The sequence below is a fragment of the Dendrobates tinctorius genome, unplaced genomic scaffold (assembly GCF_039654945.1).
Source record: "Dendrobates tinctorius isolate UK_male_01 unplaced genomic scaffold, ASM3965494v1 ptg000007l, whole genome shotgun sequence".
Classification (NCBI taxonomy): Eukaryota; Metazoa; Chordata; class Amphibia; order Anura; family Dendrobatidae; genus Dendrobates; species Dendrobates tinctorius.
The window spans coordinates 44,285,842-44,430,020 of NW_027361675.1; the positions used below are offsets into that span (position 1 = coordinate 44,285,842).

The following is a 144,179-nucleotide window of genomic DNA, read 5'->3' on the forward strand; positions in this document are numbered from 1 at the left end:
ACTTATTTATGTGTTTGCCAATTTGCTTTTTGTCCCATATTTGGCCTCGTTTTGCTCTAAGAATATTTCAGAGTGCTGATATAGTGGGAGGTCTAGTGACTTCAGGGTTATTTTTGCTATCAGAAGTGTTGGACATTATTTTTGTAGGGTTTTTTGCAGATTGCAGACAGTGTCTTTCCTTTCCTCTCCTTTCTAGTTAGTTTGGGCCCCATCGTTTGCTCAGCCTATTTTCCTGTGTGTTTTCATCTTGTTTCACCATCAATACATGTGTGGGGGCTGTCTATTCCTTTGGGGTCTGCTCTGGGGCAGTTAGTTTTCCCTTTTCTTGCTTTAGGCTTATTTAGTCCTCCGGCCGTGATGAGGCGTCTAGGTTCATCGTAGGTACGCTCCACGGCTGCTTCTAGTTTTGTGGTAGGATCAGTGATCTGCAATCTGCATAGTTACCAACCTCTCTGTTTTTTTCTGGGCTTAGCATGTTTAGGTTTTTCCTCCTCGGTGACCCATTCATAAACAGTCTCCTATAGCAGCAGACTGACCATATTTCAGCAAAATGTTTCACTTGCTCTCAAAGAAATAGATAAATTCAACCGTTCATCAAAACTGACTGTGCATGAGGCAATTCCTTTATACTTGGAAATTGTTAGAGAGGTTGCCCATGTGGTTACAGCTTTGCCTCCAACCCAAGTTATTGTAGAGAGGATGTTCTCTGGCCTTAAAATTATTAGGTCAGATTTTAGGTCATCTATGAAGGAGGATCTGATGGAGGCAATTCTATTTCTTAGAACAAATTCATAGACTGCACAAATGTTTAGTATGTTTTTGTTAAACTATGTAAGTGGCAAAAAAGAGTTTATTACATAGTGATAGATATATATATATATATATATATACACACATATATACATACACATATATACATACACACACACACACACTGTGTATATATGTAATCGATATTACATAGTGTATTACATATTTACAATTTATTAGTTTTTTGTGTTCTAAAGTTGTATTCTAATATATATTATGTTCTATCTAAATGTCTTGATTATTGTATCATAAAAATGATTAAATGTCTGATGTTCACATTGTACTACAATACATTTTTCACTTAAATATAAGCAATATATGTTGGAGTCGGAGTCGTGGAAGGGAAATTGAGGAGTCGGAGTCGCAGGTTTGGCTTACCGACTCCACAGCCCTGGTGCCACCTGCGTGTTTGAACGCATAGTGGAGATGGGATTTTATAAAATCCTCTCCACTATGCTGTAATATTTGGATGCTGCAGATTAGATGCTGCAGCTGTACGCAGCGTCAAATCCGCAATTACTGACCATGGAAACATACCCTGAGAATGTACCACCTACAATGGCGATTAGTGGTCCCTAACCAGTATTTTTACTCATGTAATTATTTAGTGTTCTAGTCCCAGTTTCTGTAACAAGACTGTGGTGTAATATAGCATCAAATGCCACATGACCAACATCCACTTTTCAGATCAATTAAACCCAGGCATGGTGGTTAGACAACTTTTCTTTCATGAAACTATGCTGTCAGTTATATTATTCTTCGCTATATATTTTGTAGGTATAGACCATAGATCACCACTAATGTCAAATTTTCCATGCATGGATATCACCTTTAACTTCTTGAATATCGATGTACCGCCATCCTCCAATTAAAATTACCAATAGATATCTGTAATTGTGGAACTTGATTACTACAGTAAGTTTTATTTCAAGGTCTATTAAATAAGTACTTTGTTTAAGGGACAGCCCCTTTAAAAGTGTTCCCATGCTGAGAATTTTATACGCATGCCCCTATGTGTATCCACCACCTTGTTTGCCAAGTCTGACTTCATGGTTGACACATACCACAGATCATGGCCAGGGAAGGAAGAACAAGTTACTTATGGTATGCAAGTATACAGCTGACAGCTGGGGCTGGCAACTGCTTTCTGAAAGGTAACATTTCCCTGCCTGTATTATCACAGGAGCAACGATCTCCTGCTGTATAGTCTGTATATGCACTTGTGACTTGTGCTTCCTCCCATCCTTGTGATATGAAGCAATTTTAGCTGCCTCAGTTCATGGTCTGTGCATAGGAACCCTCTATTTTGATTCAGGATACAGTTGGCCATTAAAAAGGTATCAGCCACTGGGGACTCAAGTCTAAATATTTTTGTCAGAACCCTCTAGTCATTTGTTGCAGCATTTCATTCTCTACTTGTTGAGCTTTGTTAGGCTTATCAACTAGTAGCAATTAGTATTTTACTATTATTGCTAGCTCCATGGAAATGTACGCATATCCTATTGAGCAACAGTGAAAATAAAGTGGAATTTATACTTTCAGGCAATGAATAATGTGACTCTTGGTCACTTCATTTTCACATATAAAGTCGACTTCAGAGACTACAGGAAGAAAATTTTTATTCCACCAACCATTTCGCAAGCCTTGTCACATACAAACATTATCAGTACAATACAATATATATATTGAAAAATTAAAGTGTGCTGTATTCAGTTAATAATATAACTTAAATGAATATCAACCACTTCACACTGCGTGGAAGAATGCATTGGGAAAAAAAAAAAAAAGGCAATGTCTAAGATCCTTGTGGTTCCAATTCAGAAGGTTGTATGTCAGGTTCTTCATCATTATAAATATTCTCAGCCTGGAAAACAAAAAAGCTCAAGAACTTAAAAGCAAAATTAATACACAGTGGCAACAACAATGCAAAGTCACACTTCATAGATCAAATTTGAGAATATTTAGTAACATAAGCTGTGTGTGCACCAATCCAAATAAACTTACCATCTGCCAAATCTGCATAATGTTGTCTTCAGACACCGAACAGATGACCCACGGCTCATTTGGGTTCCAGCTGAAATCTGATATCTTTGCCGTGTGTCCTCCATGGATAAACTATTAAAACAAGGAATTTACTTTAAGATACATTGGAACAATATTTTCTTTACAACAAACACTTTAAAAAAAAACCTAAAGACTGTCTTGACAGCAGCTAGCTAGCATAGGGGGAACACGTCCAGGGAAATGCAGTGTAAAGCTCTTGTATTCTAGTAGAAGCAGATCAGGTACTCTGCAATCAACCAAGGACCCTGACGAGAACAGCCAACACTACACAGGTTCACACACTGAACAGATAATCACATTCACCAGATGACCACTACCATGACAGAGCAGCTAGGTCTCATCAGACCCAGATGCTGAAGGATCATTAGGATGAGTGAAAGGAAAACTGCAAAGTTAAAAAGGGGGGGGGGGAAGGGAAAAAAAGCACAAAAGATAACCCTTGTTAGCAAATATGAAAAATAAAATAAATGTTGATTAACCCCTTCCTGACATCCGACGTACTATCCCGTCCATGGGACCCTATGCCCATGGACGGGATAGTACGTCTACCGCGATCAGCGGCGCCCACGTGGTGAGCGCCGCTGATCGTGGCCGGGTGTCAGCTGATTATCACAGCTGACACCCGACACGTTAACCCCTTGCACACCACGATCAAACACGATCGTGGTGTACCGGGAGTTAAAGGGAAGCATCGGCAGGGAGGGGGCTCCCTCCGTGCTTCCCTGAGCCCCCCACGGCAGCGCAATGTGCAGCGCTGCTGCGGGGGGTTCCTTTCCTACAGGCCCCCGAATCCAAGATGGCGACGGGGGGCCTTCGGGGGCCTGCAGGAAGCTGGCTTCCTCAGTGCCTGCAAAGCGCAGGCATGAGGAAGTCTTCGGCACTGCCTGTGACAGATCGCTGATCTGTCACAGTGATCTGTGATGTGACAGATCAGCGATCTGTCACAGGACAGTGATGTCCCACCTGGGACTATAATAAAGTAAAAAAAAAAAAATAAATAAAAAAAGTGTAAAAATAATTTTAAAAAAAAAATCGCCAAAATAGTTAAAAAAAATAAATAAATTATATATATATATATATATATATATATATATATATATATATATATATATATATATATATATATATATATATATATATATTCCAATAAATTCATTTTTTGAAAATAAAAAAAATAATAAAAGTACACATATTAGGTATCTCCACGTCCGTAACGATCCGCCCTATAAAACTGTCCCATTAGTTAACCCCTTTAGCGAACCCCTTAAAAAATAAAAAACGAAGCAAAAAATGATTTATCATACCGCCAAGCAAAGTGTAATAACGCGTGATCAAAAAGACGCATATAAATATCCATGGTACCGCTGAAAACGTCATCTTGTCCCGCAAAACGAGCCGCCACACAGCATCATCAGTAAAAAAATAAAAAAGTTATAGCTCGCAGAATAAAGCGATGCAAAAAATTATTTTTTATATAAAATAGTTTTCATTGCATAAAACCGACAAAACATAAAAAAACGACCTAAATGAGGTATCACTGTAACCGTACTGACCCGAAGAATAAAACCACTTTATCAATTTTACAGCACGCGGAACGGTGTAAACGCACTCCCCCAAAAGAAATTCATGAAACGCTGGTTTTTGTTCATTCTGCGTCCCAAAAATCGGAATAAAAAGCGATCAAAAAATGTCACGTGCCCGAAAAAGGTACCGATAAAAACGTCAACTCGTCCCGCAAAAAATAAGACCTCACATGACTCCGTGGGTCAAAATACGGAAAAATTATAGCTCTCAATATGTGGTGATGCAAAAACTATTTTTACAATAAAAAGCGTCTTTTAGCGTGCGACAGCTGCCAAACATAAAAACCGCCATAAATAGTAAATCAAATCCCCCGTTATCACCCCCTTAGTTAGGGAAAAATAATAAAATAAAAAAAAAAAATGTATTTCCATTTTTCCATTAGGGTTAGGGCTTGGGTTAGGGCTAGGGCTGAGATTAGGGTTAGGGGTGTGTTGGGGTTCGGGTTAGAGTTAGAATTGGGGGTTTCCACCGTTTGGGCACATCAGGGGCTCTCCAAATGCAACATTGCGTCTGATCTCAATTCCAGCCAATTCTGCGTTGAAAAAGTCAAATGGTGCTCCTTCCCTTCCAAGCTCTGCCATGCGCCCAAACAGTGTTTTACCCCCTCATGTAGGGTATCAGCCTACTCAGGACAAATTGCAAAACAATTTTTGGGGTCCAATTTCTCCTGTTACCCTCTTAGGAAAATTAAAAATTGGGGGCAAAAATATCATTTTTGTGGAAAAAAAAGATTTTTTTATTTTCACGTCCGAGCGTTATAAACTTCTGTGAAGCACTTGTGGGTTCAAAGTGCTCACCACACATCTAGATAAGTTCCGTGGGGGGTCTAGTGTCCAAAATGGGGTCACTTGTGGGGAGTTTCAATAGTTTAGGTACATTAGGGGCTCTCCAAAGGCAACATGACACCCGCAGACCATTCCATCAATGTCTGCATTCCAAAACGTCACTACTTCCCTTCCGAGCCCCGACGTGTGCCCATACAGTAGTTTTCTCCCACATATGGGGTGTCAGCGTACTCAGGACAAATTGGACAACAACTTTTGGGGTCCAATTTCTCCTGTTACCCTTGGGGAAAAAAAAAAAAAAAATGGTGACTAAAAGATCATGTTTGTGGAAAAAATACGAATTTTTTATTTTCACGCCCGGGCGTTATAAACTTCTGTGAAGCACTGGGGGGGTTCAAAGTGCTCACCACACATCTAGATAAGTTCCTTAGGGGGTCTAGTTTCCAAAATGGTGTCATTTGTGGGGGGTTTCCACTGTTTTGGTACATCAGGGGTTTTCCAATCACGACATGATGTCCGATCTCAATGCCAGCCAAAAACGTCAAATGGCGCCGCTTCCCTTCCGAGCTCTGCCATGCACCCAAATAGTGGTTTACCCCCACATGTGGGGTATCAGCATACTCATGACAAATTGCACAACAACTTTTAGGGTCCTGTTACCCTTGGGAAAATAAAAATTGGGGTGAAAAGATCATTTTTGTGGAAAAAATATCATTTTTTAATTGTACCGCTGTACGTTATAAACTCCGGTAAAGCCCTTGTGGGTTCAAAGTTCTCACCACATATCTAGATAAGTTCCTTGGGGGGTCTAGTTTCCAAAATGGGGTCACTTGTAGGGGGTTTCCACTGTTTAGGTACATCAGGGACTCTCCAAACGTGACATGGCGTCCGATCTGAATTCCAGTCAATTTTGCATTGAGAAAGTCAAACGGCGCTCCTTCCATTCTGAGCTCTACAATGCGCCGAAACAGTCGTTCCCCCCCACAAATCAGGTATCAGTGTACTCAGGACAAATTGCACAATAACTTTTGCAGTCCAATTTCTCCTGTTACCCTTGGTAAAATAAAAAAAAAATTGAACCTGAAGTATTTTTTTTGTGAAAAAAAGTTAGATGTTCATTTCTTTTTAAATATTCAAAAAAATTCCTGTGACGCACCAAAAGGGTTAATAAACTTCTTGAATGTGGTTTTGAGCACCTTAAGTGGTGCAGTTTTTAGAATGGTGTCACTTTTGGGTATTTTCTATCATATAGACCCCTCAAAGTGGCTTCAAATGTGATGTGGTCCTAAAAATAAAATGGTGTTGTAAAAATGAGAAGTCGCTGGTCAACTTTTAACCCTTATAACTTCCTAACAAAAAAAAAAATTTTGGTTCCAAAATTGTGCTGATGTAAACATGTGGGAAATGTTAGTTAAGTTTTTTGTGTGCCGTATCTGTGATTTAAGGGCCTAAAAATTCAAAGTTGGAAAATTGTGAAATTTTCAAAATTTTTGCCAAATTTCCGTTTTTCTCACAAATAAACGCAAGTTATTTGAATGAAATTTTACCACTAACATGAAGTACAATATGTCACGAGAAAACAGTGTCAGAATCACCGGGATCCATGGAAGTGTTCCAGAGTTATGACCTCATAAAGGTACAGTGGTCAGAATTGTAAAAATTGGCCCGGTCATGAACGTGCAAACCACCCTTGGGGGTGAAGGGGTTAAACCTTTAAGTGTGTAACATTGATAACAGTATATTACCATAGGTAGTTTATTTTAATGCAGGTTTTTTTTAGTTAACCCCTTTACAACTGAGTAATTGCTTTGCGCTTTTGTTTTTTCTTCCCCTTATTCCAAGAGCCATATTTTTTTTTTTTTTCTGTCGACAGCCATGTGAGGGCTTGTTTTTTGCAGGACAAGTTGTACTTTGAATTATACCATTCATTTCGTCATGTCTTTTCAACTCTGCAAGCTTATATCTGGTAACCACCTCTTTCAATCTCTGCTCTGAATCAACTCCTCCATTCAATGTCAGCAAGCAGTTAATCCTGAATGCTATACATGTCTTTTCAACTCTGCAAGCGTATATCTGGTATATATTTATTTCAACTTACTCTGCTTGTCCCCTTTTGCTCTGAGGTCAAGAAACTTTTCGTGGTTTATGATATGCATGTAGGCCTGGACATTGGTTTGTCTGATAATTACCTTTATTGTGCCCTGCTGTCTTAGTTTAGTTTGATTAACGAGAAGAGCGAGAAAAAAAATCTAAGCCTTAGAATCCTATATATTCAGACCTAGCTTGGGGGGAGCATTTATGCACACTTTATGGAAGTACAGTTTATCAAAGTGCTGGCAGTTATAACATGGCAGTTAGACAGGGCAGGAGACAGGTAAGACATTTATATACATCTACTCCCTGTACATTTGGAGTACAACAAATATATACCATATGCATTTGTGTAATTTATATCCTGGCCGCTGCATTCACACACATCCACCGCCCTGGCATTAACTCTCTACACTCCATCCATATCAGCCCCTCACTCCTTTCCTCTCCTTTGTATAGCACTCACTCTTTTCACATTGTTAAATTGCACAGATCCATTCAGTCCCACCATTCAACATAAGAGAAGCTCCCACAAATCACTCATCTGCTCACTCTTTCTATCCTCCTCCTAGTCGCAGGAGACATTGCTCCCAACCCTGGTCCCCCATGTTATAGAAAGTCAAACCTTCCAACTGCTACACTCAGAAACCCCTCTAATTTTATTAATATTCCCTGCATGCCTTCTTTATATCTCTTAATTGTGCCCTTTGGAATCCTCGCTCAGTGTGTAATAAACTCTCCATCCATGACTTCTTCCTTTCTAATTCTCTTAAACTCCTGGCTCTTACTGAAACCTGGATCCAGCAGTCAGACACTACCGCTGCTGCTGCTCTTTCATATGGTGGACTACACTTCTCTCATACAACAAGATCAGACAAAAGAGCAGGTGGAGGCGTTGGTCTGCTTCTATCACCAAAATGTACCTTTCAGGTTATCCCTCAAGTATCCTCACTAGTCTTCCCTTCTTTTGAAGTCCATGCCATCAGACTGTACACCCCTTCTGCATGCGATTGGCGGTAGTGTATTGTCTTCCCGGCCCCTCCCATCAGTTCCTGGATCATTTTGCCACTTGGCTTCCTCATTTTCTCTCCTGTGACATCCCTACCCTCATCATGGGCGATTTCAACATCCCCATCGCTACTCATCTTATCTCTAACCTCCTCATTTGGCCTTTCGCAGCTTACTAATTCTCCAACGCAAGAAGACGGAAACTCCATCGACTTGGTCTTCTCTCCCACTCTCTGATCACAACCTACTTTCATTCTCTATCAAGAACTGCCAGGCCGCTCAGGTAACCCCCAGTGTCCATACTTATAGAAACATACATGCCATTAACACCCAGAAACTTACAAAGAACTTTCAGTCTTCATTGGCCCCCATCTCCTCCCTCTCATGTCCTGATTCTGCACTGAAGCATTACAATGAAACACTTCAAACTGCCCTGGATGATTTTGCACCTCCTATACACAGAACAAGACACAGACAGCGACAACCGTGTAAACACGTTTCCTGCAGCGGTGCTCCAGGTGTGCTGAACGCCTATGGAGAAAATCCACTCCACACGAAGATTTCATCCATTATAAGTTCATGCTTAGAACATACAACACTGCCCTTCACCTCTCCAAACAAACCTATTTCAACACCCTCATCACCTCACTGTCCAATAACCCGAAACATCTGACACTTTTCATTCCCTGCTCAACCCAAGAGTACAGGCCCCAACCACAGAGCTTCGAGCTGACGATCTGGCCAATTACTTCAAAGAAAAAATTGATCATATCCGACAGGAAATTATCTCCCAATCATCTCATACCATGCACTGTCCTCCCTCCCCCACTGCATCTAGCTCACTCTGAGTTTGAACCAGTCACAGAAGTAAGCAGGCTCCTTGCATCTTCTCGCCCAACCACTTGCACCAGTGACCCATTTCCGTCACATCTGCTCCAGTCCCTTTCCCCCGCTGTCACCCCTCACCTAACAAATATTTAACCTCTCTTCTGGTATCTTTCCCTCCTTATTTAAGCATGCCATCATACATCCACTACTTAAAAAACCATCCCTCAACCAAAACTGTGCCGCTAACTATAGACCTGTCTCTAATCTTCTATTCATCTCTAAACTCCTGGAACGCCTGGTCCACTCCTGTCTGATCCGCCATCTCTCTGATAACTCTTCTCGACCCTCTCCAATCCGGTTTCCGCTCTCTATACTCTACTGAAACTGCCCTCACTAAAGTGTATAATGATCTACTAACAGCTAAATCTAACGGTCACTACTCCATGCTAATTCTCTTGGATCTCTCTGCAGCGTTCGACAGTGGATCATCAGCTCCTCCTCACTATGCTCCGCTCCATCGGCATCAAGGACACCGTTCTCTCCTGGTTTTCCTCCTATCTCTCTGACCGCTCCTTTACTGTATCTTTTGCTGGCTCCTCCTCTCATCTTCCCCTTACTGTTGGGGTTCCTCAAGGATCGGTTCTAGGCCCCCTCTTCTTGTACACTGCCCCTATTGGTCAAACAATCAGTAGATTTGGTTTCCAGTGTCATCTCTATGCTGATGACACCCAATTATACGCTTGGTCTCCTGACATCACGCCAGACTTTCTAGAAAACACAGGCGATTGTCTAAACGCTGTGTCTAACATCATGTTCTCACTATATCTGAAACTGAACCTGTCAAAGACTGAACTCCTTGTGTTTCCTCCCTCTACTAATGCACCTATACCCGACCCTGCCATTTCCGTGTGTGGTTCCACTATTACTCCCCAGCAACATGCCCGCTGTCTTCGGGTCATACTTGACTCCGAGCTTTCATTCACCCCCCACATCCAATCACTGGCTCGCTCTTGTTATCTGCATCTCAAAAACACTTCTAGAATTCGACCTTCTCTTACCTTTGACTCTGCAAAAATTCTGTTTCTCTTATTCATTCTCGTCTGGACTATTGTAACTCTCTTCTAATCGGTCTACCAAACTTTCCCCCCTCCAATCTGTCTTGAATGCTGCAGCCAGGATCATATTCCTCGCCAATCGTTACACCGATGTCTCTACCTTGTGCCAGTCCTTACACTGGCTACCCATCCACTCCAGAATCCAGTACAATCTTATTGCCCTCACCCACAAAGCACTCCATGGCTCAGCACCACCCTACATCTCCTCCCTTGTTTCAGTCTACCACCCTACCTGTGCCCTCCGTTCTACTGATGACCTGAGGTTAGCATCCTCGATAATCAGAACCTCCCACTCCCGTCTCCAAGACTATACACGTGCTGCGCCAATTCTTTGGAATGCACTTCCCAGGTCAATACGAGTAGTCCCCAATCCCTACAATTTTAAGCGTGCCCTGAAAACTCATTTATTCAGACTGGCTTACCGCCTCACATTAACCTAACTATCCCTGTGTGGCACAGTCAAAAGTTTTACCATAACCAGGTTCCCCGTATCATGTTCCCACATGCTTTAGGCATCTATTAGCCCTCTGTGTCCATATGGTTACACACTTAACATTATGGCTGGTCCAAACAATCAAGGCAATTGTTACCACCCACCTTTCGTGTCTCCCCTTTTTCCCTCAGATTGTAAGCTTGCGAGCAGGGCCCTCATACCTCTTGGTATCTGTTATGATCTTTGTGATTATTGTTATGCTGTAATGTCTATCGTCTGTACAAGTCCCCTCTAAATGTAAAGTGCTGCGGAACATGTTGGCGCTATAGAAATAAAATTATTGTGTTGTCTTGAAAAGCTGGGAAAAAAAATTCCAAGTGCGGTAAAATAGCAACAAAAAAAAACAAAAAAAAAAACACACGACAAAACCAGGCAACACAATTGTCTGCGTTTATTTGCTCATTTGGCAGTAAGTGACCAAGCAATGTGATTCTCCGGATACAAAACACGCATAGTTATTTTATTTAAGTGGTTAAAAAAAAAAATAAATAAATAAGAAATTTGTGTTTACAAAGAACAAAAAAAAAACCCCACAAAAACTATAATCTTAAGCTGGAGTCACACACAGCGACTTACCAGCGATCCCGACAACGATATCAACGTGACAGGATCGCTGATAAGTCGCTATGTGATCGCTGATGAGCTGTCAAACAGACAGCTTCACCAGCAATTAGCACAGCGACGCCGCGCGCATGGCATCGCTGTGTTCGTTAGCGCTGATGCCATATTCATGTCAAAAATAGAATTAAAATAAAAAATAGTTATTCTCACCTTCCAAAGTCCCACGCAGCATTCCCGCCTCAGTAATCCTTTGCGAGAATTACCGTGATGACGTCCGTTCTCGCGGGATCGCGAAGTCTCGGTCATTCTTGCAAAGGATTACTGGGACCGGGAGCGTGGAGAGGCGGGAAGACTGCACGGGACGCCGGAAGGTGAGAATAACTGTTTTTATTTTACAGCTGATCGCTGGTCTCCCGCCTGTCACAAGCAGCGATGCGTGCTGGCCAGCGGGAGATCAGCGACGAAAAAAATGTCCAGAGGTTTCTTGCAGCGATCAGCAATACCGGCAGGGGGGCCGGTCACTGATCGCTGTCTCACACAGCGATCTCGCTGGTGAGATCACTGTTGTGTCACAAACGTTGTGACTCAGCAGCGATCTCGCTAGCAAGATTGCTATGTGTGACGGGGCCCTTAGGTTCTTTTTTCTTGAGAGCCTCAACATTTTCAGGATATGGACCTAGGGCTTGTTTAATGGGGCAGGTCTGATATTTTGATTATCACACAGTTGGGTGTTGCATCAGCTGAAAAACTGCTTTTTTTCCCCCCTTCTTATGGAGGTTACAGATTGGATTTTATAATTTTTGATATCAAGACTTATGAACAGAGATACCATGTATTTGTTTTCTTAATTTTTAATGAGGGAAAAGGGGGGGGGGGTGTTTTGAATTTCTCATTTTTCTTAAAAAAAAACAACAACTTTTGACTGCAATTGTCAGTCTCCTTCATGATCGAAGATTTGTTCGTTTTTGCTCACCTTCTTCCCAGAGCCATAGCTTTTTAATTTTTCGGTCAATATGGTCATGTGAGGGCTTTTTTTTTTTGCAGGACGAGCTGTACTTTTGAACACCACCATTGGTTTTAACACATACATACATTAGTACTTGTGTACTGGATAACAGGAAAAAAGTTCAAAGTGCTGTGAAATTGCAAAAAAAAAAAAAAAAAAAAAAAAAAAAAAGCCATTTTCCAATACCCGTAGCTTTTGTATTTTTCGTGATCTTGGGTTGGGTGAGGGCTTATTTATTGTTTGCTGAGCTGATACTTTTAATTATACCATTTTTGTGCAGATACAATCTTTTAATCGGCCATTATTGCAGTTTAATACAACGCTGTGATGACCCAAAAAACGTAATTCTGGCGTTTTGACTCTCGCTAGGGCATTTAGCAATCAGGTTAATCCTTTATCGATAGATCGGGCGATTCTGAACATAGCGATACCAAATGTATTTGATTTTTTTATTGTTTTATTTTGAATGGGGAAAATGTGGGGTGGATATATATATATATACACATATATATATATATATATATATATATATATATATATATACACACACACATACATACATACACACAGCTCAAAAAAATAAAGGGAACTCAGGCAGAATAAATCCAAGTAGATCAAACTTCTGTGAAATCAAACTGTCTACTAAGCAAGCAACACTGATTGACAATCAATTTCACAGGCTATTGTGCAAACGGAATAGACAACAGATGGAAATTATTGGCAATCAACAGATGGAAATTATTGGCAATTATCAAGACACTCAAAGGAGTGTTTCTGAAGGTGGGGACCACAGGCCACATCTCAGTACCAATGCTTTCTGGCTGATGTTTGGTCACTTTTGAATATTGGTTGTGCTTTCACACTCGTGCTAGCATGAGACGGACTGCAACCTGCACAAGTGGCTCAGGTAGTGCAGCTCATCTAAGATGGCACATCAATGCGAGCTGTTGTGAATTCGCTTTCTGGCCTACCTCTGGTTACTGCTGAAGGTAGTGGAGCTGGCCAAATTGACAGGGGTTGCGAGTTCTCTTTCTGGGCTCCCTCTGGTGGTTACTGGAGGTAATGGAGCTGATCTGATTAACAGAGGCTTGTCACCTGATAATGAGGAAGACGATTGGAGATCTGGGGTTTCAGACCGGGATTTAAGACAGCCAACTCCCTCTATCCCTGCTGGTGATTTTCTTCCTGCCTCCTAAGGTCTTAGTTTCCAGCTCAGTCCCTGCATGTTCAGCTAAGTGTTCATTTGCTATTCGGTTTACATTTGATCTGGTTTTGTCTATTTCAGTTTTGTGTGGGTCAGCCAGCTCCGGCTGGGGCTGTGCTGAATCACCATCCATAAGTTACTGATTGTGCCAGTTAGTTTTTGTCCCTCATTAGATTGGCCTCTTTTTGCTCTGCTTTCAGAATACACCAAGGTGCTGATATAGTGGGCGAAGTCATGCGACTTCAGTATTTTTTTTGCATCAGACGTGTTGGACTTTTTTGCATGGTTTTTTGCGTGATTGCAGACAGTGTCTTTCCTGTCCTGGCTAGTCAGTGTGGGCCCCATCGTTTGCTCAGTCTATTTTCCTACCTGCGTTTGTGTTTTCATCTTGTCTCACCGACAATATATGTTTGGGGGCCATCTATTCCTTTGGGGTCTGCTCTGGGGCAGTTTAGATTTCCCCTTTCTTGCTTTAGGCTTAGTTAGCTCTCCGGCTGTGCCGAGGCAGCTAGGATCATCGTAGGCACGCTCCACAGCTACTGCTAGTTGTGTGGCTAGGATCAGGGGTCTGCAATCCGCTTTGCTACCAACCTCTGGTTTTCTGTGGCTTAGCTTGGGCTTGCTCTCCTCCTCGGTGACCAAATCATAACAGCGAGCTGTGGCAAGGTGGTTTGCTGTGTCTGTCAGCGTAGTGTCCAGAGGCTGGAAGCGCTACCAGGAGACAGTCCAGTACACCAGGACACGTGGAGGGGGCCGTAGGAGGGCAACAACCCAGCAGCAGGACCGCTACCTCTGCCTTTGTGCAAGTAGTAATAGGAGGAGCACTGCCAGAGCCCTGCAAAATTACCTCCAGCAGGCCACAAGTGTGTATGTGTCTGCACAAACAGTTAGAAACAGAGTCTATGAGGATGGTCCGAGTGCCCGACATCCACAGATGGGAGTTGTGCTCAAAGCCCAACACCGTGCAGGACGCTTGGCATTTGCCACAGAACACCAGGATTGGCAAATTTGCCACTGGCGCCCTGTTCTCTTCACAGATGAAAGCAGGTTCTCACTGAGCACATGTGACAGACTTGACAGTCTGGAGATGTCGTGGAGAGCGATCTGCTGTCTGCAACATCCTTCAGCATGACCGGAATGGCAGTGGGTCAGTAATGGCATTTCTTTGGAGGGCCGCACAGCCCTTCCATGTGCTCGCCAGAGGTAGTCTGACTGCCATTTGTCTACCGTGATGAGATCCTCAGACCTCTTGTGAGACCATATGCTGGTGCAGTTGGCACTGGGTTCTGCCTAATGATGGAAAACGCCAGACTTCATGTGGCTGGAGTGTGTCAGCAGTTCCTGCAAGATGAAGGCATTGAAAGCTATGGACTGGCCCGTCCGTTCCTCAGACCCGAATCCGATTGAGCACAGCTGGGACATCATGTCTCGCTCCATCCACCGTCACGTTGCACCAGACTGTCCAGGTGTTGGCAGATGCTTTAGTCCAGGTCTGGGAGGAGATCCCTCAGGAGACCATCTGCCGCCTCATTGTTTTAAGGACAATACATTCCACTTTAATTTTGTGTGCGACTTTTTTCTACTTTTGGCATGCTTCAATAGTCTCCATGGGAGACCTGCATGTAGCAGAATTGCTGACTTGCTATGAGCGCCAACCACAAGGTGGCGCTCATAGCAATCCAGCAGTGACAACCACAGAGGTCTCCATGAGACCTCTGGTTGTCATCATGCAAACCTATCGGTGACCTGCGATCACGTGATGGGGGTCACCGATGGGCAGATTTCCGGCCAGATGGCCGGAAGCGCACGTTAAATGCTGCTGTCAGTTTGACAGTGGCATTTAATGGGTTAATAGCCAGGGGTGGATCGCAATTCCACCCGTGGCTGTTACGGACACATGTCAGCTGTTCAGAACAGCTGATATGTGCCAGGAAAGATGTGGGCCCACCACCGGAGCCCACATCAAAGGGAGGGAGTCCGACATCGGCGTAAATGTACGCCCGATGTCGGAAAGGAGTTGTGTCACGATACACTTGATAAAAGCTCCTAATCAGGTATAAATGTTAACAGAAAAAGATTAAAAATGTACAACTATTAAAGAATACCTTATGTTCTCCGATTTGATTGTAAACGGCCGAGATTGTGGGAGGGATCCAAAGATCCATGTTTGCAATAATAATCTTTATTTTTATATAGCGCCAACATATTCCGCAGCGCTTTACAGTTTGCACACATCACTGTCCCCGATGGGGCTCACAATCTAAATGCAATATATACACACACGATGATTCTAATACACCTTGATATATGTAAACTTTTTTAAACTATTGAAAGATTCGACAGGATAAAAGTTACAAATAATAAAGTATAAGGTCAGAATTTGAACATTTACCTTTATCCATAGAACATGGTCGTACCATCACACTCAATAGCGTAAACAAAGAAAAAAGCCAAATATAGATAACACTGGCGGTTCTATGCTTCAAATTTATATACAGAAGCTCGTATTGGGTTAATATCGAGAGCTGCAGGTGATAAAAGGACAGGTTCTGTGCATGCCCGTCAAGACTGAAAATACAATGATAGTAATAATATCAGCGCGCTATCAGTTCTGAGAGTGGTACAAAGATACTTCCTCTCAAACGTGAAGATAAAGGTCAGGATGCTTGATAAAAAAATGGTTTCACTGGTGCTGTGTGTTGAGCTGAATAGAAAAAAATAATTTTTTTATATATAATTGCGAGAACAACTGGGTGCAAAAGGGTAGACTATATGAATTAATACGCCTCACACTAAAAGCCAGAAAATCATAGGCTATACAATTAGAGCAACAAGCACTAACATACATTTGGAGCAAACAAACAGGTAGGCGTATTAATTCACAGTCTACCCTTTTTCACCCAGTTGTTCTCGCAATTATATATAAAAAAACAAAACTTTTTTTTTCTATTCAGCTCAACACAGCCCCCACTGAAACAGTTTTTTTTATCAAGCATCCTGACCTTTATCTTCACATTTGAGAGTAAGTATCTTTGTACCACTCTCAGAACTGATAGCGCGGTGATATAGCGTATTAGGACAGGCTCCATTATGAATCATTGCACTTGCGATAAAATTAGCTAGTTTCTTATCAAAATTTAGAACACGTACCAATTAGGGTCATATCAGAAGTACACGCTTTTAGTCTATGCATATATCACAGTGCTGAGGTCACAGCACTTCAGTCCTGCTGGGAACACAGTCTCAGTGACCGGAGGTAATCTCGATGACGTCACTGACGCTGCGCTCGCAGCAGCTCCTACGCCAGTGGTTCTCATCAGCCTGGACGGTCGCATTTTGGCACCGTACAGGTTAAAAACTATTAATCCCCCAGACATGGATTACGGCGTGGGACACAACGACCGACAGGTGAGATGTTTTTTTATTGTAGAACAAGGGCTTCGGTGAAATAGGCGTTGGACGAGTACAACTTATTTTTAAATAAAATGGAAAACTGTTTTGTCTTATTTCTAATAAAGGATTTTATTCTGGCTGTGTCTTTATTTACCATGTAACTATACGATTAGTATTGGAGAGGTGTCTTATAGACACCTCTCCATTACTAAGCCATGGTCTTGATGTCACCTGACAATAGAAAGGTGACATCAACCCACAAATATGAACCCAACTTGCCACCGCTCCAGGGCAAGTGGGAAGAGTCTGGCAAACCACCATAATTGGCACATCTAACAGATGTGCCTTTTCTGGGTGGCTGCGGGCTGCTATTTTTTAGGCTGGGAGGGGCCAATAACCATGTCCCCTTACCAGCCTGAGAATACCAGCCCTCAGTCAGCTGTGAGCTTTAGCAAGGCTGGTTGTCAAAAATGGGGAGGGAGCCTCAGGCAGTTTTTTTTAGTAATTACTTAAATAATTAAAAAAACACGTCATGGGGACCCCTCTATTCTTGATAACAGCCTTGCTGAAGCTGACAGCTGGAGGGTTGTAGCTGAACTTAGTTTTTCCAGGCTGGTTAGCAAAAATACAGGGGGAACCCACACAGGTTTTTTTTTTTTTTTTAATTTACAGCGCAGGAGCAGCTGATGAAGGCCGGCTTAACACTACCGTAGAATACAGGCGAGTGCTATGTGAGAAAACATCGTAGAACTCAGCCCAGGGCAGTTCACATCGTTTATTTTCTCAGCCGTATTTGGCGTACATGTAAAATCGCAGCATGCTGCAATTGTCACCGAGACTCGCCAGTGCAAGATTATTGATGTGAGAAGAAAAAAAAAAAAAATAATAGCACAGCACCACAGACCATGCGAGTGCGGTCTGATTTTTATGCACCGATGTCCTTTGAAAAGCCAGCATTTCATGTACCATGTACAGTAAAATCACATTGACCGGTTAGAATGGAATAGATATATACCAGAGAGGTGAATATTCATTTCTCTTAAGTAGCGGCACACGTGAACGCCCGGCAGTTGCAGGAAGGCTTCGGCTGACACTGTGCGCACTACTGAAGAGCAATGAATACTCACTGCTCTCTGCACACACAGTCCTGGCATGCAGAGCAGTGAGTATTTGGGCAGCTGCTTTTCGGCTTGCAAGCAGCAAATGAATTCCCTGCCATGCGCTCCTTACAAGCATATAGCAGCTGCTGGCATCGGAACAAGACGCTGCGAGGAAGCGCCGGGAAGTGTGTTTTTTTTTTTTTTTTAAATGTATTCTGATGGGGCCATGCATACTAGGATGAGATGAGGGCAATCATTGCTGCCAGGATAGGGATGAGAGAGCAATCATTCCTGCCAGGATAGGGATGAGAGAGCAATCATTCCTGCCAGGATAGGGGATATAAAGTACAGAATTGACCAGGGCTGTGGAGTCGGTAAGCCACAGTTGCGACTCCGACTCCTGGATTTTATCAGGCTCCGACTCTGGCTCCGACTCCTTCATAAATGGCCAATTCATAACAAATTTACTGTTGTAAAATATTAAACATCGTGCTTATTCAGTTTCTCACCATCATATAAGTAATCAGACCACTTAGAGCAAAAACTACATTTATTAGAATACAATTAGAATATAGCAAATAACTTTTATAAACTTTTATAAACTAAGTAAATGTGCAACACTTTTATGCAGTTAATAAGAAGAAATCTATAAATTTGTCCTCAGAAAAAGTATTGCCTCTGTCAGATCCTCCTTCATGGATGCCCTCAAATCTGATCTAATTATTTTGAGAGCAGAGAACAACCTCTCTACACTAACTTGTGTTGGTGGCAAAGCAGTAACCACTCGGGCAACATCTCTGACAATGTCAGGATACAGAGGAATCGCTTGTTGCACTGTTATTTTTGATGAACGGTCAAATTTCTCAACTTCTTTTAGTGCACATGAAAAATTCTGCTGAAATGTACTGGCTGTGTTCCTTGATGGGGATGACTCCTCTTCTATGCGGGAACGCTTTGCACGGTCCTTGTGATCCAAATATTTTTCGAAATTAAATTCTTCATCAGTTGATGAGGGTGAAGATGTGGCAGGACGACCAAATTCTTCTTGTTCCTCCTGACTGTTCTGCAACCCTTTCATCCTTACTGCTATTTCAAACAGAGCTTCTTTTCCTTTACTTAGCTGTTGATCATCTAGAAGAATCCGATGCATTGGGTCTACATAAACAGCTGCCAAAAGAATGTTATTTTGTAATAGTAGCTCCTCTCTCCGTTTCATTGATGTAGCAATGCCACTTGCAATTAACCCTCCTCTTTGGGACAGGCGAAACATCAGGTTCTTCCACTCCTTTAAGAAAATACCTGGAGTCCTCTGCTTGTAATTTTTTAGTCACTGTAAATGGGTGCTCTAGCAATTTTTCCAGCTCAGTCACCTGATTCCACTGACTTTCATTTAGCGTCAGTTGAGGGTTAGCCATGTCTACAAGAAAGGTTTTCAGTTCAACCAAGCGCTGAATCATTAAGTACTGCCCCATCGTGTGGCTTGATCAATAATTGCCCCTTTTCCAGCACGTCTTCAAAATTGAGTCAACTTTAGAGGTTCTGGCAACAGTAGCCAATTTTCTCACCTTGCCAATCAGTGCAGCAGCATGTCCTTCTTGCAAACTGTCTCTTATAGCCAGCTGTAGCGTATGCACAACACAGCGCATGTGATGAATGAAAGAACATATTGACACAGTTTCAACAAGATCATCTAAACTATCATGTTGCTGTTCATCTGAAGCAACTTCAGTTTGCTCCTCAGTTACAATACTGTGTTCCTCTATTTCAAACATTTCTGTGTCTGTGGACCCAGAATGTTCTTCTAGCTGCTGGTCACCATCATTACTCATTCATTAGCTTAATAGTACTTATCATATTTGAAGCATTGTCAGTTACGACAGAAAGAACTTGCTCTTTTTTAAGTTCATAGTCTTGCAGAATCTTTTCCACAAAGACCTGGAGAAACTCACTGGTGTGATGAGCTTTGGTGTCTTTTACTGCCAATGTCTTGGTAACTATTTCATTTTTGTCACAAACAAATCGGACATTGATGGCAAAATAGTTCACTTTGTGACGTGTGCAGGCATCCATTTTAAGAAACAGAAAGCGTCCCTTGAGAGTTTTTTTAAGTTCTTCCTTTTGTTTAAAAGCTTCTACGATTACCAATTTTCTAATACTCTCTCTCTCTCCAGAGAAACACCAAGCTTGCGGGCCATTTCCCCATTCAGACACATAAAAGCTGGTCGTGAAAATAATGAAATAGGCACACTATCCTTTACAACAAGCTCTATGATCTGTTTTTTAAATGTATCTACTGTCATTGTCACAGTAACTTTGTCACTGACAAAATATCTTGCAACTGATGGCTGCAAAGTTCTCTGCTCCTTTGTTTGGCTGGAAGAGCTGGGCACTGGTTCATTGGTTTGGATGCAGTCTCTCTCATCCACTGCTTTCAGTACTTCTGGATGAAAGTGCTGCAAATGTCTCTTTAGATTAGAAGCTCTGGTAGGAGCATTTTTATCTTTGCCTGAATATGCACTCATCTTGGCTTCACAGCATTTGTTTTCGTCTGGATCATTTGTCATACACTGACAGACATAATGTTTTCTATCTTGAGTGATGGTGAAATGTTCAAATACAGCTGATTTAATGTGATGCTTCTTTGACATTCTCAGGTTTTTAATTCTGCATTCACAATCCAAATGACAATTGTTTTTCCTAAAAACAATTGTACAAAATTATTGCCAGGTCGTACAACTGATATAGTGGTCAGTAATACTGTTATTATTCCTCATGTACTCACAGTTAACTGATGCAAAGTTTGTTGAAAGGATAATACTTCTTACAGTGTTCCTCTTCTGAGTAGCAGGCAGCTGTGAGATGCTTGGAAGACGCACACCTAGTATGATCTAGTCTAGAGGAGGAGCTTTACTACTAAGAATTTGCAACACATTTTCACTTTCAGTTTCATACATTGTAAGTAGGGGGGTTGGGGCAGCATGAGGTTAACCAAGTATAAGATTAGATAAGGGCAGTGGAGAACAGTGACACACAAGAAGTAAGAAATGTCTCTATCTCCAGCAGAACTGCTTATCACTGTTGTTCATAGTTTGATAGAACATATATATTTGAGTAACATTTATAAAATTTATATGAAAGTTCAATTATGAAATATTAATATATTTTTTTTTTAAAGCTGGAGTCGGGAGTCGGTACATTTCTACCGACTCCAACCAAAACTAACTCCGACTCCACGACTCAGACTCCACAGCCCTGGTGGTAAGAACCACACTCAACTGGTTTATCTGGCTTGCAAATCACCACTACGGTGGTATCCCCACATGTATTCAGGCTGTCTAGCAGCTGCAAATCTTGCAGCTGCGGCGACAAACTAAATCTCTGAACACGCCCAAAATACTCAGAATTCGGATAATATTTAGAGGGTCACAGAGTAATTTCCCTACTCAGTTTTGCTGTAGAATATAAGCATCAGGTGCAATTCTCAAAAAGAACAGTAGGTGGTAGCAGCGCACTGCAATTGCATAGGTTGAGGTCTCTTATTAGCATCATAAATTGCTCCAAGCAGCGCAGGGAAAGTAACGCAGGTCTCCATACCCTCCTCTGCCTGCAAAAGTCCCTATACTTGTGCCGCCACCAAGCCAGTCAAGACAGCCACCCTCGGCCGATTCCGGATCCTTTGACCGCACCCTGCGTCTCTCCTCGGGTCCAGAGTCCTCCAACGCACGTCAGGGAGATCTCCAAAACGGCCAATACACTCTAGCTCCACACTCACCGCCAGTTACCATACAGCTCTAGCGGCCCGCTCTCTAGCACTCAGTCCCATGAGCGCACTTCCCAGCCTCCTCTTTGACCTCAACTCACTTGGTAAGCAGTAGGCGGGTGGTGTCCCACCGGCCTTGAGGGTAACCAGCACACTGTTTCAAGGTCCGCATGTGGGCCGCACTCCCTCTGAGCCCCGGGGCAAGTGAGGGCTCCATCTTGTCCTGCCGATGCTAGGGTGTCTCACCCAGCTGTATCGAGGCTCAAAACTGCAATATTCTAGGCAGGAACCAGATATTTGCTAAAATACCAGAGAGCTCAGCTCTGCACTCCGCTTTTTTTGATGTCTTGGCTACGCCTCCCATGTGTGTACACTTTGATATCACTTCACATGCAGTAACATTTCAAGTTCTCCCCCCCCCCATCTAATCTACTTAAAGGTAGTACGAGGAGTGAAAAATATTTAAGTCCACTTTATAGATTTGTAAATAGTTAAAAATTCAATAATTGAAGCAAAAGACCTATGTGACCACAGCTGCCACATCACTACCTTTAGCGGCACCTTACACACTGTAGGGGTCAAAATGTTCCCTACCTTATTCCAGATTCACAGTAATACACTATTCTTAAAAAAAAAAAAAAAAAAAAAGTGGGGACAATTAACTTCCGAAAATAAAAAACACTTCCCTACTTAGTCATCATATGCTTGATTGGGAATCAATCTCGTATGTTATAAAATCACTAGCTATGAGCCCGTTCTACGCCCAGGTGGCGGGCATTTTTATTGGTATATGGTCTCCCATTCTGGCATGTGCTGCCCCCCTCCTATCCTGGTGTGCATGGCACCCCTCATCCCTATCCTGGTATGCATGGTACCCTCACCCCCCAATCCTGGTAAGCATGGCACCCTATTCCTCATCCTGGTATGCATGTCCCCCTCACCCCCAATCCTCGTATGCATTGTCCCCTCACTCCCCAATCCTACTACGCATGGTCCCCTCACCCCCCTTTTGCGGTATACATGGTCCTCTCACCCCCCCATCCTGTATGCTTGGTCCACTCACTCCCCTATCCTGGTATGCATGGTCCTCTCACCCCCCTTATCCTGATATGTATGGTCCCCCTCACCCCTATTAAACTACACACATACAAAAAAAAAAAAATACTCACCCTCCTTCCCTGTGCTCCAGCGCTGCCTGTCACGTTCTGCTGGAGGCCGGGGGAGGAGTCTGGCGCTGGAGTACGCGCATGCCCATAGCGCTGTCCGGTGCCATATTGCTGAAGACACTGCAAATGTGTCTTCAGTAAAATGGCGTCGGTTCGCGCTAAGCGCATGCACGATTCCGTCCGCACTCCTGCCCCGGTCTCTGGCCAAAAAAAGCGCCGCGGCAACGCTCCTCCCTGTCAGGCAAGTATGCAAGTATGGCGCCGGACTTAGCAGTATGCAGTGTGTATGCGTACCGCCATCTTCGACGCCATACACACTCCTCACTGCGCTGCCTCATTCTGTCTGGAACCAGACTGCGCAGGCGCGTCGCGCTTGCGCAGTCTATAAAGGCTTCAGACACAGTGACGCTTAGCCGGTTATATTATAGATTCTATAGTCAAGGAGCCAGTGTATGCCATACCAGTATGTCAAATATTGGTAAGGGGATGAAGTTGCATATGGATCATAAACAAGAGACAGTTGTAAAAGAAAAGATAGACAAAGTCCTCCTCCTGTCTTTTCTGGCATTCAGCTACAAAATCCTGAACCTGTGAATGCAGACCAAGGAGTGTCGGGTTATTTAGGACCAAAACAACTGTTCCTTGACTGTTACCTCCCCATTTTCTTTCACAGCACTATACGTTCTCAAGAAAAAAGCATACCAATAGTTCAGGGGGTCCATCTTCAGCATCTTCTGCTGACTGCTCCTCACCGATTTTACTGCATGAAAAAAAAAAAAAAAAAATTATACAGATTTCAGTTGTGAATCTAAGAAACCTTGACTGCAAAACAAAATTAAAAAAAACTGTCCATGCATTGACCAAATAAATTTTTTTTTGTTTCTTTAAGTACCGTAAAAAGTTAGAGTAAGTTTGCTTTGAGGCAACTGAAAAAATAGAAGCGCCAAAAAGGCTTACTATTACAAACTTAGTGGGTGTATTGTGGACAACTCCCTTATATTTATACGTACCTCAAATCCCAAACATTAAGTCTGCGATCAGTTCCACTTGAAGCTAGGATCGTTTCATTATGTGGTGACCAGTGAACCTAGTAAGGAGATAGTAATTAGAGCCACACAAGCAGGCTGCAAGTGACCAAGTAGTCACAGATTATATCAAGATAGCACAACAGCCACATATTTTCAGCACACACACCTGAAATATCTCATCTTTATGGGATTCAAATGAATGAAGTTTAAGCTTCAGGTTCCGGAGATCCCACAGCGCCACAGTCTACAAGAGATAACCAGTGAGCACAATACAAGCTTTATTCACATATGAAATCTCATATGGACAGCTGACACCTACATTTCTTAATCAATCCAAAGTGTCACCACTCACTTTTTTTTAGTAACCCCTTGTGATCAGGTAGAGGGGCTTTAGCCATTTCTAAGCTAACTTTACTGAGATGAGCAGTTACTAAAGAACTCTACTTTAGGTTTTGGGTAAAAGAATGGGGAACAAACTGCAGCTTTACTGGAATATATAAAAAAAAGTAATGGGGGAGGAATTAGATTTAGATCGGTACCATGTACATATTCTATGGAAAAAGGATGAATAGGTCTTCTAGAGACAAGAAGACACCTTCTACACAACTTCTCATAACACATTGCAATATTGTTGACAATTCGAAAACAAACCTTATCAGCAGAGCCGGTAGCCAGGATAAATTCACTATATGGATTGAACGACAAGCAGTTGACTTCAGCGGTGTGTGCATCCACAGAATGACTTGGCTTAGAAGTTGTATTTGACCGAGTGTCCCATCTGCCAGATAAAATATGTTTGTTTCAGGCAATTGGTCAATAGATAAGCATATTACATGTCCAACTATGTCTACACTTCTCAACCTCCTGCCATTTCATATGACAGCAAGCATGCGATGTCACTTGGTGAAATTTGCCTGGGATTATGCACTTGAGCAAGACAGCAAAACAGTCAGAATTGGCCAGAACTATGCATATCCCATCACTTGGTCTCGGTAACAACAAATCTTCACAGCGCACACTGAGGATTCAGAAGTCTGCAGTCAAAGAATGACTGCAGACTTCTGTGATAAGCCCAGACAACCCCTTTAAAAGGACAATTTGATTTTAAATTTAGATTTTTTTTGTGGGTGAAGATTATGAGGATGTGGCCATCCTCAGTCCTTCAAGTTTACTATAATCTATACCAGACAGTGGAGTAAATTACAAACAAAATCTTTGCAGCTTAAAGGAAACATGAAACCAAACGACCGATTAATCTGCCCCCATGCTCCTGTAGGCAACTGAATAATAAACAGTGGTGATTGAAGCCAAGCTGACGATTCACACACAAGGCAAAAATGGTCACCCCAAGTCAGACCGGTACAGCAACCTGGCCGAGTCACCAAATCATCCTTGAAAACATGCCCATCGGTGGTGCCAAAATAAAGCAAAAAAGAGGGCAGACATTTGACATGTACAGGATTTCAAATCAAATGGGGACAGGAATGGTGCACTCTGGACTGGTGTGTGGGAGAGATCTTGAGCAGGAAGCTTGGTGAGGCCAATGCATATGCACCCCCTGTTCATGACAGGTGTCCTGATCCAGGACCCTAAAGGTATGTGTGCACGCTAAGTACTTGCAACAGATTTCTACAGCAAAACCATGTCTCTTAGGCCTCTTTCACACTTCCGTTTTTTTGTTCAGTTGCAATCCGTGAAAAAATGCAAAAGACGGATCCGTTTCCGTCGTATGCCACCGGACCGTTGTTTTGACGATCTGCTGAAGTCGGAAATTTTAAGGAACCGCAGCCTGGAAGAAAGAATTTTTTCTGCCACCAGATGGGATTTGGGGTTAAATTTCTGGCCAGGAAATTCTTTCGGGCATGCTCAGTTTGAAAAGGCGGATCCGTGCAGAGAAAAAACGTTTCATTGTCAGTCCACTCAAGTAAGCGGACACCAAAATTTTGGCGGATCCGTCAAAAAACGGATCCAACGGATGACCAGCTGTCAAAATCCGCCGCTAATGCAAGTCAATGGGGAAAAAAAACGGATCCGCCAAAAAAAAAAAAAAAAAATGGCGGATCAGTTTTTTCCCCCCTCAAAACGGCAGATTTTGACTGATGGAAACAAACGTAAGTGTGAAACAGGCCTTAGCAGGAACAAGTTTTGCAGATGAAAAATGCCAGAAGAATTGACATGCTGCAGGTTTGAATCTGCTTTAAGTCAGCAATGAAAAAATAAGCATGTGCATGAGACTTTAGAAGTCTCATTCACTTCACTGGTATAGTAAAACATTGCATTTTCTTCCTGTTGCAAAAAAGCAACATGTAGACAAGCCCTTAAAGTAGTGGCAGCTATACATGCATCTGAGCCTGGAGGTGGTGGCCCTTGCAGGCAGGAGTGTACACATCTCCCGTGGGGCCCTTCAGTCAAGAGATCCTAGTGATCGCTGACACCAGGCCCCTTCCACTCGTACTCATTCAGGAACACAGAGCCAGGGAGAAGGAACGTCATGCAGGAAGAGACGCTGGTCAATGGCAGCGCTCACCGGCTGCTGCCTCTGACTTCCTGCATGTCACGCTGTTATGAATGGGTCACCAATGAGAGCAGGCCCGAGCTGAGCCACAGAACACCAGAGAGGTTGGTAACTAAGCGGATTGCAGACCCCTAATCCTATCCACACAACTAGCAGTAGCCATGGAGCATACCTACGATGATCCTAGACGCCTCGGCACAGCAGGAGAGCCAACTACGCCTAAAGCAAGAAAGGGGAAATCTAAGCTACCCCAGAGCAGACCCCAAAGGAATAGATAGCCCCCAAACATATATTGTTGAGTTAGACAAGATGAAAACACAAACGCAGGTAGAAAAATAGACTGAGCAAATGATGGGGCCCACACTAACTAGACAGGACAGGAAAGGATAGACACTGTCAGCAATCATGCAAAAAAGCCCTGCCAAAACGTCCAACACAACTGATGCAAAAAAAAAAACAAAAAAAAACCCTGAAGTCACACGACTGCCTCCCACTATATCAGCACTCTGGTAGATTCTGAAAGCAAAGCAAATAGAGAGCAATCTAACAGGGGGCAAAACCAACTGACACAAGCAGTAACATATGGGCGGTGATTCAGCACAGCACCAGCCGGAGCTGGCTGACCCGCACAAAGCAGGCATAGACAGAACCTGAACAAATGCAAATAGAAAGCAAATGAATCACTTAGCTGGACAATGCAGTGACAGAGCTGGATACGTCAGACCTCAGGAGGCAAGGCAGCAAAAAAAAAAACAAAAAAAAAACAAAAACAAACAAACAATCACCAGCAGGGATAGAGGGCATCGGCTGTCTTAAATCCCATTCTGAGGCCCCAGATCTCCAGTGGTCATCCTCATTATCAGGTGGCAAGGCTCTGTCAATCAAATCAGCTCCACTACCTCCAGTAACCACCAGAGGGAACCCAGAAAGAGAACCTGCAACCCCTCTGTCAAACCGACCAACTCCACTACCTTCAGCAATAACCCGAGGGAGGCCAGAAAGCGAATTCACAACAGCACGCGCCCCAATGGTGAGTGTTCACCTGTAGAGCTAGGAGGCCCAGGCCACACAGCACACTTGGGAAATAAGTGTAGAAAGAGCAGGACTTGCTTCTGGAAAGGGAACAGTGCAGGGAACAGAAGACCCATTGCATCACTTTTAGGGATTGGGGGGGGGGGTGTGGAAGGCTCACTTCAATGTACCCCCCACCTCCCACAGTGGTTTCTGCAGCCCTTTCCAGCTGATCTATAACACCATGTGGCAGACCTCTTCCATGGCTTAACATTTGATATGGAATGATTGGGTTGGGGGGGTGAAACATGGATTTTTGTCAAGCTCACCGTAAAATCCTTTTCTCCGAGACGCTCATTGGGGGACACAGGTACTGTGGGTGTATATGCTACTGCCGCCTGGAGGCTGACACGAAGCGAAAAAAAGAGGTTAGCTCCTCATCCGCCATATACACCCTCGCCCCGATTGCAGGCGGAAACCAGTATAGTGCAAAAGCAGTAGGAAAACAACAAAATCAGCCTTAATGCAGGTAACAGGTCTAGAAAAAAAACACACCCTTAGATCAACGAAAATGCATATTTAAACAAACAAGAGCCAACTGGCTATCAGGGTGGGTGCCGTGTCCCCCAATGAGCGTCTGAGAAAAGGATTTTACGGTGAGTTTATCACAAAAATCCATGTTTCTCCTTCGCCTCACTGGGGGACACAGGTACTGTGGGATGTCCTAAAGCAGTCACTGGGTGGGAAGTGGACTCACCGATCCAAGCTACATGCACCTCCTGTGTAAAGGTGTGCCACTGCTGCTTGGAGAATTCTACTTAGGCTCGCATCCGCTGAAGCCTGAGTATGGATAGTGTAATGTTTGGCAAACATGTGCAGGCTGGACCAAGTTGCTGCCTTGCAAACCTGTTCCGCCTAAGCCTGGTGCTGAGGCACCCACTGCTCGAGTAGTGTGTGCTCTGATCCCTGCTGGAACCGGCGTGCCTGTGATGCGGTAGGACTCCTGAATCGTCAAACGAATCCATGTGGTTATGGTTGATTTTGAGGCAGCGAGTCCCTTCCTGTGCCCCTTGGGGAGCACGAACGTGTCTGTCTGCCAAAAGGGTGCCGTCCGTGACACGTACCCCCTGAGGACTCTTACCAGGTCCAATGTGTGAAGAGCCTGTACCGGTGCTAGACAAAATGAAGGCAAGACAATATCCTCATTAATGTGAAACGACCTTTGATAGAAAGGGTGGAGCAGGTCTGAGAACCACCTTATCCCTGTGGAAAGTGAGAAACAGGGCTCGGCAGGATAGGGCCGCAAGCTCCGAGACTCGCATGATAGAAGTTATAGCTACAAGGAATACCACATTACAGGAAAGGTACGACAGACATCCTGTAGCGGTTCAAATGGAGCTTCCTGCAGAATGCTTAGGACCAGGTTAAGGTCCCAGGCGTCCAGGGGCACCTTATAGGGAGGTACCAAGTGGGAGAATCCCTGGATGAAAGTCTTCACCTGCAAACTGGCAGCAATAATGTGTTGAAAAAGGACAGAGCAGATATCTGTGAACTTGGGGCCAACCCTGAGTCCAGGCCAGACTGGAGAAAGGCCAAGATGTTGGGAATAGAGAATCTTAGTGGAGAATAACTGCGGCCTCGACACCAAGAAAAGAAAACCTTCCAGGTGTGATGGTAAATTCGTGCCAAGGTAGGCTTCTGGGCGCTAACCATTGTAGCGACCACCTTGCACCCAAACCCCGCCTAGGTCAGAATCCAAGATTCAACGGCCATGCCGTCAAACACAGGGCCCTAAGCTCGGGTGGAAGATCGGGCCCTGAGATAGTAGATCTGGGCGCTCTGGCAGTCACCAAGGAACGTTGGCGAGCAGCTGTATTAGCTCTGCGTACCATGCTCGACGGGGCCAGCAGAAATCGCTGGAGCCCCTACTGTTTTGATCTTCTTGACCCTCGGAAGTAGTGGCAGTGGAGGGAATAAGTATGGGAGGCAAAACTGGTTCCATGGCAGAACCAACGCATCCATGGCGATCGCCTGCAGGTACCAGGACTGAGCGACAAACGTGGGCACCTTGGCGTTCAACCTGGAGGCCATCCGGTCCTCATCCGGTGTTCCCCACCGTTGGCAAATCTGCTGGAAGACCTCAGGGTGTAGTGGCCATTGCCCGGACGCAGGACCCTGTCGGCTGAGGAAGTCTGCCGCCCAGTTCTCCACGCCCAGGATGTGGACCGCCGAGTGGTTCCTCTCGGCCCAGTGAAGAACGTGCCCTACCTCGCGCATGGTTGCTCTGCTGCGGGTGCCCCCTTGATTGATGTAAGCCACTACTGTGGCGTTGCCCGACTGAATCCGGACGGGGTGGCCTGCTAGAAGGTGATGAAAGTGTTGCAGAGCCCGCCGGATCGCTCTTATCTCCAACAAGTTGATTTGGAGGCGTGTCTCCTGCGGCGACCACCGTCCCTGGGTTGGGTGGTGGCGAAAAACCGCTCCCCAGCCGAGGAGGCTGGCGTCGGTTGTGACCACCAACCAGTGGTGTGGGGGAAAAGGTTTCCCCTGAAGCAGGGAGGAACCGACTGTCCACCCTGAGAGGGCAACCGGCACCGGTGATTGAGCGTGAACAGATTCTTGTCCCAGGATGACAAGAGGGCATGCTGCAGGGGACGAAGATGGAACAGGGCGAACAGGATCGCTTCCATTGCTGCCACCATTTTTCCTAGACTCCTCATCCCAAAACAGATGGTGTGAGTGACTGGTTGGTGAAGTGTCCAGACTCCCTGTCGGAGAGCTAGGGGCTTGTCTCGAGGGAGAATTACCAACCCTCGGAAGGTGTCGAAGATCATCCCTAAAAAGGAAATTCTCTGAGCTGGAACAAGGGATGATTTCTTCATGTTGACCAACCACCCTAAGTGGGAAAGAGTATCTAGCGTGATGTTGACACTTTCCTTGCATGCCCAAATCGAAGGGCCCTTGTCCAAGAGGTCGTCTAGATAAGGCAAGGAGACTATGCCCCGGGAGTGCAGGATGGCCACGAAGACTGCCATGACCTTTGTGAACACTCTGGGGGTGGTGGCTAGCCCTGCAAACTGGAAATGTAGACCGTTGATGGCGAAACGTAGAACTCTTTGATGCGGAGGGAAAATGGGGATGTGTAGGTAGGCGTCCTGGATGTTGATAGAGGCCAAGTATTCTCCCTGCCCCATGGCCGATATAACTGAACGGAGAGGCTACATCCAGAAATGTCTGATCCTGATAAATTTGTGCAGAAGCTCCAGGTCCAAAACAGGCCCGACAGTCCCGTCCTTTTTGGGGACCACGAATAGGCTGGATTAGAAGCCCTGAGCCTTCTCGTGCTCTGGCACGGGAATAATGACTCCGTTGTGCTGGAGCAATTCGATGGCTCCTAGTAAAGCCCTTGCCCGGGTATGCACCTTGGGAAGACGGGAAAGAAAGCATTTGTGGGGGCACCTGACAAATTCTCTCTTGTACCTTGAGGACACCAGCTCTCACCCATTTGTCGTGTGTGATGGTGAGCCAGACGTGGTGAAACCAGAGTAGGCGGCCGCCTACCTTGCTGATGTCGCCTGAAAAATGCCTCGAGTCATTTGGCTGAGCATCTTTGGGACCTGGTCCTCTCGACCTGGACTGGTGAGTATGCATTCTCCCCAACGGGTTGGCTCTATATGAGACCTGTCGATCCCTATCCTGATTGGGGCGACCTGAAGCAGTGGAATTGGTCGCTGTAGTCCACCCGGGGTTGCGAAAGGCCCGAAAGTATTAAGTTATGTACCGGTAACTGTATTTTTCGGAAGCCCATGACAGCACCACGAGAGAGGGGATCCGCCCTTCAGGAACAGGAAACCTACAGATACAAAAGGGCGGCACCTCTCACGCATCAGTTGGATTACAGAGCTTGAGAGGCAACCATGGTTAGTACACCGCATATACACACACAATATATACAACCTATCTATCCTATTTACAATTCTTTAAACCATCTCCCACATAAGGTGAACTCATGAAAACAATCTTCTAAAGGAGTGCACCCCTATACGTGAACAAGGGAGGGAACTAAGGGTGCTGTCAAGGGCTTCCGAAAAAAACCGTTACCGGTACGTAACTTAATACTTTATTTGGAATCCCATGACAGCACCACGAGAGAATTACAGAGATGTAAACTAATCTAGGGAGGGACTACAGCCTGCAGCACCCTTAGCCCGAAGGTGAGATCTGAGGAGGCATCCATGTCTAACCGATAGTGGTTAAAAAAGGTGGAAGGAGATGACCAGGTGGCCGCCTTACATATCTGGTCAATTGATACTCCCAGTCTCTGCCCAGGATGATGCTATGGCACGAGTGGAATGCGCCCTCAGGTTCTGTGGAGCCAGACCGCCACCTGCTGTATAGGCAAGAGAGATAGCCTCCCTAATCCACCTCGATATCGTGCGCTTTGACACTCTACACCCTTTCCTGGGACCTTAGAAGGATAAAAATAATGCGTTCTCCTTCCTCCAAGGATCCGTGGCTGCTAAATATTTAAGTAGGCATCTCTTAACATCTAGAGCTTGAAGTTTTTGTTCTTTAGGATTGGTTGGATTAGGGAGGAAGGAAGGCCGAACTATCTCTTGTGTTCTATGAAAATGAGATGCTACCTTGGGAAGGTATGCCGGGTCTGGCCTTAGGATTACTCTATCCTGTAAGAATTCTGTGTAAGGGGGCAATCTGGAAAGTGCCTGCATGTCGCTAATACTACGTGCAGATGTTATGGCTACAAAAAAAGCTGTCTTAAGTGATATCATCTTTAGTGAAGCAGAAACCAGAGGTTCAAATGGTTTTTCTGTCATGGCTGTCAGGACTAAATTCAAGTCCCAAGGTATACACCCATCCTTAAGTATGGGCCTCGATCTGGTAACTGCCTTAATGAATCTCGCCACCCAATGGCTGCCGGCAATGTCGCATGCAAATAGGGCCCCTAAAGCTGAAACCTGTACTTTTAATGTACTAGTGGAAAGGCCCAACTCGAGACCCCTCTGGAGGAATTCCAGAATCTGTTTTATGGGTATTCCATCCCTGATATTAAACTCAAAAGGTGAACAGGAATCGCCTCCAGGTTCTAGCATCGATATCTGTGGTGGTTTGTTTCCTACTTTTTAGCAGTGTATCGATTACATTTTTTGAGAAACCTCTGTCCTTCAATAGTGCCCTCTCAAACACCATGCCGTCAAACGGAGTCCCGCAACTTGTGGGTGGTTGACTGGCCCCTGGTAGAGGAGATATGGAAGGTTCGGCAGTACCCAGGGATCGCTTACTGACATGGTCCTCAACCATGCAAACCAGGTCCTTCTGGGCCAGAAGGGGGCAATCAATATGACCCTTGCCCCGTCTTCCCTGATCTTCCTCACTACCAGAGGTAGAAGGTTCAAAGGCGGAAAAGCATAAGCCAGCGAGTAGTCCCATTTTATTAGGAGGGCGTCCACGGCCAGTGGATTTTTCCTGGGATTTAGGGAGCAGAAAGGTTTTTCCTTCCTGTTTTCTTTGGTGGCAAAGAGGTCCACCTCCGGTTGACCCCATTTGCAGACAATCTGGTTGTAGATGTCTGAGTTTAAAGCCCATTCTCCCTGATTTAGGGCCCTGCGGCTTAGAAAGTCTGCCTTCATGTTGTCTTTTCCCCTGATGTGGAGTGCAGTTAAAGATAGAAAATTTTTCTCGGCTATTTGAAGGAGACGTTTTGTTATCCGCATCAGGGTGTCGGAGCGGGTTCCACCTTGGTGGTTGACATAGGCTACCGCTACCTGGTTGTCCGAGAGTATCCTCACATGATGGCCCTGTAGATACATAATGAGTTTTTTTTAACGGCCAACTCAATCGCCAGCAGCTCCCTCTGGTTAGATGAGGTCTCAGCATCGGAGTCCCACTGTCCCTGTACCACTATGTCCCCCATATGGGCCCCCCAACCCCAAGGACTAGCGTCTGTGGTTATTACGCAGGTTATCTGCATCACCCCCCCCCCCCCGGCTAAATTTTCATCGAGCCACCACCTAAGAGATGTAATAGTTGAGGGGCTTAGCACTACTTGACCCTGCAAGGAGCCCTCTAAGGTCCTGCTATTCACCAGGACGGCTTTCTGAATGGCCCTAGTGTGGAATTGTGCCCACTTGACAGCTGGGATACATGAGGTTAGGGAGATTACAGGGACATGGCCTGCCTGAGGGTCATGGAGGGTTTATCGTTTGCCCGAAGAACCTGCTGCTGTATCTGCTGTAATTTATCTACGGGTAACAGACACTGCTGAGTTTCTGAATTTAACAGCAAGCCTAGAAACTTCTGGACCCTTATGGGCTGAAAACGGGATTTCTCATAATTTATTATCCATCCGAGGTTCTCTAATCTGGACTTAGCTTTTTCTATCCGAGATAGACAATGACCCACTGAATTTCCCACAATCAAAAAAATCATCTAAGTATGGGACAATTAAGATGTCAACTTCCCGTAAATGAGCCATAACTTCGGCCACTATTTTTGTAAACACCCGGAGCGCTGCTGAGAGACCAAAGGGAAGGGCTCTATATTGATAATGACGGATTATACAGTCTATTGATACCGCCACTCAGGAACTGCTGGAAATCTGCGTGGATAGGCACTTGATAGTACGCGTCTTTCAAGTCCACGACTGCCATAAAACACCCTTCAAACAGCATTTTTATTGTTGAATTGATGGACTCCATTTTAAAGGTGCGATTAACCAAAAATTCATTAAGGAAACGCAAATTAATAATCGTTCTAAAGGTTTTATCCGGTTTTTGGATTAGGAATAAGGGAGAGTAGAAACCTCTTCCTCTCAGATTCTGGAACCTCAGAACGTTTTTCAGGCACAGGTTCAAGACCTCTGCTTCTAAAGCCGCTTGTTCGAGGGGTGAAGATCTTAAGGGTGTTGGTTTAAAGGTATCCCGTGGGACTTGAGTAAACTCCAACCTGAGCCCGGTGGATATCACATTCCGCACCCAGTCACTATTGGTGACCTGTAACCATGCTGGGAGGAAGGATGACAGCCTACCCCCCACGGGAATTGCTAGTCATTGGTTCTGTCTTTTTCGTTTTCTTGACGAGCGCCTGAACATGAAGCCCGTACCTCTTCTATCTTCCCATCTGGGACGGTCTCTATTAGGTGAAGGGTTGCGCCTTCTCCTTTGACCGAATCTCCTATTAAATGGACGTCGGTAAGATGCGGACCAAAGATTTGGGAATTTTTTTTCTTATCATCCCCGGCCTTCTCCAGCAGTTCGTCCAGGACTGCTCAAATAAATATTCCCCTCACACAGGATAGTACAGAGTTTCGCCCTGGACTGAATATCTCCCGGCCAGCACTTTAGCCACAGGGCTCTCCGAGCCGCATTAGAGAGTCCTGCTGCCCTGGCGGCCATTCTGACTGCATCAGCAGAGGCATCCGCTAGGAAGGCTGCACCATCCTGGATTATTGGTAGGGCCCCAAGGATTGCCTGTCTAGATGTTCCTTGTTTTAACTGCGACTAACTGGTCCAACCAGACCATCATGGACCTGGCCATGCATGTTGATGCTACTGCTGGTCTTAAGGAACCAGCTGCTATCTCCCAGGTATTTTTAAGGAAGGTAAACAGGCCTTCCTGTCTAGAGGATCTTTAAAGGGACCCCATTGTCCTCAAAGGGTAGTGAGGATCTCTTTGATGCCTTCGCAATAGCTGCATCTAATTTGGGGGCCTTGTCCCAATTTATTGTTGAATCGTCAAAGGGATATCTCCGCTTGAGGGCTGGTGGTAGCGACCCTCTTTTATCTGGCTTTTTCCACTCTCTGCGGATCAGATCCTGAATCTTTTCGTTTAGTGGGAAGACTCTACGCTTCCTCTGCTCCAGCCCCCCGAACATGACATCCTGCATGGATAATTGAGGCTTCGGCTCCTCCACCTCCATTGTCCCTCTGACTGCTTTTACTAACTTGTCTACCCGGTCAAGCAGCAGGCAAAACCGACCAGAGTCCTCGTCTGAGGACGAGGGAGATGAAACATGGGAGTCCTTACTTCTCCTCCACTCTGTCGAGGAATCCGACTCCACCGGGTCCTCACCCCTTAAACTTTCTGGTTGGGACAGGGATTTTAAGGGTTTCCTTCATCTCTGCCCTGACTATATCCCTTAAACACGCCGCTACTGCGGGCGACTCCTTCGCCACTATCTGCTGGATACAGGGGGGGGGAAACAATCTTTTGGGGCATGAGTCTGGTAACGGGCAAGCACAGAGTGCGCATTCCCTGTGTTTGGTTTTACTCGTAGCTTTCTTCCCCTAGAATAAAACACAGAAGGAGGCCCCGTCACTGAGTGAACATTCATGAAGATCACTTACCAGTGCCACAATCAAGCACCGGAGAATGAGGGGGATTTTTCTCAGTCGATGCTCCTATCCGCCTAGAGGAGCCTTTATGACTGGATTGGTCACTTCGTCCCGGACGCTCCTTACTGTCACGGGACTCCTTCTGTTTGACCTGCCTAAGGTCAACCAGGGGCGGCAGTGAAGATTGTCGCTGTTGCCGCCATTGCTGCTGCTCCTGATCGCTCTCCATTACTGCACGCAATAATGTGGCCAAGGCAAGGCACCCATCTAGGGTCCTGCCTATATACCCCTCCTCCTCCGGACAGCAGATTTTCCTCCTGCCGCGCCCTCCCCCCCCCCCATAGGGCCTCCCTTCCCAGCTGGAGACGCTCTGGGTAGGAGAACCGGCGCTTACCGGCGTCCTCCCGATGGGCGCCGCCATCTTGGGTCCCCGCGCCTGCACAGAGGCTCTGCTAACCCGGAAGCGTCCCCAGGCCCCGCCCCCTGACGTCACCGCGACTCCGACGTGACCGGAAGTCACGCGGGACGCCCGGGCGCTCCACTATGGAGCGCTCTCCGGCCTCAGCGCCCTGCAGCCACGCCGCCCCCCCCCCGACCACCGCGATCGCGCCGCAGTTGGGAGCCCCTGGGGGGCATACTTACCGGCGGCTACCACATATGGAGACAGACCTCCTCCGGACGCCGCTCCCTGCTGTATACGCCACCGCCGTGCCACCCATCCTGGGCCACCGTGGCGTCCTCCAGGAGCGCCGCACCAGGCCGAGGTAGGAGACCCCCTCGCTACCTGTACCGGCCGGCCGGCCTGGGATCCGGTATTTCATCTGTAGGATTCCGTCCCCTCAGAAACAGGAAACCAACTGATGCGTGGGAGAGGTGCCGCCCTTTTGTATCTTTAGGTTTCCTGTTCCTGAAGGGCGGATCCCCTCTCTCGTGGTGCTGTCATGGGAGTCCGAATAAAACGTGCCTTAAACTGGTGACGAAACTGCGGTTTGACCTTTTGTTGAGGGAGAAAACCGCTCTTCCCTCCTGTGGAGTCGGAGATGAGCTGGTCTAACTTCTCTCCGAATAGGCGGCCACACTGATAAGGTAGAGAAGTCAAGGACTTCTTGGAGGTTGAATCGGCCCGCCATGTCCTTAACCATGGAGCCCTCCTGATGGAAATTGCGTTTGTGGCCGCAAGTGCCGCACAATTTCCCGCATCCAAAGATGCATTGATTAAGTAGTCCCCAGTCATAACGATCTGACTCGCGGTCTCTGATACCTCTGCAGGTAGGTCCCTATCCTGCAAGGCTCTTTTCAATGATTCTGACCAAGAAATCATGGCCTTGGCTACCCACGTTGCCGCGAACGAGGGAGAGAGTGCTGATCCTGATGCTTCAAAAACGGAGCGAGCCAAGCTCTATATGAGACGATCAGTGGGATCCTTAATAGCAGACCCACTAGGTACAGACAACAGGGTTTTAGAGGCCAAGCGTGACACAGGTGGATCCACCGTTGGGGATTTCGTCCATTTTTTACAGAGATCCGGGGCAAACGGATACCTCGCGTTGAGCACCTTCTGGCCCGAGAAGCATCTGTCTGGCCGTTCCCTGTGTCGTTGCACTATGTCCTCGAACTCTGGGTGAGTGCAAAATACTCTATGCGGTCGCTTAACTCACTTAAATGCCACCTTATGGCTTGAAGCCAAGGTGTAATCATCCTCAATCCCCAGAGTCTGGTTAACTGCTTCGATGCGGCTATATCCACTTTCCACGACACCCCGGGGTATCTAGGTCCAGAGGTTCATCCGAGTCGTAATCTGAGCTTTGCTCACTGTTGACTACTGGAGGAGAGCGAGAAGCAGAACTCACGGATGCCGAGGCACCGGATGGACCGGGAGATGCCGGTGGGTTAGTTTCCCCTGCGTCTGCCTGGAGTGAGAGCGGCCCCTGCAGGACGGAGGCTCCTGTGAGGTGGAGGACCCCTCCAAGACAGGTGAGCCACCCCTGCCCCTATCTGGGGTGCAAAGGGACTCGATTGCTCTTGTAAGTGACGCCATAGACTGCGACAGTGATAGGGCCCATTCCGGGGGACTTGGTACACTGGGCTCGGTCGCAGGGGAGGGCTCCTGGGTGTGTTTGGAATTGCAGGCTTCGCATAATCGCTTGCTCTGCGGAAAAGCGGCCCGACGAGATGCATGCAGCGTATAGGAACGTGCGAGTCTTCGCTTTTCCGGCCATGCTGTATCTGCCAGGCATCAGTACTTGCAGTCCGTTGGGAGGGGGAAAGCACTGCTCGTTTACACGTAGCATGGCCTCTTGGGTTGGCGGTGCAGCACTTACCCCAGTCCTGTGCCCCCCCCACGTGTCCTGGAAGTGCTGGGCGTTGCTCAAGCTTAAAGAAGTATGCGCCTCAGCTGCGGCTGGGCCGTCGGGAGGAGTCCTGGGGCGCTACTTCCAGTTGAGGCCTAGCGCTGGTCCGAAGCCGTAGGCTCAATTTCTTCGGGCCGCCAGAAGTGACGCGAAGGTGGGACTTCCGCTCACGGCCTAGCACCGGCCGAAGCCGCCGGCTGGATTTTCACCATCTGCCCACGATGGGGAGGTGGACCTATCGACCGCCAGGCAGAGGATACATGGCCAGACGCCAGGACACGCCGCCGTGCGCGATGGGGGGGTGGGGGAACTACATTCGCACGACAAGGCTAAGGGCTCCAGCCCTGTGGACACTGCTGCAGGAGCCCTCCCAGGCCATCCCCCTCCGTGACGATGCTTCAGCTTCCAGCTCAGGTAGGAGGGGGGGGCAAATCTAGGATGGTGCAGGCACCCTAGCTCCATTCTTCCCTCCAGGGATGAGGAGAGGGATCGTCTGCCGAATTGCAGCACCGCAGTCTAGCATTGGTGGAGCAGTGGGGGCCGCATGGACTATGCTTGTGCCTCTGTACAGCCTAGGGTTTCAATACAAAGGGTGGTCGGGTGGTCAGGGCTAAGTCCGGCATCATGTCCCATGGTGCGAGAGTGGATACGTGGAGGCGACACTCACACGTGCTGACCAGTTGTTGGCTTGGGGAGATTGGATCCTTTCAATAGGGTCCGTCGCCCCTGTCTCATCTTCATAGAAAAAAAAAAAAAAAAAAAAGTCTGGAGAAAAACCAGACATGTGCCTCCAACGGACACTAAGCATGAACTGGTTTCCGCCCGCAATCGGGGCGAGGGTGTATATGGCGGAGGAGGAGCTAACCTTTTTTCACTTCGTGTCAGCCTCCAGGTGGCAGTAGCATACACCCACAGTACCTGTGTCCCCCAATCAGGCAAAGGAGAAAATGTATGTGTGTCAAAATGTGAGTGAGCATATACAGGTGCTACTCAAAATTAGAATATCAAAAAATTAATTTTAGTTCACTACAAAAAGTGAAACTTAGTCGTTACAAACAGTAATCTATTTCAAGTGTTTGTTTATGTTGATTATGGCTTACTGCCAATGAAAACCCAAAAGTCATCTCAGGAAATTAGAATACTTTACAATCATTTTTCAAGCTGGTGTTATAAAATCCAAGATGTTGGCCTACTGAAATGTATGTTCAGTAAATGCACTCAATACTTGGTCAGGGCTCCTTTTGCATCAATTACTGCATCAATGCGGCATGGCATGGCGGCGATCAGCCTGTGGCACTGCTGAGGTGTCACAGAAGCCCAGGTTGCTTTGATAGCAGCCTTCAGGTCATCTGCATTGTTGGGTCTGGTGTCTCATCCTTCTCTTGACAATACCCCGTAGACTCTGTGGTTAAGGTCAGGTGAGTTTGTGTGCCAATCAAGCACTGTTGTTTTTAAACCAGGTATTGGTACTTTTGGCAGTGTGGACAGGTGCCAAATCCTGCTGGAAAATTAAACTTCCATCTCCAAACAGCTTGTCGGCAGAGGGAAGCATGAAGTGCTCTAAAATGATCTGGTAGACGGCTGCGCTGACTTTGGTCATGACCAGTGGACCTACACCAGCAGATGACATGGCTCCCGAAACCATCACCGATAGTGGAAATTTCAAGCAGCTTGGATTGTGTGCCTCTCCACTCTTCCTCCATACTCTGGGACCTTAATTTCCAAATGAAATGCAAAATTTACTTTCACCTGAAAACACCTTGGACCACCGAGCAACAGTCCAGTTCTTTTACTCCTTGGACCAGGTAAGACGTTTCTGGCGTTGTTTGTTGGTCATGAGTGGCTTGACACAAGGAATGTGACACTTGTATCTCATGTCCTGGATACGTCAGTATGTAGTGGCTCTTGAAGCAGTGACTCCAGCAGCAATCCACTCCTAGAGAACCTCCCCCAAAATGTTTCAATGCCTTTTCTTAACAATTCTTTCAAAGCTGCAGTAATCCTTGTTGCTTGTGCACCTTTTCTCTGGGAATTGGACTTCTGAGCTTCCCAGAGAGTCTGAGAACAGGGGTCTGCAGTCTCATCTGAATGGAGCAGAGTTGTGCATGCTTGGCCTCGGCTCTATTCGTTAGCTACAGAGCTGTTGAGCACAGTGCTCAACAGCTCTATTACCATCAGTTCCATAGACAGTAAATAGAACCGAAGTCAAGCACCTTCCAATCCATTCATAGCCAAGCTGCAGAGTTTGGTTCTCAGGATTGCTGGGGGTCCCAGTGGTTAGTCCCCCAACAATCTAAGTTAGCCATCATAGGGATCAGGGATAACTTGACTTTTTGGGGGAATAACCCTTTAAGACCAAATGGCCTCTGTTCAGCGTATTCACCGTGATGCATACGTTAAACAGGTGCCTCCTATGGATGCTATACAGTGGTTTCGACATCCACTGTAAAAAAAAATTTAAATACATCTTTCACAGGATAAAGTTGAATGGAATAGTGCAGTTTACTACCAAATCCGCTGCGGATCTGCAGCAGAATCCACACCGTGTGCACAGAGCCTAAAAATTCACTTCTCTCCTCTGATATGATCTTGCATATCAGAGAAGAGAGAAATGGGGTCCCCCAAGCACCCCCTGATCTGTCCCTCAGCCCTTTCCCTCATTCCTGGGTAAAGAAAAAAAAAAAAAAAAAAAAAAAAATCATGACTGCTAAGCTTTGAGCTCAGGCATGAGAGTATCACAGATCTTTTTTTTTTTTTGGGCGGGGGGGACTAAGCCACGAAACATGCAGGGCAGGGCCTCGAGCACCCACGCTTACCACTAATGACACCACATTCAACATAATAATCTAATGTTAACAAATTCTGTGTCGTTCTTGTGGGTTCAAAATGCTCAGCATACCCTTGGATAAAATCCTTGAGGGGTGTGGTTTTCAAAATGGGTCAGTTGTGGGGGATTTCTACTGTTTAGGCACATCAGGGACTCTCCAAACATGACTTGGCATCTGCTCTCGATTCCAGTCAATTTTGCGTTTAAAAACGTTCCTTCCAAGCCCTGTCGTGAACCTACACAGTGGATTTCTACCACATATGGGGTATCGTCACACTCAGGAGAAATTGCACAACAAGTTGTGGTCCACTTGCTAGTTACCCTTGAGAAAATGGAAAAAAAAAAAGTTTGGGTCTAAAGTACATTCTTTGTGAAAAAAAGTTAAAATGTTAATTTTTTCCTTCCACATTGCTTAAGTTCGTGATGCAACTGAAATGTTAATAAAAGTATTGAATGTAGTTTTGAACACATTGAGGGGTGCAGATTTTATAATGGTGTCACTTTTGGGTATTTTCTGTCATATAGACGTTTCAGTCACTTAATGTGATGTTGTCCCTAAGTTTACAAAAAATTTTTGGTTGAAAAAGATTCTCCCGAGTACTGCAATATTCCATTTGTGGTCGAAAACTACTTTTGAAGCACAGTACAAAGCTCAGAAGGGAAAAAGCGCAATGTTGGAGTTGATATTTTACTCGACTGGTTTGAGGGTGCCATGTCACATTGGCCCTGAGGTGCCAGAACAGAACCCTCCATAAGCGACCCCATTTTACAAACTACACCTCTCAATGAATTCATCTAGGGGTGCAGTGATCATATAGACATCACAGGTGGGTCAAAATATTAAACTATTGGGCAGTAAAGAAAAAAAATAAATAAATTACCACAAAAATGTTTTAGCCCCAGATTTTTACATTTTCACACTGGGAGATGGGAAAAAAAAATTTGTCCCACAATTTCTGATAAATGTAGAAATCCCCAAATGTGGCTGTACAGTACTGCTTAGCCACCCATAAAGACTCGGGAGGGACGCAATGCTATTAGCCTACTGGAGCGCAGATTTCCTAGCATCGTTTGCTGATTAAGTTTGCTCCTAAGTGCTAGAAGAGGAGAATTCCCCCCCTTCAAGTGACCCCGTTTTGGATTTTACACCTCAGTGGGAATTTATCTACAGGTATGTGCATACGCTGCGGATTGGTCTGCAGATTTTGCAAAATCCGCAGGTCAAAAGACCTGCGGTTTATCTGCGGATAAGCCTGCGGTTTTGCCCTGCAATTTATCATCTCTACAATGGAGGAGATGGCAAACCGCTGCGGAATCCGCAGAAAAGAATGACATGTCAATTCTTTCTGCGGATAGGGAACCACAGCAAAAACCGCGCTGAAAATTCCACACCGTCTGCACTACAGTTTCCATAGGATATAATGGTACTGTACACAGATAAGTGTAAGGTTATGGACATGGGAAGGAGAAACAGATGCTATAATTACTTACTAAATGGGAAACTGCTGGGGAAATCAGACATGGAAAAAGACTTAGGCATCTTAGTCAATAAGAAGCTAAATTGGAGTGCCCAGTGTCAGGCAGCTGCCACCAAAGCGAATAGGGTCATGGGATGCATTAGAAGAGGTCTGGGTACACGAGATGAAAACATAATTCTCCCTCTGTACAAATCACTCATCAGACCACACTTGGAGTATTGTGTGCCATTTTGGACGCCGGTGCTCAAGAAAGACATTACTGAACTTGAAAGGGTTCAAAGGCGGGCTACTAAAATGATAAATGAAGTTGGTTCACTACAATACCCAGAAAGGTTATCAAAATTAGGTCTATTTACTCTAGAAAAGAGAAGACTTAGGGGAGACCTAATATATATGTACAAGTATATCAGAGGGCAATACAGAGATCTCTCCAATGAACTGTTTGTACCAAGGACTGTGACAAGAACAAGGGGGCATTCTCTTCGTTTGGAGGAAAGACAATTTCTGCACCAGCATAGAAGAGGGTTCTTCACGGTAAGAGCAGTGAGGCTCTGGAATTCTCTTCCTGAGGAAGTGGTGATGGCTAACTCACTGAATGAATTTAAGAAAGGAATGGATGCTTGTATTGTAACAGTATAGAAGGTTACGAATAACAATATTATAGGTAGATGGTTGACCCAGCTTCGGGGGAAGGAATTTTTTCCCTATGGAGAAAATCGGCTTCTACTCTGTGGGTTTTTTGCCTTCCCCAGGATCAACAATGCAGAACTGCACTAAAAATAGGCTGAACTAGATGGACATAAGGTCTTCCTTCAGCCTTCAAAACTATGTTACTATGTTCCAACGCAGCTAATTCTGCTGCAGATCCGCAGCAGAATCCGCAGCGTGCGCACATACCCTACAGGTAGTGCCAATTTCTTTATCGCCTTATTGGGGGACACAGATTACCATGGGTGTATGCTGCTGCTGCTAGGAGGCTGACACTATGCAAAACAAGAAAATTACCTTCTCCCCGGCAGTATACACCCACCGACAGGCACCAAGCACCTCAGTTTGTGCTTAGTGTCTGTAGGAGGCGGACCGGGATCTCCCCAGATCCGCAGTTTTAATCCAATTTTCCTTTCAGGTTTAGTTTGAACTTTTTAATTTTCTCCCTCTTTTGTCTTTTAGGTTTTTTCCATTGGGAAACAGGGTATAGTTATCACCCTGATTTCCTATATCATGCGGCTGAGCGAGCAGTGTGGTGTCACCCACATCACAACTCTCAGTACCGCAGGCAGGACTTTTCCCTATCACCTTCCGGTGATGAGGGTTGTGGACAGGTGGCTGGTCCTTGCCGAATCCCCCTCCTCACCCCTTTCTCGGGACAGGGCTGAGAGGAAGACGGCGAACGTAGGTGTTCCAAGCCGTCTTCTGCAGGATGCGGGTACAGAGGACTCCTTCCCCTCCCAGCGGCCTGCCGTTTCCCCGTGGGCCCCTGTGGTGAGATCCTCTTCAGGGACGTCAGGCAAGTGCCTGTACGTTCCCTCCGGCCCCGCATAAGCTTCAGTGACATGGGAGAAGAAGGGACCTTGTTGGTTTCAGGTCCACAGATTTGAATCTCCCGCCCTTTCTGCCTGCCGCGCGCTCACACGGCCGCTTGCGTTCCTCCACTTTCCCTGATCTAGTCAGGGAGTCTCGGGGGATCTCCTCACTCACCGCAGCGTCGCAAGCGGCAGGACTGGGTCAGATTGCCATCCTTAGCGCGGTATGTCGGGCATGGGGCTGCGGCGCCGTCAGGGTGGGAGGCACTTTCACTTTCCCCTCAGTGCGGGGAAGTCCTCTGCTCTCCCTCCTCCCTTCCTGAACGCGCTCCTTTCAGCGCGCCTTTTCTAGCCCATCACAGGGCTTCTCTCTTTTGGATGCCAGCCCCCCCTCTTCTGCCATGCCCTCTCCGTCGCTATTAACCAGTCACGGCGCAGCCGCTAAGCTCCGCCTCCATCTTCCAGCACAAGGATTTCCTGATGCCTGAATCACTCCTTCCTGCGCTGTTTGGGGGACACTTCGACGTTTCTTCTGCTGCTCGCACAGAATCTCGGTAGGCTCTGCTCTGAGGCAAGGCTTAGCTCTCCTCGGCAGTTATTCCCAAATTTCTGCGGCCACTCAGTGCAGTTTACTTATGCCCAACCCTTCAGGGGATCTCTGCTTCAGGCCCACCGCTACCTTTTACGCCTGTGCGCGCTGTAAAAAGAAGTGGGCATCGGGTCGGTCGTCCCCATTCTGCCCCTCCTGCAGTCCTTCAGATATGTCAGCATCTCAGGAACGCACAGTCCCGGGCGGAGGGCGCTCTTCCCTCCTCTCTCCACCCGGAGTGGGCCGTTACAATGTCACAGTCTGTTTCTGACTTGACAAAAGTATCACAGTCGCTGGTCCAGGTCTTAGAACGATTGCCTCAGCTATCCTCAGCCACCTCTGCCCCGACCGCCTCTCGGGGTGAGTCGTCCACACCTGACCGCGACCTTCAGAGAGACAGACAGGGAAGGACTTCTAGGAAGCGGGCTCTGTCCACTTCGTCCTCGAGCTCGCAGGGCCCTTCTGCTCCCAGGCCTCCTTCTCCTTCCTCGGATGACAACCTTCAGTCAGGCGATGATTCTCAATCGGAAGCTAGTTCAGAGGGGAACAGCATTTCTAAAACGCGGGACATGATCGATAGCTGCAAGAAGACTATCTTCCAAACACTAAAAATTAAACAGGATGAGGCTCCACCTCAGGAATGCGCGGTTCTCCTTAAACGAGCCAGACCTCAGTCTCGAACCTTTCCCAATCACAACGATTTCGATACTACCTTATCCAAACACTGGGAGCGCCCTGAGCAACGTTTCTCAGGCCGCAAGTACTTGGACGTTCTGTACCCCTTTGACGCAGAACTGCTCTCAAAGTGGTCCAAGGCTCCCGAGGTGGATCCTCCAGTTTCCCGGATAGCCTCAAAAACGGTGCTCTCTCTACCACATGGGGCATCGCTCAAAGATCCTACTGACAGGCAGATTGAATCTCTGGCTAAGTCTATCTTTGAGGCATCTGGCGCCTCTCTGCCCTATTTTCGCATCCGCCTGGGTGGCGAAAGTCATTTCCGCTTGGGCAAAAATTCTTCGCAGAGGCATCTTAGCGTCAGCTCCTCAAGATGAGTTGGCGGATCTTGCAGATCAGATTATCCATGCGGATAAATACCTTTTGGCCGCCTCCTTGGACGCGGCCGGCTGCGTAGCAAGGGCTAACAGCAACATAGTAGCTGTACGCCGAGTCCTCTGGCTAAAGTCATGGAATGCGGACACTTCAAAAAAGTCGCTTACCAAACTGCCATTCCATGGCTCTAGACTCTTTGGAGCAAAGCTGGACCAGATAATTTCCGATGCCACTGGAGGTAAAAGTACTTCGCTTCCCCAATCTCGACCAAAACGTTTTTTGAACAGAAAGGGTTTTCGACCATTCAGGCCCTTTCGCCCCTTCTCTGCCACGGAGAGAGACACTCAACAGGATCGGCCGCCCGCCACCAGGGAGCGGGATCAGAGGAAACCTTCCTACAAACCCGCTCCTCGCTGGAGATCTAGAGGACAATATTCCAGATCTGCAGGCGCCAATTCCGGCAGATTTTCGTCTAAGTGACGGGTCACCCCCACCTGGAATTTCTTCCAGGGTGGGAGGCAGACTTTCCTCTTTCGCGGATGCTTGGCTGTCCGTTGTCGACGACGCTTGGGTCAGAGAACTCGTCGCATCCGGATACAAGATCGAATTTGCTTCACTCCTGAACAGACGGTTTTTCCGGTCTCCGCGACAGCGGGCCCAGATTCCGGGTTTTCTGCAGGCCATTTCCTCCCTTCTTTCCGCCAGAGTCATTGTTCCCGTTCCCTCAAACGAACGGTTTTCCGGGTTCTACTCCAATCTCTTTGTAGTCCCGAAGAAAGACTGCTCTCTTCGTCCTATTCTGGACCTCAAATTGCTCAAATCGCCACGTGAAGATTCTTCATTTCAAATTGGAGTCTCTTCGGTCGGTGATTGCTTCCATGGAACCCGGGGAATTCCTCTGCTCGGTGGACATTCGGGATGCCTATCTGCACATTCCAATTTGTGCGCAGCATCAGAAGTATCTTCGATTTGCGTTTCAGGGAGACCACTTTCAGTTCACAGCTCTTCCTTTCGGCCTAGCTTCTGCGCCCCGTGTTTTCACGAAGGTTATGGCGACCGTCATGGCCATCCTTCGCTCCAGAGGGATCCTCATCATCCCTTATCTGGACGATCTTTTGATCAAGGGTTCGTCTCGCCAGGACTGTCTCCAGAGCCTTCAGATAACTCTGGACACTCTCAGCCGCCTAGGTTGGCTAGTCCACAAGAAGTCCATTCTGATTCCCACCCAGCATCTGACCTTTCTAGGCATGGAATTCGATACGAAGCTAGCCTGTGTTTTTCTTCCAAAGGAAAAATTTACAACTCTTTCCAAGGGCATCAGGACTCAAGAGGCCTGCTCCCATTCCCATTCAGTTCTGCATGAAGGTCCTGGGGAAGATGGTGGCTTCCATGGAAGCAGTACCCTTTGCGCAGTTTCATCTTCGGCCCCTCCAGCTGTCTCTGCTTTCAGCCTGGGACAAGACCACGATGTCCTTGGACCGTCCTATTCGGCTTCCTCTCAGAGTGAGGCAGTCTCTCACTTGGTGGCTACGGCCAGCGTCAGTTCTCCAAGGGAGGTCCTTCCTTCCACCTCAGTGGCAAGTTATCACCACCGATGCGAGCCTTCTAGGATGGGGGGCCGTGTTCCATAAGAAAGCGGCCCAAGGACGCTGGAAGCCACAGGAGTCTCTCCTCCCAATCAATCTTCTGGAGATCAGAGCAATCTTCCTGGCCCTTCTTCATTGGCAGCCCCTCCTGTCCGGCAAGCCGGACCATATTCAGTCGGACAACGCCACGGCCGTGGCGTACATAAACCATCAGGGGGGCACGCGCAGCAAGCAAGTAATGTCAGAAGTGGCCAGGATATTCCGCTGGGCAGAACGTTATGTTATGACAATCTCCGCCGTCCATATTCCAGGGGTGGAAAATTGGGCAGCTGACTTTGAGTCGCCAGGGCCTAGCGTCCGGCGAATGGTCCCTGCACCCCGCAGTCTTCTCTCAGATATGCGACCGTTGGGGCACCCCGGATGTGATCTCATGGCATCTCGGATGAACCACAAGGTGCCGCAGTTCGTAGCCAGGTCCAGGGACCCTCTAGCCGTCGCATGCGACGCACTGGTGACTCCGTGGTCCCAGTTTCAACTTCCTTATCTGTTCCCGCCTCTGGCCTTGATCCCTCGAGTGGTCAAAAAGATAAAATCGGAAGGCGTACCAGTGATTCTAGTCGCTCCAGATTGGCCAAGACAGCCTTGGTACGCGGAACTGGTCAACATGCTCGCGGACGTCCCCTGGAGGCTTCCAGACCGTCCAGACCTTCTCTCGCAAGGCCCCCTTTACCAGGAGAATTCTCAGTCTGAGTTTGACGGCATGGCCGTTGAGACCGCAATTCTGAAGGAATCAGGTCTGTCCAGTCAGGTTATTCAAACTATGATAGGAGCCAGGAAACCAGCCTCTTCCCGCATTTACTATAGGTACTGGAAGGCTTTTTTCCGTTGGTGCGATGATAAAAGAGTCTTCCCAATGTCCTTTTCTATCCCATCTATCCTTGGGTTTCTTCAGTCTGGGTTAGACGCGGGTCTGTCCCTCAGTACGCTCAAGGGCCAGGTTTCTGCTCTCTCTATCCTCTTCCAAAGAGAGCTAGCTTCTCTTCCACAGGTCAAAGCCTTTCTGCAAGGGGTTTCCCACGTGGCTCCTCCTCATCATTCGCCAATAGACCCGTGGGATCTCAACCTCGTTCTTGGCGCTCTCCAGAAGGCGCCGTTCGAGCCTCTCCAGGACATCCCTTTGTCCCTTCTCTCTTGGAAGGTCACCTTTTTGATCGCCATTTCATCCATCAGAAGAGTTTCTGAATTGGCGGCCTTGTCTTGTCGTTCCCCTTACCTGATTCTCCATCAGGACAAAGCCGTTCTCAGGCCCGTTCCTTCTTTTCTTCCAAAGGTGGTTTCCGCTTTCCATATCAATGAGGATATCGTCCTTCCTTCTTTTTGTCCGGCTCCATCTCATCCTCTTGAGAAGTCTCTCCACAAACTGGACGTAGTTAGAGCCCTGCGTGTCTATCTCGCCAGGACTTCTTCCTTTCGTCGGTCCGATTCCTTGCTGATCATCTCTGAAGGTCGCCAGAAGGGCCTTCCGGCTTCCAAATCCACGATCGCTCGCTGGATTCGTTCTACCATTCTGGAGGCGTATCGTCTTCAGGAAAAGCGACCCCCTCCGGGAGTAAGCTCATTCCACCCGGGCTGTGGCGGCTTCGTGGGCTGCTCGTCACCAGGCCTCGGCCATGCAAATTTGCAAGGCCGCAACCTGGTCATCTTTGCACACTTTCACGAGGTTCTACAGGGTTCATACCCAGGCCTCGTCTGATGCTGTTGTTGGTAGGAAGGTTCTGCAGGCGGCGGTGGCTCACCGGCCGACCTAAGCCTTTCCGTTACTTTCGTTCCTCATTGCTGTTCCCACCCTTGGGGACTGCTTTGGAACGTCCCATGGTAATCTGTGTCCCCCAATAAGGCAATAAAGAAAGATGGATTTTTGGTTCTTACCGTAAAATCTCTTTCTTGGAGCCTTCATTGGGGGACACAGCACCCTCCCTATTTAAGTTGTACCGTGTTGGGTCTTGGAATCCCTTGTTGGGTTGGTACATATGTTTAGAGTTTTCTCGTTGCTTCTCCTACTGCTTTTTCACCAACTGAGGTGCTTGGTGCCTGTCGGTGGGTGTATACTGCCGGGGAGAAGCTAATTTTCTTGTGTTGCATAGTGTCAGCCTCCTAGCAGCAGCAGCATACACCCATGGTAATCTGTGTCCCCCAATGAAGGCTCCAAGAAAGATTTTACGGTAAGAACCAAAAATCCATCTTTTGATTCCATGGGTGTTTTCCAGAAACAAGCAGCAGTGGATGTTGCTTAGTGAAAATTGCAAGCTGCTATTGCAGTCACCAGTACGTTGTGTCCAACTCATGCTTCTGGAGAGGCACACGCATAAATTAGGCGGGCTCTCATCGCTACACAAATACTAAACATGTACAAAGGCTCTGAAAAAGAAAAATGGCTCCTGGCACCCCCAAAATAAATTCAGCAAATTATGTGCTCCCAAACTGAAATGCCCCCCATCCCTTCTTACCCCCATAGTGTGACTAAATCACAATTACTGTACCAGCCAACCATAACGTATGGATACATTTAATATCGGAAAAGGTGGGTGGGGGGGGGGGGGGGGGGAGAAAGTAAATTTTGCTTTTGTTGCCATTTTTCGAGACCACTAACGGATATGGGGGCTTATTTTTTGTGCCCTGAGCTGATGTTTTAACTGATACCATTTTGGGGCGGATACAATGTTTTGATCACATCTTACTGTAATGTTGCTGCGGCAAAAAAAAAAAAAATTCTGATTTTTCCGATTATATCAATTTACTTTATATTTTGATGGATTGAACTTTTATGAACGCAGCAATACAAAAAAATGTATTTTTAACGGGCCACAAGGCGGGAGATTTCACCTTTTGTATTTAATAACTTTAAAAACGTCACTTTTTTACATTAGTCTCCTTAGGGGGCTTGAAGCTGCTGTATACTACAAGTGTCTGTTCGCTTTTACTATACATAGTAGTGCATCAGCTCCATTTATAATGAAAACCACGATCTCTTATAAACACCAGCTAAACACTGGTTTTCACAGGAGTATCATAATGACAGGCACAGGGGTCTTCGGCAGACCCCAGCTGTCTCAGCAACCCATCTGTGCCCTGCAATCAAGTCACAGGTGCATGGAATGACACCCCCCCCCCCGGCACATATTAAATGCCGCTGTCAGATTGACAATGGCAATTAAGGAGATAAATGCCTCGTTCCACCTCAGGTTGTTAAAGGCAGATCATACCAGTATGTCATGTTGTTAAGAGGCGGTCCACTAGTCGAACAACCCCACCTCAAATCACTAGATTTCTTCCATATAAAAACCTCTACAATCTACTCCAATGCAGGTGCCATTCCAGCGCTTCGTCTTCCAGTGCTCGTGTGATATTTTGTCATGAAAGCCCTGCAGTTAATCGGCCTCTTCACGTTCACCTCCTTCAGGTGTATCTGACATCAGGTGGAAGTCTGAGGTCAGCAGTAGCTTAGGTTTCCCATGTGTCAATTTTTTTCTGAATGGAGAGTAGAGAGGCTGCTGATAAGGAGTTAAACATACTTGCAGTGGTAACCTAGAATTATGCACCAGCCAGCATCCATTGAGGAAAGGGTTAAATTGGTCAGCAAATCATCTTGAGTGCAAGACCAGGTTCAAATTGGTGTTTTATTGCCATATTTGCATAATACATAAATGTGAAACAAGTTTGTAAAAATTGCTGTCGATTTTGAACACTGCACCTACAATGCAATGTGCCAAAATTTCTAGTAACATTTTTTAAAACATTTTATTTACACAAGTTGAAAATTGAATGTATACTTAGCATGTGCTGGGAAACTGGATGTCATGCACTGCTGCTTTCACCTTCAAGTGTATTCAGGTTTTTACCTACAGATATCAACTGAGGGATTTATGAAAATTGACATGGCAAAAGCAAAACTAGCACTTACATCATAAGCTTCTGATCATCAGCAACAGAGCCAAACAAAGACTCATGCAATAGATGCCATGCTACGTCCTCCACCACTGCTGAATGACCAGTGAAGATTGCTTTAGCATCAATTATTTTGCCTTCTTTGGGTCCAGCACTTATGTCCCACAGGCAAACAGTCTGCAAACAAAAAGGATTGTTATTCCGGTATATTTCACAGCAATATTTGGAAATCTCCATCCACTAGCCGATACGGATACAAGTCCAGCTTACTCACATGATCATCAGATGCACTTAGGAGGTGTCCACTCAGGTTTGAGTTCCATGACAGGCCATAGCCTTCTTTCTGATGACCTCTTAACCTAAGATCAGGGTTACACTCTCCACTGGGATCTAACAAAACATGACAATAAGGCAATGTTTTTTATATATATTAAAAAAAATAAAATAAAGCTGGCAATTTGAAGCAGGCTCCACAGGTCATAACACACCTTGCCAAAAATGCTTGTCAGTGAGGTTCTGCCATTAACCAGCAAGCTGCTAATACCTGCAATACACATGCATCTCCATTGTGGCTTTGCACAACCTAGGAAAAGTCCTGAAGCTACTTTGCAGAAGAAGCAATTCTTTAATAAAATACCAAATTCCACAGCAAAGAAACTATTCTTCCACTTAAACACCAGAGATAATTAACAATTTAGTGAAAATGCAAGCATTAAAGTGTATCTGTCACCAGATTTTATCATACTAATTAGCATACATTAGATCTCTCAGATCTGATGCTTGTTTGTGTACTTACTATGAAAATCCATGTCACTGCCATAAAGGCCCTTTTACATTTAGCGATGCACCAGCGATCCGACCCGGTCAGGATCGCTGGTGCATTGCTAAATGATCGCTAGTGAGCCGTCACACAGGCAGACCTCACAGCGACGCAGCGCACGATACTCACCTTTCACACACAGCGATCCCGACGTCCTCCAGCCCGCCTCCACGCGTCGCTCGTCGGCGCCACAGGAAGCCCAGCAGGAAGCTGAAGACGAGAAATAGAGCCGGACATTCTTGCGCGATCAGCGATGGACAGCAGGGGAGCCGGTCGGAGGCAAGTATCACAAATCGGTGACGTTATAGCGATATCGCTATGTGTAAAACCCCCTTAAAACTATTTGAATATTTTCTTCCTGATAAGAACATGAGCACTTCATGAGTCCAGCTCTAGCTAGAATGTGCATATTTAAGCTGTGTGCACACGTTGCAGATTTTGATGCGTTTCTGCAGCGTTTTGGGGCGCACGGAATTGCATCAAATCTGCAGTGTAGTACAGTATCAATGATAGTCAATGGGAATTTGAGAATTGCAGTGCAGATGCTGCGGAAAAACCTGCGCAGACTCGCAGCATGTCAATTCTTTGTGTGGAAACCCAGCGTTTCTGCACCCACTGTCTATACACTGAGTAAGGCAAATCCGCACATCAAAAAACACATGACAATCTGCAAGAAATCCACATCAATTCCGAATGAAATCCACAAGCATTTTGGCCTGCGGTTTGTCAAGAAATGCAGATTCTTTGCGGAAAATCCCACAGGCCAATCTGCAACGTGTGCACATACCCTAAAACCTGAATTACACAGCCATTCTGACAGATTTCCAAAGTAAACAAGCCTCATCAGGTCTCAAATGAGCAGGGAGGATTTGTTTCCTTTTTTCCTCTTCGCCACGACAGCACCCACTGAGAGAGGGGATCCGCCCCCGGAACAGGAAACCTACAGAGATAAATGGGGCGGTCCCCCTCGCTCCCTCAGTTTGGTTTCCTGTTCCTGGAAAGGAACCCGCAGAAGAGGATACCTGGTCTGGTAGCCGCCTGCATGCAGAATATGAGCAGCAGGGGCCCCAGGACCGGAGGCAGCGTCGGGCGGAGAGGTATATCCCCCCCCCCTAGAGCTGGTAATGCAGGTGAGGCCGGAGGTGAGATTGGTGCCAAGGCTCACTGGAGAGGACAGTGAAATACCCCCCCCCCCCCCCGAGGGGGGCGCATTACAGATAACAATGACCGGGGTTGATGGTGCCCCCCCAGCAAAGGGCTCGAGCGTTTGTGCTGGGCAGCGCTACCGGGGGGGGGTCATACCTGCGGAGGGGAGAAGGACCCAGTGTTGGTGGCGGGGTGCAGATACCCGGGAGGCACAGCGGGACGGCCGCCGCATCAGTGCTCTGCTGTGAGCGAGCGCTTCCCCAGGAGAGGCAACCCGGAAGTGGAGAGAACTTCTGGGGTTAGGACAGGAGGCAGAGATCGCGGGAGAACGCCCGCGCAGAAGCGCAAAAAAAAAAAGTGGACGAAAAAAAAAGAAAGAGAAGCAGCTATAGCAGCGGCTATAAAAAGAAGCCACAGACGCAGCGCGGGTGCGCAGTCATGTCGTCCTTAGATGACCCAGTGCAATCCCCACATGGCAGTAGACAGAGCAGTGCTACAAGAAGTAGTAGCACCAGGAAAAGTGGCAGCTCCAGGAAGGAATCTAGTGGACCTTCCAAGCAGGATGAGCCCTTGGAGAAAAAACGCAAAGAAAAGAAGTCGTCCCATGCCTCGCCTCAGCCTGGGTCGCGGACCCCGCAGCCGGTAGTTTACTGACGAAACTCACGGGTGAGTGTTTTGTGGTCAGAATATATAATTGATGGCCTTCTCTTTCTGGTCCATACCCCCTTTAGGCTAAAAGAACGGAGAAGGCGAAACAGAGTGTGCCTTATGTTCTCAGCCCCTCCCAGATGGCCACCCTAAGAGATTATGCCAATCATGTATTGAGGAGGCCTTACAGGAGGAGTCCTCACGAAAGAAGGAGGATATCCGGGCAATGATAAGAGGAGCTACGGGCCTTAGGCGGTTCCAGTAGTTGGGGGGGGGGGGGGGGGGGGGGGGTCACTCCTCCGCAAGTGAAATATGTTCGCCAAGAGGAGCCTCGCTGGCGTCAAAGTCGCCATCTGAAACCGGGGAACTAGATTCCGACAAGTCCCAGGAATACATTTCCTCAGAGGACGAGGACCAAACGTGTTTCCCCACGGACAGTGTCAGTAATTTAGTGAAGTCTGTCCGAAATACCATGGGGTTGCCAGAAAGTAAGGACCCCAAGACCCCACAGGACATAATGTTTGCAGGCATTTCCCGTAGAAAGGTCCGGGCATTCCCAGTGGTACCAGCTGTTAAAGAGCTAGTTAAAAGGGAGTGGGAAAAACAAGGTCAAAGAACCTTCCTCCCCTTAACGTCAAAGCGTAAGTACCCCTTTGACGATGAGGAGTTAATAGCCTGGTCGAGAGCCCCCAAGGTGGATGCGGCAGTGGCCTCTACCTCTCGTAGATCCTCTCTGCCGGTAGAGGATTCGGGAACTTTGGCTGATTCATTGGATCGGAAAACCGATACATTTCTTAAAAGATCTTGGGAGGCATGTACGGCAGCCTTTAAGCCCGCAATAGCAGCCACGTGTACGGCAAGATCATTGTTGGTGTGGCTGAATGACTTAGAGGACCATATTAAGAATGGAGTAGCTAGGAATAGACTCCTTTCCTCTATACCCCTCATTAAGGGAGCAGCGGCCTTCCTCTCTGACTCCTCCGCGGACTCTCTCCGGTTATCGGCTAGAGCGGCAGGACTGACCAATGCAGGCAGGCGGGCCTTATGGTTGAAGGGGTGGAAAGGAGACACACAAACAAAAACTAGACTGTGTGCTATACCCTGCCAGGCTAAGTACTTGTTTGGCACGGAACTGGATGAGATTTTGACAAAAGCGGGGGAGAGGAAGAAGGGTTTCCCTAACCCGTATGTTCCGTTTAACAGGAGGGCCTACAGGAAGCCGCCGTTTGGTAAAAAGGACTTTAGACCCCAGGACCGCTGGGGAAATAAGGACCCCCAAACAAAGGGGCAACCTATTCGGGAAGCGTCCCTTCAGGGGAGACAGATCCCGATAAAATTATACCGGTAGGTGGCAGGCTATTAAAATTTAGCCGCCAATGGGAGAAGGTGACATCAAATCCATGGGCCTTGAATATTGTGTCATCAGGCCTGAAATTAGAATTTGTTCGGTATCCACCGAACTCCTTCCTATTGACTTCCATGAAGTCCCTGACACAGCAGGAAGCACTGGAGATGGAGATTGCAGTACTGCTAACTAAACAGGTCCTAGTAGAGGTCCCAGAGGACGAAATAGGAATGGGCTTTTATTCTCCTCTATTTTTAGTCCCAAAACCAGATGGCTCTTACAGGACTATAATAAATTTAAAGAAGCTTAATACCTTCCTAAGACTGAGGTCGTTTAAAATGGAGTCGATTAAGTCTGCAATAAAACTTTTGTTCCCCAGGTGTTATATGGCAGTCTTGGACCTAAAGGACGCCTATTACCATCTCCCCATATATCGAGGGCACCAGAGGTTCCTGCGGGTAGCAGTCTGGTTCAAAGGTCGGATTCAGCATTTCCAGTTTGCGGCAATGCCATTCGGGCTATCCATGGCTCCTCGGGTATTTACAAAATTGATGCTGGAAGTGATGTCGTATGTAAGGCTGAATGATACCCTAGTTGTCCCTTACTTAGACGACCTACTCATAGTGGGGAATTCTGTTTCACAGTGCGAAGCGAGAATAGCTAGGATTATCTCATCCCTACAAACACTGGGCTGGCTAATTAACTGGGAGAAGTCCAGACTAGAACCAGTGACCTGTCAGAGGTTTCTGGGCCTGCAAGTGGACTCCGTAACTGAGGAGTGCTTTCTGCCGAACGCCAAAGTAATGGCCATAATCGATAAGATACAGAATACTACAGGAAGACCCGTAATATCATTGAGACAGGGTATGTCCTTGCTGGGGTCTCTGATATCGTGCATTCCAGCGGTACAATGGGCTCAGTTCCACTCTAGAGAACTGCAGTGGGCTATTCTGCAGGAGACAGATAGACTGCAGGGGCGGCTGGAAGGGAAGATGTCCCTATCGCCCGAGGTGGTTGAATCCCTAAAATGGTGGTTAAATCCTTTCAATCTATCGAAGGGAGTACAATGGTGGGTGACTCCCTCCAAGATACTCACCACGGATGCCAGCCCCTTAGGTTGGGGAGCCCATCTAGAGGAGCACCTGGCACAAGGCTGGTGGCGTGATGATGAAATAGAGGCCTCCTCTAATGTAAAGGAGCTAACAGTGATTTTTTATGCGATCTCATTTTCTCCCGCAGTTAAGGGGCACCCACGTAAAGATCCAGACAGACAATACCACCGCAGTGGCCTATATAAACCGGCAAGGAGGCACGCGGTCAGTGCCACTGATGTCTATTGCGGGAAAGATCCTGGAAATGGCCGAGGTCCATCTTCTCTCCTTGTCAGCTCTCCATATAAGAGGAGTAGACAACTCCCGGGCAGACTCTCTCAGTCGCCAAGCCCTATACCAGGGCGAGTGGGTCCTCAGCAGGCACGTCTTCGAAATGATAACGTCAGAATGGGGCAGACCAGAGATAGACCTATTCGCAACCAGAGCCAACAGGCGCGTAAAAAGGTTTGCTTCACTCTACAGGTCAGACAACCCAGACATTCTAGATGCCCTCCAAGCACCCTGGACATTCCAACTAGCCTATGCCTTCCCTCCAATGGTTCTACTACCAACAGTAGTCAGGAAAATAAGACAGGAGAGGGCGAGGGTCATCTTGATAGCCCCGTTTTGGCCAAAAAGACCGTGGTTTTCATGGCTGAGAGCCATGTCAGTAACCGACCAGTGGATCCTGCCGCTGCACCAGAATCTTCTCTCGCAGGGACCCTGCTACCATCCACAGGCCAAAGCCCTGCACCTAGCGGCCTGGAATTTGAAAGGGAGCTACTGAGGCAGAAGGGTTTCTCAAAGAACCTAATCAATACCCTGCTACAAAGTAGGAAGGAGTCCACAAAAAAAATATATGCTAAGGTGTGGAGGAAGTTCCTGGCCTTTCACCCAACAAAGCTAGCCGGTGAAGTACCCATTAAGGCCATTCTAGAATTTCTACAAAGAGGCCGAGAATTGAGACTCTCAGTGAGCACTCTAAAGGTCCACGTATCAGCCCTAGGAGCCCTGTTTAACTATAACGTGGCAGCAAATAGATGGGTGACTCGTTTTATCTCGGCTTGTCAACGAACAGAACCGGTGCATATGCCTCGGCTACCAGAGTGGAACCTTACTCTAGTTTTGGATGCCTTCACTCAGGCACCGTTTGAGCCCATAAGCTCAGCATCAGTAAAGTGCATCTCATTGAAAACGGCTATGCTAGTGGCCTTAGTATCGGCTAGGAGGGTGAGTGATCTTCACGCTCTATCAGTAGACCCTCCGTTCCTGGTAATAACACGAGAGTCTGATTTTAAAGACGGACCCGTCCTACCTGCCCAAACGGGCAACTAAATTTCATAGATCTCAAGAGATATGCCTACCTTCATTCTATGAGAACCCGTCAACACAGGACGAGGAGAAATATCACACCTTAGATGTGAAGAGAGCCGTGCTAGCCTATCTAGATAGGACCAGTCCCTGGAGGCAGAGTAGGTCTCTTTTTGTCTCCTTCCAGGGCAGCAGAAAGGGGTCTGCAGTTACAACGAGCACGATATCCAGGTGGATTAGAGATGCGATCACGATGGCATATTTGGCAAAGGGAGAAGACCCTCCACTGGGGATTAAGGCGCACTCCACTAGAGCCATATCATCCTCCTGGGCCGAGAGGGCGAACGTCCCAATTGAACAAATATGTAAGGCGGCAACCTGGTCTTCTCCGTCTACCTTTTATAGTCACTATAGACTAGATTTGTCCTCTACCGAGGATCTAACTTTTGGTAGATCTGTCCTTAACACGGTGTGCCCTCCCAAGTGATTATCTCTGGAAATCTCTCAGTGGGTGCTGTCGTGGCGAAGAGGAAAAACCGGATTACTTACCGGTAATACTCTTTTGTAGAGTCCACGACAGCACCCGCTCACTTCCCTCCCGTAAAGATTTTTTTCACACATGGGTCTCCTTGGTGGTGGAGATTATGATTTAAGTTAGATATGTGATTAAACTTAGTAAGCTTAAAACTACATAGGGGTAAGATAGATGAATCGCCAAGACAGTTTGACTAAAACATGTATGGCGGTTCCTCCGTTGTTCTCGGTAACACAAACTGAGGGAGCGAGGGGGACCGCCCCATTATCTCTCTGTAGGTTTCCTGTTCCGGGGGGCAGATCCCCTCTCAGTGGGTGCTGTCGTGGACTCTACAAAAGAGTATTACCGGTAAGTAATCCGGTTTTTGTTTACATCCTGTGCTTATTATGTTATGGGGTCTGGAAAGACTACAGAGCTCAAGGAATATTCAACTGGTAGAGAATTGATGCAAGTCAAATGTCCCGAGAAAATCCACATGATTTTGTGAATGCTAATGTTGTCAGATCCGCTCATCTAACTCAGATTCATATGGTTATGGTTTTATTATACCCTGTATACATTCCTGCACAATCCTTAAATTGTAGATTTGGGTTGTGCATGTTCTGCGCCGAAAACCTACAACTAAGCCTCACAGTAGCCTAAAGCCCATGAACGCCATGTAATCCGAAAAAAAAAAAAACACATTTAGAATTAAGGCATAGCCGAAACGTGTTGGTTGGAGACCACTGGAGGAACTGCTAACGTTTTATCTTGCCAAAATAAATTCTGAAGTTTTTTATTCATCCAACTCTTCACTGGAGATTTCTTGTTTCTTTGCTGCCTGACTGCACCTGGTCAGCTCTGTGCAAAGACTAAAGGGAATGTCACACTAAGATATCGCTAGCAATATCGCTGTGTCTGATACTTACCACCGATGGCTCCCCCCGCTGGTTATCGCTGATCGCGCGAGAACGTCCAGGACTGTTTCTCGTCGTCTGCTTCCTGCTGTGACGACGAGCGAAGCGTGGAGCCGGGCGGGAGGACGCAAGATCGCCTGGTGTGACAGGTAAGTAGCGACCCCCGTCCCCAGCGATGTCGCTAGTGAGATCTGCCTGTGTGGCAGCTCACTAGCGACCACTTAGCGATGTACCAGCGATCCTGACCGCGTCATATCGCTGGTACATCGCTAAGTGTGACAGTACCTTTACAGAGCTGCATTACAACCTGGATCTGGTGAGCTGACACTCCCTTTTCCCCTGTACATCATTCACTAGCAGAAAAAGTTACTAGGAGCATGTATAGTAAAAGCACCACTTCAACAATTGTTTTTAGCTACTTGTTATGAATAATATATGCGAGTAATGCATGTAGTCTTATACTCACTGAGAGCCAACATCAGTTTTGAGCCCCGATCCAGCACCACCAAGTGACTTTAGTTTTGATTTGACATATCCACAACGGTTATTCTATAAAAAGTGACCTCTGCTTCATAGTCTTTTCAATGCAAATCTGTGACAATTCAGAAGGCGGCTCTGTAGTCCCATAGAATGGTATTGAGAAAAGTGAATTCCAGAACACAATGATCTGGTGCCTTACAAAAGCGATATAGTGATGCCAGAGTGGGGATGAAAACAGATGTCGACTGGAGAGTATGTAACTGCATTCAACATGCTCACATGTTAACTCTGAAAAAGGAATCAAGGAAGGGCAGAAGAAAAAAAAAACACCTTTTTAAGTTATAAAAACTAAATTGAAAAGTTTGAACGTTTCAAAGATCTAGAAATCTAGTGCAGTTTTGCTACAGGGATTGCCCCAATAAACGCCTATACCTGATCTGATACTGGGTGTGAAGAGACATTGGCAGTACAGTAGAGCAGGCCACTGCCCAATGTCTAGCAGGTACAAAGCATAGATGCTATTATAATTAATGTGACCTGTGTGGCAAAATGGTCTCAGCAATTAAACCACCCAGCCTACATCAATTTATGTCCAGGGTCAGGTCATGTGTGGCAGATGCCCACACAAAATCCATCCATTTGAAAATGATCAACAGGCTACAATTATGAGAAGGGGAAAAAAAAAAAAAAAACCCAAACAACAATTATGACCATTTTGATAAATCATTCACTAGTTATGTTCAATTGCCACAGCGTGATGACTGTAGAAGTCTGTCTATAAGCAGTCACTTACCAGGTTTAGATGGGTGCTTCGTATAATCAAACACCAGCACATCAGATGATGGAGTTTTGGTAGCAATGATACATGGATTCTGAGGCATATATCGGGCCCGATTCACTTCACCTTCATGGTTGATTTTAATTTCAGTTTCAATTTTGCCACTTACTGAACCAAACCCACCAAATTCTAAAAATGCAAAAACAAAATAGAGTAATGAGGAACTTGCAAAACTTAGATTTCTCACCGAGCTTTGGACAGCAGCTGGGAATATGGGGGGAAAAAAGTCAAAACTAAGGCAGTCATATCACAGATCTATATGTAGAAAGCTATAAATATGGCTTAAAGGGGTTGTACCATGACACTGCTGTTAAGAGATCCTAAACAGTTGTAATTGTTCACAGATAATGTTTAAAGTTGATCATTTTTTGCCAGAGCTGTATATAAGTTGAGACCAAGGCAAAATTTTCAGCTTGTCTGATTTTTATCTTTATATGTACATTTGAGTAAAATGTAAATTACTCTTATTCTACAAACTACTGACAAGTCTCTGACTATCTAAGCACTAAATTATGTATTTAAAAAAAAAAAGTGAGAAATGGTCGAGAACAAAAAAAAAAAAAAAATGCAGTACTGGCAGACCTCAAATAATGCTAAGAAAACAAGTTCATAATCATTTAGAAACAATACTAATGTTTTAACTCAGGAAGAGTTCAGAAATCAATATTTTGTGGAATAACCATGATTTTTAATCACAGCTTTCATGCGTCTTGACATGCTTTCCACCAGTCTTTCACACGGCTTTTGGGTGACCTTTTGCCACTCTTGGTACAAAAATGTAAGCAGTTCTTTGTTTGATGGCTTGTGACTATCCATCTTCCTCAGATCCCGAAAAATGGAGAAGCTAAGGGTCTCGGAAAATGGCAACGTTTTTTAATTACAAATTTTGAAAAAAAATCTTCTCACCACTTAGAACCTAGACATTTTTGGTGTATATGAACTCGTATTGACCTGGAGAATCATAATGGCAGGTCAGTTTTAGCATTTAGTGAACCTAGTAAAAAAGCCAAACAAAAAACAAGTGTGGGATTACACTTTGTAATTTCACCACACTTGGAATTTTTTCCCGTTTTCTATTACATGACATGGTAAAACCAATGATGTCGTTCAAAAGTACAACTCGTCCCACAAAAAACAAGCCATCACATGGCCATTTTGACAAAAAAAAAAAAATAAATAAAAGTTATGGCTCTGGGAAAAATGGGAGCAAAAAATGAAAATGCTAAGCCAAAAATACCCCTGGTCAATCAAAGTTTGAAAATTACAAAATTTTTTGCATCTGTCAAATTTCTGCTGTGTTTTGTGTTTATTTATAAAAATATCTGCCTAATTTACATCATAAGTTATAATGTGCCACGAAAAAAAACTCAAAAATCAGTATTTGTAGTGTTCCAGAGTGGTTACCATATAAATTGACACTGGTCAGATTTTAAAAAATTTAGCCCGGTCACTAAGGGGTTAAACCGTCTTTTTATGCAGAGACTCCTATGAGTGCTTTACTGTTCAGGAATTCAGTCTGATTAAGCCCTTTCAACATCCACCATACATGTCAGGTATTGGTGTATGGAGCAGTCTCAGGAGCCAAAACTACTTAATATTTTGTGGGTGCTGCCTTTATCATACACTGCTCAAAAAAATAAAGGGAACACTTAAACAGAATATAAGTCCGAGTAAATCAAACTTCTGTGAAATCAAACAGTCCACTTAGGAAGCAACACTGATTGACAATCAATTTCACATGCTGTTGTGCAAATGGAATAGACAACAGATGGACATTATTGGCAAATATCAAGACACCCTCAACAAAGGAGTGGCTCTGCAGGTGGGGACCACATCTCAATACCAATGTTTTCTGGCTAATGTTTTGGTCACTTTTGAATGTTGGTTGTGCCTTCACACATGCTAGCATGAGACAGACTCTACAACCCACACAAGTGGCTCAGGTAGTGCAGCTCATCCAGGATGGCACATCAATGCGAGCTATGGCGAGGTTTGCTGTGTGTCAGCGTAGTGTTCAGAGGCTGGAGGCGCTACCAAGAGAGAGGCTTGTGCACCAGGAGACGTGGAGGGGGCCGTAGGAGGGCAACAACCCAGCAGCAGGACTGCTACCTCAGCCTTTGTGCAAGGAGGAACAGGAGGAGCACAGCCAGAGCCCTGCAAAATGAACTCCAGCAGGCCACAAATGTGCATGTGTCTGCATAAACTGTTATAAAATCGACTCCATGAGGATGGTCTGAGTACCTGACATTCACAGATGGGGGGTTGTACTCACAGCCCAACACCGTGCGGCCCTCCAAAGAAATGCCACTCCACACCATTACTGACCCACTGCCAAACCAGTCATGCTGAAGGATGTTGCAGGCAGCAGATCGCTCCTCCACGGCATCTCCAGACTCTGCCACATGTGCTCAGTGTGAACCTGCTTTCATCTGTGAAGAGCACAGGGTGTCAGTGGCAAATCTGCCAATCCTGGTGTTCTGTGGCAAATGCCAAGCTTCCTGAACGGTGTTGGGCTGTGAGCACAACTCCCATTCCCATCTGTGGACATTAGGCCCTCAGACCATCCTCATGGAAATCGGTTTCTAACCGTTTATGCAGACACCTACACATTGGTGGCCTGCTGGAGGTCATTTTGCAGGGCTCCGGCAGTGCTCCTGTTCCTCCTTGCACAAAGGTGGAGGGAGCAGTCCTGCTGCTGGGTTGTTGCCCTCCTACAGCCCCCTCCACGTCTCCTGGTAGCGCCTCCAGCCTCTGAACACTACGCTGACAGACACAGCAAGCTTTCTAGCCACAGCTCGCATTAATGTGCCACTTGTGTGGGTTGTAGAGTCCGTCTCATGCTAGCACGAGTGTGAAAGCACAACCAACATTCAAGTGACCAAAACAGCAGCCAGAAAGCATTGGTACAGAGATGTGGTCTGTGGTCCCCACCTGCAGAACCACTCCTTTGAGGGTGTCTTGATATTTGCTAATAATTTCCATCTGTTGTCTATTCCATTTGCACAACAGCATTTGAAATTGATTGTCAGTGTTGCTTCCAAGTGGACAGTTTGATTTCACAGAAATTTGATTTACTTGAAGTTATATCCTGTTGTTTAAGTGTTACCTTTATTTTTTTGAGCAGTGTACAACCGCTTAAACCCTCTGGCTTCATAGAAGAGAATGTCAGCCATGTGTTGCAGCATATAGAAAAGTGGTAATCAAAAGTAGGTTTCAAGTCTCATAAAAAGGACAAAAAATGTAAACCACCTTTTCCTCATTGAAAAATATAAAAATTGAGATAGTGTAGCAACATCTGCGTTGGATGGCTTTCACACAGCGTTAAGGGGTAAGTTCACTGGTTTCGTCAGGGCATACGTCCAAATTCCCTTGCTGAAAGGAATCCAGACATATGTGTCGACGCAGCCATAGACTGTTATGGTGCAGGCAGAGCGAACGTGAACTGTCCCGTGAATCATTTTAAGGAATGTATACCTCCTGGAGGCGGACATTCCCAAAAATAATGCATGTTCCATCTGCCAGCACCATTACAGTCTATGGCAGCGTCAGTGCATACAATCAGATCCCATTTTGAAAGGGGGGTTCAGACGCAAGCCTCGACAGGGGCCACCGAACAGGTGCCGGAATATAAAAGCGCTTAGTCTGAACAAAATTAGAGTAGACAAAATGGGTCCTAAACTTATCGAATCCAGCTGACCTACATTTTGCTGTATTTTGAGGATTTAGAAGTTGTCAAAAGCCATATACAGTGGCATGTAAAAGTTTGGCCACCCCTGGTCAAAATTACTGTTACTGCGAAGTTGAACCGTTACGCAAATTGAAATTATCTGTAAAAGGCCTAAAGTTAAAGAGGACACATTTCCTTTGTATTTTAGGTAAAAAAAGTCATCATTTTTAGATTTTAAAAACTTACAAAAAGGAAAATGTGACAATGCAGAAGTTTGTGCACCACTAGAGTTGTGTGTGCGTAGATAACTGATGAAGGCTTCAGACCTTAATTAGCCCATTTGCGAACAAGACATAACCCCATCATTAGGAAAGGTCGAGTGATGCAAATTTTCCAGCTCTAACAAACCAGCCTCCTCTAACCTTGTGCCAAACATCAGCAGCCATTGGTTCTTCAAAGCAGCTGCCTAGCACTCTAAAAATGAAAATGGTGGAGGCCCACAAAGCAGGAAAAGGCTGTAAGGATAGTAAAGCAATTTCAAGTTGCCCTTTCCTCAGTTCAAAATATAATTAAGAAATGGCAGTTAACAGGTCAAGATAAAGTCTGGAAGAGCAAAAAAAATTTCAGTGATAGCTAGAGGCAAATCAGAACCACCTCTTGACTGCAAAAAACTTAAAACTCTAGAGTTGCGGCACATTGTTCAATTCTTCAGAAACCCATGGACAAATATCGCCTTCATGGAAGAGTGATCAGAAGAAAACCTCTCCTGCAAACAATTCAGTGTCAGAAGCATGTAAAAACACCCAAACAAGTCCAGTGTAATGATGCGGTTAAAATAGAACTCTTTGGCCATAATAATTAAAAGGTATATGTGGAGAAAAGAGGGCACAGAAATTTCAGGAGAACATCTTGCCAACCATTAAGCATGGGGGTGGATCATGCATGCTTTTGGGCTGTGTTGCAGCCAATGGCACGGGGAACATTTCACAGGTAGAGGGAAAAATTGATTCAATGAAATTTCAACAAATTCTTGATGCAAACAGAACACCATCTGTAAAAAAAGATGAAGTTGTCAAAGAGGATGGCTTCTACAACTGGATAATGATCCTAAACACACATCAAAATCCACAATAGACTACCTCAATAGGCACAAGCTGAACGTTTTACACTGGTCTTCACAGTTCCCTGACCTGATCATTGAAAATCTGTGGCTAGACCTCAAAATAGCAGTGCATGCAAGACGGCCCAGAAATCTCACAGAGCTGGAAGAATTTTTCAAGAACGAATGGATGAAAAGCCCTCAAAAACAATTGAAAGACCCTTGGCTGGCAACAAAAAGTTTACAATCTGGTATATTTTCATAAAGGGGTGCTACTAGGCAGGGCTGTGGAGTCGGTAAGCCAAACCTGCAACTCCGACTCCTCAATTTCCCTTCCACCGACTCCGACATATATTGCTTATATTTAAGTGAAAAATTTATTGTAGTACAATGTGAACATCAGACATTTAATCATTTTTATGATACAATAATCAAGACATTTAGATAGAACACAATATATATTTATTGGAATACTACTTTAGAACAAAAAACTAAAATTGTAAATGTAATACACTATGTAATATCTATTACATATATACACATACAGTATATATATCACTATGTAATAAACTATAACTGGCAAAAAACAGTTTTCAACAAAAACATACTAACATTTGTGCAGTCTATGAATTTGTTCTAAGAAATAGAATTGCCTCCATCAGATCCTCCTTCATAGATGACCTAAAATCTGACCTAATAATTTTAAGGCTAGAGAACAAACTCTCTACACCAACTTGGGTTGGAGGCAAAGCCGTAACCACATGGACAACATCTAACAATTTCCAAGTATAAAGGAATTGCCTCATGCACAGTCAGTTTTGATGAACGGTTGAATTTTTTTATTTCTTTGAGAGCAAGTGAAACATTTTGCTGAAATATGGTCAATCTGCTTGCTATAGGAGATGGAGTGAAATCTTTTTCCTTGCAGCAACGCTTTGACTGCTCCATATCATCCAAATACTTGTCAAGTCAAACTCCTCATCTGATGAGGATGAAGATATGGCAACAGTAGCACTGTCAGGACCCAAGTACTCTTGCGCCTGGCAGTCCTCCTGTAGGCCACTCATCCTAACTGCTACCTCAGTCAGAGCTTCTTTTCCTTTAGTAAGCTGCTGATCATCAAGCAATATACGATGACTTGGGTCCACATAAACAGCTGCCAGAAAAATTTTATTTTCCAATAGCTGTGTCTGTTTCATTGAAGCAGAAATGCCATCTGCGATTAAATCTCCTCTTTGGGACAATCAAAATAGCAAGTTCTTCCACTCCATAATGAAAATGCCAGGAGTTAAATCCTCAGTTTGTAATTTTCTTAGTCACGGTAAATAGGTGATTAAGCAATTCCTTCAATTCAGCCACCTGTGTCCATTGACCTTCATTTAGGGTTACCTGAGGGTTCGCCATATCTATAAGAAACTGTTTTAGCCAGGATCAAAACTGGGGGGGGGGGGGGGGGGGGGGGCGCAGAACCTCATACTGCACACCTCAGCTGCTGCAGAACCTTATACTGCACACTCCTACACTTAAAAATAAAGCCTGCACCTTAAGATGTGGTGAGTGCAGTCTATTTATTCCAACTATCAATTGATGTGTTACTGAAGACGAGCAATGCCTGTCCTGGGCGTCCTTTTGGGCAGCTATGAGGTGTACCTGACTGGTGCTAAAAAAAAAAAAAAAAAAAAAAAGGAGTGTTAGTCTGAGTGCTACCCAGCTTTCATTCTTTTTGGTACAGATAAAATATGGATAGACCGATATGGATAAATGGATAGATAAAAGCAGATTAGAAATCTGCTCTGCTATTGAAAACGTTATCTATGAGCTCAAAAACCTTTCAGGTGATGCGGTTTTTTAAAAAGCTGATCTGCTTTTGCAGCTGAAAAACGTATCCTCAAAAAACGCAGCAAAAACGCTGTGTGAGAATGTTGCCTTAGATCAGGAATAGAACAGCCATTTATAGGACATTTCATAACTTTCCCAAATTCCTATGAAATATTCAGCACATTCTGCATTGAACTACTGTACCCAATTATATATTTTAGGAGTCTGACCATTTTATACCGACTTCACGACTCCGACTCCACAGCCATTCAGCCCTTCTACTAGGTAGTAACCACGACCAAACTTTTGTATCAGCGCATTTTCATTTTTGTAATTTTTAAAATGTAAAAGATGAAAAATTATATTTTTTTTGCCTAATACACAATAGATATGTGTCATCTTTAAGTTTAGGCCTTTTAGAGATCATGTTATTTTTCATCTTGCTTAAAGAAGCTGTTCACTACTTGGACAACTACTTGTCATACACCACGCTCGGCCCCAATAACTTATACTCCCCTCCCGTGTCGCAAACGTTCCATCGGTGTTAGATGTGCCGGGCTCTCATGCGGTTGTTGCGACACACGAGCTTGGTGCCCAATCAGTACTGGCATCACTCTTCCCACCTTCTGTCAAATTGAACTATTCAAGTTCAATTCGACAAAAGGCAGAGATGGCGACGCTAGTGCTGAATGGGCGCCGGGCTCACATGCTATAAACACAAGGGAGCCCCAGGGAGAGCTAGTGAGACACCGCTGCAATGGCACGGGAGTGGAGTGTAAGTTGCGTTTCATTGGGGCCAAACATTTACATCAAAAAAGGGTTATCCTTGTAGTGGACAACCTCTAACTGTTAACAATAACAGGGTGCACAATTTTTACATCCCACTGTACTTGCCTCTTCATGGCTCTCTCCACACCTGTCACTATGGCTCCCCTTCTGGTCCTCCAATGGCCTCCTTTTCAGCAGGCATGGCCTATTCTTGCTAGGCTCCCACAGTATCTTGTGTATTTTATATTTTGATAAGTGTTGAGCAATCAAAATTTGATTTGGGGAATGAAACGATATGTGCCCCAACTAACAAGTGTTTGGACTAGTCAGCAGTTACAGCACATGCTAGAAGACCCTGATGAAAGCGAAAAAGGAGACAATGGTAGGACCAAGCAGGGAGCAACAGCAGGACAAGTATGGAGATGGCTGAAGAGAGAGGTGTGAGAATTAGTTTACTTTGTAACCACTACCCAACAGACTATTTGTACTTTATTCCATGTGCATCAAGTCTTTCCATTCAAATAGCGCAAATCTGCTTAAAATAAAGATTTTGCGAAATTTGTTAAATAAAATTTTCAACCCATATGACAAACTCTGCATGTCACCAAAAATGCATTAAAAATAATTCCAGTTTGTACTCCAAAAATGTCGTCGATGAAAACTAAAGCTCAATCAAAAAACAAGACCTCAAATAGAGTGACGAAAAAAAAAAAGTTACTGGTCGACAATTTTTTGTGCATTATTTTTTTAACTACTAAAATAAACAATATTGAAAATATGAATATAAGTATTATGAACTACACACAATAGTACATAGATTGTATATTTTAGTAAAAATAAAGAAAAAAGTTGAAGACCTGTAATTTGTTTTACAGCCATTGGAGCTGGTTGAGGGGCTTGCCAATTGGCTTGGTAAGCTGTAGTTTTCATTGGCTTCATTTTGGAGCACAAGCTAAGATTTGAGTGCCTTTAGTTGCATATTAACGAAGGTGCAGTTTGCGCGTGATCTAACACTACAAGTGTCTGGTTTCGCTGTAATAGCACAAAGTTGAAAAATTGACAGTTCACTTTTACAGCACAATGAGAGGAAGAAATTAATCTTAAAAAAAAAAAAACAAAAAAAAAAAAACACAAGCCTTTGATGGTTAAAGAAAAATGTTATGACTGAAAAAGGGGAGAAAAAAAAAAAGAATGTGCAATTGAAAAAGCTGCCATAGCAGAAAGGAGGTTAATGCCATTTAAATGCAGGTCACAATTAAGATTAAATTTTAATCACCTTTCTCACTGTCATAATGTGAAGCATCAAACTGTGCATCATCATTTGGAATCTGGACTCGAGCCACGACTAGGTGATTCTGCTCATCTGAGGTGTGGGTCCCAAGCACCAACCAATGCAAGGCATAGTCTTTACCCTCTGGTCTATAGAGAAGAGAAAATTTAAGAAGCATATTAAGCTTTGCAAGTGGCAAAATGTACCTACATACCAGTCTTTGTCCATTTCCTTACATACAAATAAGATCTTAAAAAGGGGTAGATGCACATGGAAAATATATGAACATTATCCTTAACCACCCCCATCACGAGGGGGGTCAATTTCAGTTTCTGGCTTACCGTATATACTCGTGTATAACAGGGCTGTGGAGTCGGAGTCGTGGAGTCGGAGTCGGTGCTCATTTTGGTGGAGTCGGAGTCGGTATAAAATGGACCGACTCCGACTCCTAAAATATATAATAAATTGGGTACAGTAATTCAATGCAGGATGTGCTGAATATTTTTTCATAGGAGTTTGGGAAAGTTATGAAATGTCCTATAAATGGCTGTTATATTCCTGGTCTAAGGCTACATTCACACACAGCGTTTTTCCTGTGTTTTTTGAGGATACATTTTTCAGCTGCAAAAGCTGATCATCTTTTTAAAAAACTGCATCACCTGAAAGGTTTTTGAGCTCATAGATAATGTTTTCAATAGCAAAAGCAGATTAGAAATCTGCTCTATCTATCCATATCTGTCTATCCATATCGTATCTGTACCAAAAAGAATGAAAACTGGGTAGTACACCAATATATATTCTGTTCTATATAAATATCTTGATTATTGGATCATAAAAATGATTAAATGTCTGAGGTTCACATTGTACTACAATAAATTTTTCACTTAAATATAAGCAATATGTGTGGGAGTCTGAGTCGTGGAGTCGGAGTTGGAGTCGGTGTAAGGGAAATTGAGGAGTCGGAGTCGCAGGTTTGGCTTACCGACTCCACAGCCCTGGTGTATAAGCCGACCCCCCTAATTTTGCCACAAAAACTTATTGACTCGCGTATAGTCCTAGGGTTAAATGGTCCAAGAAGATGCTCCATAGATAAACCCCCCCCCATATGCTGCTACTCAAGGGATAATGCTGGCCCAAGATGCTCCATAAATACCCCCCATATGCTGCTCCACAAGGGTTAATGCTGCCCCATAAGATGCTCCATAAATACCCCTTATTTGCTGCTGCAATAAAAAAAAAAATATATATATTACACTCACCTCTCCGTCGCTGGGGGCCAGGTGCCGGTGTCCTGAGCCCCTGGCAGTGGCGATATTCACCTGTCCCCGTTCCAAGCCGTGCACCGCTGTCTCTCGGATCTCTGCATTGACAGCAGAGGGCGCGCACTGACTACGTCATCGCGCCCTCTGCTGTCACAGCAGGAGGACCCAGAGGCACAGCAGTGCACGGCTTGGAATGGGGACAGGTGAATATCATTCTGCCCCTATCATACTCACCCCTCCTAGCGCAAGGTTTTCTCTGCAGTGGCAGCCCCTGCTTCTCCCTCTGCTTCCTGCATTCAGCTGGTCATGTGGCACCGCTCATTAAACTCAAATATGTGCATATTCATGAGTTTAATGAGCAGTACCATGTGACCGCTGAATGCAGGAAGCAGACGGCAGAGGGAGACGCAGGGGCTGCAGAGAAGTGCCAGGAGAGGCGAGTATGGTCTGATACCCCCACTCCCCCTCCGGTATATGACTCACGTATAAGACAAGAGGGGGACTTTCAGCCCAAAAAAATGGGCTGAAAATCTCGGCTTATACACGAGTATATACGGTACTTTTTTCCCTGGAGCAGTAATTTTTTTTATTTTCTGTCTGCATACTTTTTTGGGGGAGGAAAGAGTTGGACTTTTGAATAACACCATTCATTTTACCACAATTTATTAGAAAATGGGGAAAAAAAGCAATTAATTCTGACATTGTTTTTGATACAGGAAAGATGTATATCTTCGTACCGTGTTAGCCAGTAGATAGAAAAGTATTCAGAATTGAGAGTCCTCAGTGGTTGATACCTTTTAATGGCTAACTGAAAAGATGGTAACACATTGCAAGCTTTCGAGACTACTCAGGTCTCTTCATCAGGCATTGACTAATACAAAATCTGAAGAGTCACATTTATGCACAACACAGCACAGAAAAAAATGCAATAGATAAGACAAGTGACATGAAGCACTTGTCTTTATCTTGTCCGTGGTCATTATAAATGGACAGGTTTTACATTTTTTCTGGTTGCAAGGAAAGGTTCCTGCAGCTGTTGGAGAGGACAGGGAGCTTCTGACAATGATGCTTCTTAGATTTGGGAGCTGCCTAAAGCACAGTAGGGGGGGGGGGGGTCTAGAAAAATGGATTGTAATCGGGCATAATGACCACAGACAAGATAAAGAGCCCCAATTCACATCAGGACTACAAGATCCCAGGTACTTTCAGCTGCATCACATCTAATGTGGTGTACTTAATTATTTGTACTAAATGTCCAACTGGGGGTCTGTATGTGGGAGAGACAGGGCAAAAGCTTAGAACAAGGATAAATTCTCATCGTCACACAATAAGAGAAAAAAGAATGGATCTACCTGTGGCAAAATATTTTTGTATGCATGATCATAACACCATGGATATGAAATTACTGGTATTGAAAAGTAATTTCACATCTCAGAGCGAGAAGAGTCTGGGAGTACAAGCTCATGATGACATTTGACACTCAATGCTGGAATTAACGTGTCGCATGGATTTATGTCTTTTTACATCAAGGAATTTTCTCCTAAGACCTTGTGGGGGCATCACTACACATTAGGAGACTCCAATCAGAGGACAATAAAACATCCAGACTCCTCATCTATGAACTGGTCCAATATTTATGTTTCTCCCTCTCCCATAATGATAGTTCTGTTTCACGTCACTTGTCTCATCTATTGCATTTTTTCTGTGCTGTGTTGTGCATAAATATGTGACTCTTCAGATTTTGTATTAGTCAATGCCTGATGGAGACCTGAGTAGTCTTGAAAGCTTGCAATTTGTTACCATCTTTTCAGTTAGCCATTAAAAGATATTGTTTTTGGGAATTGTTTTTAGGGTGTACATTTTGTGGTACAAATGACCCAGCAATATTATTCTCATCAGCAGGATTACTGCAATACCAAACATGTCCAGGGTTTTGTTTTTTTTTTTTAATTATTTTAGTGGTGAAAAAAACATCTGAAGTTTGAAAAAGAAAAAATGCCATTATTTTCTGAGACCTGTAACTATTTTCATTTGTTGGTCGATAAGCTGTCATACAGTTCTATTTTTTTGCAGGGCGAGAACGTTTTTATTGATCATTTTGGGATAGATCCAAACGGAAAATTAAAAGAATTCGATGTCGCCGTCACTACAATTATTAAAAAAACATGCATTTCTAGAGCGAACTACTCTTCATCAGGTACACAAAAAACATTTAAATTGACCAGAGTTCGTATAACCCCCAGGTGTGTATTCAAATTCATCATTTACCCCCAGCTCTGCTGCCCCGTAGCTCCACTGCAATTATGTCCCATTATCCATGCATTGCATTTTAGCCTGTATGCTCTATGCATTCATTTAACCCCTCAGGGACTGTTTAAAGTTATTGTGTTTTTAAATTAAGCCTTTGCTATCTATCCGTAAAGCTGACCGATATATTATGGTAAGCTTTGTGGGATTTTTTTCCATGTACATGAATCAAGTGTCTTTGATAGGCTGTAATCCATAATTCTATTTTTAATGTCTGATTTATGTTTGACCCATGTTTGTTCATCCCAAGATGCATTGGCATAGTAGTCCATCCCACATACTGCGATTTGCACTGACATTGTAGGACATAAGTCACATGAGCTCTGACAGTTTAAAAAAAAATTTCAGAAAACATTCTCCTGTGATCTTCAATGTAAGTTGTTTTTTTTACTTGACTTTACCCATTTATGACTTACATTTCGAATTGTCACATTTAAAAGTTCCACTATTGGCCAATTACCTTTATGTTCACATTCTTCACGATAATTTTAGAACTTGGAACACTCCTGACTGAAAAACATCCGTCATGTATATAGAAGCTGTTTGTGGCATAAACTAAGTTATAAAAGCCATAGCATAATGTAATTCCAACTGCTAATAAAAGTAACACTTACTACTATATACATGTATACCTTTGTGACAGTGAATGGGGTTCACATCTCAAATGAAAACCAAGGCCTAGTCTTATCAAGATTCAAGAGGTACTCCCAGTATTCCCTTCCTGTTTCCTCCAGCTCAAAAACATTTCCAGAAACTGTCCTTTCCTCAATCATCCTACCAAAATGCTTGTGCATGCCCCAATCATCTCACGCCTCGACTACTGCAACATCCTCCTCTGTGGCCTACCTTCTAACAATCTCGCACCTCTCCAGTCTGTCCTTAACTCTGCTGCAGACTAGTCTCTCTCCTCGCTACACTCCTGCTTCCCCTCTTTGCAAATCCCTTCACTGGCTCCCAATTTCACAGCGTATCCAGTTTAAACTACTCCTGCAAAACCATCCATAACCTCTCCCCTCCGTATATTTCTGGACTAATCTCTCAATATCTTCCCTCACGTAATCTCCGTTCCTCCCAAGACCACCTCCTCTCCACACTTATTCGCTCCTCAACCAATCACCTCCAAGATTTCACCTGAATATCCCCCATACTCTGGAATTCTGTGCCCCAACACCTCTGGTTATCCACCATATTTGCATCCTTCAGACAGAACCTGAAAACCCATCTCTTCAAAAAAGCTTACAACCTGTAATGACCACATGGCTCGGTTCAACCCCTGATGAAGCATTTGTGAAACACGCGTCAGTTTGGTCAGTGAGCTTATCACTACTTATGATTATCTTTACTTGTGACTCCTTTTTGGGCTATATATTGATTAGAAGATTTACACTGGATATTGTATGTATATACAGTACATTTGAATATTTATTCACATACATTTATCCTTCTGTAAACTGAATGTTATACATGTGTTAACTATGCCTTATACTGCTGGGGCGTCCACAATTGCTCACCCACCAATCTTAAATTTTTTTTGTCTGTATTGAAGGGACTTATACCAGTTTTTATTGATTAGGTTTTAGCTACTGTATTCATTGTTCTTGATTTATGCAGTGCTTTTTGGGATACATTTACTGGATTTACAACTTTTGGTAGCTTTGGTTCACAGAGTGTAAAAAAAAAAAAAAAAAAAAAAAAAAAAGAAAAAAATCTGATTTTCATCTAGAATAAAAAAAAAAATAAAAAACTAAACTATCAGTCTTGTCATTCATATGGCATTTTTATTTCAGCAGTTCTTAAAAGTAAGAAGACAAAATAGTTTCTTAAAGAATTGCAGTGTATCCATAAAAATTGTATGCTACACAGTTGATCTGTAAAGCCCCCGTCACACATAACGATGTCCCAGCGATCCCACCAACGATCCAACATGGATGGGATCGCTGGGACATCGTTAAACAGCCCCAGCGACGCTGGTTTCTAATGTAAACGTCGGGTATCAGGTATCTAGGAGCCGCGCGATTCCTAGATACCCGCTGTTTACATTAGAAACCAGCGTCGTAGATCGCTGGTCTCTCGCTGCCACAAGCAGCAATGCATGCTGGGCAGCAGGAGACTAGCGATCGAAAAACGGCCCAGGCCGCTCGAGCACGATCAGCGATAACCGGCAGGGAGGCCGGTCGCTGATCCCCGTCACACTGCGATCTCGCTAGCGACATCGCTGTGTTTGACGGGACCCCAAGATCAGATTTTTTTGTGCTTTGTAGTCTTGAATAGGCAAGTCAGAAGAATGTTAATTCCACTGACAGCACTCCGGCTGAAAATAGGATTGTGTGAATTTAGTTTATGAGCATTACCAAAATGGTTAAATTGCGTTATACCCAAGCTCTTACCACCACATGAGAGGTCCAGATAGTTAAAAACAAACATATATACATAATACTTGGCAAAGAGAATTATTACCTAGTGACATCAGGAAGCCACTGCACAGTGAGACTTGGCCACTCCAGGGCATGTGTCATTACTAGGTCATAGAGGAAAGGAGTATTTTTCTTCCAGATTTTGTACTCCTCATTGATGACACGCTCTTCCACAGTATCTTCAAACACTACAAAGGACAAATTAAGTAAGTTAGTCTATTGGTCTAAAGACAAAAAAAAAAAAAAAAAAACACACATGAACAGACATCTATTTTATGTATGGATTCCATTAATGTTTTTACCCATTATCGTTTATGGGCCCAATTGATAAAGGTTTGTGTCAGTTGTCTCGTGTTTACAAAACACTTTCAAAAATTTTTTGCGTGTAAAATAAAGTTACCCAAAAATATGTTGACGGTGTATAAGACAATTTTAGCTAGCAGTTAATGTAGGCAGAGCTGGAGAATGTGGCAAGCCACCTGACATTCATAAAGGCATGTTACTCGGTCTCTTAATGAAATGGCACATCTTGCTTCAAACACATCTAAAATTAAGAGTTGTGTACACAATGCCATCAATGAATCAGGTACCATATGCGTTTGTTCAAGTGTCCATGCAATTTTGATATGGCTGCATTTTTCCCCAAATCACAGATCAAATTCACTCATACAAGTCTGAAAATAAAATTAAAAAAAACAAAAAAAAAACCACAGTTCAAGTTTTGAGACGGACAAATTTTGGTCAAAGTTTGCATCTTCAGTATTTTTATTCACACTAGGTGTTTTCGGAGCGTTTATGCAAATTTTCAGCTGTGTTTTAGAGTATCAGCAAAAGCGAGATTTCAGAAGTCTCATGCGCACAGCTTGGATTTAAACACAGCAAATCCTGAAAGGAAAATCACTGATCATGTGCGCAACACATCAGGATTCTCATTTACTTTGCCGGCATAAGGATTCCCTAGAGTTTTTTGGGTCAATTCCAAGTGGAAAAGACAAAAAAAAATGCACCGTATGCACACAGACTAAAGATATGCACATCGAGTATGAGTATTTGACCGCAGAAAATTTCTGCTACGTTTATGCATCGCTAGGAATTTGTTGGCAGCAAAAACGCAAAGGAATAACGTGTGTTTTTTTGTACAGCAATGAACACTTTTTTGGAGATCAGGTTATTTGAAAACCGGAGGGAAAAAAAACAAAAAAAACAACATTTTGTGGTGTAATTTCCGTGTTCAACCGCTTTTTTCATGCTTATTTGCCCCAGAAATGGCACTTCATATTTGAAGGGCCAATTCTGGCACTTCATCCAGGCTCTTCCCAATGTCTAATCAGGTAATGGGATTATGGGTTGGTGTCAGCAGCGGTCGCTGACACCAAGCTAGGTTTAGTAATGAAGAGGCATCAGCCAGACACCCGCATTACTAAACCTGTTAAGTAAAGAGAAATAAACGCACAGAGAATAAGACACTATTTGAAACAGACATTATTTAATCTTTTAAATTAATCCAATATACTCACCCCAGGTCCGAAGGTAATCCAAGGGTTAAAGCAATGCCCCACATTGTCACCAGCCTATGTAGGAGCATTCACAGAACATTCTCATCAGCTGATGAACTCCGGTGAACTTTCTCACCGCAGCTCAGCGCGCACAGTGCAGGAGCAATTACCTCCTGTGTCACCGGCTGCAGGGTAAACCTCTACAGGGTTTTTGTTTTTTTTTTTTAATGTTTTACAGGAGACAAAGGGCTTCAGGGATTAGGTGTAAGGTGAGTATACCGTTTATTACCAGGGCTGTGGAGTCGGTAAGCCAAACCTGCTACTCCGACTCCTCAATTTCCCTTACACCGACTCCAACTCCGACTCCCACATATATTGCTTATATTTAAGTGAAAAATGTATTGTAGTACAATATGAACACCAGACACTTGATCATTTCTATGATCCAATAATCAAGATATTTATGTAGAACATAATATCTATTTATTGGAATACAACTTTAGAACACAAAACTAATTATAAATATGTAATACACTGTATAATATTGATTACATATATACAGTACAGACCAAAAGTTTGGACACCTCATTCAAAAAGTTCTCTTTATTTTCATGACTATGAAAATTGTAGATTCACTCTGAAGGCATCAAAACTATGAATTACATGTGGAATCATAATTAACCCCTTAACGACCAGGGGTATTTTTGGTTTTACATTTTCATTTTTCCCTCCCCTTCTTTCCAGAGCCATAACTTTTATTTTTCCATTTATATGGCCATGTGAGGGCTTATTTTTTGCGGGACGAGTTGTACTTTTAAATGACATCATCGGTTTTACCATATCGTGTACTCGAGAACGGGAAAAAAATTCCAAGTGCGGTGAAATTGCAAAAAAAGTGCAATCCCACACTTGTTTTTTGCTTGGGTTTTTTGTTAGGTTCACTAGATGCTAAATCTGACCTGCCATTATGATTCTCCAGGTCATTACGAGTTCATAGACACCAAACATGTCTATGTCCTCTTTATCTAAGTGGTGAAAAAAAATTCCAAAGTTTGCAAAAAAAAAAAAAAAAAAATTTGCGCAATTTTCCAAGACCCGTAGCGTCTCCATTTTTCATGATCTGGGGTCGGGTGAGGGCTTATTTTTTCCGTGCCGGACTGGCGTTTTTAATGATACCACTTTTGTGCAGATACGTTATTTTGATCGCCCGTTATTGCATTTTAATGCAATGTCTTGGTGACCAAAAAAACGTAATTCTGGCGTTTTGAATTTTTTTCTCGCTACGCCATTTAGCGATCGGGTTAATGCTTTTTTTTATTGATAGATCGGGCGATTCTGAACGCAGCGATACCCAATATGTGTATGTGGGATTTTTTTTTTTTACTGTTTTATTTTGATTGGGGCGAAAGGGGGGTGATTTGAACTTTTAGGTTTTTTTTAATTTTTTTTTATTTTTAAACATTTTTTTTTTTTTACTTTTGGCATGCTTCAATAGCCTCCATAGGAGGCTAGAAGCTTGCGCAACCCGATTGGCTCTGCTACATATGGGCGATGAGCAGATCGCCCATATGTAGCAGATTTACTGCTGTGCTTTCAGCGCCGACCACCGGGTGGCGCTGAAAGCCATATGCCTGGAACAACCATAGAGGTCTCAGAGACCTCTGGTTGTCCAGGCAACATGACGCCGACCCCCGATCACGTGACGGGGGTCGGCGATGATGTCATTTCCGGCCCGGCGGCCGGAAATGCTATTTAAATGCGTGCTGTCAGCTTTGACAGCGGCATTTAACTAGTTAATAGGCGGACGGCGATTCCGCTCGCGCCTATTGCGGGCACATGTCAGCTGGTCATAACAGCTGACATGTCCCGGCTTTGATGCGGGCTCAGCGCCGGAGCCCTCATCAAAGCAGGGGAAAGGTCTGATGGCGGACTGTGTCCGTCATTGGACATGTCAACAAAAAAGTGTGAAACAACTGAAAACATGTCTTATATTCTAATTTCTTCAAAGAAGCCACCGTTTGCTTTGATTACTGCTTTGCACACTCTTGGCATTCTCTTGATGAGCTTCAAGAGGTGGTCACCGGAAATGATCTTCCAACAGTCTTGAAGGAGTTTCCAGAGATGCTTAGCACTTGTTCGCCCTTTTGCCTTCACTCTGCGGTCCAGCTCACCCCAAACCATCTCGATTGGGTTCAGGTCTGGTGACTGTGGAGGCCAGGTCATCTGGTGTAGCACCCCATCACTCTCCTTCTTGGTCAAATAGCCCTTACACAGCCTGGAGGTGTGTTTGGGGTCATTGTTCTGTTGAAAAATAAATGATGGTCCAACTAAACACAAACCGGATAGAATAGCATGCCGCTGCAAGATGCTGTGGTAGCCATGCTGGTTCAGTATGCCTTCAATTTTGAATAAATCCCCAGTGTCACCAAAGCACCATCACACCTTCTCCTCCATGCTTCACGGTGGGAACCAGGCATGTAGAGTCCATCAGTTCACCTTTTCTGCGTTGCACAAAGACACGGTGGTTGGAACCAAAGATCTCAAATTTGGACTCATCAGACCAAAGCACAGATTTCCACTGGTCTAATGTCCATTCCTTGTGTTCTTTAGCCTAAACAAGTCTCTTCTGCTTGTTGCCTGTCCTTAGCAGTGGTTTCCTAGCAGCTATTTTACCATGAAGGCCTGCTGCACAAAGTCTCCTCTTAACAGTTGTTGTAGAGATGTGTCTGCTGCTAGAACTCTGTGTGGCATTGACCTGGTCTCTAATCTGAGCTGCTGTTAACCTGCGATTTCTGAGGCTGGTGACTAGGATGAACTTATCCTCCGCAGCAGAGATGACTCTTGGTCTTCCTTTCCTGGGGCGGTCCTCATGAGAGCCAGTTTCTTTGTAGCGCTTGATGGTTTTTGCCACTGCACTTGGGGACACTTTCAAAGTTTTCCCAATTTTTCGGACTGAATAACCTTCATTTCTTAAAGTAATGATGGCCACTCGTTTTTCTTTACTTAGCTGCTTTTTTCTTGCCATAATACAAATTCTAACAGTCTATTCAGTAGGACTATCACCTGTGTATCCACCAGACTTCTGCACAACACAACTGATGGTCTCAACCCCATTTATAAGGCAAGAAATCCCACTTAATAAACCTGACAGGGCACACCTGTGAAGTGAAAACCATTTCCGGTGACTACCTCTTGAAGCTCATCAAGAGAATGCCAAGAGTGTGCAAAGCAGAAATCAAAGCAAAAGGTGGCTACTTTGAAGAACCTAGAATATAAGACACACAGTATTTTCAGTAGTTTCACACTTTTTATTATATAATTCTGCATGTGTTAATTCATAGTTTTGATGCCTTCAGAGTGAATCTACAATTTTCATAGTCATGAAAATAAAGAAAACTCTTTGAATGAGAAGAGGTGTCCAAACTTTTGATCTGTACTAATAAATATCTACACTTGAAAATAAAGCCTGCACCTTAAGAAGATGTGGTGATGAATGCAGTCTATTTATTCCAACTATCAATTGATGTGTTACTGAAGACGAGCAATGCCTGTCCTGGGCGTCCTTTTGGGCAGCCATGAGGTGTACCTGACTGGTGCAAAAAAAAAAAAAACAGAACGAGTGTTAGTCTGTGTGCTATCCGGCTTTCATTCTTTTTGGTACAGATATGATATGGATGGACAGATATGGATAGATAAAAGCAGATTAGAAATCTGCTCTTGCTATTGAAAACATTATCTATGAGCTCAAAAACCTTTCAGGTGATGCAGTTTAAAAAGCTGATCTGCTTTTGCAACTGAAAAACGTATTCTCAAAAACGCAGGAAAAACGCTGTGTGTGAATGTAGCCTTAGATCAGGAATAGAACATTTCATAACTTTCCCAAATTCCTATGAAAAAATATTCAAGCACATTCTGCATTGAATTACTGTACCCAATTTATTATATATTTTAGGAGTCTGAGTTGGTCCATTTTATACCGACTCTAACTCCACGATTCCAACTCCACAGCCCTGGAACTATGTCCCGGATGTATTTTGCTGTGTTCCAGGACATAGTGCACATGCGCCAGTGAACTAATGCTTTTCGGCTTTGCCCGCAGTAGGGCAAAGCACACTGCGCATGCGCAAGTCAAGATTGCAACGTACACGCGCATAATATGAAGGTCAGCTATGGAAATTCCCAGAAATATTGCAGACAGCGGCCAAAGAGGGGTGGAGGAAAGGACCCAAAACACCGCCCATCGGACCGGACCAAAATCATTTACATAGACCACCAAAATGAGTTGACAGATTCCCTTTAAGTCACATGCTCTCCATTTCCTTGTGAGCCTCCTTGAGATGGTTCTACTCCTTCATTGGAGTCTAGCTGTGTTTAATTAAACTGATAGGACTTGATTTGTAAAGGCACACATCTGTTTATATAAGGCTAGTTACACACTAGCGTATCTTCACGCAGCGCACGGCGCCGCTAAGCCCCACCCCTTGCCGCGCCCCCTCCGATCATCTCCTCCCTACTATCGCACAGCACTGCATGCAATCTACACACCCTATCTTTAGCATAGGGTGCGCAGACCGTGCGCCAGTAGGATTTTTGTGTGCGCTGCGCAGTTTTGAAGGTGCGCCGAACACACCATGTTGCATTTTGGTGCCCTCCTGGCACCTTCAAAAGTGTGCAGCGCACGCAAAAATCCTACTAGCGCCCGGCCAGCCCCCCCTATGCTAAAGATAGGGTGCGCAGATCGCATGCAGCGCTGTGCGATAGTAAGGAGATGACGACCAGAGGGGGCGCGGCAGGGGGTGGGGCTTAGCTGCGCCGTGTGAAGATACGCTAGTGTGAAACTAGCCTAAGACCTCACAGCTCACTGTGCATGTCAGACCAATGAGAATCATGATGTCAAAGGAACTGGCCAAGGAGCTCAGACAGTTGTGGCAAGCCACACATCTGACCAAGGTTACAAAAAAATGTCTGCAGTACTCAAGGTTCCTAAGAGCACAGTGGCCTCCATATCCTTAAATGGATGAAGTTTGGGACCACCAGAAGTCTTGCTAGACCTGGCCATCCAGCCAAACTGAGCAATCGTGGGAGAAGAGCTTTCAAAAGATGTAAAGAAGAACCCCAAGATCACTGTGGCTGAGCTCCACAGATGCAGTAGGGAGATGTGAGAAAGTTCCACAAAGTCAACTATCACTGCAGCCCTCCAGCCGGGCCTTTATGGCAGAGTTGCCCGACGGAAGCCTCTCCTCAGTGCAAGACATATGAAAGCCCGCATAGTTTGCAAAAAAACACATGAAGGACTCCCAGACTAAGGCCGGGGTCACACTGGCGAGGAATACGGCCGAGTGAGAGGCGCTAAAAGCCCGCATTACACACGGACAAATGATTCTCTATGGGGTCCCTCGCACCAGCCGTATATTTCTCATCCGTATTCTACGGTCCGTGCCAATCGCAGCATGCTGCAATTGTCAGCGTACTACAGCCGTAGTATGCCAATGCAAGTCTATGGGTGCGCAAAAAATATGGATTACACACGGACCACACGTGACTTGCGAGAAATACGCACCAGGTGTCTTTTAGCAAAGCCGGCAATTCAGTGCGCGATACAGTAAAATCACACTGACAGTTTTAATAAAGAAACAAAAGAATAGATATAGACACAGAAAAAAAAAAAAAAAAATTATATATATATATATATATATATATATATTTTTTTTTTTTTCTATGTGTCTATATCTATTCTTTGGTTTCTGTTAGAAACCCTGTCATAGGGCTCCATTATATGTCCATTTTGCAAGCAGGCGAGAAAATCTCGCCATACGGAGTCCATACTGATTACATACGGATGCAGACTTGCGCAAAATACGCGACCACACCTTGCTTACGGATGACCTACGGAGCACTATTTAGGGGTCATTCATCCGTATTACGCCTGTAATCTACGGACCGTATTTTGCGCAGGTTAGTGTGACCCCGGCCTAAGAGATAAGATTCTCTTGTCTGATGAGACAAAGATTGAACTTTTTCGTGATAATTCTAAGCAGTATGTGTGGAGAAAACCCTACACTGCTCATCACCTGCCCGATACAATCCAACAGTGATACATGGTGGTGGCAGTATCATGCTATGGGGGTGTTTTTCGGGTGCAGGGACAGGACGACTGGCTGCAATTGAAGGAAACATGAACGTGGCCAAGTACAGAGATATCCTGGATGAAAACCTCTTTCAGAGTGCTCTGGACCTCAGACTTGGCCGAAGGTTCACCTTCCAACAAGACAACGGCCCTAAGCACACAGCTAAAATAACAAAGGAGTGGCTTCAGAACAACTCTGACCATTCTTGACTGGCCCATCCAGAGCACTGACCTAAACCCAATTTGAGCATCTCTGGAGAGACCTGAAAATGGCTATCCATCAACGTTGACCATCCAACTGACAGAGCTGGAGAGGATCTGCAAGAAGAATGGCAGAGGATCCCCAAATCCAGGTGTGAAAAACTTGAGACATCATTCCCAAGACGACTCGTGGCTGTACTAGCTCAAAAGGGTGCTTCTACTCAATACTGAGCAAAGGGTCTGAATACTTAAGACCATGTGATATTTCAGTTTTTCTTTAATAAATTTGCAAAAATTTCTACATTTCTGTATTTTTTTCAGTCAAGATGGGGTGCAGAGTGTACATTAATGAGAAAAAAGTAAACTTTGAGTTTACCAAATGGCTGCAATGAAACAAAGTGAAAAATTTAAAGGGGTCTGAATGCTGTCCGTACTCTAAAGAATGGCTAGCCAACAATCTATTGTTTGCCTCAATTGGCATTTTGAAGCCTCAGTTACGAAAAAAGATCCAAGTCGTTTTAGTCTTCACTTCCTAGTTAAGCCAATGATGAAATTTTGCCAGTTGAAAGGCTTACGGCATGCTGTATCCACACTAGGCCTGCAGAGGTTCACAACAGTGCATCATGAAGGCAACTCACAAATGTGCAACATGTACAAGGAGTGAAGAATACTAGTACTACACAAAATCAGTAAGCATGTGCCCATATTAATGCAATCCACAATGCACCAGGCTCATTCTGTGAACTTCTAGAGTCAGTTTAGCATATGACAATTCCACTATGTGATGTAGGATTGCCTTTTCACGTCAAGACAATAAAGTCCAATCCATCCTTTCCAAAAGCACTTGAGATTTAGTCAGATCACTGGAGGCCTTCACTCCAGGGGGTGTAATCATGGGTGACAACTGTGACAAAGTATGATCACATTAGCTCCAGTAGAACAGCTGCAATACCCCCCTTTCTACCAATCTAAGGTTTTCCCTTAGGATAGTTAGCAATTTCCCCTACTGAAATTCATTCTAATCACTACAAAAGCCATTTCTGCTGTGCCCTATACACTTGACCATGAAGTAACTACATTACAAAATGTAACAACTGAGGAAGTTGACCTGAAATGACCATTAAAGCATTAGTGAGATTCTCAAAAATAGCAAGTTATCCCATAAGCATAGGAAGGGGCTGACTTGCTTATCACAATGGCTCAGACCAAGACCTTACAATCCAAGAACAGAACCCCATCTTGAAAGGAGAAGTGCCCAGACTCAGCCTCCTCTTCATTCATTGGGAGACAGCCAAGCATAGTACTCTGCTTTGTCCATCAGATAATGAAGTGCAGGTCGAGCATGTCCGGTTCAGCTCTATTTAAGTCGTAATAGAACCCATTCTCGAGATTGGTGGGGGGGGGCACAGTTATCAGATCCATATCAGCAAGTTATCCTCCCTCCCCATTCTATGTATAAGGGATAACTTGCGATCTTGGGAAACCTATATTTTGCATATATAGATCAATGAATGGGCTGCCGTTGTAGTTCCCTCACAGTACTGCATGAGGATGGCACTCTAATAAACGACGTTGCATGGGATTTAAATCGGTCAGGAAGGAATTACAAGCTGGGAACATAGAGCTCTAGAACAAGACTAAGGGGGGGGGGGGGGGTTGGCCAGGCAGAGCTTACTTATCTCTTGAAAAAAGATATATATATTACAGTATATACACACTCCAGACAGCCTCATTAAAGGGAACTTGTCACTGCACATGTAGTCCGATCTGTGGTCAGTAGGGTATAGAGGAGACGCTGAGCAGGTCTCTATATAGGCTTGTTGGAAGAAACAAATATGTCTTTTGTGTAAGAGTCCAGTGGGCGGTCTTACCAGCGATTGACAACTATGTGAACGCAGTCATACAAAGGAGACTGTCAGAGGCCCGCCCACTGGACTCCTGAAAAACACCGATTTTAGTGAATACAGGACTGAAGGGTTTCCCACAAGACGTGTATGAATCTGACCAGCGCCCAAACATCAGACACCGTTTACACATGATCGGTTCCTTTAGAGTGGCCCTTACGTATGAATAGGGCCCCAGGGGTCAGTAGCCATGGTGGTGAAGCAGTGTCAGCCCCATCCATGCCCAGCCGACCCCAGCTACAGAATAATGAGGCTGCGGGAAATGAATGGCGCCCACTGGGAGACTGCAGAGCACAAAGCCTGACGGGAGGAGGACGGCGGCCCCGGGAAAGCAGAGCCGGAGGCCATGACTGCGCGTGGTGCGGTGACCCGCCTGTAAACCGGCAACAGAACGCCACTGACCGGTATAGGTGTCAGCCCCGGCCAGGCCCCGCTTACTTTCTTTATTCGCCATCTTTCCGCCTCTTCCAGACGGCAAACACCAGCAGAAACGAGGACCGCTCCCTGCCGGTCACCGAAGCCGCTTCCCGCGCGAAAATAAAAAAAGAGTGACGTGACGCAGCCACAGGATCCCCGCCAAAGTTCCACAGCTACTTGTATCAGCAGCACGCCGTACTCTGCCCCGCCCCCAGCACGCTACAACGTCCGCCGCCATGCTGGGCAGACTGGCCAATCAGCGGGAGGAGGCTGCGGCGTCGGCGCAGGAAGTGCCTGGGAGGCCATGTTTAGTATTGGCAAGAAAAGAACCGGAAACAGAAAATATGACGATATCACGGCGACACGTGCTGTCATACTAGCATACTAGCAGTCATTGCAAGCAATAAGTGTACGCAGGCTAGAAATGCCCCAACTCCCTGCTCATGTAGCCAGCATTTAACCCCAATTCATCAAGGAGTTTGTGCCAGAATGCTGCTGTAAAACTTGAAACGTCACAATATTTATGGTTTAACTTAATATGAAGCATTTTTTACTGTTTTTATGCCAGTCCCAGCCAGCTCCACCAAAGTGGGCAGAGGGGGGCCACACCATGCCACAAAATGGACCAAATTATGGTAGAAATGTGCGTCAGCCCCTGACTGAGGTAGCGTTTCTGGCGGAAGCACTGGGCAGGTGTAAGATGTGCCTCACCCACTAGGTACCAAGCCCCTCTTCATGGATATAGCGCATTTTACTCCAGCGGACGCTTACCTAGGACTAGTGTACCAAACATAATGAATCCGCGTCTAAGTCTTTACACCTTCTGTAGGAGGAGGGGCCCCCGCTGCATGTCTGGGCCGGAACTAAGGGGACCGTCACCAAGGTTCCTAGGGGGACTGTTTCCTGGGGACAGAACTAGAGGACGGACCGCAGAGGCTTCCAGAACGGTTGGTGGAGGAGCTTATAAAAAAGGGGTGGGAGGCGAGAGTCAGCAGACCAGGGGAGAAGAGGCAGGAGACCGAGAGGGCGCCTGAGAGCCAGAGCCTCCGACAGCAACCAGAGAGGAGGACAGCGACAGGAGGGACGGAAGAGAGACTCACTGTGGGGAGACGGCATCGAGCCGTCCAGCAGAGGAACACCGCCCGACCACCTGCGGCCGTTGCCGCTTCACTCCAGCCCGCTGCTGCAGCCTGTCCGCTCCCGCCCGCTGTCATTGCCGCTCCACTCCAGCCCGCAGCTGCGGCCTGCCCGCCGCCCTCCGCGGTCACCACCGCCGCACCCCTGCCCACGGCTGGGGCCCACCCATGCCATCCGCGGTTCTCCTAGCACAGCCTTGGGCTGCGCCAGCGGCCTACCTGCCGCCACTCAGCATCGCCACGGGACGTCCCTTCCCCGGGGCCATGGCCTCCGTTCTCCCGCTCTCAGGCGGTGTCACGCCGCCCCCGCTGGGGGGTATCCCATCTACGAACTCTCCAAGGGCCTGTTGTGCCTCCGCCTCGCCTGGGCGTAGGAACGCCCAAAGACTTAGCCATATCCTCATCGGCTGGGCCCAGCGGCTGCGACGCCGAAGCACCATCGAACAGCCTGCCGTCGGACGTCTGGAGTGCTAAGTGATACATAGTAATTAAGGACCCGTAGTCGGCCATACCGCTGCCCTATAGTGACCGGCCTTCGCCGGGTTAGTCGTGTTCATATAATCAGTGTATATCTGTGATTGGTCCTGTCATGATCTGAGTTCATGGGATCAGGTAGTTTAGAGGTTAATCTGGACAGCCTCACTCTGAGATTCTGGGAGGCTTTTTATAGCCTCATTGTGGACTCACTCCTTGTCGCTTATACTCAGACCTTGGCCAAGTGTGTGACCCTGGTGTGCTTAGTGATTGTGATATGTTGTGAGTTCATTTTCCCCTTCACCGTCGATGTCTGATGAACTCCCTCTTCTGGTGAAGGAAGGTAGTGAGGCTGATTACCAAACACCTGATCTGGTAGATGATGACTGGGTAACAGGAACTTCTGACTGGATATAAGGCAGCCGACGCCCTTCTGAGTTGCTGCTGATTTCTCTGCTGGATTCTTGGAGACCAGTCTGATTCCTGCTTCCCAAAGATAAGTTTTTGCTCTGCTATTGAACTTATTAGTTTTGTTTTGTTTACCTTGTTTTTTTGGAGTTCAGCCATCCCCGGTCGGGGGTGTGCTGAGTTCCATTTTTGTCTCTGATCAGTTTGTCTCTTTGCTCTGTCTTCAGAATTTACCTGAGTGCTGATATAGTCTTTTTGAAGTCCTAGCGACTTCAGGGCCTGTTTATCCTATCAGACGGTTGGGACATTTTTGGTAGGGTTTTTTTTACGGATTGCAGACAGCAGCTTTTCTATCCTGTCCTTTTTAGTTAGCTTGGGCCCCATCGTTTGCTCAACCTATCTTTCTATCTGTGTTAGTGTTTTCATCTTGCTTCACCGTCATTATATGTTGGGGGCTGCCTATTGCTTTGGGGTCTGCTCTGGGGCAGTTTAGATTTCCCCTTTCTTTCTTTAGGCCTATTTAGTTCTCCGGCTGTGATCGAAGGGTCTAGGGCATCGTAGGAACCCCCCACGGCTACTGTTAGTTGTTGTGGATAGGATCAGGGGTCTGCAATCCGATAGCTACCAACCTGTCCGGTTTTCTGGACTTAGCTTGTATTTTTGTTTTTTCCTCCTTCGGTGACTCATTCATAACAGAATCACCAGCCATACCGCAGATTCTAGGGTACTCAATAGCAGAGAATTGTAAAAAAAAAAAAAAAACTATCAGAATTTTTTTTTTTTCTTTTTTGTGTATATATTTTTCTTCTATTTCTCTGAGGCCGTAGGAGGAGTTTTTTCTCAATGGAGATTAAGCAATTGTCTGATCATGTGGAGCAGCTCACTGCTGAAGTGCGGGGAATTTCCGCCTATTTTGCTCATTCACATGCTGCTGAACCAAAGATCCCTACTCCTGATGTGTTTTTTGGGGAACGGTCTAAATTTTTGAATTTTAAGAATAATTGTAAATTATTTTTTGCCTTGAAGCCTAACTCATCGGGGAGCTCCGCGCAGCAGGTTAAAATTGTCATCTCTTTGCTGCGCGGCGATCCCCAGGATTGGGCGTTTTCTTTGAAACCTGATGATCCTATTATGAGTGATGTGAATGCATTTTTTCAGGCCTTGGGGCTGTTGTACGATGAACCTAATGCTATTGATCAGGCTGAAAAGGCCCTGTTGGCATTGAGCCAGGGTCGGGATTCTGCAGAGTTGTACTGTCAAAAATTCCGAAAGTGGGCGGTCCTTACTACCTGGAATGATGGTGCCTTGGCAGCTCTCTTTCGGAAGGGTTTGTCAGAAACCGTAAAAGATGCTATGGTGGGATTTCCTGTTCCCTCTGGTCTTGACGATTCTATGTCATTAGCCATTCAGGTTGATCGGCGTTTGCGTGAACGCAAAACCGAACGAGAGGTGTTGCCACCTGTTGAACAAATGTCTGAACCTATGCAATGTGATAGAGTTTTGTCTAGGGCGCAACGTCAGGAGTTCAGAAGGCGTAATAAGCTGTGTTTCTTCTGTGGTGATGCCTCGCATATTATTTCTGTCTGCCCTAAACAAGAGAAACGTTTTGCACACACATTTGCTGTGGGTGGTGTTCAACCTAAGTTTCTTCTGGCAATTAGAAAATTGCATATTTTTGATGTTGCATAATTTGCATGATACCATCGTTCTGGGGTTTCCCTGGTTGCAAATCCATAATCCAGTTTTGGATTGGAAATCTGTGTCTGTGGTGAGTTGGGGTTGTCGGTGTGCCCTTAGTGATGCTGCTGTTTTCTCCACCTCTCCCCAGTCGCATGATGTTCCTGACTATTTGGCTGATTATTATGATGTATTTAGTGAGAATGAGTCTGCGTCTTTGCCTCCTCATAGGAATTATGACTGTGCAATTGAGCTGAGCCCTGGGTATAAATTTCCCAAGGGTCGACTTTTCAATTTATCTGTACCCGAACATGAGGCTATGCGATCCTATATTAAGGAGTCGTTGGAGAAGGGTCATATTAGACCATCCTCTTCACCCTTAGGTGCTGGGTTTTTTTTCGTGGCTAAGAAAGATGGGTCATTAAGGCCTTGTATTGACTATCGTTCCCTCAACAAAATTACTGTTAAATATCAGTATCCGTTACCCCTGATTTCTGATCTATTCTCCAGAGTTAAAGGTGCTTGCTGGTTTACAAAGCTTGACCTCAGGGGGGCGTATAATCTTATTCGCATTAAGCATGGGGATGAATGGAAGACGGTGTTTAATACTCCGGAGGGACATTTTGAGTACCTGGTGATGCCTTTTGGGCTCACTAATGCCCCTTCTGTCTTCCAGTGCTTCATGAATGATATTTTCCGAGACTTGGTGGATAAATTTTTGATCATCTATCTGGATGATATTTTGATCTTTTCCAAGGATTGGGACTCTCATGTGGAACATGTTCGGACTGTGTTCCGGATTTTGAGGGAGAATTCCCTGTATGTCAAGGGATCGAAATGCCTTTTTGGTGTACAGAGGATTTCATTTTTGGGATTTATTTTGTCTCCGTCAACTATTGAAATGGACCCGGCCAAGGTACAGGCCATTTATGATTGGGTTCAGCCCACTTCTTTGAAGGCCCTCCAGAAATTTTTGGGTTTTGCTAATTTTTATCGTAAATTTATAGCTAATTTTTCTGGTATTGCCAAACCATTGACTGATTTGACTAAGAAGGCTGCTGATGTGCTGAATTGGTCTCCGGAGGCTGTTTCTTCTTTTCAGGAGCTGAAGCGAAGGTTCACTTCTGCTCCGGTTTTGCGGCAACCTGATGTCTCACTCCCGTTTCAGGTAGAGGTGGACGCTTCTGAGATTGGTGCAGGAGCTGTTTTGTCCCAAAAAGATCCTGTAACATCTAAAATGAATCCCTGTGCTTTCTTTTCCCGAAAGTTCTCCCCATCCGAACGTAACTATGTAACCAATGTAACCACCGATCGACCAAACCGCTGCACGACCAGCTCTACCCTCGCCTACTGTATTATCACCCATCCCTTGAAGATTGTGAGCCCTCGCGGGCAGGGTCCTCTCTCCTCCTGTACCAGTTATGACTTATATTGTTTAAGATTATTGTACTTGTTTTTATGTATACCCCTCCTCACATGTAAAGCGCCATGGAATAAATGGCGCTATAACAATAAATAATAATAATAATAATAATAATAATAATAATAATAACTATGATGTGGGGAATCGGGAACTGTTAGCCATGAAATGGGCATTTGAGGAGTGGAGACATTGGTTGGAGGGAGCTAAACATCAAGTCATGGTCCTTACTGACCACAAGAATTTAATTTACCTGGAGTCGGCCAAACGCTTGAATCCTAGACAGGCTAGGTGGGCCTTGTTTTTCACACGTTTTGATTTTGTGGTCTCTTTTCTTCCGGGCACTAAGAATGTCAAGGCAGACGCCCTCTCTAGGAGTTTCTTTGCTGATTCTCCTGTTGTGACCAAGCCTGCTACCATCTTAGGTGAGGGGGTAGTTCTTTCTGCCATCTCGCCCGATTTGAGACGTGATTTGGAAGAGTTTCAGGAGGACAAACCTGAGCGTTGTCCCATTGGAAAATTGTATGTTCCTGACCAGTGGAGGAAGAGAGTGATGTCTGAAGTTCATTGCTCTGCATTGGCTGGTCATCCAGGTATTTTTGGTACTAGAGATTTGGGGAGTCGGTCTTTTTGGTGGCCCGCCTTGTCTCGTTATGTCAGGAACTTTGTGCAGTCCTGTGGGACTTGCTCTCGGTCTAAACCTTGTTCTCGCTCTAGTGGGTTGTTGATGCCTTTGCCGGTGCCCAGGAGGCCATGGACCCATATTTCAATGGATTTTATCTCTGATATGCCTGTCTCTCAGAGAATGACTTTATTTGGGTGATTTGTGATAGATTCTCTAAGATGGTCCATCTTGTACCACTCCCTAAGTTGCCATCTTCCTCAGTGTTGGTGCCCTTGTTTTTGCAGCAGGTGGTTCGCTTGCACGGGATTCCTGAGAACATTGTATCTGACAGAGGAGTTCAGTTTGTGTCTAGATTTTGGAGGACTTTCTGTTCCAAGCTGGGAATTCAGTTGTCCTTCTCCTCTGCGTTTCACCCTCAGACCAATGGGCAGACGGAGAGAACAAACCAGACTTTGGAGTCGTATTTGAGATGTTTTATTTCTGCTGATCAGGATGATTGGGTTTCATTTTTGCCCTTGGCCGAATTTTCTTTAAATAATAGAGCTAGTTCTGCCACTTTGATGTCACCTTTTTTTTGTAACTTTGGGTTTCATCCTCGATTCTCTTCAGGGCAGGTGGAGCCTTCTGCCTGCCCAGGTGTTGACACTGTGGTGGAGAGAATGCACCAGATCTGGGACCAAGTGGTGGATAAGTTGTCTCTCTCCCAGGAAAAGGCCCAGCGGTTTTCCAACCGGCATAGGACCATTGGTCCCCAGTTTAAGGTGGGTGATATGGTTTGGTTGTCATCAAAGAATATCGCTATGAAGGTGGCTTCTCCAAAGTTTAAACCTAGATTTATTGGACCTTACAAGATTTTGGAGATTCTTAATCCAGTCTCTTTTCGATTGGCTCTTCCTGTTACATTTAAGATCCATAACGTGTTTCATAAGTCTCTGTTAAAGAGGTTTGTTGAGCCAGTAGTTCCTGTGGTGGCACCTCCTGACCCGGTATTGGTTGAAGGTAATGTGGAATATGAGGTTGAGAAGATACTGGATTCTCGCCTGGCTAGACGGAGACTCCAGTATTTGGTTAAATGGAAGGGTTATGGCCAGGAGGATAATTCTTGGGTCCCTGCATCCGATATTCATGCCAAAAGATTGGTTCGTGCCTTTCATCGGGCCCATCCTGATCGCCCTGGTGGCGTGAATGAGGGTTCGGTGACCCCCTCCTCAAGGGGGAGGTACTGTTGTGAGTTCATTTTCCCCTTCACCGTCGATGTCTGATGAACTCCCTCTTCTGGTTGATGGAAGGTAGTGAGGCTGATTACCAAACACCTGATCTGGTAGATGATGACTGGGTAACAGGATACTTTATACTTGTTTGGTTTTGATCCGGTTCTGCCCCTGTTTCGAGTTCTGCCTGTCTCCTTCGTACTACTTTGCTATCTCCGTGTATGACTCTTTTGCCTTGGACCTGACTACGCTCTGATTTCCCCTCTTGTACTGCATTGCTATCTCGGTGTATGATTCTTTACTTACGGTTCTGACTATTCTGTCTGTTCCTCTGGTACCGCGCCGCCCTCTCCGTGTATGACCCCTCGTTTGTATGACCTGAGTTTCCCTAGCCTGTACTCCAGGATTCCTGAAATAGAATCCTACAGTCATCTCCTGCAACAGGATGCTAAGCCACGCCCCCTGTGGTCACATGATCGTAGGTCCTTGTACTTATTTCTATCTTCAGTATCGCAGGTCCTGTTGTCTGAACTTTCCCTGTAGCTTTGGACCCCGGGGCCACCGTAGTCTGGGTGAGCTACCCTGCTCAGCCACGGCAGTCCGCCAGCGCTGACAGGATCCTGATAGGTCCCTGCGAGGACAACTGTTACCTTGTTTGGTTGCTCAAGATAGCCCCTATCGGCATCTATTTATATAAAAGTTACACCTTAAAGCCTGATCCGTCTCACGCCTCGTTCACTGCATCCCGCATACCTTACCACATTTGGCGTAGTCAGCAGGATGCAGTCTCCGAGCGTGAACGAAGGTGTCGCGGGCCAAAGCGGGGCCGCAGACTCAGCAAGTAATGAGGGCCCCTGGTCCAGTGTCTCCTTGGGGGCTATGCTGAGCAACCTGCCCAGGTTCTCAGGCACAACGCCATGTTGTGGAGTTGGACGGAGTGGATGCGAGGGCTCTTTAGAATGCATCCAATGACCCCTGACTTGGAAGCCGAAGTAGCTCTCATGGCATTGGATGGGGAGGCCTGGGATTCGGTAATGTTGAGGCCCCCAGGGCATCTCAACACCTTTGCTAGGGTCTTGCGGATTTTGGAAGAGACCCATGGGGATCTGACGAATGTGGGGGAGTTGAGGACCCAGTTGTTCAGTCATATACAGGGAGAGGGGGAGAAGATCACCCAGTATATGAATGTCCTTCAGGAGTTATACACGGCCATCGAGTGGAAGGACGGTGTAGGGGTAGGACCCATCGAAATTACCCTACGCGACCTATTAGTGACCGGACTTCGAGACCCCCTGACAAAGCAGGCATTACGGGAGCAAGTCCATGTGAACCCGCGTATGGTTTTCTCCAAGGTGGGGAGCCAGGCGCGCGCACGAGAACAGGAGCAGGGGCTGACAGTTCCTGTGGGGAAGGTCCGGAGCATGGAGGCCTCCGTGAACGCTGTCGGAGAGCCCCAATGGGTAGAAGACATGAAACAAGAGCTGAAAAACATCAGGGGCGAGTTGGCTGAAGTGAAAAGAAGGGCCGAGGCCACGAGTGGACGGCCTAGTTCCAGCGTGGGGCCCTGGGGACCTCGCAACTCCCAGAACGGACGGCCCTCGCAACCCCGGTGTTATGAGTGCGCGGAGCTGGGCCACTTCACACGAGAGTGTCTGCAGTGTGGGAGATGCCCACCCCGGCGGCCATTAAACTAGAGGGCTCTGAGCTGGGGGGACGCCACTTGGAGCCAGAAGCCACGACATGGGGTGGTGGAAGTCCCGAAGATCTGTTCGCAAAGTGTCCAGTGATATGGGCGGAGGTCGAGGGCCGTGCCGAATATGCAAATAAAGTCCGTGGAGCCTCATTTAAGAGTCTCAAACACGGGACTAGCCAAATCTTCCTCCAGGGAAGGACCCAGCCAAGGAGTGGCTCCTTTCGGAAACCACCGTTACCACCATATTAAGTGGCCCTTTAAGTCAATATCCTAGCTCTTTATGAGTTCACAGATATGACAAGGGAAACACCAAGGCCAGGTATCCACAGACAGCTGTTTCGGGATGTTGCCCCTCATCAGTGTGGAGTAGGATTCTTGGTAGGTGGGAGCAATGCCTAGTAGACCAACATCACGACTTTATTTGCATATTCGTATTTCCCAGGGAGCAATGCACCTAGGATTTCACTGTGATTGAGCGCCTTTGCCGGCTGCCGCAGTGTTTTCTTTGAGTGGTCTCCCTGAGGTCAGTGATTGTTTTGTGATGTTGGTCCACTAGGCATTGCGCCCACCTAGCCAGAATCCTATTCCACACTGATGAGTTCATATAATCAGTGTATTTCTGTGATTGGTCCCTGTGAGGACAACTGTTGTTACCTTGTTTGGTTGCTCAAGATAGCCCCTATCGGCATCTGTATATATAAAAGTTACACCTTAAAGCCTGATCCGTCTCACGCCTTGTCACTGCATCCCGCGTACCTGCCTTTACCACACCTTCTACAAAGATTCTACTAAAATTCTACATTTTACAACCTCATTTATTGTCAGGATTGTGCCTGAACCCGGCCAAGAGCCATCAGTCCTCTGACCAGGGAGTAACTATAGTAGATACAGGCAGGGTCGGATTGGCCATCTGGCAATTCTGGCAGATGCCAGTAGGGCCTGTCTGGTCGTGGGCCACCTTGTCTGCTATGTTGTTAACAGAATCAGTGTTCTCAAGACACCCATACTGTTAAGAGTTGTGATGGAGCACAAAGTCACTGACTCCATCACTTACCCCAACAGGCCACGGGAATCATTAAAAATATTGGTCTTGTAGTAAATCTTCCTTTCCTCCATCCAGGGTAATATTAGTAATATATCCAATGGTGCTTGAGGACAGTGACAGCATGGACTTGTGTGATTTCAAATGCCAGGGCTGAATTTCAGTCCCAGTCTGTACCTGGGTACAGGTGTTGTACATAGGGCCTGGAAGGCTCAGAAGGTCCCTTTAGCCCATAAGAGAAGACCACAGAAGATACGTCTGTGGAAATGTTAGTATCGTGTGTGGGATTGTTCTGCCATGGTCAAGTGTAGGGAAACTAAATGAAAAGTCATTCATAGCAACAAAACCTTCCAGTGGGCATGTGCTTGTTATAGTTCAGCATACCAGCAAGAAAAAGAAATCCACGGTCAGTTTGGTGCTGGCAGATATCCCTACTATTTATTCTTTAAAGGGAACCTGTCACCACTTTTCTGGGCTACCAGCTAAAAATATCAGTTAATTGAGTGTCAGCTATGCATTCCACAACTACTTCTGAAACCCCCTGACTCCCCATGTATCACCCATAAAAACCTTTTCTATTGCTCTCGCGCTGTATGGAAATGTGTTCGGTCCTGTCTGATGGGCGTTGCTTCGGTTCCTCACTCCACCCCTCCTTGGCTTGCCGTACTCATTCCTTGATGTGAAAAATGCAGATCGCTTAGAGATTTTGCACGTGCGCAGTCGAGTGGGATCTCGCGCGCGCAGTATTCTTTGCCCAACTGCAGACAAAGCCGAAAAGCAGTACGGCACTGTGGGGGTGTTAAAAACTTTTATATATTTTTAAACAATTTTTTATTTTTTACTTTTGCCTTGCTTCGATAGTCTCCATAGGAGGCTAGAAGCTGGCACAACTCGATCAGCTCTGCTACATAGAGACGATGAGCAGATCGCCTGTATGTAGTGTAATAACTGACTTGCTATGAGCGCCGACCACCGGGTGGCGCTCATAGTAATTCGGCAGTGACAACCATAGAGGTGACCCCCATCACGTGATCGCAGGTTACCAATAGATTGGCATGACAACCAGAGGTCTCCTGGAGACCTCTATGGTTGTCACTGCCGGATTGCTATGAGCGCCACCTGGTGGTGGTCAGCGCTCATAGCAAGTCAGTAATTCGGCTACATAGAGGTGATCTGCTCATCGCCTCTATGTAGCAGGGCCGATCGAGTTGGACCAGCTTCTAGCCTCCTATGGAGACTATTGAAGCATTGCAAAAGTTAAAAAAAGTGTTTAAAAATATATAAAACTTTAAATCACCTCCCTTCGCCCCATCCAAAATAATACAATAAAAAAAATCACACATACACATATTAGGTATCGCCGTGTTCAGAATCACCTGATCTATCAATAAAAAAAGGATTAACCCGCTCGCTAAACGGCTTAGCGAGAAAAAAAAATGAAAACGCTAGAATTACATTATTTTGGTTGCTGCAACATTGCATTAAAATTTAAAATGCAATAACGGACGACCAAAAGATCGTATCTGTATGAAAATAGTATCCTTAAAAACATCAGCTCAGCGCACAAAAAATAAGCCCCTCGCCCAACCCGAGATCATGAAAAATGGAGACACTATGGGTATCAGAAAATGGTGCAATTTTTTTTTTTGTTGCAAAGTTTGAATTTTTTTTTCACCACTTAGATAAAAAACAACCTAGACATGTTTGGTTTCTATGATCTTGTAATGACCTGGAGAATCAAAATGGCAGGTCAGTTTTAGCATCTAGTAAACCTAGTACAAAAGAAAAAAACAAGCGTGGGATTGCACTTTTTCTGCAATTTTACCGCACTTGGAATTTTTTCCCCGTTTTCTAGTACACGATGGTAAAACCAATGGTATTATTCAAAACTACAACTTGTCCAGCAAAAAATAAGCCCTCACATTATATTGACGGAAAAATAAAAAAGTTATGGCTCTGTGAAAAAGGGGAGCAAAAAACGAAAATGCAAAACCGAAAACAGCTCCGGTCATGAAAGGGTTAAAAAGGATTGTACGGGTGTAAAATACTGATGACCTATACATAGAAAAGGTCATCAATATCAGAGCGGTCCAGGACCTGCGCTCCCACCAACCGGCTGTTATCAGCCCTGGAGGCAGTAAAAATGGGAACAGTGAAAGAAGCTGAATAGCACAGCTCCATTGAATATGTAGAGGCTGCTGGCAAGAACTGCAGATCAGTTACTATTCGTTTCCCTTGACGAAGCATTTCATAGCAAAACGCACATCGGGTGTGGTGGGGTCCCGAGTGTTATTCAGGTAACTATACCTTGCTATTTGTGTCATGTGGTTTTGTTGTGTTTTATATTGATTCCACTTCGTATTGTTTGTACTATCATTAAGGGTTTACAGTGCCTTACTAATCCCACTGGGTATATATACTGCTCAAAGAAATAAAGGGAACACAAACAGCCTGTTGCAAATGGAATAGTGTTCCCTTTATTTTTTTGAGCAGCATACAGTATATATTGACTTTGTGTAGCACTGTGTCACTTAATTTGTCACTGGTCCTCATTTGAATAAAATGTGGTAGTACTGTAGGATTGTTTTCCAAAAATCTTTGCTGTTTTTTGTTTGTAAAATAACTTTATTGAAGATTTATCTAATTAAGTATGTATAATTGACTAATCAATCTTGAATCTGTAACCATTACTACTTGTAACCGCATTCTTATATAATAGCACTATGCTTTGATTTGTTATTGTGATCTTTTTTCCGAGGATCCCACCTTAAGTTTTACCTTACCTGTGGCATCTCGTTTTAATTGTTTGCTTTCTTTTAACTAATTGATATAATATATACATTTTTAATTGAGAATTGGTATCTATAGAGCGTTTTCTTTTTGGTGATATATATTATTATTATACACACTACACATTGGGATAGGACCTTGGAAATGGAATGCCACTTAAAGGTTCATTCATGGATATCTAAGCTACTGCAATGCTCTGCTCATGGGGTAAATGACATAGTGAATCAGAACTATACCACCTGTTATCGCTGCTGTGCCTGCCGCTGCCCGTCAGTCCTCTGCTGCCCTCTCTTCTTCTGCTGCAAATGGCTCCTCTGGCTCTGCTCCTGGGTTCCAGCGTGCTGTCCTCACTCGGCCCCGCCGTGCTTCCTCCTGACTTCCGGTCACACTCTCTGCTGGGTCCTCACAGCATCTGCGCATGCGCCCTGGGGATCCTTAGAGGACGGGCGCGTATCTCTCCAGCGTTTTATATCTCCAGATGCCCGTAAATCCTCGGCAACCTATTCGGGTACGGCATAAGGTATTTTAGGCCACCTCCCCTAGAAGAAGGTGCCTGGCTATTATATAGCTTCCCGCTTAGTGATTCAGGCAGGAGTCAGCTCTTTCGTGCGCTTGCGCCCCTGTGCGCTCTTTCTCTTGTGCGCTGCTCTACCAGCATCCCATACGCCCGTGCCCTGTTACACTGCTCTGTCTGCATCCTATTTGCCCATTCCCCTGTGCGCTGCTCTGGCAGTATACACCTCTTTCCTCTAACACTCTCTCTGCCATAATCTCCCTCTTCAGCTTCCCTGGAGTCCTGTCCTGACGTCCTCTTCCAGTGTTCGTCCTGGGTCCGTCCATCCTCCCTGGATCCATACCCTTGTCTCCTGCACGCCTGTATCCACTGTTCTCCCACGGTCTCTCTCCCTGTATCACTCCCCGTCCACTATCTGAGCCGCCTCTCGGTATCGGCTCCTGTGGCTCAAGAGACCCCTGGGCTTGCCCCTGAAGATCCTTGTATAGGGGTAGGTCTTCATTAGATCTGCTCGCCCAGGATTAGGTCTGTTCCATGGTCCAAAGGGTCCACTCTAGTACTCGCCTCACTGAAGTGTCACACTACCTTTCTAATTGTAGGTATTTGTTAATGCAGGGTGGGCCATTTATCTGGATACACCTAAACAAAATGGGAATGGTTGGTGATATCAACTTCCTGTTTGTGGCACATTAGTATATGGGAGGGGGGAAACTTTTCAAGATGGGAGGTGACCATGGCGGCCATTTTGAAGCCGGCCATTTTGGAACCAACTTTATTTTTTCGAATGGGAAGAGGTTCATGTGACACATCAAATGTATTGAGAATTTCACAAGAAAAACAATGGTGTGCTTGGTTTTAATGTAGCTTTATTCTTTCATGAGTTATTTACAAGTTTATGACCACTTATAAAATGTGTTCAAAGTGCTGCCCATTGTGTTGGATTGTCAATGCAACCTTCTTCTCCCACTCTTGACACGCAGATATCAGCGTGAGCACGGACGGCCACCAGGGAAGAAGCAGCTACTGTAAGCATTGTTCCCCTGCATGTGGTGCTGAACGCGGCTGTCATTCTCCCTGCTCTGCCTGCAACATCGCAAGCAGGGAAGAATGACTGAAAAAAAAACAACGTTTGGTCCCCCTTATATTTTTAACCAGCCCGGCAAAACTAACAGGTGCGGGCTGCTATTTTCAGGCTGGTAAGGGGCTAAGAATATGGAAGCCCCCAGCCTAAAAACAGCAGCCTACAGCTGCCCAGAAAAGGTGCATCTATTATTCTGTAGCTTTGTCGGGTTCTTCCCACTTGCCCTGTAGCGGCGGCAAGTGGGGTAATAAGGGGTTAATGTCACCTTTCTATTGTAAGGTGACATTATGCACAGCTTAGTAATCGAGAGGTGTCAATAAGACACCAATCCATTACTAATTCTATAGAAAGTAAAGGGTTAAATACACACAGTAAGAATAAAGTCTTTTAATGAAATAATACACCTTCACATTTTTTCCATCTTTATTACACTGCTAATCCCATAACGAATCCCTCTATCTCCTGTAAAAAAAAACTAGAAAAAAAAAATATACCAGACCTGTCCGGCGCTCAGTCAAGTCCCACGACGTAAATCCATATCTGGGGATAATCAGTTTACAACGGGAGTGGTGCTAATGCGACCGCTCAGGCCGTAAACTACTGGGGAATGAATGGGAAGCAGCGCGCACAGGCTCAGTGACTAGTGGTGACGTCACTGAGTCTGTGCACGCTGATAGCATGAACTCCTGTGATCTCAGCACCATGGGAAAATGATGGTGCTGAGGTCACAGGAGTTAATGCCGGCAGCGAGAACAGGACCAGGCAGGAAGGTTAAGACAGAGTAAGCCAAGGTCAATATCAAGAATATAAAACATGTACATATACAGAACCATATAAATCTGTCCAGATATACCATGACAAGAGTTCAGAAAAGCAACGCTATAACCCTTCAAACAGTTGTGTCTGTGTCTTTGTCAAGCTGACATAATGGTTAGGCCTCTTTCACACTTCAGTTTTTTGCATCAGTTATAATCCGCCAAAAAGGCGGACAAGCGGATCCGTTCTCAACTGATGTGAACATCCGTCTGAAAAACGGATCCTGAAAATGAAGAAATTTAAAGGAATCGCTGGCCGGGAAGGAGAGAGAGAGAGAGAGAGAGAGAGAGAGAGAGAGAGAGAGAGAGAGAGAGAGAGAGAGAGAGAGAGAGAGAGAGAGAGAGAGGAGAGAGAGAGAGAATTTTTTTTTTTTTCCTCCGGCACCCAGAAAGAAATTCGGGGTTAAATCAGTGTTTGCAGGATCCGCTAGAGAAAAAAACGTTACAAGCTCCGTTTTCAAATTTTTGAGGATGGTAACGGACAGCAACTTTTGGCGGATCCTCACAAAAAACGGATGCAACGGACAGCAATCCGTCACAATCCGCCATTAATGCAAGTCAATGGGAAAAAAACGGATCCTCAAAAAAAATTTGAGGATCCGTTTTTTTTCAAAACCTGGCGGATTGTGACTGATTGTAAAAAACGGAAGTGTGAAAGAGGCCTTAAACATATCCCAGATTTAACCCTTCTTCACCCAACCAGATTCTATGTGCAATTAACCAGTCATAACACACAAATATTAACACATGTTATTTCACATAAAACTATTTTATTGGATTAAACTACTGTATTGATTAGAATAACATAAAATGTAGCACATACATGGAAATAACTGTGATTAGGTAATATAACACACAGTAAAGTAACATGAAATTAGACATACATATAAATTATTTGTCAGCCATTATTAAAGCTACTGAGAGTACGCAGTGATTTATAGAGCTCTCCCTCAAAGTCCTTCAATATGCAAAAAATGTTATACCATTATTACAGTGCTGACGTGCCGTTCTGGGGTTTATTCATTGTCACCCAGCCTTTTCAACTACGGGTTTCGCTAAAAAAAACCATTAATAGAATTTTAAAGCATAGCTAAAGGGGGGTGATCAGTTAGGATATGCTATAGAAAGTGCACCCAATCTTTCAAGGTGATTGCATTGGTTGAATGGAAGCTGTAACATACTTTGCTTGAAAACAACAATAATATATTATGAAAGAGAATTTGTCACCAGCTTTTGCTATGTAATCTGAGAGTAGCAAGATGTAGGGACAGAGACCCTGATTCGAGTGATGTGTCACTAACTGGGCAGCTTTGTGTAGTTTTGATAAAATTGCAGTTTTCTGTGCTGAAGATCCAGCAGTTCCCTGAATGCTGAGCTCTGTATAATCCCGTCCCCACCATTGATTGGCGGCTTTCTGCCAATATACAGACAAAAGTAGTCAAAGTTTTCTAATATAGCAATCTGCTACAGTGCCAGTAAACAAGCATCCTATAAGTGGCCATACATATTAATTAATCTCCAATTTTACCAGTGTTCGGATATTTCTCCATAATAAGAAGGTGGATATTAAAGATGTATATATTGTTAGATTGAATTATCTGTTTTGCATGATCGTTATCACTGATATTGGGGACGTGACTGCAGTATAAATTGGAGCAAGATTGGAACACAGTGCACGGACTGGCCAGTGGATCTCCCAACCTGAGCATGACAGCTGCATAGAAATACATGAAGCTGTTATGCTCGGCCCGGTAGAGCCGCTGGCCAGTCCATGCACTGCATTGCAAACTCGCTCTGCTTTATCTGGCCGTCTGGCGACATAATAGACTTTTCACCCTTTAGATTGCATCGTCTGATAAGAAAGGTTTAAGGAAAAGGCTGATATCAATGTATAGTACTATGCGAAAGTTTTAGGCAGGTGTGGGAAAAATGCTGAAAAGTTAGAATGATTTCAAATATAAAAGTGCTAACAGTTTATTTTTATCAGCTTACAAAATATAAAGTGAATGAACAAAGAAATGAAATCAATATTTGTTGTTACCATCCTTGGCCTTCAAAACAGCATACTTTCTTTTAAATACACTTGCACACAGATTTTGAAGGAACTCATCTGGGAGGTTGTTACATACATTTTGGGAAACTAACCACAGATCTTCCCACACAGATTAGATGTTGAAATCAGTGCTCTTTTGGGGCCATATCACCACGTCCATGGCTCCTTTTTCTTTACGCTGAAGATCATTGTTGATGATATTTGCTGTATGTTTGGGGCCATGGTACTACTGCAGAATATATTTGTAGCCAATAAGATAACTCCCTGATAGTATTGTGTGAAGGACTGTGTGATTACAAGTAATCAGGGCTTTGTAGGGGCCATATCATCACTTCCAGAAATCCTTGTTAATTGCGTCTATGGTCCTCAACATTGCCTATATCTTGGTGTCCTCAATGTTGAGAAATATAGGTAGATATTTATCTTTCATGCAGTATCATGAGAGAGGCACCTGATTGGCTCAAAATTTTATTCTACAGCAGGAAAATGACCCCAAACATACAGAAAATTTCATTAAAAGCTATCTTCATTGTAAAGAAGAACAGGGAATCCTGAGAGTGATGATATGGCCCCCAAAGAGACCTGATCTCAACAACACTGAGTCTATGTGGGATTACATGGAGAGGCAGAAGGATTTGCACAAGCCTACATCCACAGAAGATCTGTGGTTAGTTCTCCTAGATGTTTAGAACAAGCTCCCTGCCAAGTTCCTTCAAATATTGTGAAAGTGTAACTCGACAAATTGATGCTTTGTGCTGTTTTGAAGGTAAAGGGAGTTCACACTAAATATTGATTTTAATTTAGATTATTCTATTGTTCATTCACTTTGCATTTTATTGATTGATAAAAATAAACTTTTCACACTTCTACTTTTGAAAGAATTCTTACCTTCCAGCGTTTTTTCCACCCCTGGCTAAAACGTTTGCACAGTACTGTATGTAATAAAGGTATTCACATTTTTTAACATTTTCTATTTCAAGATACTAAATGCATATGGTCATAATGTGTTCTATATGTGGTTCGAGACACAAAATCCATTTTGCTGGCGATATTACTTTTCATGTCCATTGATCTCTTCCAGTAAATGTCCCGGCTGCAAACCAAAGAAAAAAAAAAGGTTAATGGTCATAAATAGGAAACCATCGTACATTGCAATGGATGGTTCAGTCTTTGATCTGTAAATGTGCTGTAGATCATAAGAAAGAAATATTTGAAAACTTTTCCTGACAACTGTTTGCAATGTGAAGGTTTCTTACAAATGAACGTTAGAGTCTGATTTACATTGGTCATTCTATTGGCATGTAACCATTGACATGTCTTGCCTCATCTATTTGCACAGTTACTGTGCAAATCAATGAATCTTATCTATCATATTTCTTTGCCCAATGTTATATTCACATGCTCCATTGACCAGTTGTGCTGAACTCCGCAGGGCCCCAAAAGTAATATAGAAGTTCAGGAAAAACGAGGCACCAAACAGAAAATTCTTGGTAAAAAACTATTCTTTATTCCGTGTCAAAAAACAAACAGGAGGACACAACAGGCAACATTTCAGCCATAATTGTCCTTTATAAAGCCCAGAAAAAATGAATAACCTGAAATTCTATATAATTTTTTCTCTGTTACCCAAGCTAATATTTCCAAGGGGCCAAATCTATGTCCATTTTTTATTTTTGGGGCAATTCAGCAGAAATCTAGGTGGTTGGTGTATAGACTTCAACGCCCTTACACGTGAAATATGTCTTCAAATGAACTGCCTGTAAAAGCATAGAAATACATAAGGTGTGTGTTGAAATCCAACGTGCCTGATCCTTCTTCACTTTGACAGTTGGGTCACCGTCATACATATAAGATGGTTGGTCGGCCCCAATGAAATTGGATGCAGTCGAAATAAAAATATTGTCTAATCTATTGAGTGTCGATATGGAAGAGTGCAAACATCTCTACTGACTTCTCACAGTATGTTGCCTTCTATAGCTTTGCCACTAAGTAGCACTCATTTTCTATCCATGTCTATGATTAATACCATAGATGTAATTTCTGTATGCTTTCCTCTGGATATATTATCATGAGCATAGTTAACAAAAGTCTTACCCTCCAGTACATAGTGCAGCAATCAAGGCAACCAGCAAAATAGCCAATAAGACACAGAGTATGGAAGTTAGGACAATCATTCCTCCACTCCGACCTGAAGACCAAAAGGTGTCCCCTTGAAATGATTTTTCTGTTACAAAAATGTATTATATTAGAAATAGCATGTGTTATCGTAAGTTTTGCAAACTATTAAGAGAAGGCTATCTCACTTTTGTGAGCAACGACAATCACAGTTACCATGATGAGCATTCAACAAAGCATGTTCCCAACAATAAAATGGTTAATATGGCCTGATATTAATGAATAACTTTTTATTTATTTTTCTATTAATATAGAATGTAAAAAAAAAAATCAGAAGAAAGGTGCCCGTTTCACTTTACAGTGTGAATTGAGTCTGGTATAGCACCTTCGTCACATTCAAGAGAGTGAATGAGATTGAACTGCGTCTGAGCAGCCATAGCAGTTAGAATGAAAAGGTGTACAAGTACAAGTCCTTTTAAAAGGAGATTTCAAGGGATTTAGAAAATGATTATTGGGCCAAAATGAGAAAATTAAAAAAAATAATCCAGTATGTTTACATTCAGACAAAACGGATGAAAAACTGTCTTGTTTCATCCAGAAAGAAGCAAACGATTTTCATCAATGCTGTCATATGCATTCCATCCATGTGATATCTGTTTGGGTTTTACATTCGCATGGAAAGAGTTAAAAACACGTAAGACCGTATGCAATTTCATATGCTAATGAAATGTATCTGTAAAAAAACGGATGCAATATGGAAGAGGAGTGCATTTTTTTTGCACACCCCTAGACTTGATTTGGCAAGTGTCATCCAAAAAATAGAAGAGACTAGTTTATGCTGCAATTTTTATCACACAGCGCCTTAGACTGTCTAAAAAAACCCACACACTTAAAGAGAGCCTGTCAGGAGGAGTCTGCTAAGTAAACTACACACATGGCCATATTGGCGCTGAGATACTGATTTAAATAACTGCCCCCGGCGCCATTTTCCTGAAGACTACCATAAGTCGATAAGAGTGTGCAAGAACCGCCCACGGCTAGGACGGCATCGATGAGAAGTTTAAACCAGGAGGACAATAAAGACAACAGGAGCAGCAGAGGAGCGGTGGCAGAGCCAAAGACCCTACCCACAGTCCCCTGAACCACAGTCCCCCTGCCCCACAGTTCCCCTACCTCATAGTCTCCCAAATCTACAGTCCCCCGCCCCACAGTCAACCTGTCCCACAGTCCCCTGCCCCATAGTTCCCTTGCCTCATAGTCCCCCAACTCACAGGCCCCCTGCCCCATAGTTCCCCTGCCCCATAGTTCCCCTGCCCCATAGTTCCCCTGCCCCATAGTTCCCCTGCCCCATAGTTCCCCTGCCCCATAGTTCCCCTGCCCCACAGTCCCCCGCCCCCCACAGTCCCCCGCCCCCCACAGTCCCCCGCCCCCCACAGTCCCTCGCTCCACAGTCCCCCGCCCCACAGTCCCCCGCCCCACAGTCCCTCGCTCCACAGTCCCCCTGCCCCACAGTCCCCCTGCCCCACAGTCCCCTTGCCCCACAATCTCTCTGCCCCACAGTTCCATGCCTCACAGTCCCCTGCCCCACAGTCTCCTGCCCAAATGGACAAAGCTATGATTATAAGAAAACTTCAAACCTTGATTACACAAAATCCACAAAACAGATTTCTTCACCACAGATATCGTTTTAATCAGTATCACTGTGCCAATGTGGCTATCTATATGTGCACTTTACCTAACAAAATCCTGCTGACAGGTTCCCTTTAAATCAATTGGTGTTAGAATATGGGCTTGTTCAGATGAGCATACATCATGAACTGCACACAGATCCATTGCACATATGGTCTGCATGGAAAAAAAATTGCAGTATGCGATACTTTGGTCTTTTTTATGAATCACAATGGAGCCAGCCATGTTAGACATTTGTAGTCGCATCTAGACCTATTTCCAATATGGCCTTCTGAACCTTACAAGAATGACAGCAGCACTCCGGATTAATGTTTTCAAAAGGCTACTAGATGTTATGCAGAACCCGGCAGCAGCCACTTCACAATGAACGGAGCTGCACTTTGCACATTCGTTCCATGTGTTGTCATCTGGCCACCAAATACCAGCTGATGACCTATGCCTGGACAATCCATATTTAAAGGACGTCTGTCAGCAAAAAACAATTGTGCAAGTCCTGCCACTCGGTGCATTACGGCGGGGCCAAGCATTTATATACACCTTCTCACCTGCTTGGTGTCCATCTATCTCTGCCCTTCCTTGGCTCTATGAAGCCAGAGCTGTCAATCATAAGAAGAGGGGAGTAGAGATTGAGGGAAAACTACCAGGTGGGAAGGTGGATTTAAATGTTTGACTAAATTCTGACAATTTTCATCTGTATTATTAGCTATATGTGTCCGCATTTTACATCTACATGGCATCTGTGTTTGTACATAAGCAGTTAATGACATTTGTGAGACCATATAGTTTCCTATGCTAATAATGACAATATATCCATAAAAGTTGAATGCTGTACAGATGATCTGTATGGGTTACTTGAATTTTTGTGCAGCCGTTGACTTGAATAGAAGAATGTCATCCAAAATACTATTGCGTGTTGTGATTTTTTTTTTTCTCACTGGGTCCGTGTGTAAGAACTCATCTGAACAGTCCCATTGAATTGCATTATTCAGTGTGCTGTCTGATTTTGACATGGACACCATACGTCCACTAAGACCTTGTCTGAACAAGCTCTAAGTTGCTTTTTGTAGCAGCTGTCTTGCCCTAGATAATAAAGTCCAGTTCCAGTAAATAGACCCTCTACTTTTCGATTTCTTCTAATGAAGCATATGACAAAATGGTTTGTTAGGCTGGTTTCACATTAGCGTCTGTTTGCGCAGCCTTTCATCTGCAGCAATCAGAATGCGTCATGTTTCCCTATCTTTAACATGGTGTACGCTGGTGCATGCGTTGGCATCAGTTCGCATGTGTCAGCGTACGCATGTGTTATTTTTCGGTGTGCGGCGGGGTCCGGCGAATGCATCATGTTGGATTTTTGGAAGCGGCAAAAATCTGGCTAATTTGCGCAGTCATGCGCATGCAGATGAGTGCGTCAAATAAACGTATTACTGTATATGGGAACACATGTGTACGCAAGGACATGCGTAGACACATGCGTTCTATACGCATGCGTTTCTGTAAAGAGTTGGGGAAGAGGCAGCCGGAACATCAGGTTTTCCCCTCTCCCAGCCCTCTGCCTCTGTTTTTGCTGGGTCTTCTCGTCAGCGACAGAGGGCCTGGGAGAGGTCAGGCATGCCCGAGTTTCTTCAATTAAGCTCAGTCTTCCAGGATGGGGTTAGGTTGGTTGCTGACAGAGTGAAGCGTGGGTTCAAGGAAGTCAACAATCGCCTAGACGACGCCTGGAAGCCGACCTAAATAGACCGGCGCAACATTTTTTTTTTTTTGCAATTGAGCGGAGCGTGTCGGAAAACCTTACGCCTGCCAGGTTGCTTACAGCCACGCATCACAGCAGCAGCAGCAGTCCCAGCAGCAGTCACAATCCTACACTCAACAGGCCGGAGGATACTACCAGCAGCAAATGTACTATCCAGCTCCCACAGCACCGAACTATCCGCCACCACCACCACCTCCAGTTCACCGAGTGACCACGCTGCCAAGTCCTTCAACCCTGCAGCCGGCAGCATCCACCATGCTCCAGAGTACAACACCACTGCGGCCATCAGGATCTACGATGCTGCCCAGTCGACCACCCCTGCCCACTCCAGCACCCCTAATGCGGCCCAGACCAGCACCAGGGCCGATGACTGCTACAGAGCCTAGTACTCCCACTCAGCAAAGAAAAGCAAGGTCTGAAAAAAATAATCTTGGCATCAGGAACAAAGCCAGGAGCCAAAAAAAATCTTCCCACCTTGAACCCACCACCTCCACCCTCACCTACCAATTTGTCACTACCTTCCCTTGTGTCTCTGTCTGTTCCTTCCGATTCCCATGATTCCACTTTGTCATCTATCCCCAATGTCTCCATTGCCATCCCTGATCCAATCCTTCAATTGGTTGCCCCTTCCCAGGGCCGTATTTAGAGTTTATGCTGCCCTAGGCACTTTTAGTGCTGCCTCCCCCATTAATGAGTATGACTAATGCAGACACTTTGGCAAAAATCGCTGATGTGAAAGTAGCCTTTCTCCCTAGTGCAGCCATCTCCCCAGTGCAGCCATCTCCCCAGTGCAGCCATCTCCCAAGTGCAGCCATCTCCCAAGTGCAGCCATCTACCCAGTGCAGCCTTCTACCCAGTGCAGCCATCTACCCAGTGCAGACATCTCCTCGTTGCACCCATTTCCCCAGTGCACCCATTTCCCCAGTGCACCCATCTCCCAAGTGCACCCATCTCCCAAGTGCACCCGTCTCCCCAGTGCAGCCATCTCCTTAGTGCAGCCATCTCCCCAGTGCAGCCATCTCCCCAGTGCAGCCATCTCCCTAGTGCAGCCATCTCCCTAGTGCAGCCACCTCCCCAGTGCAGCCACCTCCCCAGTGCAGCCACCTCCCCAGTGCAGCCATCTCCCCAGTGCCGTCATCTCCCTAGTGCAGCCATCTCTTTCGTGCATCCATCTCTTCAGTGCACCCATCTCCCTAGTGCAGGCTTCTCCCTAGTGCAGCCATCTCCCCAGTGTACCCATCTCCCCAGTGCACCCATCTCCCTACTGAGTCTGCAGCCATCTCCTCAGTGCACCCATCTCCTTAGTGCAGCCATATCTTTATTGCACCCATCTCTTCAGTGCACTCAGCTCCCCAGTGCAGCCATCTCCCTAGTGCAGCCACCTCTCTAGTGCAGCCATCTCCCTAGTGCAGCCATCTCCCTAGTGCAGCCATCTCCCTAGTGCAGCCATCTCCCTAGTGCAGCCATCTCCCTAGTGCCGCCATCTCCCTAGTGCAGCCATCTCCCTAGTGCAGCCATCTCCCTAGTGCCGCCATCTCCCCAGTGCCGCCATCTCCCCAGTGCCGCCACCTTCCCAGTGCCGCCATCTCCCCAGTGCCGCCATCTCCCCAGTGCAGCCATCTCCTTACTGCAGCCATCTCCTCAGTGCACCCATCTCCCTACTGCAGCCATCTCCTCAGTGCACCCTTCTCCACAGTGCAGCCATCTCTTTAGTGCAGCCATCTCTTCAGTGCAGCCATCTCCCTAGTGCAGCCATCTCCCTAGTGCAGCCATCTCCCTAGTGCAGCCATCTCCCCAGTGCAGCTATCTCCCCAGTGCAGCCATCTCCCCAGTGCAGCCATCTCCCCAGTGCACCCATCTCCCTACTGCAGCCATCTCCTCAGTGCACCCATCTCCCTACTGCAGCCATCTCCTCAGTGCACCCATCTCCACAGTGCAGCCATCTCTTTAGTGCAGCCATCTCCCTAGTGCAGCCATCTCCCTAGTGCAGCCATCTCCCTAGTGCAGCCATCTCTCCAGTGCAGCCATCTCCCCAGTGCACCCATCTCCCTACTGCAGTCATCTCCTCAGTGCACCCATCTCCCTACTGCAGCCATCCCCTCAGTGCACCCATCTCCACAGTGCACCCATCTCCACAGTGCCGCCATCTCCCCAGTGCCGCAATCTCCCCAGTGCTACCATCTCCCCAGTGCCACCATCTCCCCAGTGCAGCCATCTCTTTAGTGCCGCCATCTCTCCAGTGCCGCCATCTCTCCAGTGCCGCTATCTCCCCAGTGCCGCCATCTCTCCAGTGCCGCCATTTCCCCAGTGCCGCCATCTCCCCCGTGCAGCCATCTTCCCAGTGCAGCCATCTCCCCAGGGCAGGCTCCGCTTATTCCCCCCCTGCGCTCATTCTCCCCCCACCCCCTGTATTCATTGTTCTGGGCTCATTCTCCCCCCCCGTATGCATGGCTCTGGGCGCAGTCTCCCCCCGTATGCATGGCTCTGGGCTCAGTCTCCTCCCCCCATATGCATGGCTCTGGGCTCAGTCTCCTCCCCCCATATGCATGGCTCTAGGCTCAGTCTCTTTCCCCCATATGCATGGCTCTGGGCTCAGTCTCCTCCCCCCGTATGCATGGCTATGGTCTCATTCTCCCCCCGTATGCATGGCTCTGGTCTCAGTCTCCTCCCCCCATATGCATGGCTCTGGGCTCATTCTCCCCCCAGTATGCATGGCTCTGGACTCATTCTCCCCCCGTATGCATGGCTCTGGGCTCATTCTTGGTCGCCCCTCACACCCAGGGCAGCGGGGTACTCGGAACCGGGCCAGTGTCAGGGGGAAGTGCCACAGCAGCAGTGACCCGTTCCGTGGCCCTGGGCGCCCAATATCAATGGCGGTGATGTTGTAATATAGTTTATATGGATAGTTCGTGACGCCACCTGTGGTGCTCGGCAAGTGTGAAGTTAGGCCGACGCTGTGGGCAGATCCTCTGGGACTGATGGTATGCGCAGCTTAGATGGTAAAGCTCCCCACAGACGGAGCTGTAGTCCCAGGGCAGTGTAGATGAAGTAATGGCGAGGAGGCGTAGATGATGTAGGTACAGGTACTCAGGTATAACGGTGCGGAATAACTGGAGAACACCAGGGTGTGCGGTTGCAAGGCTTTACTCACTGTTTGCAGTTCACACACACGCCCGCCTTCGTACTGTGTTCTCCAGGTCAGGGCTCCAGCCAACCTCCAGGCCAGATAGGATTCTCCCTTCCACACTCCGCCAATATGTACCTTCACTGAACGACTCCTCCAATGCCCCTTTAGGTGCGAAGCACTCCAGTACTTAGTTACCCTGGACTGCCTCTCTCTAGGTGTTCCTAGTCTCTACTTGTATGGCAGACAGCTGTAGCCTGCTTCGGGGACTCCTCTCTGCGTCCCGGCTCTCTATTCAATTGCTGTTGTGTCCCAAGTCTATGATGGGAGCAAGGCGTTAGCGACTCACTACTCCACCGGTGTCTGTTGCTGGACATAAAGATCCGATCAACCTCGGGGACCGGGCCCCGGCCTTTGCGCTCTGGACTGGAAGGGTTCTCTATCTTTCTTCAATCAGCTTCCCACCATCCTTCTATTCTCCTTCATTACGATCTGTTCTATCTCTCTCTTATGGAAGGTTAGGTTATCAATCTTATCAGTCTCTTTCTCTGGTCTTTCTCGTGCCAGCAGCCCAGATCACTGGGACCTGCTGCAGCACGTCCCTCAGACACCCACTCTCTCACTAACCAACTAACCAACTAACTCTCACTCTTCCCACTCTTTTGTATCATCTCACTCCACCCGCCTCCCAGCACATCTCGTGTTACGAAGCAGGGTTCCACGAGGGGTGCTCTGCTAACCCCCAGCCTGAAGCTGTTAGGTGGCCCCACTGCACTATCCTGTGTGTGGAATGCAGGTGTCGAGTGTGGTCAGGAGTTGCCACCTTACCTGGATGGTGGTGCACTACACCTTAGGAGAAGGTGCAGTACCTCTGTGGCGACTGAAGCCTCAGGGGCGCCACAATTCTCCCCCCGTATGCATGGCTCCAGGCTCAATCTCCTCCCCCCGTACGCATGGCTATGGCTCTGGGCAGGTCTCCTCCCCGTATGCATGGCTCTGGGCTCAGTCTCCTCCCCCCGTATGCATGGCTCTGGGCTCAGTCTCCTCCCCCTCTCCGTATGCATGGCTCTGGGGCTCAGTCTCCTCCCCCCGTATGCATGGCTCTGGGCTCTTTCTCCCCCCGTATGCATGGCTCTGGGCTCTTTCTCCCCCCCGTATGCATGGCTCTGGGCTCATTCTCCCCCCTCGGTATGCATTGCTCTGGGCTCATTCTCCCCCCTCTGTATGCATGGCTCTGGGCTCATTCTCCGCCCTGTATGCATGGCTCTGGGCTCATTCTCCCCCCGTATACATGACTCTGGGCTCATTCCCCCCCGTATGCATGGCTCTGGGCTGATTCTCCCCCCCGTATGCATGGTTCTGGACTCATTCCCCCTGTATGCATGGCTCTGGGCTCAGTCTCCCCCCTTGTATGCATGATTCTGGGCTCAGTCCCCCCCCCACTGTATGCATGGCTCTGGGCTCAGTCTCCCCCCCCTGTATGCATGGCTCTGGGCTCAGTCTCCCCCTCCCCTGTATGCATGGCTCTGGGCTCAGTCTCCCCCCTCTCCTGTATGCATGGCTCTGGGCTCAGTCTCCCCCCCGTATGCATGGCTCTGGGCTCAGTCTCCCTCCCCTGTGTGCATGGCTCTGGGCTCATTCTCCCCCCCCGCAGGCTCACCTGAGTCCTCCGTGTCGCGCGGTCCCTGCGTTGTTTGCCTCCAGTCGGCGCCGGTATGCTATGCTTCTTCCTGTGCACGCGGTCACGTGGTACCGCTCATTAAAGTCATGAATATGGACGCCACGCCTATTGGCGTGGCGTCCATATTCACTACTGTAATGAGCGGTACCACGTGACCGCGCCCACAGGAAGAAGTATGCTGGCGCGAGAAATCATCGGAGATCATCGGCACCGCTGGAGGAGGTGAGTATGAAGTCATCGAGGGAGGAGGGCTGAGGGGGGAGGAGGGATGGACGGACCCGGACTTAAAAAAAAAAAAAAACATTGCTCAGGTGCCGCCCCACCCGCAGAGTCCCACCCCAGGCACGGGCCCACGAGTGCCTAGTGGCAAATACAGCCCTGCCCCTTCCCCTGTAGACCCTTGCCCTGTAACCTCATCCTCATCAAGTATCACCCAGTCCTCACAGCTCCACAGCCCCAAGGTCCTATTCATTTCACCCTCACACGTAAACCCAGAAGAAAAAATAAATCACCCCAACCTTAACACTTTTTTTGTTCAAAATGTTGAAAATATAAAGTTGTTGTATTTTGTTACCACTATTGTTTTTTTTTTCTTTCTGCGCCGCCGCCGCCAACACACACTTGTTTTCCACCAACACAAACACACTTAAAGTACAACACAAACACACTTTTTTTGGGAGGGAAGGTCGTTTATATTTAAATCAGGAAACATTAGGGGTAAATTATTACATGTACATGTTAATATCACAGGTACATTTAAACATAACAGGTGCATAATATTTGACCTTACAGGTACATAACAGGTACAAAACATAACAGGTACATTTAACTTAGCAGCTTAAATCATTTCGTCTTGCCAGGCCACACGTCCATTATCTGAAACAAAGTAAGCAGCAAACTTATCCCTCATCAGGGCAACTTCAACAGTGGTTCTCGAGGGTGAAATTGGTAGTCATGCAATGTAACAAGTTCCTCAGATTGTAAGCTTGGTCGCTTTTTAACCTTATGCAGTTGTGCAGAAGAACACATTCTTTCACAACCTCATCAATATTGTCATTTTTGAGGTTAATGGATATGCACAAAAAGCGCCATTTCGATACCAACAATCCAAATGCACACTCCACGGTTCTTCGTGCCCTTGTCAGTCTGTAGTTGAAAATTTTTTTGGTGTGATTTAACTTTCTACTAGAGTATGTTTAATGAGGTTGGCACACATTTGGAAGGCCTCATCACCAACAACAACAAAAGGCATTGGCGGTCCATCAGTGTTGGGCAGAGGTCGTGGTGGTGGAAAATTAAAAACACTCCCATATAGACGTTGGCCCATGTCTGAGTTTTTGAATGTCTGCAAGTCATTGCCTCATCTGAAAGAGCCAATGTCCACAGAACCGAATTTACAATTGGCATCTGCAATAGCCATTAGAACTATGGAAAATATTTTTTATATTTGAAGTACTCTGTTCTACTTCCAGCTGGTTTCATAATCCTAATGTGTTTGCCGTCCACAGCCCCAACACAATTAGGAAAATTGCACATTTCCAGGAATTTGGAAGCATTTTCAATCCAATGTTCACTTGTGGGTTGGGGGAGGAATTCTTGCCGCAGAATGCCAACCTAAGCATGACAAATGTCTACAATAATCCCAGAAAGGGTGGATACCCCAATTCAGAATTGGAAATGTAACGAGGACAATGTCTTTCCAGTAGCCAGGAATTAGCGGAAAAGAAAATGAATAACAAAAATCAGTACAATGCTTAGGGTTAGGGATAGGGTTAGGGATAGGGTAGGGATGGTGTTCAACACTACGTACCTCAAGGTGACCAAAAGACGTTCCTCAGCAGGAATTGATCGCCGAAGCTGTGTGTCCTGCCTGGCGATGGATCCTTGGACACGTAGCAGCAAGTCATGGAAGCTCTGTTGCGACATCCTCGTGTAGTCAAAAAACTTCTCCAGGTTTTGATGTAGCTCGGTGTATAAGGAGTGGTAGGCTCCACGGCTCTCTCAGAGTTCAAAGATGGGGTGTTGCCAATAGCAACGACAACGTCTTCTCAGTCTTTCTCTTCTTCTCTGTTCTTGACAAGCAAATAAAAGGCAGCAGCTAACTTCAGTTGTAAATCCAGATCTTCTAGGAAGCTGCCCAGGTCAAGATCCATCTTGCAGGTAGATACAGCAGCCAAAGACAAGGATATCCTCAGTGCAGTGTGTGTGTATATATATATATATATATATATATATATATATATAGATATATAGAAATCCCATGAGACAGGCCTACTGGGTGTCTGATGTCAAGGAAAAGCTACAGGAAGAAATTGGAAATTTCTAATGCATGCGTATGAAAAACGCAAACGCATGCAAAAACACATGCAAAAACGCATGTAAACACTGCTTTTTTTACGTTATGCGTAAGATGATGCAGATAAAAAACACTGCATAAACATGCGTTTTTGCATGCGTTCGGGGATGCGGGTGATACACTGCGGACTCAACCGCAAATGTGAACCTAGCCTTAGAGACAACCCTTTCAATGGGTTTTCTGCAATGTAAGGTCATCCCCTATGTGTAGCCGAGAGCTATTGTCATGATTCAGGTTGGATTATGACAGATTTTGCACAAGTAACCTTTTTTTTTCCTTTAAGCTGTTTGCTTAAAGTTAGTTTTGCCCCCGGTGGCCATTAGGGTCATTACACTGTGGTTGTATTAGTTCTAGTTTTGCCCCCGGTGGCCGTTAGGGTCATTGCACTCTGGTTACTTTGGTTCAGTTGCCCCTGGTGGCCGCTAGTGTTATTGCACGAGATTATGAAACAGGTGTGATTCCCTGGCTCCTACCTATAAAGGAGTAGCAGGTGGTCTCACTCACTGTTGGTGATATTGCTCATTTCCAACCAAGTCTGGTGAAGGAAGGAACTACAGAGAGGAGTTCCTGGCAGCTCAGGGGAGCTCTGGTGTAATAGCTTCTGGCGGAAGCTGAATTCAGGTGTTGAGCTTCAGGGGTGAAGCTGAACTTTGGTGTTGTACTCTGTTGCTGGGAGAAATAGCAACAGAGCAAAGCTAAGTGGTGTTTTTCCCTGTTTGTTAATTTCCTTGTGTGTGTATTAGTGCAGTGGTGGGATTAGTTTCTGCACGGTCCAGTTCACTAGAAAGGGATAGGTGCAGGGCGAGCTAGGGATTGAGGTATCCAGCTCGTTGCCAGGTGCGGAACCTGCCTAGGGATCGTCAGGAGTGTAGGGACACTGACTCAGGGCAGTGCAGGAGGTCTCCACATCCCCGTTCCCTATTGCAGGGCCCTCCATTGTAACGGTTTCCCCGGTGTTTCCCTTAACTCTGTTTAAATTCGCCCTGCTAGGGGCGGTGTTTCCAGTCACACGTGACATTACAGCTATCCTCTGACCTCCGCTCCAATCAGATAGGGCTCAGCAAAGCCCCATTGTTGGGATCCGGCTGCAGCCCCCCCAAGCAATCAGAAAGTTATCCCTTATCATATGAATAAAGTCAAAATTAATTCATTAGAGAGTTTTAAAATATGAAATGAAATTGAGATCAAGATAAGAATCCAATTAGTAAGCAGTATATAAAAGGCAGATAGCAGGAGAGTTAAGACACTATGAATAGCTGTACCTTTCAATAGTTTAATTTCTCCTGACCATTGTGTTTTGTCATATACTCCCATGTTGTCCAGCAGAACAAATCTCGCCCTGAATTCCAGAAAGACATATTAGTTATTACATATTAGTTATTTTATTTCATGAGAAAGAAATCATTAACAAACATGAACATGAGAATGGTGATGCCTTTACACATTTACTAACTCCTCCAAGGCTACCAGTATTTCTCAAGACATAATCGAAATTCCCACATAGGGTAATGCATTACATAGGTCTACAATATCTACAATAACAATTTTTTTTCCAGCTACCTAGGTTTTTTGAATGATTTAGGGTATTGTGAGGGCGCAGAATTAAAAAATCCCATTAATTTTGCTGAATTGGTTCTAGTTTTTGAGATAATTCATCCATTAAAATAATTCATTCCCCAATGCAACTTGTGTGTGATAATAAATACAATAGCTTTTGACTCTTTAACAGTGTATTAGGTAATGAAATATCCCATATAATTATTTTGTGTTTCAATTTGGAGGCTTACAATGCTATAAACGAGATTTTTTAAGCCAAAATTCTCCAGTAATCAATTAACTATTAAATATCTCAGAATCTAGAGCCAATTTGGCATTCCCAAGTCATATTCTTAATCACCACCATAAACTTAATATAAAACTGCTCAGACATCGTTGGCACCAAAATCACAGTATACCAATGTAATGATTATTTTGTCTCCTTAAGGCATGTTTCAAGCAACCATAAATATGATGTCTGTATGAAATCTATTTGCATTGTGCCAGAAATTAGATAGGATCCCAACAGAAGACACAGAGGAGTCCGCTTCCAGTCCTGGGGTCTTGGTAGAGCTATCAAATTGTTGTGACAGTAATAGGAGATTATCCTATGACTCCATGCATGAGAGACTGCAGTCATTCTACTACAGTGGCTTGCGAAAGTATTCACCCCTTTGGCATTTTTTTGTGTTCTGCTACCTCACAACCTGGAATTTCACTGTTTTGTTTTTTGAGGTTATGTATTAGTTTATATAAAGAACTTGTCTACAACTGTGAACATTTGGTTTTCTTTTTACTGTGAAGCAAAAACTAGCAGAAAAAAGGCCGCATACAGAATTTTTTTTGTGCATTAACCCCTTCACCCCCAAGGGTGGTTTGCACGTTCATGACCGGGCCAATTTTTACAATTCTGACCACTGTACCTTTATGAGGTCATAACTCTCGAACGCTTCCATGGATCCCGGTGATTCTGACATTGTTTTCTCGTGACATATTGTACTTCATGTTAGTGGTAAAATTTCATTCAAATAACTTGCGTTTATTTGTGAGAAAAACGGAAATTTGGCGAAAATTTTGAAAATTTCGCAATTTTCCAACTTTGAATTTTTATGCCCTTAAATCACAGAGATACGGCACACAAAAAACTTGATAACTAACATTTCCCACATGATTACTTTACATCAGCACAATTTTGGAACCAAAATTTTTTTTTGTTAGGAAGTTATAAGGGTTAAAAGTTGACCAGCGATTTCTCATTTTTACAACACCATTTTATTTTTAGGACCACATCACATTTGAAGCCACTTTGAGGGGTCTATATGATAGAAAATACCCAAAAGTGACACCATTCTAAAAACTGCACCCCTTAAGGTGCTCAAAACCACATTCAAGAAGTTTATTAACCCTTTAGGTGCGTCACATGAAATTTTTTGAATATTTAAAAAAAAATGAACATCTAACTTTTTTTCATAAAAAAAATACTTCAGGTTCAATTTTTTTTATTTTACCAAGGGTAACAGGAGAAATTGAACTGCAAAAGTTATTGTGCAATTTGTCCTGAGTACGCAGATACCTGATATGTGGGGGGGAACGACTGTTTCGGCGCATGGCAGAGCTCAGAATGGAAGGAGCGCAGTTTGACTTTTTCAATGCAAAATTGGCTGGAATTCAGATTGGACGCCATGTCACGTTTGGAGAGTCCCTGATGTACCTAAACAGTGGAAACCCCCTACAAGTGACCCCATTTTGGAAACTAGACCCCCCAAGGAACTTATCTAGATATGTGGTGAGAACTTTGAACCCACAAGGGCTTTACAGAAGTTTATAACGTACAGCGGTACAATTAAAAAATCATATTTTTTCCACAAAAATGATCTTTTCACCCCAATTTTTATTTTCCCAAGGGTAACAGGACCCTAAAAGTTATTGTGCAATTTGTCCTGAGTACGCTGATACCCCACATGTGGGGGTAAACCACTATTTGGGCGCATGGCAGAGCTCGGAAGGGAAGCAGCGCCATTTGACGTTTTTGGCTGGAATTGAGATTGGACACCATGTCGCGTTTGGAAAACCCCTGATGTACCAAAACAGTGGAAACCCCCCACAAATGACACCATTTTGGAAAATAGACCCCCTAAGGAACTTATCTAGATGTGTGGTGAGAACTTTGAACCCCCATAGGCTTCACAGAAGTTTATAACATAAAGCCATACAATTAAAAAATCATATTTTTTTCCACAAAAATGATCTTTTCACCCTCAATTCTTATTTTCCCAAGGGTAACAGGACCCTAAAAGTTATTGTGCAATTTGTCCTGAGTACGCTGATACCCCACATGTGGGGGTAAACCACTATTTGGGCGCATGGCAGAGCTCGGAAGGGAAGCAGCGCCACTTGACGTTTTTGGCTGGAATTGAGATCGGACACCATGTCGCGTTTGGAAAACCCCTGATGTACCAAAACAGTGGAAACCCCCCACAAATGACACCATTTTGGAAAATAGACCCCCTAAGGAACTTATCTAGATGTGTGGTGAGAACTTTGAACCCCCATGGGCTTCACAGAAGTTTATAACATAAAGCCATACAATTAAAAAATCATATTTTTTTCCACAAAAATGATCTTTTCACCCTCAATTCTTATTTTCCCAAGGGTAACAGGACCCTAAAAGTTATTGTGCAATTTGTCCTGAGTACGCTGATACCCCACATGTGGGGGTAAACCACTATTTGGGCGCATGGCAGAGCTCGGAAGGGAAGCAGCGCCACTTGACGTTTTTGGCTGGAATTGAGATCGGACACCGTGTCGCGTTTGGAAAACCCCTGATGTACCAAAACAGTGGAAACCCCCCACAAATGACACCATTTTGGAAACTAGACCCCCTAAGGAACTTATCTAGATGTGTGGTGAGCACCTTGACCCCCCCAGTGCTTCACAGAAGTTTACAACGCCCGGGCGTGAAAATAAAAAATTCGTATTTTTTCCACAAACATGATCTTTTAGTCACCATTTTTTTATTTTCCCAAGGGTACCAGGAGAAATTGGACCCCAAAAGTTGTTGTCCAATTTGTCCTGAGTATCAATACCCCATATGTGGGAGAAAACTACTGTATGGGCACACGTCGGGGCTCGGAAGGGAAGTAGTGACGTTTTGGAATGCAGACTTTGATGGAATGGTCTGCGGGTGTCATGTTGCCTTTGGAGAGCCCCTAATGTACCTAAACAGTGGAAACCCCCCACAAATGACACCATTTTGTAAACTAGACCCCCCAAGGAACTTATCTAGATGTGTGGTGAGCACTTTGACCCCCCCAGTGCTTCACAGAAGTTTACAACGCCCGGGCGTGAAAATAAAAAATTCGTATTTTTCCACAAACATGATCTTTTAGTCACCATTTTTTTATTTTCCCAAGGGTACCAGGAGAAATTGGACCCCAAAAGTTGTTGTCCAATTTGTCCTGAGTATGCTGATACCCCATATGTGGGAGAAAACTACTGTATGGGCACACGTCGGGGCTCGGAAGGGAAGTAGTGACGTTTTGGAATGCAGACTTTGATGGAATGGTCTGCGGGTGTCATGTTGCCTTTGGAGAGCCCCTAATGTACCTAAACAGTGGAAACCCCCCACAAATGACACCATTTTGTAAACTAGACCCCCCAAGGAACTTATCTAGATGTGTGGTGAGCACTTTGACCCCCCCAGTGCTTCACAGAAGTTTACAACGCCCGGGCGTGAAAATAAAAAATTCGTATTTTTTCCACAAACATGATCTTTTAGTCACCATTTTTTTATTTTCCCAAGGGTACCAGGAGAAATTGGACCCCAAAAGTTGTTGTCCAATTTGTCCTGAGTACGCTGATTTCCCATATGTGGGAGAAAACTACTGTATGGACACACGTCGGGGCTCGGAAGGGAAGCAGTGACGTTTTGGAATGCAGACTTTGATGGAATGGTCTGCGGGTGTCATGTGCGTTTGGAGAGCCCCTGATGTACCTAAACTATTGAAACTCCCCACAAGTGACCCCATTTTGGACACTAGACCCCCCACGGAACTTTTCTAGATGTGTGGTGAGCACTTTGAACCCCCAAGTGCTTCACAGAAGTTTATAACGCTCGGACGTGAAAATAAAAAAATCATTTTTTTCCACAAAAATGATATTTTTGCCCCCAATTTTTTATTTTCCTAAGGGTAACAGGAGAAATTGGACCCCAAAAATTGTTTTGCAATTTGTCCTGAGTAGGCTGATACCCTACATGTGGGGGTAAAACACTGTTTGGGCGCATAGCAGAGCTTGGAAGGGAAGGAGCACCATTTGACTTTTTCAACTCAGAATTGGCTGGAATTGAGATCAGATGCCATGTTGCATTTGGAGAGCCCCTGATGTGCCCAAACAGTGGAAACCCCCAATTCTAACTCCAACCCGAACCCCAACACGCCCCTAACCCTAGCCCTAACCCTAGCCCTAACCCTAGCCCTAACCCTAGCCCTAACCCTAACCCTAGCCCTAACCCTAGCCCTAACCCTAGCCCTAGCCCTAACCCTAACCCTACCCTAACCCTACCCCAACACACCCCTAGCCCTAACCCTAGCCCTAACCCTAATGGAAAAATGGAAATAAATACATTTTTTTTATTTTATTATTTTTCCCTAACTAAGGGGGTGATAATGGGGGGTTTGATTTACTATTTATGGCGGTTTTTATGTTTGGCGGCTGTCGCACGCTAAAAGACGCTTTTTATTGTAAAAATAGTTTTTGCATCACCACATATTGAGAGCTATAATTTTTCCGTATTTTGACCCACCGAGTCATGTGAGGTCTTATTTTTTGCGGGACGAGTTGACGTTTTTATTGGTACCATTTTCGGGCACGTGAAATTTTTTGATCGCTTTTTATTCCGATTTTTGTGACGCAGAATGAACAAAAACCAGCGTTTCATGAATTTCTTTTGGGGGGGGTGCGTTTACACCGTTCCGCGTAAAATTGATAAAGCGGTTTTATTCTTCGGGTCAGTACGGTTACAGCAATACCACATTTAGGTCGTTTTTTTATGTTTTTGTCAGTTTTATGCAATGAAAACTATTTTATATAAAAAATAATTATTTTTGCATCGCTTTATTCTGCGAGTTATAACTTTTTTATTTTTTCACTGATGATGCTGTATGGTGGCTTGTTTTTTGCGGGACAAGATGACGTTTTCAGCGGTACCATGGATATTTATATGCGTCTTTTTGGTCGCGCGTTATTGCACTTTTTGTTTGGCGGTATGATAATAAATCATTATTTTTTGCTTCGTTTTTTATTTTTGTTTTTTAAGGGGTTCGCTAAAGGGGTTAACTATTGGGACAGTTTTATAAGGCAGGTCGTTACGGACGCGGCGATACCTAATATGTGTACTTTTATTGTTTTGTTTTTTTATTATTTTCAAAAAATGAATTTATTGGGGAATATTTTTTTTTTTTTTACTAATTTATTTGGCGATTTTTTTTAATTTATTTTTACACTTTTTTTTAATTTTTTTTTTACTTTATTACATAGTCCCAGGTGGGACATCACTGTCCTGTGACAGATCGCTGATCTGTCACATCACAGATCACTGTGACAGATCAGCAATCTGTCACAGGCAGTGCACAAGGCTTCCTCATGCCTGCGCTTTGCAGGCACTGAGGAAGCCAGCTTCCCCAGGCCCCCGAAGGCCCCCGTCGCCATCTTGGATTCGGGGGCCTGGAGGAAAGGAGCCCCCCGCAGCAGCGCTGCACATTGCGCTGCCGTGGGGGGCTCAGGGAAGCACGGAGGGAGCCCCCTCCCTGCCGATGCTTCCCTTTAACCCCCGGTACACCGCGATCATGTTTGATCGCGGTGTGCAAGGGGTTAACGTGTCGGGGGCGGTCCGTGACCGCCCCTGACACATTGTGCCGGGTGTCAGCTGTGATAATCAGCTGACACCCGGCCGCGATCAGCGGCGCTCACCACGTGGGCGCCGCTGATCGCGGTAGACGTACTATCCCGTCCCCGGTCATACGGGCCCGGGTACCGTGGACGGGATAGTACGTCTCATGTCAGGAAGGGGTTAATATGCCAAAGAACCGCCCCCTCCATGGATTTGTAGGCTTTGGGTGGTTGTCTAATCGGCATGTTTGCACCTGTGTTAAATGGGTTCACTGCATCTTGTTAGTGCATTTGTTTGGAGGCCTGGGCAGGTAAACATCTCTGCCTTTTTTCCGCTGGGTTTTTCAATTTTTGGAGGATCTTTAAGTCCTCTTTTTGCTGCTTAGTGATATTGTGAAGCAAACAACAAATAGAACAAAATAACTGAAAACTTCAGTGTGCATAACTATTCACACGCCTAAAGTCAGTACTTTGCAGAGCCTCTTTTAGCTGCATTTATAGCTGAAAGTTGATTTGGATAAGTCTCTATAAGCTTTCCATACCTTGCCACTGGAATTTTTGCCATTCCTCATGGCAAAACTCCTTCAATTTAGATGGTTTCCTCTGGTGAACAGCAATCTTCAAGTCTGACCAGAGATTGTCAATTGGATTAAGGTTTCGGCTATGACTAGGCCTCGCCAAAATATTTATACATTTCCCCTTAAACCACTCAAGTGTTGCTTTAGCAGTATGCTTTGGGTCATTGTCTTGTTGGTGAACCTTAATCCCAGTCTCAGCTCACTGACCCGTTAAAACAGGCTTTGCTCAAGAATATCACTGTATTTTGCACCATCCATCTACCCCTCAGCTCAGACCATTCTCCCTGTCTCCACTGCCGAAAAACATCCCCACAGCATGATTGTGCCACCACAATGTTTCACTGTGGTGATAGTGTTCTTGGATTGATGAGCTGTGATGTTTTGGCGCCAGACATAGCGTTTACCTTGGTGGCCAAAAAGTTCAATTTTGGTCTCATCTGACCACAGCATCTTCCTCCATTCATTTGGGGAGTCTCCCATATGTCTTTTGGCAAACTCATAATGAGCCTTACAATTTTTGTGTGTAAGTAAAGGTCACCTCTATGGAGTGCATGGCTTATTATAGTTGTATGTACAGATACTCCAGTCTCTGCTTGGGAACTCTGCAGCTCTTTCAGGGTTATCTTTGGTCTGTGAGCTTCCTCTCTAATTAATGCCCTCCTTGGTCGTGCTGACAATTTTGGTGGGTGTCCCTTTCTTGGCAGGTCAGTTGTGGTACCATGTTCTTTCCATGTGATGATAATGGATTCAATGGTGCTCCGGGAGATCATCAGAGATTGGGATTTTTTTTATATCCCAATCCTGACTTGTACTTCTCAACATCTTTGTCCCTGACTTGCATAGAGATCTCTTTGGTCTTCATGGTGTTGTTTGGTTAATGGTGACTTTTGCTTAATGGTGTTGCAGCCTCTGTGACTTTCAGAAAAGGTGTGTATATACTTACAGACCATGTGACACTTAGATTGCACACAGGTGGACTTCCTTTCACTAAACATGTTTCTTATGAAATTAATTGCTAGCACCAGGAATTTTTAGGTGCCTTATACCAAAAGGGGGCGAATACATATGCACCTACCAATTTTTAGTTATTTAATCACATAAATGTATATCTATATTATTCTCACTTCACCAACTTAGATTGTTTAGTGCTGATGCATCACAAACAAATCGGATTACAAAAACATTTAAACCCAAGTTGTAATGTAACAAAATAGGTAAAAAGCCAAGGGTGTGAATATTTTTGCAGTCCACTGTACATTCAGGTTCTAGGGTTGTGGGTTATATGTGCATTTTTAATACTGCATTCTTCCCCATTTAAATCAGACAGAGGATAACACCTACTTACCAATTTAAAATAAAATAGTGACATTTAAATCCGTCTTGCATGACCCTTCTTTTCATTGACATCTGCTCTTATGGTGGAACATGACCATACATATTGTGGCTGGTGTATATATACACATAGTTCCTAGCGATGACTATGCAGGGAGAAAGTGGGGAGAGCACCTTATCATCACGCATGCCTGAGGTCACTGGAGTGGAAGTCACAGTGACTCATCGGCACCTGCACAGAAGATCCCTGAATACACTGTCCATAGTAGGGAGGAAAAAATATGGATTGTGGAGTGAGTGCAGGGTGCCGGATTCCGGCGCCACAACTGCACGTCACAGGGCAGTGTGACGTGCATGGGAGTGGGGTAATATTATAATGAAGAGAGGAGACTGGGATTTCTTCCAGGTACCGTACACCCCGGAACCTGGAAGAAATCATTAGCATAAAGAAATAATACAAGCTTTCTCAACAACAAGACCTCTAATATGAGGCATACAGGTAGGACTAGTTTAACATTTCTATCACATGAGTGCCCATATTAATAGGTCATACACATCCAGGTGGCGACATTTTCCCTTAAAAAGGAGCCTGACAGGAGGATTTACCTCTGTTAACTAATTACTGCATTGCATTTGCAATTTAACCTTGATTTCTAGCAACCCCAATGTTTTAGGAAAAGTTGCCAGCATAAACGTAAAATCAGCATTTTAATATTGTGGTGCAGCCTGTTCTAATTAGTTAGACTAGCCGGACAGGCGTGAACTTAGTGCTGAGAAGTCCAGCCCAGCCAGCCGATAACATGAACACAGTGGAGTGGTTATAGTCTCTGTAGTGCTCCTTTGCCTCCTACCTGCTTCCTAAATCACACAAATTTGTGGCTGCTGCCATCCATTTCGGCATGTGATCTGCCTATGTGCCACTGCCTTGGCCTCACCTGTGCTGACCTGAAGTCTGACTGACAGATCAGTATCTCACAGTAGCTGCGCTGCTGTGTTGTGTTATAGTGCTGAGCTGGCAAGTCGTTGCACATAGGCAAAAGTTTACTGTACGTGGCTGAAGTACGTGCCACTGCTGTGAGATTGCAGAGGGAAGCGCTCAGATGGTCAGACTTCAGGTCCCACAGTGTGACGCCAGGGTAAGGGAGCATAGGCAGAAGATCACTGTGCATGCCCAAAGTCACTGCTGTAACTGCGATGTGTGTCATTTAAAGAGTAGGCAAAGGAGCATGGGCATAATGACCACAGTTGCAGAGGTCGCGACCGAGGGCCCACCGACACCAGCACAAATTTCAACTGGATTGAAGTTGAAATGTATTGTGGTGCAGAGACCCGTCAGATCCTTGTGCAGTAATACACGCTGCTGGCCAATCCGAGACCATCAGCTGATATCGGCGTGCATGTGACTGGGTGCACGGCAGTGACGTCATGCACTCCCATTGCTTGCATGCTGAAGTGAGCTGCCAGTTTCAGAACAGGATGCCGAGTGGCGGGGGAGCGGAGGTAAGGGGAGTATAATTGTTTATTTTTTTCAGTGCATTAAAGAACACCGTCAGAACAGGGAACATACACCAGGATGGTGCATAGAATAATGGACAAATATAGCAGGATGGGTAACATACAGTGTGGAAAAAAGTATTTAGTCAGCCACCAATTGTGCAAGTTATCCCAGTTAAAAAGATGAGAGGGGTTTGTAATTGACATCATAGGTAGACCACAACTATAAGAGTCAAAATGAGAAAACAAATCCAGAAAATCACCTTGTCTGATTTACCAACATTTATTTTGCAAATTATGGTGGAAAATAAGTATTTGGTCATTAACAAAAATTCATCTCAATATTTTGTTATATATCCTTTGTTGGCAATGACAGAGGTCAAATGTTTTCTGTAAGTCTCCACAAGGCTGGTACACACTGTTGGTGGTATGTTGGCCCATTCCTCCATGCAGATCTCCTCTAGAGCAGTGATGTTTTAGGCCTGTCGCTGCGCAACGCGAACTTTCAAATCCCTCCAAAGGTTTTCTGTGGGGTTGAGATCTGGAGTCTAGATAGGCCACTCCAGGACCTTCATATGCTTCTTACAAAGCCACTCCTTCGTTGCCCTGGTGGTGTGCTTGGGATCATTATCATGCTGAATGCCCCACCCACGTTTCATCTTCAATGCCCTTTGCTGATGGAAGGAGGTTTTCACTCAAAATCTCACAATACATGGCCCCATTCCTTCTTTCATGTACACGGAACAATCGTTCTGATCCCTTTGCAGAGAAACAGCGCCAAAGCATGATGTTTGTACCCCCATGCTTCACAGTAGGTATGGTGTTCTTTGGATGCAAATCAGCATTCTGTCTCCTCTAAACACGACAAGTTTTGTTTCTACCAAACAGTTCTACTTTGGTTTCATCAGACCATATGACACTCTCCCAGTACTCTTCTGGATAATCCAAATACTCTCTAGCAAACTTCAGACGGGCCCAGACATGTACTTGCCTAAGCAAGGGACACATCTGGCACTGCAGGATCTGAGTCCCTGGCGGCGTAGTGTGTTACTGATGGTAGCCTTTATCACGGTGGTCCCAGCTCTATGCAGGTCATTCACTAGGTCCCCCAGTGTGGTTCTGGGATTTTTGCTCACCATTCTTGTGATAATTTTGACCCCACTGGTGAGATCTTTCATGGAGCCTCAGATCGAGGGAGATTGTCAGTGGTCTTGTATGTCTTCCATTTTCTTATTATTGCTCTCACCGTTGATTTCATCACACCAAGCTGCTTGCCTATTGCAGATTCAGTCTTCCCAGCCTGGTGCAGGGCTACAATTTTGTTTCTGGTGTCCTTCGACAGCTCTTTGGTCTTCAACATAGTGGAGTTTGGAAAGTGACTGTTTGAGGTTGTGGACAGGTGTCTTTTATAGTGATAACACGTTCAAACAGTTGCTGTTACTACAGGTAATGAGTGGAGGACAGAGGAGCCTCTTAAAGAAAAAGTTACAGGTCTATGAGAGCCAAAAATCTTGCATGTTTTTAGCTGATCAAATACTTATTTTCCACCATAATTTGCAAAATAAATCTTGCCAAATCAGACAAGGTGATTTTCTGGATTTGTTTTCTCATTTTGATTCTCATAGTTGTGGTCTACCTATGATGTCAATTAAAGGCCTCTCATCTTTTTAAGTGGGAGAACTTGCACAATTGGTGGCTGACGAAATACTTTTTTTCCCTACTGTACATGCCAAGATATAGGATATATATACAGTTGTGTGAAAAAGTGTTTGACCCCTCCTGATTTCCTATTCTTTTGCATCTTTGTCACACTTAAATGTTTCAGATCACCAAAATATTCAGAATTGAGAGTCCTCAGTGGTTGATACCTTTTAATGGCTAACTGAAAAGATGATAACAAATTGCAAGCTTTCGGACTACTCAGGTCTCTTCATCAGGTATAGACTAATACAAAATCTGAAGACTCACACATTTATGCAAAACACAGCACAGAAAGAAATAATGCAATAGATAAGACAAGAGACGTGAAGCAGAACTATTATTATGGGAGAGGGAGAAACAGTTGTGGCCATAAATATTGGAACAGTTCATAGATAAGGAGTGTGAAAGTTTCATTGTCCTCTGATTGGGGTCTCCTAAAGTGTTGTGATGCCTCCACAAGGTCTGAGGAGCAAATTCCTTAATTGATGTAAAAAGACTAAATGTCCAACTGGGGGTCTGTATGTGGGGGAGACCGGGCAAAAGCTTAGATCAAGGATAAATTTCCATCGCCACGCAAAAAGAGAAAAAAAAATAGATGTATCTGTGGCCAAACATTTTGTATCCCTGATCACAGCACCATGGACATGAGATTTCTTGTATTAAAAGGTAACTTCAAATCTGAGAGAGACAGAAGGATCTGGGAGTATAAACACATGACAATCTTTCACACACACAGTGCAGGAATGAATGTGTTGCATGGATTTATGTGTGAAAAACATGCAGCAGAATAGGAAATCAGGAAGGGGCAAACACTTTTTCACCCAACTGTACCAGGATGGGGCAAAGGATAGGGACATATATAACAGGACGGGTACCATACATACTAGGATGGGGGATATATATACCAGGATGGGTCCTAGGATAAGGGGAATATATATAAGGATGGGCCTCAGAATAAGGGAAATATATATGGTGGCTCAGTGGTTAACACTGCAGCATTGCAGGGGTCCTTGGTTCAAATCCTACCAAGGACAACATCTGCAAGAAGTTTGTATGTTCTACCCGGTTTTGCGTGGGTTTCCTTCCACACTTCAAAGACATACTGATATGGAATCTAGATTGTGAGCCCCAATGGGGACAGTTCTAATAATGTCTATAAAGTGCTGTGGAACTGCTATATAAGTGAGTAAAATAAATAAATAAAACATATACCAGGATGCGGGATACATATACGAGGATGGAGGACATACAAGTTCTTCTCACACAATTAGCATATCATCAAAAAGTTCATTTATTTCACTTCTTCAATACAAAAAGTGAAATTCATATTACAGCCATTACAAACAGAGTGATCAAGTGTTTATTTCTGTTAATGTTGATGATTATGGCTTACAGCCAATGAAAACCCAAAAGTCATTATCTCAGTAAATTAGAATACTTTATAACACCAGCTTGAAAATTATTTTAAAATCCGAAATGTTGGCCTACTGAAATGTATGTTCAGTAAATGCCCTCAATACTTGGTTAGGGCTCCTTTTGCATCAATTACTGCATCAATGTGGCGTGACATGGAGGCGATTAGCCTATGGCATTGCTGAGGTGTTTTGGAAGCCCAGGTTGCTTTGATAGCCGCTTTCAGCTCAGCTTCTTTAGCAATGACCTTTTGTGGCTTACCCTCCTTGTGGAGTGTGTCAATGACTGCCTTATGGACATCTGTCAAGTCAGCAGTCTTCCCCATGATTGTGGAGCCTACTGAAATAGACTAAGGAACCTTTTCAAACACTTAGGAAGCCTTTGCAGATGTTTTTTGTTAATTGTTCTAAATTACTGAAATAATGACTTTTGGGTTTTCAGTGGCTGTAAGACATACTGTAGTCATCAACAGAAAGCGCTGCGGAATATGTTGGCACTATATAAATAAAGATTATTATTATTTATTATTAAATAAACACTTGAAATAGATCACTCTGTTTGTAATGACTCTATATAATATATGAGTTTCACTCTTTGTATTGAAGAACTGAAATAAATTAACTTTTTGATGATATTCTAATTTAGTGAGAAGCACATTATATATATATATATATATATATATATATATATATATATATATATATATATATACACACACACACACACCGGTATGAGGCCAGGATGAGGGGCATATACCGTATATCAGGATGGAGGACATGTATATATACCAGGACGGTGGGGTCCTGGTCCATATCTTACATCGGGGCCTATCGGATTTTAGTTATGCCACTGCAGAGGAGGACTACAGAAGCAGCAACCATGCACCTGTTGGCGTGATATGGACTGGCTAGGCTGCTCAGGAATAAGTGAACGCCTTCCAAACTAGGTCTAATTAGGATGTGTGGCATTTCTCATTTTACAATTATACTGGCACCTTTTCCAAAACATTGGAGTTTCTACAAATCAGCGCTTAATGATGAATGCAGCGCAGTAATTTGGTAATAGGGGTAAATCCTTCTGTCAGATTCCCTTTAAGAGCGTCTTGTACTTTACTGAAGGGTTGAAAATTATAAAATGAATAGAGTAACAATGTTCCTACCTGTAGCTTTGGTCATTACTTAATTCTCCATTGCAGAACTGACTTTCTGTGCATAATGATGGTGACGTAGAACCAACTTTTATCAATTTAATGGAGCCTGGATCACTAAAATTTGAACAAGGATATTTTCCAGCAGAGACAAGAAGAGTATGGTAATATGTATAACTGCCATTTTTGAATGCAGAATATGGAACTGGAGTACCAAAATCTGAATCATTTAGGATGGAAAATGCTGTAAAAGAAATATATTTCTAGAATAAGACAACTGTTAGATTTTTAATCACTATATTCTTTTTATTTTAAAATACTTAAAACGACACAATTAGGGCAGCAGCGAGAATAAAATAAGAGCAAAAGCTAACAACTTTTGACCAAGCAACAGTTCCTCTTTAATTTAGGTTTTTGCATTTTATATATACAGGGTGGGCCATCTGTATGGATACACCTATATGTATACACCTAAATAAAATGGGAATGGTTGGTGATAAATTCGATTGGTCATCGTGGGCCAGTTGAATGGCCACCAAGGTCTCCCGATCTGACCCCCTTAGACTTTTATCTTTGGGGTCATCTGAAGGCAATTGTCTGTGCTGTGAAGATATGAGATGTGCAGCATCTGAAACAACGGATATACTGGAAGCCTGTGCTAGCATTTCTTCTGCGGTGTTGCTATCAGTGTGTCAAGAGTGGGAGAAGAGGGGTGCATTGACAATCCAACACAATGGGCAGCACTTTGAACACATTTTATAAGTGGTCATAAACTTTTAAATAACTCATGAAAGAATAAAGTTACGTTAAAACCAAGCACACAATTGTTTTTCTTGTGAAATTCTCAATAAGTTTGTCAAATGACCCTCTTCCCATTGAAAAAATAAAGTTGGATCCTGTCTTGATCCAAGGTGGATCTGACAAGTAAATTGACAAAGTGAACTTTTTTTCCTTTGCTTGGTGCCAAAGTGGGTTGATTGCCCCCGGTGGCCATTAGAATTATTACACGTGGTGTCGTTCATTCTAAGTTGCCCCGGTGGTGGTGAGCGGTAGTGCACTTTAGTTTCTTTGGTTTAATGTGCACGTAATTATAAATCAGGTGTGAGGCTCTATAAAAGAGAGTCAGGTGTGTTCAATCACTGTTGGTGATATTGTGAGTTAGTCATTCTCAAGGAAGCCTGGGTGAAAGAAGGAGCTGAATGAGAGTCCTGGGCAGCCCAGCCAGAGGGGTTGAGTCAGCTATGGAGTCAGCATGGAGGGCTGGCATGGCGTGGTGGAGTCGCAGTTTATGGTGTCAGCAGGAGGTTCTTGCATGGCTTGGTGGAGTGGCGACGATGGTGAGAGTGGCACTCAGCATGCTGGACTTGGTTGCTCAAAACTGGACTCAAGCATGCTGGACTTTTTGGCAGAAGCTGGACTCATCTTTGGGACTCTGTTTACTGGGCAGCTGCAACTGGTGGTGGACTCTGCTCCAAGGCTGCACTATGGTGATGGATCCGGTTATGGTGATGGATCCATTTTCCCTTGTGTGTGTTTAGTGCAGTGGTGGGATTAGTTTCCACACCGACCAATTCCCTAGTGAGGTTTTAGGGTCAGGGCGAGTCAGGGTTTTAAGGTTCCTGTGCGTCGCCCGGTGCAGAACCGGCATAGGGAACGTTAGGAGTGCAGGGACTCTGGCTCAGGGGAGTGCAGGAGGTCTCCACGTCCCTATTCCCTATCGCAGGGCCCACCATTGTTAATGTTACCCAGGTTCCCCTTTATTATTTAAATTCACCTTACTGGAGGCGGGGTTTCCAGACTATTGTATAAATATGTGTAATACCTAAATTCGTCAGTTGGAGGCGGTGAATCCAGCTGCACATCTTATTATTTAAATTCGCCCAACTGGAGGCGGTGTATCCAGGGTCACGTGTGTCATATGGGTTTGCCTTGCGGTACTCGCTGCGTCCAGACACACATGACCGTGACAGATCCAAAATGGCTGACTTCAAAATTGCCACCATGGTCACCACCCATCTTTAAAAGTTTCCCTCCTCCCATATACTAATGTGCCACAAACAGGAAGTTGATATCACCAACTATTCCCATTTAATTTAGGTGCATCCATATAAGTGGCCCACCCTGTATTTTTGTAAATGTATTGGCACATTTTTTTATATCCTGATCTTCATTGAAAAACAAAATTAATATCCTTGTAATTTTCACACTGGCTACTCAGGATTTTTTAGAGTCTTGCTTACTATGCTTTCAGGAAGAGTTTTCAGGAGGCTTGTTTTCGTTTTTCCTCCCTTTCTTTCCAGAGCCATAACATTTTATATTTCTGTCCACACAGACGTATGAGGGAGGGCTTGTTTGAGTGGGACGAGTTGCACTTTTGAATGACATCATTCATTTTACCACATAGTGTACTATAAAATGGGAAAAAATTCCAAGTGGGAAGAAATTGTGAACAAAAAAAATTCTGATATTGCATTTTGGTAATTTTTTAGCAGTATACATTGTGTGGAAATAACCTCGCAATATGATTCTCCTCATCAGTACGATTACGGTGATACCAAACATGTCCCGTTTATTTACTGTGTGATGGCTTATTTTTTGCTTGTGAGACAGCATTTTTATTGATACCATTTTGGGATAGATATGATGTTTTGATCGCTTGTTAGAGCATTTTTGTGGTATTGCAGCAACCAAAAAAAACAATGTTGGCATTTTTTAATTTTTTTTCCCGTTTACGGTGTGTACCGATCGGGTTACTTATTTTTATATTTTGATAGATCAGACTTTTCTGAATGTGGCGATACCACATACGTGTATTTTTTCATCTTGATTTTTAATAGGGAAAAGGGAGTGATTTGAACTTTTATGGCAGTGTTTCTCAACTCCAGTCCTCAAGACGCACCAACAGGTCATGTTTTCAGGATTTCCTTAGTATTGCACAGGTGATGCTATTAATGCTTGAGTAGGTGATGAAATTATCACCTGTGCAATACTAAGGAAATCCTGAAAACTTGACCTGTTGGTGGGTCTTGAGGACTGGAGTTGAGAAACACTGTTTTATGAGTTTATTTATTTTTTAATATTTTTTAAAACATTTATTTTTATTTCTCACTGTACTTGCTAGTCCCCTTAGGGGATTTGAACATGCGATTGTCTGAATGCTTGTGCTTTATACAGCAATACCACAGTATGGCTGCATAGAGTAAAAATTACAGTATCCTTTGATACCCTAGACAGGATTTAAAGGAAACTCCATAGTGACAAGCACAGAGGTATTTAACAAACCCCTTGCTGTGATGGCAACCCATCGGCAACCCGAGATAACATCACTAGTGCACCAATGGGTGCATAGAATGACGCCTCTCCCTTCCAGCGCATTGTTATTGGGCTGTCAGAGTTTGACAGCAACATTTAATAGGTTAACAGTCATGGGCGGCAGTTTGCACCACCTGTGGCTATTAAAGACAGGTCTTAGCTGTAAACATAACCATTACCTGCCGATTATGGGGCGAGCTCACCCCATAAGCCTTCTCCATACACCCGCTTCTGACTTGCGCTGTACATGTATGGCAGATGTAGTGAAGAAGTTAATTTAAAGTCCTTGCCATTCCCTAACTTCTCTAACTGCTTTATTTATTTTTTACTACTTCCTCTTTGATGACACTTTATTGGAGAATCACAGTTCAGGCTGGGTAAGTCAAACGAGTCATCATAATTGGACAGAGGCTACTGTCACTGAGTTGATAGGCAATTCCGACGTTTGCTCAGTAGATATGTATAGTGACAGTGTGCTCGCTTGCCTTTTCTGATGAGAAATGACTAGCCAGCAAGAGAGTGGAATGTCAGTGCGCATTGTAAGAAGATTAGCTGTCATGCAGGTAAAGAATGCTGGGTATTCTTACAACACTCTCCTGACAGTTCATTACTTCTTATCAGGGTCTGCGAGGGAGCGTACTGTCCATATTATACAGTGACAATAATCTACTGAGCATATGTCGGAATTGACAACCAGTGCATGCTTAGTAGGGGAGGCACTAGCCTAGACCCTGAAAGAGACTTCACTGCTGCCACAGGAAGGGGGCAAAAGAATGCGGCAGTGACCCCAGCCGCTGCCCCTGTTGACAAATCGTTTGACTATCCCAACATGAACTGAGGTTCTCAAAGTAGCATTATCAAAAAGCATTTAGAGTAGTGAGGGAATGGTAGGGACTTTTAATTAAGGTACAGTTGTGCTCAAAAGTTTACATACCCTGGCAGAATTTTTGCTTTCTTGGCCTTTATTTTAGAGAATATGAATGATAACAACTGTCACGTGTGCCTGTCCTGTGTGACACGACCAGCAGGTCGGTAACTGAAACAACAAGACAAAAGGGGAACATCGGGGTAACAGTTACAACGGTGGGCCCTGCAATAGGGAACGGGGACATGGAGACCTCCTGCACTCCCCTGAGGCAGTGTCCCTGAACACCCCTAACGTTCCCTATACAGGCTCTTCACCTGTCACCAAACAGGATACCTGAATCCCTCACTAGCCCTGCACCTATCCCTTACTAGGGAACTGGATAGTGCGGACACTGGTCCCACCACTGCACTAATACACACGAAGGAAAATACACCAAACGGGGGAAAACAACAAAAGACTTATCTTTCCCTGCTGCAGTCACCGAACAGCAGAGTTCAGCACCAGATCAGCTTTCAGCAGTGGCTAAACACCTCAGAGCCAGCTTCTAACTTCACCGTGGTTGGAGTCCACCAAGGACCTGCTATTACCAACCCCAGCTGAAACACCATGTGACCTTATATAGCAAAGGAGGAGTGGTCACCTCAGCAGGGAAAGCAACAGACATGTAGTAATCCCAGTGACCACCGGGGGAAAAAACCCATATTAAGGCCCCAAAGGCCTGAAAGGAAAAAAAAGGTTTTAGTGAGGGAATCCAGAATCTGACACAGATCCAAGAATTGGACTGTGACAACAAAACTTTTTCTCCACTCATGGTTAGTGGTTGGGTGAATTGGGTGAAGCCATTTATTCTCAAACTACTGTGTTTTCTCTTTTTCAATCATAATAACAACCCAAAGAATCCAAATGACCCTGATCAAAAGTTTACATACCCCATTACTTAATACTGTGTGTTACCCCCTCTAACATCAATGACAGCTTGAAGTCTTTTGTGGTACTTGTGGATGAGGTTCTTTACTTTCTCAGATGGTAAAGCTGCCCACTCTTCTTGATAAAAAGCTTCCCGTTCCTGTAAATTCCTGGGCTGTCTAGCATGAAGTGCACGCTTGCGTTCTCCCCAGAGTGGCTCAATGATATTGAGGTTAGGAGACTGAGATGGCCACTCCAGAACCTTCACTTTGTTCTGCTGTAGCCAATGACAGGTCGACTTGGCCTTGTGTTTTGGATCGTTGTCATGTTGGATCATCCAAGTACGTCCCATGCGCAACTTCCAGGCTGATGATTGCAAATTTGCCTCCAGTGTTTGCTGATAACGTGCTGCATTCATTTTTCCTTCAACTTTGACCAAGTTTCCTGTGCCTCTGTAGCTCACACATCCCCAAAACATCAGCAATCCATCTCCGTGCTTTACAGTAGGAATGATGTTCCTTTTATCATAGGCCTTGTTGACCTGTCTCCAAATGTAACGTTTATGGTTGTGGCCAAAAAGTTCAATTTTGGTCTCATCACTCCAAGTTACCTTGCTCCAGAAGTTTTGAGGCTTGTCTCTGTGCTGTTTTGTGTATTGGAAGCGAATACTTTGTGGCATTTTTCTTCTGGTGACTCAACCATGCAGCCCATTTTTTTTCAAGTGCCTCCTTTTTGTGCATCTTGAAACAGCCACACCGCTAGTTTTCAGAGAGTCAAGTATTTCAGCTGATGTTATTTGGGTGTTTTTCTTTGCATCCCAAACAATTTTCCTGGAAGTTCTGGACCTGATTTTCCATTTGTTAATCACAGTTTGAACGCTGCTGACTGGCATTATCAGTTCCTTGGGTATCTTTTTGTATCCCTTTCCTGTTTTATACAGTTCAACTACCTTTTCCCACAGATCCATTAACAGTTCTTTTGCTTTCCCCATGACTCACAATCCAGAAATGTCAGTGGCTGGATGAAAGATGCAAGAGTCTGTCTGGATCCCAAAAACTCATTCAGCTTTTATGCACACACACTGATTACAAGCAAACAGGTCACAGGTGAGGATGTAATCTTTAGTAGCCATTGAAACCCATTTGTGTCAACTTCTGTGCATGTTATCAGGCCAAAATCACCAGGGTATGTAAACTTTTGATCAGGGTCATTTGGATGTTTTGGGTTGTCATTATGATTTAATAAGAAAAAACACAGTAGTGTGACAATAAATGGCTTCACCCAACCACTAATCATGAGTGGAGAAAAAGTTTTGGTGTTATCATTCATATTCTCTGGAAAAAGACCAAGAAAGCAAAAATTCTGCCGGGGTATGTATACTTTTAAGCACAACTGTATATTAGAAAAGAGATTAGATTATGACATTACAAAGATAGGTATTTAGCAATAAAGTAAATTTTAGTTCTGGACCATCCCTTTAACACAAAGTGGAATGAAAAAATTAAAAATTTAATTTTTTCAAGTAAAATGCTAATTTGGCTTCAAATTTTTACATTTTCATAAACTGAAATGAGAGAAAATACACATAAATATTTGTTAAGGAATTACTAGTGAAAGTTGTGACACTTAATATGTGATCAGAATCTTCTTTTTACTTTTGGAACATAATTTTGGCTGCGGATGCCATGTTGCATTTGCAAAGTCCAAAAAATGCTAACACAGCAGGCCCCTCCACCCACAAGTGACACCATTTTGGAAACGACACCCCTCAAGGGATAATTCTAGGGATGAAGTGATCTCTCTAGACCCAGGTGCATCTAAAAATGGTACAAATGAAAACATCAATGAAAAAAGTCCTCAAATAGCATCACAAAATTGATAATTTGTCAGTGTAACTGCTGTCTCTACAAAGCGCAGCAGATGAGGTCAATGGCTATGGCGCTTTGTACTTAGAAATTATACATGAAAAGCACAGTAGCTAGTGACAAAGTCATCTCATCTGCTGCACTTTGCAGAAGCATACAAACATCTGGATGCAAAGACTGACCCAATGATTTCCTGACCCAAACTTTTCAGGTTCATAGACATATATGAAGTTTCCAAGTTCAGGTCAGGAGACCCACGACCAGTTTGTATATTATGGTCCGTACACAGACTGTGATATACAGATGTCTAAATGAGACTTTACAATGACAAAGCAGAGCTCAGTGTTGAGAGCACAGCAGCCTTGATGATTTGTCTGCTGAGCTCTGAACACTGTAGCAGTAACAGCAGGTAGGGCACCAGGGCAGTGGTTGTCACAGCTGTGAACTTGGCATAACAGGGGGTATGCATACTTCCCAGCTAATGCTGCCACAACATAGAAGATACAGTCAGAGAGACTGACCCCACTCTCGTATAGTCTTTATCTTCCATATTTGTTGTGTGTATGAGTCATATTCTTAAAAACCAGCAAGTGAAATCACAGCCCTTAGTGGCTGCAGAATAAACTGTAAAAATAAATGTTACTTGTTAATTTTATATTTGTTTAAAAAATACATGTTTATATAATCATCAATTTAAAACAATGATGCATTCCTTTTAAGAACAAAGTTGTTTTTTTTTATTACAAGTATTATTCTTTTGTAAGTGTAGTAAAACTTAGTAGTGGCTAAAAAAAGATAACGTTATACTGTATATGGTGAAAGGAGAAAAATTAAGCATTTAAAAAAATGCCAGGACGGTCTTTTTTTTTGTAGCCAAGCTCCAGAAAGATTAAAAAAAAAAAAATTAAACAAAAAAAGGTACATGTTCCCCAAATGGAGCCCTAACAACAATTTTGATGGAAAACTAAAACATTTCAGCTTTTGAAAAGAAGTCGTAAAATAACTAAAAAGAAACTTGGAAAAAAAAAAGGCCAGAATTGGCCTGGTCCTTAAGGAGTTAAGAAAATTCTATGTTGTGTACTATTAGACTTATGCATACAATTTAATATTAAAATAATGTACTGTATGTTAGTTTATTAAATATATATATATAAACAAAATACTGTACTTACATTGATTCAGCGCAATTACCACCCACACATTAGTACTGGGGAAATCATTAAAAGTGCAATTTGGTTGATCCAGAAAAAAGCTTTTATCCGTTAGGTTGCCAATAAAGTTTTGTGGAATCTGTGGAATATAGTCTGACACACCTGCAAAATAAAAATGTGCTCAATAATTTTGCTCCACATAACTTTGAAATTTAATGGTAAATGGAATTTAGAAAATATGATATTATTGATATATATAAATCTGGTGTGTTTTAAAAGCTATGCACACCTTAGTACGGATTCTTTTTACTGTTTTTTCTCTACCATTTTGCTGCTGCACAGTGTCTGTAAGTCCTTTATTTAGTTGTCTGCATTGATAAAAATGTTATAAGTCCATCAGTGTCAAACCGCAATTTTTTCCAAGTATTAAGTTGGCACTTCAACATATAACTCCACACTAACGGAAAAGAAGAGTATCACTCCCTTTTATCCATAACGAAGCGAACCACAATTATATTAAAATACGTAACTTTATTAAACAAAATAAAGACATATAAAAATTGGCTACAAGTTCATTTTTTCTGATTACATACCCCAAACGGGGATAAACAGCAGAAAATAATAATGGAGGTTTTTATCAATATATAAATTCAAAGTGTCATCTCATGTAAAGTTGCAACAATGCATCATTAATAATACACTGAGAATAACTGTCAATTTAATCACCATCCCAAATGGACATTATTATTCCTATATGGGGAGGGGGAAGATAAACAACTTCCTGACAACAATACAGATCAAATTATAAAATTGCTTTACTGGACACGAAGGCTCCCAAAACGCGCGTCGGGGCGGACACCGGTCTCTTCACTTGTCAGCGTGCATAAGCACTTATTAGGTAATGTAGGACGTATCTATTGTTTATGACATGATTATGCGTAGTGCATTTATGTGTTACCATTGTTAAACTGAGGAGGCTAAGCCTCTATATTGCACATTGAATGATGGTCTTACTACTTTTTTTGTCCTCTCTATATGGGATACATTGATGCAGCATGTGGGGACAAAGGTGCTTTTGACCTTTTATGACAAGCTATCAGCTATTTCTGTATTGTTCATTGCCCTGTGTCCAATAAAGCAATGTTATAATTTGACCTGTATTGTCGTCAGGAAGTTGTTTATCTTCCCCCTCCCTGTATGTCAGTTTGACAAGTGGTCTCTTTACAGTCCACAGCACTGTGAGTACTATGGGGCTATTTTCTGCTATATAGCTTATATTATAATATACTCCCCATATGGCAGTTATGCTGGTGTGTGCTACTTTTGTCTTTTATTTTTATTATTATTCCTATCCAGAAAAAACACACACCATACCCTGGGGATCAATCAAGCCCAGCTTGCCTAATATACACAATGCAATTGCTCAGATTACTCATATATCCTATTCCCTGCTGGGGATCCCTCAAGTCCAAACATAGAAAAAATCAATTGCAGGTAATAGTGCAAAATACCTTAGCCAGATTAGGAAATGCCCGTGGTCTGCTGTTTAGATCCCTGTGCCCCGATGCACGTTTCACCCACTTGCTTCTTCCAGGGGCGTGTCCTAACCAGGTAAGGGACGTATCTTTATGTATGTCAAGGGCCAATGAATGCGCTGAAACCGCTGTCATGCATCATGATGTAATCAGGATGCCGTGGGTACACCCCTCCTCCCAACCTCATATCCGAAAGTGCGCAATGTGATTCAAGTCCATATCCAAAAGAGATTCTCCGGTGTATTCGCCTTCGATAATGGTAAAAGCACTTCCTGATCTACGCTGCATGAAACACACGCTGGGCTGCGTGTAGCTCATTAGGGTAGCACTGCAGGAAGTACACGGGGTAATGACAAGATCCGCATGCGCACTACCTGATTGTCCGGACTTATACTTAAATCAATAATAACGCAAAGAAAACCGGGGCAGCTTTTGAGAAGGAAAAAAGGAATATGCTTTTTTCAAAAAAAGAGGGGAAATCGCTATTATTATTAAAGTGCACTGTCATGCCGGCGTCTGCTATCACACCGGCGCCGGCTCCCATACCGGTGCCCGCCTCTGCCGCTACTGCCACTAGCCTTCCCCGGTCCTCTGCTCACCTTGCCCGGCGCCACGCTGCGCCTCCTGCCTCCTGTCCTGCCGCCTGGGGACTCCAGCATAGTTTCTCTCCTCCCTCCTGCTTCCATCCTGCTCTGCCTCCAGGTATGCGCCTTAGGCCGTGGGCGCGCGCTCATATCCACTCTTAACCCCTTCAGCACCTTCTCAGTGGAGTGATCTCCAATCGGGCTCCAACGTGGGGTATATCAGGCGGTTCCTCCTTCTTGGAGGCGCCTGATTATCATGTGCCTTCCTGTACGGTACTCTGGCCCCGTTCTACTCACTCCTGACTCCGGTTACTCCTGACTCTGGTCGCTCCTGACTCCGGTCGCTCCTGACTCTGGTCGCTCCTGACCCCGGTTTCTCCTGACCCCCAGTCTAGTTTTCTTCCTCTCTAGAGCCGCCCCTCTTGGCATCAGCTGTCGCGGTATCCGACTCCTTCGGGCCTGCTCCTAATGGTCCCTGTAAAGGGGTCGGTACCACCTGGTAAGCTCGCTCCAGGGATCTCGTTACTGCGACCCAGAGGGTCCACTCTTGCTATCCTTGACAGTATAATCAGGCCATGGATCCTGCTGGTACCTCGGCAGCGACCCAAAAGGAGTTACTCTTTTTGCGGGAGAACCAGACCCGGATTATGACTTTTATGAAGTCCATGGACACTCGGTTGTCCGCCATTCAGACTTCCGATCCTGGGAGCGCTCCTATGCTGGCGGGACTCCAGCAGGAGCTTGCGCAGCAGCGTGATACGCAGTCCCATATTCCTAATTATATGGCCTCCTTTGATGACCGTTTACAGTCCCTCCAGTCTTCTACAGCGGCCTCTGCTCCGCCACGCGATCCTGCACCTCACCCGCCGCCACGTTTGGGGAAGCCTCCAAGGTATAGCGGGGACCCCAAATTGTGCCGAGGGTTTATCAATCAGTGCCGCCTACAATTCGAGCTGCTGCCCCAGCAGTATCCGTCGGATAGGGCTAAGGGAGCGTTTATTGTGTCCCATCTAGAGGGGGAGGCCTTGGCATGGGTAAATTCCCTGTGGGAACGGGATGATCCGGTCGTATCCAGCATACAAGACTTCCTTGACACCTTCCGGCGGGTCTTTGACGAGCCAGGGCATCTGGCTTCCACCACTGAGTCCCTTTTAAATCTTCGACAGGGTAGCATTACTGTGAGACAGTACGCCATTCGCTTCTGGACACTGTCCTCGGAGCTGGGGTGGAACAATGAGGCGTTGGTTGGGGCTTTTTGGAGGGGGCTTTCGGGAAAAATCAAGGAAGAACTTGCAGGTTGGGACACTCCCTCCACTTTAGAGGATCTTATATCCCTGGCTACTTTCATTGACTTGCGGTTCCAGGAGCGATCCCGCAAGTCCGTCAGAGAGAGAGGTTCCTCTAGGTTTAACCAAGTCCCTAGCCCTTGTCTGACCAAACCTGCCAGTAGTTCCGCTCTGGAGCCCATGCAGGTGTACTGCATAAAGTTATATGAGCAGCGGCGCAGGCAGAGACTGGAGCAAAGTTTATGCCTCTACTGTGGTGGAGCCAACCACTTTCTGCTTTTCTGTCCGGAGGGAGGCTGGGAAACTCCTCCACCTTGGCCTGCTAAGAGAGGCCTCCCTAGGTGACTCTGTTTCCTCTCTACCCCTTAATATCTCAGCATTAATTCTTCTAAGTCGGGAGCGTAGATCCGTGGAGGCGTATGTGGACTCGGGTGCGGCAGGCAACTTCATTCGGTTGGAAGAAGTTGACAAGTTCCAGATCCCAGTTGTCACCCTTGAAGAACTGCGTGGGATCACCTCTGTGGATGGCAAACCGTTACCTGTCCCCATCACCACGGTCACTCTCGAGCTGGAGATGCAAATCGGAGCCCTACATCAGGAGAGAATAGCTTTTTATGTTTTGCCTAATTTGTCTCACGCTCTGCTCCTTGGCCTGCCCTGGCTCAGGTCCCATGAGCCAGTCCTAGCTTGGCGCTCTGGGGAAGTCCTTCGCTGGGGTCACTCTTGCCAAGAACGATGTCTTCTGCCTGTTACCCGTACCAGTCTGCACCAAGTACCCACGGACCTTCCTGGGCTTCCCGTGGCCTATCATTCGTTTGCGGATGTCTTCGAAAAGAAGGAGGCTGAGACCCTTCCCCTGCATCGGGCCTACAATTGCCCATTTGAGCTAATTCCTGGAGCTACTCCTCCCAGGGGTAGAATCTACCCGCTGTCGCCTACAGAAACCTCAGCCATGACGGAGTACATCCGGGAGAACTCAGCCAGGGGTTTTATCCGGAAATCGTCTTCCTCATCAGGGGCTGGGTTTTTCTTTGTTCGGAAGAAGGATGGATCCCTTCGCCCTTGCATTGACTATCGAGGTTTAAATAACATCACGGTCAAGAATAGATACCCTCTACCACTTATTCCTGCACTTTTTGACCACCTGCGTGGGGCTCGGATCTTTACCAAGCTATGAGGGGCCTATAATTTGGTCCGAATACGTGCCGGAGATGAGTGGAAGACCACTTTCAACACGCGGACGGCCATTATGAATATTTGGTCATGCCCTTTGGGTTTTGTAGCGCCCCAGCGGTCTTACAGGAATTCGTTAACGAAGTCTTCCAGGATCTTCTGTACTCGTGCCTCGTGGTATATCTAGATGACATCCTGATCTTTTCACCAGACCTGTCCTCTCACAGGAGGAGTGTTCGCCTGGTCTTGCAACGTCTGCGGGAGAATCGACTACGCCAAGATAGAGAAATACCTATTTCAACAGACCTCCCTACCCTTCTTGGGGTATATTATCACGGACTCAGGGTTGCGAATGGACCCTGAGAAATTGTCCGCGGTGCTCAAATGGCCGCAACCTGTCGGAGTGAAAGCCATCCAGCGATTCTTGGGCTTCGCAAATTAATATAGGCAATTCGTCCCTCACTTATCATCGTTAACCAAGCCTATTGTTGCCCTTACCCAGAAGGGAGCAAGACCGAACATTTGGCCTCCAGAAGCTGAGGACGCATTTCTCGCCCTGAAGCGGGCCTTTACCATAGCTCCAGTTTTGCATCGGCCAGAGGTCAGCAAGCCGTTCGTCTTAGAGGGGCTGGAGCGATCCTCTCCCAAAAGATGTCTACTGGGTGCTTGGCTCCGTGCGGGTTCTTCTCCAAGTCATTTTCTCCTGCTGACTGTAGCTACACTATTGGGGATCGAGAATTGCTGGCAAGATGGCGCTGGAGGAGTGGCGTTTTCTTCTGGAAGGGGCTGTCCATCCTTTCATAATATTCACTGACGACAAAAACCTGGCCTACCTCCAGTCGGCTCAAAGACTCAACTCCAGACAAGCCTGGTGGTCATTGTATTTCTCTCGCTTCGATTTCGAGCTCCACTTTCGACCCGGTGAAAAAAATACCAAAGCAAATGCACTCTCCTGGTCTCTGCTGTCACCCGAAGTGAAGGAGGCTCCGTTACATGTTATCGATCCTGCCCGGTTCATCACGGTAGCTCCCGTGAGTCTTTGTATCATGCCGCCTGGCAAGACCTTCGTCCCGCGAGGCAAAAAGGTAGAAATACTACTCTGGGGTCACTCCTCCAAAATTGCTGGACATGTAGTCGCCAAGGAGACTCTTGCTCTGGTTTCCTGTTATTACTGGTGGCCGTCTCTGCGCTAAGATGTGTTGCACTTCGTGGCTTCTTGCTCAATTTTTGCCAGGAACAAGGTACCTAGAAGGTTGCCCTCCGGCCTCCTTCATCCGTTGCCTGTCCCCGAAACTCCTTGTCAACATATCGTCATGGATTTTGTTACTGATTTACCCCGCTCTTCCGGTTGCACGACCATCCTGGTCGTAGTCGATCGGTTTTCCAAAATGGCCCATTTTGTTCTGTTACCTGGCTTGCCCACGGCTCCTGAACTGGCAAAGACCTTCATTCATCAGATCTTCAGATTGCACGGGCTTCCTCAGCGGATTGTGTCTGACCGCGGGGTACAATTTACCTCCCGCTTCTGGAGAGCGCTTTGTAAACTTTTGGGCATATCTCTGGATTTCTCTTCCGCTTATCACCCACAGACCAACGGGCAAGTCGAACGAGTTAACCAGGTGTTGACCTCCTACCTGCGGAACTTTTCTAACGCCCATCAAGACAACTGGGTC

General features: G+C 45.1%; 2 protein-coding genes across 4 annotated transcripts in view; both read right to left on the minus strand.

The window, feature by feature from the left end:
* Positions 1–2,412: 2,412 nt before the first annotated feature.
* On the minus strand, positions 2,413–85,304 carry RBBP7 (RB binding protein 7, chromatin remodeling factor). 2 transcript variants are annotated; one of them, XM_073574081.1, is made up of 12 exons: positions 85,068–85,304; positions 74,981–75,125; positions 68,961–69,103; positions 60,288–60,461; positions 51,497–51,612; positions 51,239–51,399; positions 24,648–24,774; positions 24,163–24,240; positions 23,979–24,055; positions 23,671–23,728; positions 2,815–2,925; positions 2,413–2,674 (listed from the first exon to the last, which is right to left on the minus strand). In XM_073574081.1, the coding sequence occupies exons 1-12, from the start codon at positions 85,117–85,119 to the stop codon at positions 2,606–2,608; spliced, it is 1,311 nt and encodes a 436-aa protein (XP_073430182.1). In that variant the 5' UTR covers positions 85,120–85,304; the 3' UTR covers positions 2,413–2,605. The 2 variants fall into 2 exon arrangements, with proteins under 2 accessions (XP_073430182.1, XP_073430188.1); XM_073574087.1 differs by having other exon boundaries at positions 85,104–85,302.
* A 17,631-nt stretch (positions 85,305–102,935) lies between these two features.
* Positions 102,936–144,179, minus strand: part of LOC141085905 (uroplakin-3b-like) — a 44,897-nt gene continuing 3,653 nt past the window's right edge. Inside the window, exons 2-6 of one of the 2 annotated variants that reach the window (XM_073571532.1) lie at positions 137,950–138,090; positions 129,839–130,070; positions 115,999–116,075; positions 104,116–104,245; positions 102,936–103,114 (exon numbers count right to left, since the gene is read on the minus strand). In XM_073571532.1, the coding sequence (XP_073427633.1) occupies positions 102,997–103,114; positions 104,116–104,245; positions 115,999–116,075; positions 129,839–130,070; positions 137,950–138,090 (698 nt within the window). In that variant the 3' untranslated portion in view covers positions 102,936–102,996. Of the gene's footprint in view, positions 103,115–104,115; positions 104,246–115,998; positions 116,076–124,084; positions 124,370–129,838; positions 130,071–137,949; positions 138,091–144,179 lie in introns of those variants that run through there. The other variant, XR_012231437.1, reaches the window with a different exon arrangement.

What these genes read in the sequence shown, in the direction of transcription:
- RBBP7 (XM_073574081.1), bottom strand. Translation starts at nt 85,119, where the DNA reads ATGGCGAATAAAGAAAGTAAGCGGGGCCTGGCCGGGGCTGACACCTAT. An exon ending in ACATTATGACAGTGAGAAAG is followed by an intron (nt 60,462 to 68,960) that starts GTGATTAAAATT and finishes TTGCATTTTTAG; the next exon opens with AATTTGGTGGGTTTGGTTCA. An exon ending in CTTAATGTTTGGGATTTGAG is followed by an intron (nt 23,729 to 23,978) that starts GTACGTATAAAT and finishes TTTTTCATGCAG; the next exon opens with TAAAATCGGTGAGGAGCAGT.